General features: G+C 41.7%; 2 protein-coding genes across 13 annotated transcripts; one reads left to right on the forward strand and one right to left on the reverse strand.

Moving 5' to 3' along the window:
- Positions 1-21,370: 21,370 nt before the first annotated feature.
- On the forward strand, positions 21,371-80,870 carry CAST (calpastatin). Of its 10 annotated transcripts, none has more exons than XM_053408407.1 (33): positions 21,371-21,538; positions 33,621-33,680; positions 38,291-38,362; positions 47,282-47,341; positions 53,105-53,170; positions 54,273-54,323; positions 55,449-55,505; positions 55,595-55,708; positions 56,246-56,347; positions 56,426-56,488; positions 56,814-56,912; positions 58,275-58,355; positions 58,443-58,496; positions 59,841-59,939; positions 60,041-60,136; positions 61,448-61,549; positions 62,958-63,041; positions 64,510-64,557; positions 65,776-65,880; positions 66,363-66,464; positions 68,080-68,181; positions 69,280-69,381; positions 69,803-69,886; positions 70,570-70,617; positions 70,888-70,983; positions 71,468-71,578; positions 72,360-72,461; positions 73,316-73,408; positions 73,979-74,023; positions 74,631-74,720; positions 76,777-76,848; positions 78,126-78,186; positions 79,561-80,870. In XM_053408407.1, exons 1-32 carry the CDS (start codon positions 21,488-21,490, stop codon positions 78,174-78,176), a joined length of 2,562 nt encoding a protein of 853 aa, XP_053264382.1. In that variant the 5' UTR covers positions 21,371-21,487; the 3' UTR covers positions 78,177-78,186; positions 79,561-80,870. The 10 variants fall into 10 exon arrangements, with proteins under 10 accessions (XP_053264382.1, XP_053264386.1, XP_053264385.1 ...); XM_053408403.1 differs by lacking the exon at positions 21,371-21,538 and adding an exon at positions 25,573-25,790 and having other exon boundaries at positions 38,291-38,357; XM_053408404.1 differs by lacking the exon at positions 21,371-21,538 and adding an exon at positions 25,652-25,790 and having other exon boundaries at positions 38,291-38,357; positions 66,366-66,464.
- ERAP1 (endoplasmic reticulum aminopeptidase 1) lies at positions 78,017-99,551 on the reverse strand. Of its 3 annotated transcripts, none has more exons than XM_053408401.1 (20): positions 99,530-99,551; positions 97,282-97,845; positions 96,737-96,875; positions 96,147-96,281; positions 94,599-94,719; positions 94,284-94,438; positions 94,047-94,160; positions 91,952-92,083; positions 91,420-91,551; positions 91,194-91,271; positions 90,108-90,265; positions 89,352-89,431; positions 88,861-89,044; positions 86,445-86,601; positions 85,548-85,732; positions 84,286-84,447; positions 82,855-82,995; positions 82,681-82,762; positions 81,984-82,169; positions 78,017-78,153 (listed from the first exon to the last, which is right to left on the reverse strand). In XM_053408401.1, exons 2-19 carry the CDS (start codon positions 97,764-97,766, stop codon positions 82,008-82,010), a joined length of 2,802 nt encoding a protein of 933 aa, XP_053264376.1. In that variant the 5' UTR covers positions 97,767-97,845; positions 99,530-99,551; the 3' UTR covers positions 78,017-78,153; positions 81,984-82,007. The 3 variants fall into 3 exon arrangements, with proteins under 3 accessions (XP_053264376.1, XP_053264375.1, XP_053264377.1); XM_053408400.1 differs by lacking the exon at positions 99,530-99,551 and adding an exon at positions 99,199-99,515; XM_053408402.1 differs by lacking the exon at positions 99,530-99,551 and adding an exon at positions 99,240-99,460.
- Positions 99,552-115,424: the final 15,873 nt, after the last annotated feature.

The raw sequence follows: 115,424 nt of genomic DNA on the forward strand, positions 1-115,424 counted from the left end.
TTTTCTTTACATTTTGCCAAGAGAATCAGTTGTTTTAATGGTGTGTTGATAAAATCTCCACCACTCATTTCATTGTTGTCTATTGCTGCTGAGGATCAATCAATCAGATAACTGTCACTAATTGTATATACCGTAAGTTTTACATAAAACATAAAACAGACTTTTTCTCTCATGGCAGTTTTTATGAAGGCTGCAGTCCTAAGTACAGTGGTACCTCAGGTTAAGTACTTAATTCATTCCGGAGGTCCGTTCTTAACCTGAAACTGTTCTTAACCTGAAGCACCACTTTAGCTAATGGGGCCTCCCGCTGCCGCTGCACAATTTCTGTTCTCATCCTGAAGCAAAGTTCTTAACCCGAGGTACTACTTCCTGGTTAGTGGAGTCTGTAACCTGAAGCATCTGTAAATTGAAGCGTATGTAACCTGAGGTACCACTGTATATATGTTTGGCATGGAAAAGAGATTGAGAGGAGATATTATAGCCATCTTCAAATATCTAAATAGCTGTCAGATGGGAGAGGGAGGAAGCTTGTTCCTTCTGCTCCAGAGGGCAGGACCCAAACCAATGGAATCAAGTTACAAGAAAGGAGATTCTGACTAAACATGCGGAAATACTTTATGACAGTAAGAGCTGTTCTCAGTGGAATGGTGTCCCTCTGGAGGTTGTGGACTCACCTTCTTTGGAGGTTTATAAGGAGAGGTTGGACAGCCATCTCTCTTGGATACTTTAGCTGAGATTCCTGCACTGCAAGAGGTTGGACTAGATAACCTCTAGTGTCCCTTCCAGCTCCATAATTCTATGATTCCATGTACCAGAAAGGAAGAAACTACCACTGACCCCTGTGGGTTTTATTTCGAAGTTAAGATGCTTACAATAGTGCTATCGCTCTCATGTAGTATTACAGGTTTCAGAAAGTTCATTGAGCTGGTGTGTTGCAATCCATCGATGGACAACTAAGGGCGAATTCGCCTGTGCATGTTTATAACTTGCAGACTGCAGCAGTCCTATTCATTCATTCATTCATTCATTCATTCATTCAGGGTGAACCCAGGTGGGCTTACAGTGGGGAGAGGGTGGAGGTACATGCAAAAGCTCTGCCTCCAGTATCTCAACAAGCTCTGGTCAAGCTCTGGTGCAAAAATCTGAAGAAGGATTCTGTCAGGGAACTGACATCGGAGATCAACGGAGAGGGAAGACGCTCCGAGGATGCAGGGGAGGGGACCAGCAAGGAGAGGCAGTTTGGAGTTTTACGCATGAGCAACACCTTTTCCCATTACAGATTCTAAGTGCATTAATATGAATGCATGCGTCGAAAATCCTGAAAGCATAGAGTTTCCATTGGTGGAAGCATTTAGCTCTGAACACAGTTAGATCATCCCTGCATACCTTCACTCTCAACACGATTCGCACTTTAAGCCCGCAGACATTCACACAAACACATACATAGGACTGCGATGTAACCTACATGGGTCTAACAGCTGCCACATATCAAATATCACCAAATGGAGTTTTTAAGCTACCTCATGTCATGCCAAGAACAGTATTTTTCAAAGGGCACAATTCCCCCAATTCAATTGTGAGTCACTGTTTGAGAAGATATCATCAGTTCTAAGAAAGGGTGAATGTATATATAGCAGCAAACAGAAGATCAGAATCCTGAAGAAAGCCCACTGAAGTAAAATTATCTTCACCTCCTGCCTGAAAGCAGGAAATGAAAGATCCATGTAATCGCATTGTACCCTGAATTCCTTGGTTCATTTAGAGACTTGCCAGGTTTAGACAATCCTAGGTTCAACTGTATAGTACTTTGTTCTGCTGTGGTTCTGGCCACCTGCTCTGTGTAAAAAAATAAATAAATTACTTTTTTGGATGCAATTCTGCACACACTTAACTGGACCAAGTCTTGCTGAGCTCTGTGGTGCTTGCTTCTGAGGAGACATGCAAAAGGACTGCTGTGTAAGATACAGCCTTTTTTCAGCACACAGCTCTGTGGGGTTTACAGCATCTGTGATGTTTCAATAGAACTGTTAAGTGATCTGACACAGTATTTCTGATGTTCATGGAATGGATCTCTGAAAGGAAGGGGGCAGTTTTGGAAGAAACTAGTAAACTATTGTTTATGTTCCAGTTTCCCAGAACATAATGGTCAAGTCTTGAGGTGGTAGCAGTGCGATGACCTGGCTTCTTGATGGACTGCCTGTAAAGATCTATGACACTGGAACTAAGTCATCACTTGCACCCTGTGACATCTTATTTCTGCATTTGGTTTAACTACAAAACGTTGCCTTCAGATTTTTTTTATATTTTTAACAAACCAGCAGTCGAGGACGTGATCTAAGATTTATAGAAGTGATTATCTTCTCACTTGCTGACGTAAATTTGCCTTCTGGAAAACCCAAGTTGTGTCTCAATATGCTGCTAATGAACAATGAGTCAGAGCAACTGATGATCTCTCCCTTTCCACAAGAGTTTTATAGTAATCACAAATGCAAAATCATGGCAACTTCTTCTATTCCAAGAGCTTTAGAAGAGAGAATCAGGACTCTTTTTGCTATTGCAGGCTCTTTGGCTTGATGGTTTTGAATGCTTTTCAGTAACGAGTTTATTTTTTCCGCTTGATGTGATAATGTAAGATAGGGATGATCATTGCCACCACTGACATTTAGACTTGAGAATGGTTGTTGTTGTTTTTATTGTCTCATGAACTGACAGTGCAGAATTCCTGGATGCTTAAGGGAAGCAACTTGTTGCATTTGACATATGCATTGCAGCAAAGCTCTTCTCAGGTGTTCAAATTGAATGCATAAAGAGCTTTAGCTGGGTAATGCACACAGGCTCTCCTTCTAATGACCCTATCATCACAGGAGACCTTTGCGTGCTGAGCATGGAGGTCTGAGGCAGCTTCTATTGCATTCAGGTGAACCCTGTGCTGTCAGTTCCCAGGTGTTTGGAGACATTGAAACACTGGACACACTTGGAAGCCCCTTTCAGTTCATCTGTCTCAGTGCTCAGAGTGATGCGCCAGGGATGAGGACACTCAGATTGGGACAAATACACCTGAACCCATAGATTAGAATTGCTGTGCATTTCTAACAAGTTTTATGGTAGCTCACTGCACCACCTGATGGCCATGAAAAATCCTAGAATTAATGCACTCTCGCTCTCATCCTCCCTCCCCCTTCCAATATTATTCTTAATGTATTGTTGTGAGTTTGGGGGATTCTATGGTTGAAATAGCTAGGTCAGTTTCTTGGTAATGGCTCTAAAGTATGGGTGATTAATATATGAAGAAGCTGCTCTGTTCCAGAGGCCAAATGGGTGGGTCCCCTTCCTCACTTGGCTGCTAATGAGAAGGACAAGAGCCTGTGTGAGAGAGCTGGGCTAGAAGCAGGCTGCAGGCAAAAGTGAAAGAGAGAGAGAGATGCTTGATTTCTGCTTGAAGCTGAGGCTGTGATTATGGGAGCATCAAGATCAGGCATAGGCAAATTTGGCCCTCCAGTTGTTTTGGGACTACAACTCCCACCATCCCTAGCTCACAGGACCAGTGGTCAGGGATGATGGGAGTTGTAGTCCCAAAACATCTGAAGGGCCGAGTTTGCCTATGCCTGATCAAGACCTTCTGGGGTGTTAATGCTGCGAACCCCTCCATCGTAGACTCAGATAACGTATGTGTGTCAATAAGCCACATATCCTAAAGACGCCACCATCTCAGCTGTGCCTCATTCCAAGGAAACAGAACCCTGGGTAAGCGCCAGGAACCCCTGCAATCCTGCACTGCTTGGAGATTGGGGTGGCGTACAACAGTACAATTAAAAAAGTTTCAGAGTTCAGGTATAGAATCTCAGCTGGGATCAGAAATCACCCTACCTTGCTTCAACCTGAGTTTTCAAAAAACCTGAGTTTACAAAACATTATCCCTAAAGGTTGACGAAACCTCACCACCACCCCAGTCTGAGGTGCAGGCCTGGGGGAAGCCACAAATATCACCTATCAGACTATGGCATATATGTGTGTGGTGACACGCGGCTGCTGTTGTGGCAAGGTCAAATGTGGGAGAAGCTTTCTGGCCTTCTCACACCGCAGCACAAAGACTTGCGGATTTTTTCACCCTTCCTCCTCATCTCGCCCTCTCTCCAGACCCTTCCGAGTACTTGAATCGTGCAGAATGTAGTAATTTCTAATGTGGCTATTGTGGTAAAATGATTTTTTCAGGGGTGGTGCCACACAGCTCCTTGCCAAGGATGCAAAGGACCCTACGTATACCTCTGCTTGTGGCCATAGACTCATTGTGATTCACTGAGATGCCATTCATCAGTTGATCCTGTGGACCAGGTCGTTTGTAGCTTATCCTCTTACAACCACAATCCAAGTGCTGTTACTTGGACCTAAGTTCCACAGAAATCACTGATGCAATAAACTGCGTTTCCTTTTTCAATTAAATGTTCGCTGGAACATATTTTTCCCCAGTTCACATTTCTGAGATAGTCCTGATTCCTTCTTTAATGCTAAAATACTATTCATTCATAGAACTGAGCTGCCTGCCTTTGTGCTCTGATATTTTTCCATTTCCCATCTAGATTTATGTAAGCCTTCTTTATTATTAGAAGTACTTATGGGCATACTGGAATAGTACCCATCTGCAGCCCAGCGTAAGGGTGCTCTGAATCACTTCATGACGTCTGTGTCAACAGTTGCCCCATCATCAACAGGAAGCAGCTGCACAATCAGGTGTGGGCAGGTGGTTGAGTCCACTCTGGCAGTGGGGAGAAACGACATCTGAAAGTACATTAGGTCCCTGCAGCTCGGATAGAAACAGCGCAGCATCGCTTAAGGAAAATGGAATAAGGGGGATAATGGGAGATTCATTGTACATGTAAACTGAAAAGCTTCCGAAAGGGAAGGAAATCATTTGGCATCAGCAGAAAGTACCGTAAATGTCATCAGAGAAATTACACATAAGTGCATAGGACAGAAGGTCATCTCAGTAAACTAAAATTCAAGTATAGCAATATTTACACATCACTACAGCTATTTTGGACTACAGCGCTCATCATCCCTGACCATTGGCCATGGGGCTGATGCGAGTTGGAGTTCAACAACTCTCGTGGGTACCATATTGGGTGCTTCATGTTGGCTACCCCTGCGTGGACTCTGGGAAGCTGCCTGATTCAAAAACTCCAGGCACCTGGGGAAATAAGCATAAGAACAGCAAATATTGGAAAGAATGGCGATCATTTGGACAGTGGGGTGGCTAATGGCAGAGGCTTGTGAATCTAGTGAAATACACTTTTCTGCACTGTATCTTTCTTGCACCAATATAGGGAAAACTCCATGTGAACTCATGTTCACATGATTTGTATTTATGAAACTGAAGCTGCGATTGAGTGGCGTATTGCCTGCTTACATTTGGCCTTGATGAGCACAGTAAAATTGTGGATGTAGTAATACTGCTCATTGCAACTGCTGGTCTGTAAAGTCCTCTGGGTCTGTCTGATTTATTTACAGACAGTTGGTTAGGCACATAATGAGAGAGAGACAAACACAGCTGCCTCTTTTCCAACAAACAAGCAATTTGCTCATCGTCAGACTCAAATTCAAGGGTGGTGCATTAATTCTGAAATAATTGGCTTCTGTGATTTACATACACTTTTGGAGCTGATCCCATCACCTTCAGGTCAGATTGGGTAACGCAATTAGCATCCCTGCAAATTCTCCACAGTGAAGTACCCAGTTTGTGGCTTCTTCAGAAGACCTACCTCAAAAATGGATAGGATCAATAGTCTAAGGCCTTAGAAATTGTGAAGCACCACAGTGCATTTCAAAATCCAAGGGATAACAATATTGGTAGCTACATCTCTGTTTTACAGAAGTAGTAAAAGTGAGGGGATTTTTTAAAAACAACAACAACCACCATCATTCTCTGTAGATGAGAAAAGTATTTGCATTCAAAAACTGTTAAATGGATGTGGGGCACAGGAATTTTGTCCTTTACCTTCCTTTTGAGGTGATGGAAGGGTTTTTGCGAGTGTCCTTTTTTGCATTGTACAAATAATCTCATCTGCAGTCTCCACCCTGCAGGCTCCCTGGGTACCCATACTTCAGTTAAAGGCATCATGAGGTAACTCTTCCCCAGTCATGTGTAGTGGAACAGAGCCAAGGAACTGCCCCTCCCCTCGACACCAGTGTCTTTGCTGCTTACCCCGAAGAGGATGGAGTGGGGCAATGGTGAGGTTAGGGCTGTCTGGTTCCACATACGTAGGACTCTCAGCTTCTACAATTAGACAAATTGTTAAAATAAATCATGCTTAAGTAAATGCGCTTACTTTCCATATCATTAGTGGCCTCCACTCTTCAATCTATGGAATGGGCACTTTAACAAGTGCAACATAATGTTCATTTCACATTTGTAAGAAATGGACCTTTTCCTGCGGCAGCTCCCACACTTTGGAACTCCCATAAAGCTGACATATATTATAATATGCAATTATAACTGGTTTAATTGCTATTAACAATTGATTTTTAATAATAATAATAATAATAATAATAATAATAATAATAATAATAATATCATGCCCATCTGGTTGCGTTTCCCCCCAGACACTCTGGCCGGCTCCCAACAGAATATTAAAAACACCAAACATTAAAAATTTCCCTAAAAAGGGCTGCCTTCAGATGCTTTCTAAAAGTCAAATAGTTGTTAATTTCCTTGATATCTGATGGGAGGGAGTTCCACAAGGTGGGCGCCACTACCAAGAAGGCCCTCTGCCTGGTTCCCTGTAACTTGGCTTCTCGCAGTGAGGGAACCACCAGAAGGTCCTCGGAGCTGGACCTCAGTATCCGGGCTGAACGATGGGGGTGGAGACGCTCCTTCAGGGATATTGGGTCATTTTTAAAAAACCTTTGTGGACAATTTAAATGTATGTTTTATATTCTTTATAAATTGCTTAGCGGTTTTCTTTACAATTAAGCAGTATACAAAACATCTGGAGGGCACAAGATTGGGGGATGCTTGCTGTGGCAAACATCAGTTCATGGGTGATTGGCAAAAAGAAAGCTGTAACTGCTGTAAGTGATAAAATGCTTTGGAATTCTGGTGTTGCAACTTGGATCAATGCAATGGTCTTTGGGGCAATGTGCCTGACCATATCTTTCTTCTGCTATGGAAGCTGAGGCTTTCTTATGCTCGGATAACACAAAATGGCTTATCTTTTGTCTGGAAGGTATAGCAGATCAGACATTTGCTGCTTAATATCTCTTCCCATGTCAAGCAAATTCCCTTCTCAATTCAGTCTCAGTCAGGGACACCATCTTGGTGGTGGGGCTGAGGGGTCAAGGGCACCCCAATTTTTTCAAGGAGGGCCACCTCAATATTCAGCTGTGATGTATGTGCGTGATGCAAGCATTTCACGTGGCGTGCTCACATCACTTGTACATGCCAAGTGCCCTGATGCTCCTTAAGCAGAATATTTTTTAAAAAATATATGGGGGGGGGGTAAATAATCATATAAACTGCTGTCAGCATTGAAGTTTTCAGCAGTAACCATGGAAGATAAAACTACATTCACCACAAAGCAGGCTAAGTAATGTGCTTGAAGAAAAAATCAAAGTAGATTTTGCCGTAGGCTGCAGACTTGAAAGCTTGCAAACTCTTACCTGAAAAACATGGCTGCAGTGAAATAGATCACTTTTCTTGTTCATCCCAAAGAATGTAAGCTACAGAACATGACAACAGCGGCTTATTTTAAAATAATATAAATTGCAAAACTGATAGCTATTTCCCCCAAAGCCTAATAACTTTCATGTAATAATTCAAATTTGATAAGTGTTGAGTTGGAAACTGTCGAATAGGCTGCATATTTTAACAAATGGATCATAGCTTCCTTTTCAATCAGATCCACAAAAGATACCGTTATGAATTAAACTAAAATAAGAGAATGTCAGAGAATGTCAGCCTAGCCATAGATCAGTGTTTCATTTTTCATAAATGACTCAGCTGGTAGCTATGGCAACTTCTCACTTGTGTCATCACCATGTTAGCTGTGGCCTAGTTCTCACTGAGGCAGGAAATATTTGCCTGGGCAGTGTCACTTCAGACTGCAGGTGAGCTCTCACACAACTGCATGTTGTCCCATGTGAAGACCCCCCTGTCACTGTTTGCAGCCCCCAGCCAAATCATGTATATATATTACTGTAACTCTGGATGCCACATTTGACATCGGAGATGAAGTAGACTCTCCAGTCCATGAAAGTTTATGCCATAATATATTAGTTATGCTTTAAGTTGACACAAGTTTCAGCGGCGGCATACACACCATATGTTTAAAGCACATCATTGCTCTCAAAGAATCATGGGAAATTTAGTTTAATGGCTCTGGAATCGTGGTTCTGAGGGATAAACTACAGTTCCCAGGATTCTTGGGGAGGGGAGCCATTTGCCTTAAATATATGTTGCGTATGTAGCATAGGCACTGGCTCCAAGGGGCCAAGGCTCTTTGGGCCCCCTAAACCATTTTTTGAGGGAGCGGGGTCCCTCCATTGTTCAGGCCAGGCGCGGAGCTGGGCATAGAGTGATGTCAGGATCCTGATGTACAACATCAAGACATTGTGTTGGGCCCCCTCAATGTTCTTCCGAATGTGGTGCCTCTGGTATGTAGCCTTTGTTGGTTTTCTGTGAAATCAACTAACATGGCTGCCCCTCTGAAAATTCTCACGTAAAAAGGATTCCTTGATGCAGAAAATTGCCAGCATGTCATATTCAGTCAATTTCCACTAACGCAGCCTTTTTCAGTCTTTGGGCTCCATATACTGTTGAACTACAGTTCCTAATCATCCATGCCCCTTGCCTAAGCTGGCAGAGGTTGATGAGTCCAACAACTGAGGACTCAAGGTCAAAGATGGCTGCTCTAACAAGTCATAACCTTTTCTGCAATAAACTGTAAGTGACACAGTTTGAGAACTTGTGAAATTGTTGCAGTCTGTACTACGCTTTGCATAGGCATGAGATGCTTTGGTGACCTCTCTCCGAATGAATGATTCATTGTTTTGCAAGCCACATTGCGTCTTTAACAGAATAGCTGCTTCCTCCTAAAGGAGGAATAACATTTTCCTGTCTTACTAAACATCAGAATTTGTGCAATTTGTCTGACTTCAATGTAGAAACCACAAGCAAACTTGGGTCACGAAGCGTGCAAACTCCAGCAGATATTTTGGATCAAGGTCGCTCGAGTTCAGCATCCAATCATTCTCTGCTGTTGGTCAGCCTCATTCCTGGCTAAAAAACTTCAATTTACTAGAAACCTTTTTCTTCAACACCTGTTTTATTCTACAACATTGGACCCAGATGAAACTCCCTAGACCAGGGGTAGCCATTGTGGCGTTGTGGACTCCAAATCCTACTAGCCTGGAAGCTCAGCCATCTTGGCTGTGATGGAAGGTTGTTGGAGTCCAACACCAATATCGGCTACCTGTGTCCTAGATGAATCTTCTCTTGTTGACAATAGAATAATAGATGGCCATCTAGCTTCTGCCTAAAACCCTCCAAGGAAGGAGAGCCCACAACCTCCCAGAGGAGACCATTCCATTATTGAACAGGTCTTACTGTCAGAAAGTTTTTCCTGATGTTTAGTCAGAATCTCCTTTCTTGTAACCTGAAGCCAAGAAAGGTGAATTCCAACTAAATATCAGGAAACATTTTCTGACAGTGAATGGTGAACTGGCTTCATATTCATATTTGTCAATTTCCATTCAGGGTCAAAATATTTCAAGATGGAGAAGGATAAGAATGTTATCGTGAATTGTACCATCTTCTGCTGAATATTACAGCACCGTGATTGATACAATAGGATTCCTGGAAATTACAGTGGTACCTCTGGTTAAGTACTTAATTCGTTCCGGAGGTCCGTTCTTAACCTGAAACTGTTCTTAACCTGAGGTACCACATTAGCTAATGGGGCCTCCTGCTGCTGCCATGCCACCGGAGCACGATTTCTGTTCTCATCCTGAAGCAAAGTTCTTAACCTGAGTTACTATTTCTAGGTTAGCGGAGTCTGTAACCTGAAGCGTATGTAACCCGAGGTACCACTGTATTGCTACTTTCTCTGTAGAACATATCAAGCTAATGCAACCTGCTGGCTTTGCCTTTCACCCTGGTGACTGAACAGTTTCTCTGTTTCACAAGAGAAATTGGGGCTGTACTCTGGATTTAGGTAGAAAAGACTTTTAAAATATGTCCATCCAAATCAGGGGTAGGCAACCGAAGGCCCAGGGGCTGGATGCGGCCCAAAAGTCTTCTCAATCCGGCCTGCGGATGGTCCGGGAATCAGCATGTTTTTACAGAAGTAGAATGTGTGCTTTTATTTAAAATGCATCTCTGGGTTATTTGTGGGGCATAGGAATTCGTTCATTTCCCCCAAAAAATATAGTCTGGCCTACCACATGGTCTGAGGGATGGTGGACCGGCCCATGGCTGAAAAAGGTTGCTGACCCCTGATCCAAAATGACCAGAGGCCTTAAGCATATATTAAGTGACAGTAGGGGGCAGCAAGGCACTTGCTTTTTGCTGAAAGAATTAACAGTATATCAGGTGAAGCTGGAATGAAACCATCTTGCATGAATTAATTGGGCTTTTAAAATAAAAAAGTAAATAAAAAGTGGAAGTAAACAGTTTGAATCCTAAGTGACAAGATAAATGGTGCTGTGTGACTGCAGCTCAATTCTAAAGTTTGGAGACCGTGGTTTAAAATGTCTGGGTGAATCTCCTACCCGGAATTGGAGGATTTTGTTCATTCATTTATTAAAAATATTTGTGTACAGTGGTACATCTGGTTACGTACTTAATTCGTTCTGGAGGTCCGTTATTAACCTGAAACCGCTCTTAACCTGAAGCACCACTTTAGCTAATGGGGCTTCCCACTGCTGCCGCACCACCAGAGCACGATTTCTGTTCTCATCCTGAATCAAAGTTCTTAACCCGAGGTACTATTTCTGGGTTAGCGGAGTCTGTAACCTGAAGCGTATGTAACCCGAGGTACCACTGTACTACCTTCCACAACAAAGAAATGGCAAGGTGGATTACAGCATAATAAAACAACATTCATCAAACACAGCAAATAAAAAAGGCGTAACATAACAATGAACAGAAGAATAGTAGAGTGAAAATAATAACCATATTACATATTGCTGCTATTCTAAAGGCTGTTTTGTTGGTTCTGTGGTATCTTTTGACCGGGAAGCATATTTAACAAATAGCGCTAGAGTGTACAAAATAAAGGAAATTTTATTTTGGAACTTCTCTAAGCAGCATGCAAACAGCCAGCAGATGGCACCAGAATCCATTATTTCGCTTTAATTAGCAACTTCCCAGTTTTGTCTGGCGGGGAAGATTTGCATTCTGTTACTGAAGGTTATTTTTATTTCACTTCCTTTTTGGCACTTCTGATTAAGAGTGGTGCCACACTATTAGCATAATCTTCAATGTCCCGTGAATTTATGCATCCATGTCCATCCTACTACCGTTGAGCAGGAGGCTGATTTCTAACGGCACAGCCCTTAGTACTATTCCAGCTTCTGCATTGGCTGGAGAACCCAATAGTCAGGGTCACTAACAAAAAGAGGCTGCCTTTCTGGTAGGTAATATTTCCTAGTACACAGAAGAAAACTGAAAGAAATGGCTAGCGGCAGGGCTGACGGTAAATAAATGACTCACAGATTCTGGGGACAAAGGGAATCACATTTCAGCACAGCTGCCTCTAATGTTGTCCTGTAATGCACAGATAAGGTTCCAGGACAGTTGCATAGTGATCAGCACATACTATTCTGAAATACCTTTTTTGCTGGTATAACATGTTGAGGATCTGCCACTGTTTGATTGCTTCTTTATCCTAGAAGTGACTGGATCCCTGGAGACTATGCTGAAGCTGACTACTAGTTCCCAGTCCCTTAAAGTTCAAAGCACTCCAGCATCAGAAAGCTGATTCCCTTGGTTCCACTACAGATGCTCAGGTGTTCCTCAGTAGAGACATTATTTTGGAAAGCCTTCTCTGCCCAAAGAAACTCAAAAGTACTGGTCTAGTACAACAGGCCTCCTCCTCCTCCTCCTCCTCCTCCTCTTCTTCAGGATCTTCCATATCAAACTACTTTAAAGTGTAATTTAAACGGGAAGGTTGTGTGAAGGTGGGGGAAATCCTTCTCAACAGATAAATCTGGTCTTATTAATATTATTGTATGCTGGATGTCTCTGAGAAGGGACAATTAGAATACCCAACAAAGCAATTGACATGTTATAGGCAGCATCCATAAGTCACAATATTACCTGTCCATCTCAATTTGCAGGAAAATGCCTTACTGGTGAGCATGAAAGCAATCCATCTGTCAAGAGAAACCATAGCCTTGGAATACAATTATATGGAGAACGGCAGTGAATAAAGCAGGAACATATATCAGCCAGAAGACATCACCATCAGGCCCTTGTTAAGTGAACTTGCACATACCATGTTGGGAAGTTTGCCAGGCCCAAAATAGCAAATAATTGCCCTTCCCTTTCTGCACGCTGGAAACTGGTGAAACATGAGACTTGACAGGATCAAGCCAAAAGGAATACAGTTCATGTGACATCTTTCTTTTTAAACCCAATCCAATCCTTTTGGGTTCTTCCCTCAGTAAGGTTCTTAGGCTGCAGTCTTATATGCAGAGAGACTGAGAGTAAAGCTTATGAACTGGATAGGACTTCCTTCTGTTTAGACACGAGTAGGATTGTGCTGTGAATCATACATCTGATATGAATGGATGAGTCTGGAAGATACGCAGCCAAACCCCCAGCTGCAATTCATGAACCAATGAAGATGGGGGACTTTGATTTGTCCTCTAAAAAGAGCAAGTGTGGTGCAGTATTTAGAGTTGGGAGACAAGGGTTCAAATCCCCACTCAGCCACAAATCTCACTGGGTGACCTTGGACCAGTCACAGTCCCTCAGCCTGACCTACCTCACAGGGCTGTTTTGAGACCAAAATGCAGGGGGGAGAGCCACATACACCACCCAGAGCTCCTTGGAGGGAAAAGTAGTATATAAATGTGCTAAATCAATAAACAAAACAAGATACAGCATTAATTGCACATAAGCAGCTACCGACTGGAAAGCTCAGGGACCAAGAAGATAAGAAATTCAGGAAAGAATCGGAAAAGTTTATAATTTATCTAGGAGACGACTGTAAGCAGGTGAAAACATTAGCAGGATTTTAACCTCACTTGTAACGAACACAACGGAAAATATGGATAGATATAAAATATAGATTATGAAATAATATACAGTTGAAAATGTTGACAATAGGACCCATGGAGGGGATTGGGAAAAGTCTCAAGATTCAGAGTAATCTTTTTATATGGATGTACATTTGGTATGGTTTTAAATTTATATTTGTAAAATCAAATAAAAAAGATTTTATATATATATATATATATATATATATATATATATATATATATATATAAATATATAATTGCAAATAAGCAACTAACATGCCGTATCACCACCCTTTAAATACTTGCTGTGGATTGGGAGGGGGGCACAGAATTGGGTCTGCAGCATGTGGAAAAGGCTTCCAACAAAAAGCATTCATCTAATGAGTCCTACCTCTCCTTTGCAGCATTTACCAATGTGCTACATTGCAGGGTTGCAGCTACTTTCTCAAACCAACTGTCTTCCCACCGCCAGAGAATTCCTATGTGTGTTCCATCTGTCACCCACCTGTGCCAAGTAGATGAAATGTAGCAGCGCTTGAAATATTAGAAGGAAGCAAACCGTCCTTCCCAGTTCTTCCTGCCTTGGCAACTGAAACAAAATACATAACAGCAGAAAACCAAAGAGAATAAAAAACACACACACACACTTTCAAGGCAATGTACAAATAAATAATAATATAATAACAGAAGAAGCAGCATCAACATTCAGTTTCAAAGGCAAACAAAAAATATCAATCAACCAATCAGTTTATTACGATAATAGACCAGAAGTACCCCCCCAAAAAATCTACACCTGTTAAAATTATGTCTTATAGATCAGCATCATTACTCAGTTAAGAGTGGACTGAAGCATCCAAGCATTTAAAGCCTTAAAAGAAAAGTCCATAAGAATGAACATCACTGAAAAGGCCCCGTGCCTTGTGCCCACCAGCCTGATGAAACTTACCTACAGATCCTTGAAAATTGTCTCCATCAGAGCTATTTTTCTAGCTGGAAAAAAAAAGCCCTGATCTCCATCATAGGCCCCAGGCAGATTCATACAGGTGCCATTTAGGGCCTTACATGTAATTAGTAGCATTTTAAATTGGTACCTGAAATGCACCAGCAACAGAATTGGTGCTATATGTTCGCAAGCAACCAAGGAGCCGCTTGCTAAACCAGCTGAAGCTTTCAAGAAGTCTTGAAGGGCAGTCCCACATAGAGTGCGGTACAAGGAGTCTCATCTGGATGTAGCCAGGGCTTGAGTGACTGTTGCAAGGTCTATTTTCTGTTGACATGAATGCTGATAAGCAAACCAGCTGATAAAAGGCACTCCTGGCAACTGTACCTTGATAGACAGTACTGTAACTTTTTATTTTATTTTTAAGAATTCCTGGCAACTGCAACTGTATAGAGAAAACAATGCATGGTTTACAAAGAGAAAGTTGGAAGAAATAAAGTAATTATTTGGTTACAATAACCCAACACTGTCAGTTTGATGAATCCATATTTTGATTCTTGAGGACAGAGCAAGTCAGTGTCATGAAAGAAAACCACAATCAGGCAAAAATTGAAAATTGAATTGCAGTTTTAAATGGGAATATGTTTTCTAAAGTCTGCTTTTATGACCTTTTTTCACAAGGGGGTGCTAAAGCCTACTAGATGTCTTATAAAAGCATTATCATTTTCTGATTATTGTTCTTTTTTTTAAAAAAAAAAACCCTTTTTTAATCAGCCTCTGGCTTTTCGAGAGGCAAGCCAAGCATATTTCACCAGACTGTTTGTTGATGATTCAGAGGAGAGCTATGGCATGACTCATCGCTTCTGAAATCACAGCCTAAGGGAGGGGGAGCAACTGGCTTTTAAAATCACCCCATGGAGAAGCAACAATTCCTGCTTTTGCTGACAGGAAAACCAAGCATTGAATTGAATAAAGTAAGTGAGCTAAGTCAGGATACTCGCAGCTGGAATCTCTGCCACCAGATGATTTTCAGTATTTTAGAAAACAAAACGAAACAGCCAATTCACTCTATGAGATTAAAGGCCTGGAAAAAGGGAGGAGTAGAAGAATACCGTTGAAGAACACTACAGAAGCTAGATTTGAGGCTCAGTTACTTGAAGGTTAAAAGAAAGAAGAAGAGCCAGCAAACCTTTATTCTACTAATTCTTCAAAGGGGGCTGGGATGTCACAAACATTGTCAATTTGCCACATGCTTGCTGATTCATCGTTTGCAGGAACCGAATGCTGTTTATGAAAAGCATTGTTCTGTAATGTAAAGGTATACCCTCCAACATTTAACTGGTGGAAATAGGGACATCCTAAATTATTATTATTATATTTATACCCCACCCATCTGACTGGGTTTCCCCAGCCACTCTGGGCAGCTTCCAACAAATATAAAAACATTAGAAAAGATGAAACATTTTTAAAAATACCCTATACAGGGCTGCCTTCAGATGTCTTCTAAAGATTGTATAGTTAATTATCTCCTTGGCTCAGGAGTCACATAACTCCATACCCTCCAAAATTTCCCCTTTAGGGATGATCTAAAGAAAAGTGGGATATTGCACGGGCAGGGCTTCTGTAAATCCGGGACTGTCCCTGGAAAATAGGGGTCTGTAAAGGCAGCAGTTTTGTTGCACCTTCCATTTGTTTCTTCTTTCTATTTTTCACATTCGCAGTGGACACCTGGTATTTATCAGTGATTCTGCTTCAGTCCATAGTCTATTTTAAGGTGGTGGATCACGGAGGTTGCTTCCTTCAAGCTCATTAATTTATCTCAAAGCAATTAGCTTGATATGGAAGTGGCTGGGGAGCCCTTACAAAGTGGTCAGGCACTCCCTCCAGGTTGTAATGCCTGGAATTCAAACAGGCAACACCCAGCTTGTCATATTTAACTTCCTTTTACACTGTAGACTTAATTCTTTCTAACCAGTATCCACATGATTAAAATTAATTAATTTTTTTGTAAAAAATATGCATAATGTTAATCATGATTTTGGCACCGGGAGCAAAGTCTCCCTGCATTGTCTCCCTGCAAAGTCTCCACCCCAGTTTTGGTCTTCTTGTGCTCCATCAAAACCACAAGCTAATGCTGTAATGTAAACATGATAAAGATTGCCTGAGATTGCTTAAGAGCCTAATTAGCTATATACGTAAATATTTTTTGCTTTTCCTTGCTAGTTGGGTATGTGAGATTGGGCGGAATTTGGTGCAAAAACCTTGTACCATTATAACAGTACAATCCCATCTATATCTACTCAGAAGCCATTAATTTTAGAGGGCTTTATTCCAAGGTAAGTGGGTGCAAGATTGATCCTAGAATGTCCCACTTTTCCTTAGGATGTCCCTATTTTCATTGGAGAAATGTTGGAGGGTATGGAGTTATCTGACCCTCAAGTCATCTAAAGATAATCCTGTATAGGAAAGTTTTTTTTTAAAAAAAGTTTTATATATGTTTTTATATATGTAGGAATCTGCCCAGAGTGTCTGAGGCAACCCAGTAAGATGCATGGAGTATAAATAGTAAAATTATCATTAGGGAACGGGACGTCCCTGTTTTTATCGGAGAAATGTTGGAGGGTATGAGACATGGCTACCATTCTGGAAAATGTTTAAATTTGTTTCAGTGAACTGTGATCAGAAAAATGCAGTGTTCAACTAACATGATCTAAAATGAGGAATTTGGGATCCTGTGTCTGAGATCTGTTATTAAGTGTGTGTGTGTGTGTGTGTGTGTGTGTGTGTGTGTGTGTTTAATTCCTTGGTTCTTCCAGAAAAGCGCAATGAAAAGAATGCTTGATTCTTTTGTAGCATTTATAACAGGGAGTAGGATCCTTCATGTTGAACCCTCAGGAATGCAGTGCAGTCTTGTTAGACCTGTTGGCTGCTGATGCTCAGCTGTTGCTTACAATTAAAAGGCATACCTATTCGGAGAATTACATAAAGATCATTTATGTTTTGAATAAGACACACCCTTTCTTTTGTTGCATTCTCTTTACTTATTTTCTGAACACATGTTAAGTGCATGAGCTATGAGCTGAAAGTCCCCACTTCAGATCAGAACCACAAACTCAGAGTAGCAGGTTCCACCTTTCCTTCTTTCTTTCTTTCTTTCTTTCTTTCTTTCTTTCTTTCTTTCTTTCATTTTCTGCTCTGCTTTTCAATCTAGAGGATTTTCAGAGTGGTTTACAACAATTAAAAGCCATAAATAAAGTTCTAAGAGTGGGCTTATGAAAAAATTAAGGAATTAAACAGCTTTTTAATCACATACTGGTAAATTCAGGTTGCAGACTTAAAGATGATTTAGTACTCTTGTGCAACAAACCCACTTTCCTCTAAAACTGATCTCTTTGCAATAAGGAAAATGACAGGAACTTGCACTGAAAGGTGTAGAACAATTGCTTGATATAATGCTATGTAACCTGCAAACCACTCAATAAATAAGAAATGTTGCCTAACTGTCCAGCAAAAAAAATAATAATCAGGATGAATGCTCAATAAACACATCCATCTGGAAACAACCAGAGGGTGTGTGGTTTTTTTTTTTAATCAAATCTAAAAGACTTGAGGAAATATGAAGGCTATCACTTGACACCAAAATATGTCAAACTTCTCCAGGGAGAGTATTTCAACATCAGGGCTTCATCACCAAAAAGGCTGCAATTTAGGTATAATAATGGGTGTAATCTGGGTATAATAATAATAATGGTTTACCTTACAAGGTGGATATGATACATATAACACACATTGGAAGCTGCTACAAATGGTACAGGCACCCTCTGCACTCAAGAGACACATTGGGACACATTCGGTGGAGATGGGTTTGTAAAAATAAAATAAAGGCAACGTACAATGTAGAGAGCCTCTTTATGGGAGTTAGCGGGGAAAGGATAGCTTGCTGCACTTCACAGTTTTGGACTCATATGTGTGGACTTTCTCGTCAGTGCAGGGGCTGCGCAAGCCGGTCACCATCCTGTTTCATGCTAGACAAAACTCTCTGACTCTTGCAATTGAACAATGTGTGCAAAGGGCAGCTACAGCCCTGGCATCTAAACCAGCTATCTTGTGATTTGTGATAGCATGACTGTTGTTATGCAGGCATTATGTTCAGTGCACTTCAGCCTTTTTCCAGGCGCCTTCTCTCTGAATTCTGCAGTGGCCAAGTGGGATTTGTGTCAGCACTGGAACCGTATTAGTGTGTGTCTTATTTGGTGTAATCATCGTCATTATTGTGAGCCCCTCCAGACTGACACACACACCCCTTCCCAAATGTATTCTTCAGAACAATAATAGTGCATTAGGGTGGATTTATACGGGACCATTCATACATCATTTTGCTTTATTAGTTGTTCTGCAATGCCCCTTTGGTGCTACTGCATTATTGCCACTCTTGCACTATAGCACAACCAAGGCAATAAAATAAATAAACTGAAACACCTGTGGTTTTTTTTTTTTAAAGAAGGTAAAAGAAATGAAGCTGCAGGTCTGCTGCAAAACTTTTGCAGGTGCAAAAAGAAATGAAAATGGCACAATAAAAAGGATATCTGGAGGGACCTTGTGTTTAACCATGCCTGAAGTGGTGATTGCTTGGGCTCACTTTCCATATTAGTGGTGAAATTCTGGGCTAAGTACTTAGTTAAGGCACAGATGGCATAGTCAAGGCACAAGGGCAATTTAAACACTCAAAAGCAAATAAATGAGTAATCAAGCAATTCCAGCTCTCGGCAGCTAACATTTTAATGCTACACCATGTTGTGAGGGAGTAAAAAGATCAGAATCCTACCACCAGTTTCATAGGTGGATCCATTAGCGAGTACGATATTTTAATCTCACAGATGATTTAATGCTGTGGGCTCACATTTCCATGGTTTATTAGGTTTATATCTGGACAGATTTGTACATTTCACTTTCTTTTACTAGCAGCTTATTAGCTTATTTATTTATTTATTTATGCCCAAGTTGAACCTATTTTGACAACAGTACTGAAATGTTCTAAACAAGCATACATTTGGGTTGAAATTGCACTTAAAGCACAATCCTAGGCATGTCTACTCAGGAGCAAGTCCCACTGAGTTCAACCGGGCTTATTTCCAGGTGTGTACACTAAGATTTCGGCCCTTTCTTCTTATATTCTTCCTTTACTGTGGTGGCATACACAGGACTTCACTCCCAGACCCTCCAAGTGCCCCTATTTTCCAGGGATAGCCCCAGATTTACAGAAGCCATCCTGGTTTCTGATTTGACCCCAGAATGTCCCGCTTTTCCTTAGGACGTCCCTATTTGCATCAGAGAAATGTTGGAGGGTATGGAGTTATGTGAACCCCTGAGCCAAGGAGAAAAGTAACTATACAACCTTCAGAAGGTGCAGCCCTGCATAAGGAGGTTTTATAAATGTTTAATTATGTTGTTATATATGTTGGAAGCCACCCAGGGTATGCTCCATCTGGTACGCAGGCTGAGACCCTACCTGCCCACAGACTGCTTTGCCAGAGTGGTGCATGCTCTAGTTATCTCCTGCTTGGACTACTGCAATGCACTCTACATGGGGCTACCTTTGAAGGTGACCCGGAAACTGCAATTAATCCAGAATGCAGCAGCTAGACTGGTGACTGGGAGTGGCTGCCGAGACAATATAACACCGGTCCTGAGAGATCTGCATTGGCTCCCAGTACGTTTCTGAGCACAATTCAAAGTGTTGGTGCTGACCTTTAAAGCCCTAAATGGCCTCGGTCCTGTATACATAAAGGAGTAACTCCACCCCCATCGCTCAGCCCGGACACTGAGATCCAGCACCGAGGGCCTTCTGGTGGTTCCCTCACTGTGAGAAGTGAGATTACAGGGAACCAGGCAGAGGGCCTTCTTGGTAGTGGCACCTGCCCTGTGGAATGCTTTCCCAGCAGATGTCAAGGCAATAAGCAACTAACTTACTTTTAAAAGACATCTGAAGGCAGCCCTGTTTAGGGAAGTTTTTAATGTTTGATGTTGTATTGTGTTTTAATATTCGGTTGGAAGCTGCCCAGAGTGGCTAGGGAAACCCAGCCAGATGGGTGGGGTATTATTATTATTATTATTAATTATCCCAGTCAGATTGATGGGGTATAAATAATAAAATTATGATGTTGATGAAATAGGACATCCCTATTTTTATCAGAGAAATGTTGGAGGGTATGCACTCCCCCATCCAGGCACCGATCTGGTCCAGACTTGTGTGCCTTCAGGAAGCAGTGGTTTCCTTTATTTGTGCAAACATATCTGGTAGGTTTTATTCTGCTGAAAAATATTAAGCTTCTGGTGGGTGAGGCACATTTTTATCTTGTTTGAACTGAGCCAAGTCTTATCATGTAGGAGGAGTACTGGCTGGGCTAGAAGTTCAACCCCCAGATGTTTTGGCCTATGATTTCCATCTTCTGGGCTCTTTGAAAGTTGCTTTGCAGTTTCTTACCATTCCCCTTTCAAGAAGTGGCTGGGGAACTTTCCTGTTCTTTTTTCTTTTCTTACAAAAGTTTTTATTAAAGATTTCTTAGTTTACAAAAATAAGTGGATTGTCTCTTTTTTCAAGTTGCGTTTTCTACAGATCAGTTTCGTTTGTTGCGAGATATTAGCGTTACATTCAGTGTTCGGTTAGGAAGAAAAGGGGGGAAGGGGGGGGAAGGGACAAACTAGGGAGCACCCAAATGCTCTGGCTAATACACCACCATTTACATGCCCTCTTAAACAATCCAGTAGTGAAATCAGCAGCAACTAGGCCCTCGACAACCTTCGAACTTTCCTGTTTTGAGGCTGAGGTTTCGTCTTTGCCTGACAGAAACAAACTCTCTCCAAAGTAGCAAGAAAGTGGGATCGTCTTCTTCCTCGCTCAGCGCCCCGTCTGCCTGAGAGAACTGCGCTCAGTTCAAACAAGATAAAAATGTAGCCTCGCCCAGCCGGGTCAGGAGTCTCAGCTGAACGTCTTAGCCAGCGAACGAAACAAAACAAACTCGCCACCGAGTCTCTTTCGTGGAGCTTCGCTCCCCTCCCTTCTCCACAAACAACCGAAGCCGAGAGCTTTTTTTCGGTTGCTTGTTGCTAAAGCGGCGGCTGCAGGAAGAGGAGGGACCTAGCGGTGCCTGGCTTTTGGCACCACCGGGGGGGTGGCCGTCGGAAAAGCTGCTTCATAGCCGCCCGGACCCTGCCCGCTTCCCTCGCCTTCCCTCTGGCGGGAGTTGTTATTGCCTCGTCCTCGCGCCACAGAGGACGTGAGGGGGGAAACAAACCCACCCGCCTGTCAACATGTCCCAGCCGCAGAAAGGCAAGAAAACTCCCGCCAAAGAAGGCAGATCCGTAAGTAGCGGCGCGGGCGGAGAGGAAGGCGAGCGAGCGGACGGCCTGGGAGCGAGTCTGTCAGACGAAGTTCCCAGTGGTTGTTTTTATTGGGTTTTTTTATGCCGCGGGGCAAGAGGCTGAGGGAGAGAAGCGGGCTGGGGGGGCGGGCTGAGGAATGTGCCCCCCGGCGCCCTGTGGGGCTGAGGCAGAAGGAGAGGAGACAAGCGAGAACAGTGGGTGGGGCTGGGTGGGGCGAGGCGGCGGCGCGAGTGAGGGAGCTCTCTACTCGCGCGCAAGGTTGGAGCAACTGGCCCGTTGCCCCTTCAGACGCAGCCCCTGAGGGAAGGGGTAGGCCAGGGAATCTGCCCCACACTCGCCCCCAGGAACATGGCAGTCCTGAGAGAAGGTGACAGTTCTCCTCCTCTTCTTCCTAGTGGGGCGTATTTTGGAGAGGGCCGCCCACCGACAGACGGCTAACATTCTCGCTCCGGCCCCGGGAAGAGACGCAGCGCGTTTCTTATTTGCGCGTCTCGACTCAGGACTAGAGGTCCGGGCAGAGCTCGGCAGAGTTGTCCCCCGCGAGGGATTGTGGGGAGCGAGCGAGCGAGCGGTCTTCCTCCCCGTCGTATCATGGCGGGTGGAGATTAAAGCTCAGGGCGCCTCCCTTAGGCTCTGGGTGTGTGAGGCTCGCTCGGTGACTAACCATTTCTGGACAAATTCCAGAGGGGGTAACGCTTGTTAGTCTGTTGAGGCGGTGACAATGGCTGTACTGTGCCATTTTTTAAAATAAATAAATAAAAAGGAACAATTCGGTTCCAGTCCCTGAAAGTTTATGCCACACCAAAATGTTAGTCTTTAAAATGGCACAAGATGTGCTGGTTCTTCTCTGCAGTTGGTAAACTGAAGGGGTCAGGCTTGCCCCGAGGCCCTGCTTTTGGAATTGGAAGTTTTGCCTACTAATCCCAGGCGCAAGCAGGCTGCCTCTGGCTCCTCTGTTGGGAGGCACTCTGTATGTGCTCAGAGGCTGTTATGTACTGAGTTGAATAGGATCCAAACTGCAGCAGTCTGATTGGTCCTAGAACAATAGGATCCAAAAGGCAGCAGTCTGATTGGTCCTAGAACAATAGGATTCAGAATGCAGCAGTCTGATTGGTCCTAGAACAATGCAGCAGTATGATTGGTTGGCAGGAACTACCCAATCATGCTCCAGATAGAAGTGAATCCACAACCTGATTGGCTTACAGTAGAATTCCGGAATTAGCCAATCATGTGCAGCCCATTGTGTACATAATGTATATAAAGCAGATACTTTGAGGGGACATTCATTCATTCCTCCTCACCACTATGAGCTGAATAAAGAGCATGAAATCACTTTGCGACTCTGAGTATATTTCAGAGGCATTTGTCATCAACACATCATGCATTCCAGGACCAAACATGGGCCCTGAAAATGTGTTGCTGGCTGTAAGCAAGCTCAGTAGGTAGAGCATGAGACTCTTTAATCTCAGGGTTGTGGGTTCGAATCCCACGTTGGGTGAAAGATTCCTGTATTGCAGGGAGTTGGACTAGATGATCCTTGTGGTCCCAACTCTACAAATCTATGATGGGTGATGTAAGCAGCTTTCTAGGATCCCTCCAGACCGTATTTATTTTGCATTCAAGCACATTCAAGAGATTCAGACATCATGTGAAATTTAAGTTGTGGCAATTAAAGTAGATTGAATGTCCCCGTTGTGCTAGTGCAACAAAACTATTATTAAAAAAGAGGTTTCTGAGGTTAGGAAACTGATAGGGTACTACAATGAACTGAACTGAAATGTGTGGAATGATTAACAGGAAGAAATCCTCCACAAGCAAATCAGGATGGATGTTCATTGTCATGAAACCTCTGCACAAACAAATCAGAATGAATGCTCAATAAAAAAAAAACCTGGTATAGTCCAAGTGCCACAAAGGTTTTGTGAATCAGGGTGAACGTTCAATAAATAAGTGATCTGGAGGAGTCCCTAGAGTGATAGATACAGCAATCCAATCGAGGCCTAAGGAGTTGGGGCAAGAGATTGTCCAGGGCATTTTCTCCAAGAAATAAGGGGAAATGATATGTCTTGGGCAATAACTCTTCACTTTCAAAACAACCAGGGAGAGTTTAAAGTTTAGAGCTGCTCCTCCTATAACCAAAGAAGGGCTGTAGCTCAGGAGTAGAACATCTGGCTTTGCATGTAGAACAGGCATAGGCCAACTCTATCCTCCAGATGTTTTGGGACTACAACTCCCATGATCCCTAGCTAACAGGACCAGTGGTCAGGGATGATGAGAATTGTAGTCCCAAAACATCTGGAGTGCTGAGTTGGCCTATGCCTGATGTAGAGGGTTCCAGGTTCAATCCCTAGGTAGCATTGGTTAAGATCCTGAAGAGGTTCTGCCAACAGTGCTGAGCTGCGTGGACCAATGGTCTGAGTCAGAGCCTGCTTAGAACATTGTTAAGGCAAGCCTATTCAGACAAGCTGATGTTCTTCAATCTTTTTTTTACCCTTATTTTTAATTATTTTAAAACTGTACTAATGGTCTTTAACTGTGTTTATTTATTATTTTATTATTTCTTGTAAACCACCTAGTGGCTTTTTTGCAATCAAGTTGTACATAAATTCTGTTAAATAACTTTTTTTTTAGAAAAATAAGCAAGGCAGCTGCTTGTGTTTCTGTAGAACAGCAGATGGCATCCTGGCATAGCTCAGTTCAGTGTTTAATTTGAGACCAGTGTCTAAAGCCACAGCTCAGTCCCAGCCCTTCCCTGTCTGCAATAAAGCCAGTCCTCAGCATTCCCTGTCTCTGCCAACTTTCCCCGGTGACCAAGTCCGCTACCGAGTTCTGCAGTTGCCAGCTGGTGTGAACGACTCTTCTCTTTCTCATAATGCCCTCTCCTTCATTTTGTCCATATTATTAGCTGCAATTCCCCGCTCACCCCATGTGTGTGTGGTGGGGGAATAAAGCACTTGGGGACGATGTTGCAGTGAGGTTAAACCCAACCTACTCTAGAGTAAGTGACCTGCCCCTTCCCCCTCAAAGAGGACCTGAATGATATAAAAACCCTCCCTCCACACACAAAAAGCATTTCGTTTACCTCTGACCATGGACTTAGCCAGGATTTATTGGGGGCCATGGTGGCAGGTTTTATGTTAGAGGGGACAGAACCGATCTTTCTTTAAGTATTTTTATTATTGATTTTTTATTTGATTATTGATTTGGGGGAGGGCAGATGCCTCCCCACTCCCCTGGCTACACTCATGCGTCTGGCCATGTGCAGAGTGCCTTTCCTTAGTTGTGTGCTGCCAACATCATCCCATCCAACTGGGAAACAGGAATAGGTGAAGCTCTCCCCGGTAGTTGTAGGAGAAAAGGACAGAGCCATTTCCTTCCTCCTGAAAGAAAAGAAGAGGAACAGGTTTGGGAAGAGGAACAGGGAACGTTGGGACCTGCCTGCCCACTATGAATTAAGCCGGGGGGGGGGGCATGAAATCCTACCTCAGGCCACACTCAACATTTACAGTTCGCACCATACATTGAAAGTGCCCACTCCCAAAATTTCGGGATCTGTAGCTTACAACTACAAACTACAGCTTAACGAACTACAGTTCCTGTGGTTTGGGGATGTGTGCTTCAAATGTATGGTGTGATTTGGTCTGTTTGGCTCCCTGTACAGTACTTCTGCTTCGTTTTATTTGGCATCTGTTGCTACATTTTCTCGTGTTTAAATATGAATAAATATCTATTATTGGGCGGCGGGGGCGGGATGTATGGTTGTACTTAGCCCTGGGCTCAGGCAGCACAGCCAGCACCAGGGAGGTCCCACTGCAGGTTCTGTACCCTGAAGGCAAAAAGAGCTCGCCCTTGCTCGTCACGAGCGCAGATCTTCCCTCTCCCCCCGGAACTTATGCACTCCAAGCCCGCTGTGGGTTAACTTTGTGCCACTGCCGCCAAACCCAAAGGAGCAGCCGCAACAGGCACAACCCCCCCCCCACCCCCGCCTCGCCCTTTCTGGCTTCACCGCCTGTGGAGGGGCGGGGCCGATGGCAACAAGGACCAGGCCACGCCCCTTTCCCCCCTCCTCCAACCTGCCCCGCCCTAGTAGAGGAAGCAATGCAATCCAGCCACTCGTAGCTGAGTTTGTGAGCGCGCAGTTGGTACTACTGAAGCTGAAGTTTGGAGGGATCAATCGGAGAGGAGGAAGCAGGAACCCAGGATGGCTTTTGCAAGCTGGTGGTATGCGACGGTAAATAAGAGGGATGTACTCTGATTGTTTGCTGTGGGTTTTGTGCTGTTTCTTTTTGGTCTTCACGCTGCTGCCTGTGTATAGATCTTGTCAGGGAGTGTCAGTCATCATGGGCAATTGTGTAGATAAAGGTTGAATGGAGGGGAAAGCTCAGCTGGAGAGCTTAAGTGCACACCTATGTGCAGGTTACGCCAGGTATGCGTTTTCCCACAGAACAGGAAACTTCACCCACTTATGGTATGCGGAGGAGAGTAGCTCGCAGGATTCCATTGCAGCATTTTTCACTTTAAAACGTGGGGAGCTTTTGGGGCGTCACAACAGAGGGAAAGTGGAAGTGCTTCGGAAGACCTGGGGAATAAATCTTTTGTGCATGGTTTTTGGTTTTGGTTTTTTTGCCTGGAATGTAATAAAGTAGACCATGGACAATTTGTTTAGTACAATACTTCCTCATGCTTGTCAAGAATGATCTGTTGGCACTCATGACATTGGATGGTTTGAGAGAATGGCATATGAATCTTTTAGGAAATTATTGGTAGATTTGGGGGTTTTAATGTGTGCTAATATTGTGACAAGTCAGGCTTTAATATTCCTTATTATGGAGACTAGACATACAAGCCACAGCTAATTAGAATTAATGACAGGTCTTTTAAGCATGCTGTCCTAAGCCCACTTACCTGAGCGTAAATGCCATTGAATTCAGTTGGATGATGTCCTGAGTAGACATGGTTAGGATTGTAGTGGAACTTTTGGGCTGTATTATTGCAAAGTTTTATAGATCGTTTAAAAAATCAGTTTTCTTCTCCCACCCTCCGTTAGTAATGTTTCTAATTGGAAAAGGAATTTAATTGGAAAAGGTTCATTTTTCTGATGCTAAAATGACAGTAGTAGGCTTTACTGCATTATTGGAAAAGGGTTTAGCATTTCACTTTAAAAAAAAAAGCTCCTGGCTTTAAGAGCTTTACTTTTTAATGGTATTTCTGGCTTGAGGGCACCTCCTAAAATAAATCACAACTGTTTGAAGTTTGACAGTTCCCATCACACAAGATCATCTCAAGTAAACCTGCAATTACTAAAAAAGAAAGAAACCAAAACAGCCATCCCTTCAATTTGCTGACCTTGAAAATTGTAGTGGATAGTTGTAAAATTGCAGAAAAGGGGTGGTGGTGGAATAATACACCCTGAGAGATCTGTGGGCAGAAGCAGGTAGCTACATTCATACAGTGATAGTTATCTGGATCCTAGTTGACTGACAGTCTGTCAGTGTCTTGATAGAAACACAGTAGGGCCACTAGACTCAATATAAGGAAATGTGTTGGTATAAATATTCTAAACAAATAGGTATTGCATGTAACTGGTTGTGCGCAGCTGCAGGTGAGCTGTGGCCACATGTAAGAGGCTACAGTGGGGGTTGCTTAGGTTGGAGAACAAAATATGTGCCCAGCATTGGAGCCATAATTGAGAAATAAAAGCGATGGACTGCATTACTCAACACAGATGCATTTGTAGCACAGTTCTTCCTCAGAAGTAAGACCTATTCAATTCAGTTGGGGCTTAATCCCATTTCTGGATCAAGACTGCAGCCCTAACCTCCTTTACCTGGGAGCAAGCCCTGGTGAATTCAGTACGACTTACTTGTTTAGGTTTTGATTGCAAGTCCTGCTGATTAAGATAATTTGGGATAGGACTGCAGATTTAGTAACTTTATCCGATTTGTGCAAAATATTCAAATACTGATTTCCACAGGGTGTTTTTGGGAGGGTTCCCATGACCCACAAGCTATATCTGGCCCATTGCTTAATTTTATCTGGACTTCGGTTTCCATCTTTGGAAATGCAGAATTGGCCAGCTATCTGCTAGCCCAGTTTGTACTTTCAAATCTCTCCTCAGGTGGTAGGTTGGCCAGCCTCCCTCCTGAGAAAGGATGCATTTGAAAGTAGAGACCAGATTGGCCAACATCTGGCCCAGTTGATGCTTTGAAACATACACCAGGCAGCAACTCAGCATTGGACAGCCTCCCACCTGAAGGGAGCTTTGAAAGAAATCTCTGGCTTATAGCATGGGTGTAGCCAGGATTTTTGTTGGGGAGGGCAGGCTTTTGTTAGGGGGAGTTAAGTATTTTTATTGATTTTTATTTAGTGGGGGGCAGCTGCCCCTGTCCCCCTCCTTGGCTATACCCGATGGCTTATAGCAGGACTGACCCACACATTCAGTTCAGAATGTACTAAGAGGATAGAAAAAAAAGGATCCCCCATTGCTAGAAGGAATTGATTAGGATATGCATACTTTTAATTCAATTAATATTAATTTTCTTTCTCAGTTCCTGTTTTATCTTTACATCTGAATCAATTAGCTTCTATTAGCAGGTGTAGATGAAAGGTAGTTGGTATTCTTAATTAGACTTGGGAATTCAAGTAGAAGCATAATGAAGCAGCTGTGGATTGTCATATACAGATTGTGCTTATGGGCATGTTGATGGTAAGAACCACCCAGGGAGTCTTTGTGCATAAAATGTGTTGAACCAAACACCTCTTGTTAGCTCTAAATTCTCCAGGCAGAAACCTGAAGTAAACAATCATTTTTCTTGCATGTTCTGGAGTATTAATTTTTCCAGGAACGTGGTATAAACTTTGGGCTTCTAGTTTTGCAATCAATATGTCTTTAAATGAAACAGTAAGAATACACAGTCCTTTTCAAAACCACACATTATGCGTTTGTGTACAGACAAATCTCCAAGGCTTGGCACAATGTGGCTGGCCTGCTACTGTGCCATAGACCTCCAGTCAACCTCTTTATCTCACTTGTGTCTCGGTTATGAGAAATGACAGAACTTGCAAGTTTAGCATCCCAGTATGTAAAACAAAGGTCTCTTGAGTCCTAACTGGCTACCAGTGCTACCACTGAAAACCAAACATTGTGCCAGCAATCCACAGGTAAATCAACACTAAAGTGTCTGGCAAGGCCATCAAAGTCAGGTAATCATGGGTGCTCAAGATTGTATTAAGATCTTGTGCCTAAATCTACTTCAGCAGCATGTTAATTGCAGGGACTAAATGTAGGCCAATACAGGGCCATTCCTGCTGGTAGGTAGGGTAGAGTGGCTCTCTCATGTGGCTGATGCTGTGTTTGTATGTCTCACATGGCTGCCCTGCACCTTTCCCCAACCAACCTGTTGCCCTCTAGCATGGTGGAGTATGCTATCCCATTGCCAATCACATTCAAGTGCAGTTGGCACCTCTATACTGAATGAAGACACACCAATGTTGTTTTCATTGGGCAGCATCATAGTCTTGGGGTGGCCCTGCTGCACATATGGTTTGTGTGTTAAACAACCAAACATACCAAAAGGGTTGTGACAGATATACACCTGGGGCATTTTGATTGGTTTTAAGTGACTTATTAAATGCAAAAGGGATAAAATGAACAAGATAAGATACCCCTTTTTTTCCACGACAGAAGCACCCAAATTCTCATGTTGCATATAAAGGAATCTGTGGTTCTCCAGAAGTTGTTGGGCTTCAGCTCTCATCAGTCACAGCCAGCACAGCCAGTGCTAGGGGATGATGGGAACTGGAAGTCAGCAATATTGGAAAGGCCACAGATTCTTCATCTCTCTTATAAACAGGGCAGTCAGATAGCCAACCAGTTGTGTGCTTTTATCAGCAGAGCTTCAAACTGATACCATTTGTGGAGTAATACACAGCGATAATTTTCAGAATCTGGAGTATGTGATACTGCACATATGTGCTCATTCACAGCGGATGAAGCACAGCATAACAATTTTTTATTTGCTTCCAGAAACTGGATGCAAATCTCATTGAAATAGCAGGTGTTGTCTTCCTGCATGTTTTGAAGAGGGAAGGTTGCCTAGGTGCCTTGAGTGACCTGATGGGATTTTCTCTTGTGGTTGCAACATTTCCGGCATCCTCTTGTGCAAAGTGCAAGTCACAATTGTATGTATGTATCTTGTGAGCTAAGAACATATTACTGTATCTTGTATTTAAAAATTGCTGTGTGTTTTATCCTGGCCAAATAGAAACATTGCATGGCTACCTAATGGCAAATGTGTGCTATACCAAATGCCTCAGTATCTGAAAATTATTGCTACATACAAGTCAACAAAGGATGAACTCAGTCATGAAAAAAGTGAAGGACTGGCATGAACAGTTGTGGTAGGCACCATACTAGTAGCAATGTTTCTTTGTAATCCACTAAATGATACAAAATTGCATTTTTGTGCCTTCTGTTAGTTTGCAAGCAACTTTGTAACAGCTGCACATTTAACAATACTGCTTTTATTTATTAATATATTTTATCGCTCCTTTTTGATTCCTCCCTCCAAATTTTCCAATCTAACCACAATTTTTTATTTTTTTATTTTTATTTACTGGGGCTGGAAATACAAAAAATAAAATACTTTGTTAGGATCCAGGCCAATGTTCTGTAATTAGGCTTCTATGAACAGGAAACAAATCCATCTATAGGAGTGTATGGGAGAGACATTGATTTCCTCCAGTAGCACTGCTTGTTCTGCTCCAGAGGGCCCCCCCAACTCTTTGGAGCAGATTTTTAGGGGGTACAAGTGCCTGAAGGAAGCCCCCCTGCTTCCACTGGCAGGAGCATCGTGTAAGTGAAACTCTACTTGGGATGCTCCTGTCATCAGAAGCAAATGCAGATTTTGTGGAATGAGAAGGCTGTCCATGGACCCGAGTTCTGATAAAGATGTTCAGCTATGTGGGTGAGGTAATACTTTATGTACAGTGTCAATTGACATTTGAACTTTTCTTCATCTCTTGCTGTGGGACACTTCTCTTTCAACACACCTTCAAAGTTGAGTTTGTTTTCCCATTTGGCATCTGTATTGGATTGGAAAGTTATTTTATATATGCAGTTATAGTTTTTGTTGCTTTATACTGTCAAAGTTTTATGTGTAATCCCCCCCCAAGATGTCTCATAGGAAGTGATTTATAAATCTGTTGTTGTTGTTGTTGTTGTTGTTGTTGTTGTTGTTGTTAACATCCCATCACCAGGGAAGTCTTCATGTGTCTGCTCCAAAGATAATAGAAGTCAATGAGGGAAATCTTGAACATGTTCCAAATACATTTTAGCTTCTGTCTTTACAGAGGTCTGTGCCTCCCAGTTTATGAGGCTTACCTTGACTGATCAAGGAGTCAGAGCTGACAGGTGTGGCCATGAAAGAACATGCTTTTATGGCATTTCAGTCTGCTTCATTGAACGCTATTGTTCATGCTTGTGAAGAAAATAGAAAACGCTGTTTACTGGAATGTCGTGTTCAAAAGCTATCCAACTTTAGCCTCTCGAAGTTTTCTTTTGATTTGCTGTGGTTTTACAAGCTAAGAAATTACTTGTACTCCTTAGACTGTTGTTAATAGCTCTCCATTTATTTGGGTATGTTAAGAAAGTTCGGTTCTAGTTAAACATCAGGTACTACTTTTGGTACAGTAATAACATCAATAGCCAGATAAATGTTGGACTTTGGATTTGTGCCGCTGCCTTTGCATTGATTCTCCACCCAAAGAAAATACAGGTTCAAGTTTCAAAATTCTGTGACTGAATGCAGCACATTCCTATAGCTGTATGCTGCTCTTTAGATAGAAATCTTACTTACATTGGTGGGAAAGCTGTGTTACATCTGTGACAATTTATGACTCTTTAGAATTTTTATAGCTGGATCATAGTGATGTAGAATGACTGACTTAGGGCTAGTTCACACATGTATCTCCAGCACTTATTGACTGTAGCGTCATGCAATGTCTTGGATTTATGAATGAGCCACCACAGACTCATCACCAATAATAGACCCATCACCTAAGGTTCACTCTAAGTTTATTACTGTCCAATGGAGATAGTTCAGTTGTTTAGAGGCATCAAATGATAACATATCAAGTGGTGTATATGTGAACAAGCCTCACAAAACAGTTTCTTAAATGAAAAGCTCTCTAGGGAAGCATGGTGCACTGGAAGAGGAAGTGAATATGTTTCTCACGTAAGAGCCAATGTAGCATTGTGATTATACTGTAAGACTAGTACAAGGAAGACCAAGGTTCAAATTTTGGATCAACCATGAAGCTTACTAGACAAGCTTGCCCAAAGTCAGGCAATATATTCCACTGATGTAGTGAGGATAAAGCAGTAGGGAATCATATACACCGTATTGTGCTTGTTGGATATATATGCAATAAAACAAGATATAGGGGTATATAGATGCAGCATCAATGGATGGCATAGGTCTTGGATAGACCAACTGGAATTCTTGGCTGGATGGGTTTGTGTGCGTGCAGAATATCAAGTATGTTTATGGCATGATTTCACAAAGTTTTAAAAGTGCTAGTTCAAAAGCAAATGCAAACACCTTGTGAAATATTAATACCTAAAATAGTGTGTGTTATAGAGGCGTGCACATGCTGCAAGCTATTTCCTCCTTTTAATTAGAGCATTAGGTGCTGGTTTAGCTGATTAGAGAGTTCAGCACATAATTCCTGAAATGTGTGCTTCGCAGGAAAAGCATTCATGCAAGGGGAGATACTATCTCCTGTGGGTTGAAGTCTCCATTATATGCACAGGACTGTTGAAGTGACACAATATAAAGCCTTCTGTGGTTATACGTTTTGTATTATAGAAATGCTGCATCTTATACACTGTATCCTATATCATTCTCGGCACCAGAACAGTTACAGGCAAATACAGTGCAATTTATTTGCAAGATTGCAAATGGTACATGTGTAAAGTGTACAGTACAATTTTTTGTAGAACTGCAGTTTGTTGGACTGATATAGTAGATTTATTATGGTAGATTATTATGATTGTTTTTGCTGTCAGGTAGCCTCCTTATTCACATGAAGCTACATCACCAAGGATGTGCAATGGGGTAGAGCACCAGCACCTTTCGTTCAGTAGGGATGAGATGAAGAAGAGGTAAAATTGGGGGGGGGGATCCAAGGTTGGCAGCAGAGGCCGTGCTGGTGTGCACACACCACCGGGCTGCTACCAACTTAACTCTTCTTTAATCTTGCTGCCACTGCACCTGTCCCATCTCTCTCCAGGTGAGGAAGCAGCAGTGCCACACGGTGCCTCCCCTGTGCATCACCTCTGGGTCACACAGTGGATGTGCCTGCTTAGTTAGGATGTACATTTCTTGTCAAGCTATGGGCCTGATGATTATCTTAGTGTGTGAGCTGCCTCATACAGGTTAAGAGGACCTTTCAAGTATCCTGGTCCCATGCCATATAAATCATGAATGGGGAGCCTGAGGTTCTCCAGAAGTTGTTGGGCCTTCAACTTGCATCAGCCTCAACCTGCATGGACAATGATCAGGGATGATGGGGAGTTGTGGCTCAACAATTTTTGGAGACATACAACTGTCATCATTCCTGACCTCTGGCCATGCAGAACTACAATTCCCCATCATCACTGATGTAAGCCTCTAGGGGTCATGACCAGTGGTTTGTGCAGTGCCTTCACACCATCCCTGCACTCCTTCCTTTTTGGCACACCATGATTGAATAATTTAAAACTAACTACAGTTTCCTGTTATTTCCCACCTAGGAGACTAGGAGTACCAGGATTTTTAGTGAATTTGGATCTTAAACAAATTAAAAACTGTATTTTCAGATCCTGACTTGTTCAAAACATAGTGATCATAGGCTTTGGATTCACATGGTATAGAAAGGGATATTTCTCTGCAAGAAATAGAAGTCCAAAGTTTTAGTGGGTGTGGAGAGAAATAGGTTTGTACTTCATGGGTCACGGCCAATATCTTGGCTGTATCATTTGTTTGCTTTAATTTACAGTTTGTCTTTATGTTTCCTACAGCGTGGGCCTAAAAATGCAAGTGGATCATCGGGAGATAAAAAAGGAGCAGAAGCGGTGGAGGTAACTATAAAGCATTATGTTTTTATTACTAGGATTATGTTACAGTAATGAATTTTGACCAAAATCATTGTGCTAGTCAAGGCAGCTAACAAACTCAAAATGCATAAATAATTCCTATTTTCCTGTGTGCAATGACTTCTGATTGCTATTTTATAAAATGTTTACTGGTAAAGGCTCTCACAGCGTACTGTTTGCTTAGATTTCATTATTTGAAAATAGCAACAAGTAATATTGCATTGTTTGCCATAATTTAGAAGATCAAAAGAGTGATGAAGCGCTACATAAATATTTGCAGCCAAATATCTGTAACTGAACCCAGTTGTAATTTCAATAGTGTGGGAAGGAAACATAGTGTGGGGGAGAGCGAGGAAGCTGAGAGGTACAACAGAGCAAACTGCTTTGTTTAATGATTCCTACCTAGAGCACTGTAACAGGATTCTCTCAGTTCAGAAGAGCAGCAATCTGACATTTCAGCCACACCAGCCATCATGTCACCTAAATCTCTGAGACTTCCTGACTAAATGGCAATTTGCTTGTAACGTGATCTCTTCTGCCTTTCATTAGACAGATGAGTAGATATTGTATTGCCTGAAGAACAAGGGCTGCTGTAATGCATCTCCTCTGACTTTGTCAACTCAATCCTTTCATCGTCTAAGTTTTTTTTAGCTTACCTGCATAAAGCAGGGTGTTGTGCTGTGTTGAATTCCAAGTTCCTGAAGACACAGAAACTGGAAATGCATGAATAACTGTTTATAGACAGTGGGTGGAATTGAATGTAGGGCTATGGCAATATTTCCGTCAGTGTAAGCATTTTAGCTTGCCAAGCAAAAATCCAATTGCACTATAGGAAGTCCTTGTGTGGACTTTTGTTGGCAGTACTCATTAGTTGAGTCTGGCGTAAATAGGTTCTATGTTTCCAGCTAAGTCATGCTCACAGTAGACCTGCAAGTCCACTGATTTCAATGGATCTACCCAGTGTACGACGTAGGTGGATATGACTATTATGTTGGCATATCATGGATCAGCCATTGTATTGTACTTTCAAAGAAGAAAATCCTGAGAGCTTAATTATAAAAACAACTTGACACACTTGCATTTCCATTGTATTGAACATACATAAGTATAAGAAAGCTATCAAACATTACTAGGAATCATTACTGGCCCCAGTCCAGGAAGGACAGACAACAATAAGAGGCTACACAGCCACTGGAGACCTTCCACTTCCTGCTCTAAGTTGAGATTAGTGTTCTCGGTTAAGGAATGGGCACATTCAGCATCTTTCTAACTTAGCCATTTCTGCCTACCTTTTCTATCTCCTCATTCTGCACTGTCAAAGTGGATAATCCACTGGTAGGTGGTATGTGCACAGAGTAGCAGTAATATACATGCACTGTAGGTACTTCCTTTTCTGTGTCAAGTTTTGAATGCTTTGCCTTGTACATTGTTTACTTCCAAGGAGGAGTTTGGCACTATCTACTTGTCTGAATAACATTGGCAGTGCTATGTTTTTGCCTCCTGAACCAATCTTCCCTGCATCATGCCAATTTTTACTCCTTGATTTGGAAACTGCACAATTTGTGGTAATGGTGGTGGGAGTAAAAGGGCAAAACAATTCTGGTTGGAACATTTCTATTCCAGGGCCCTTGCTGAAAGGCCAGCATGAGTGTTCCTACTTCAAAATAAATTTCAGCCCAGTTCTTCTAGGAAGGTGTACATTCATAATATTATTTCTATGCAATTTGCTATTCTCTTAAAATGTCAAACTTTGAATGAATGACTAGCATCCCAAACTAACATTTACAGGCAGGAGTGCCAGTTGGCCCTGAGAATGTGCGTGCCCGGGGCTGTGGGTGCCATGCAGTGTGCATGGCCCTGGTGCTGAAATTTCTGGGTGCCCAGCCTCTTCATGGGGATTTTGTGGGTGCTCAGGCACCCAGGGCCCCAGAGAGCTGGCACCTATGTTTGCAGGATTACCGGTATATATCCATGGCATCACTCTCAGCAGTCTCATGAACAAGACAACTGGTTCAGCCTGTATGTTTCACTGGCCTGGCATCTTCCCCTCATACTCCCAAAATTGGCTAAATTCTACCCCATTACTACATTTAGGATTATGAGGAGTCTGCCCCCCAAAATCATAACAGTATTATAGCACTTAATATACCACCTTTCAGTAGAAATGCACAGAGTGGCTTGCATAAGAGATGTCTTTTTGGAGTTAGCATCTGTTGGTTATCGGACAATTCATTTATTTTGTTTATATCCCACCTTTTCATCCAAGGAACTCAAGGTGGCCTACATGTATCTATCTCCTCATTTAATTCCAACCACCCTTTGTGGTACGTTAGGCTGAGACCTTGACTGGCCCAAGGCTACCCAGCGAGCTTCATATTGTTGTGGCATCATTCATCACATCATTAATACACACAGTCCTCAAATTGATCATTAACTATAAGATGCTAGGAGAATGGGTGCTACATCATTTCTATGACGCTGTTTGTAGTGTGTTAGATGTTTTTCTGATACATGCAATCTTACAGAGAAGATTATATATATATAAATAATTTATGTAATGCATAGTATATGGCCCAGCCAATGCACAGTATATGTCCCAGCCAATACTAAGCACTTCTAAGCTAGGAATGACTACCTGCACTGGTTAAAGGATCATTAATGCCTCTTTGAGGGAGTGGTGCTATCTTTACTGATGGAGGCCATGGGTGATGTGCTGTCTACTGTCTCACTTGACTAGAGCAACTTGGAAAATCTCCAATTCAGATTGGAAGCACAAGTCACGGACATGTGTCAGCTGTTTTTGTTACACTCTAAAACATCATCTGGGACGTTTGATGTTGTTACAGTGTTAGTATATTATTTACTATTCTTGGGAAAAGCTCCAAGCATTCCTGGGTTAAATAGATTTCTTAAGGCTGTTTCACACTACGTTTGGATGGAAATTGTTTGGCAGGTATTATTATTATTTATACCCTGCCCATCTGGCTGGGTTTCCTGAGCCATTCTGGGCGGCTTACAGCATATCTAAAAACATAAAACATCAAGCATTAAAAACTTCCTGATACAGGGCTGCCTTGTTATTAATTTGATTTATTCACCCTAAGGTCCCAGGATGGGTCACAACAGTTTGAAATAGAACATTAAAAACAATTTAAAGCAGCTTACAACCACAAAATTAGGGTGTGTCCTAAAAATATACATCTTAAGGAGATTCTTCATGAGCTAGGGACCAATATGAATATCATGGAAATGTTTGGAGAAGGGCAACTCTGTGTGTTAACTTGACACCCAGTGTGAAAAACCACCAGCTCAGCCTGGTCTCATTGACATGTTTGAATTCTTGAATGAGATAGTAACTAAGTGACTCCAAGGTTTTCATGCAGGTTGGATGAGAGTGGGAGAGAAGGGTTTAAAAAATTTTGTGACCAGAGGATAAATTGCCTACATGTGTGTCAGCAGTCTGCAGATCTGCCTGCCTGTTTTCATATTAAGATGCTGGAACTTTGACAGAGAAGGGCAATTAATTAATTATGTTTGCATTGACTTTTTGCACCATTCTTAGTTTTCATCTTTCAATCCATCCTGTGTTATTAATATAGGAGAAAATATGTATTTATAATAAAAGGCTAAAAGCCAGGAGAAGCTCCTTGTACTTGATTGTCAAGGCAATGTCCTGTTTATAGAGACCTACTTATTTAAAGAGCCGGCCCATTTGAGAGCATTTCAGGTGTAGTATTAACAGTGGTGCACTTTCGGTTTTCTGTGCCCCCCACCACTTGTGCTCCATTCTACGCCACCCTAAAACTGCCTCTGGTATCAACTATTATTTGCCATGATGTCAGGCATCATTTGCTGATGCAATCATTTCCCCTTCCAACCTGCTTGCAACCATGGTTTTCAATCCATTACCAGAAGTTGTACATATTGCTTGTTTTATGTTGCTATGGCTGTTGGCTAATGTGAATAAAGTTTACCTATCCGTCACCAGAAGTCCCTGCCATGGTTTGCTGATTTTTTCCAATTATGACAACCCCTTGGTTAATACTAAAAGGGAAATTGAAAGGGGAGGACACAACTCATTCACAGCCTGTGCATCACCTGTTTAAGCTGACTATAAGGTGAGCAGGGCACAAATCTTTGCATCCCTTCCCAGGGCAGGTCTTTAACAACGGCAGAGTTGTTATTCAGGAAAGGACATAGCTCAATGATAGAGTGTCTGCTTTGCATGCAGAAGGTCTCATGTTCAATCCCTGGTATCTCCATGTAGGACTGGGAATGTTCCCTGCCTGGAGAGTCACTGCCAGTTGGTGTAGTGATACTTAACTAGAAGGACCAATGGTCTGATTCAGTTTAAGGCAGTTTTCTATGTTCCTATTCATATTCATACTTTCACATGATACCCAAAGATTGCTAGTGAGTGAATTAAAGTAATTGCACTTTAGTAAAATGCTGACTGCAGATCAGTACATCATCAACATGGCAAAAAAAAAAAAAAACCCCTCTGAAAATAGGATGCAACATCTATTTTTATTGAAGATTTTCCCTACAGCATTAGTGTTTTACTTTTAATATTTCAATTTTTTTTTGTCTTGTAGAAGAAACCTGAAAGTACTAGCCTTACTGAATCTCCTAAAACACAAACAAGTGGGACATCTTCCATCAGTAAGGTAACTTGAGTGGTTATAGAACTGTTCGTCATATTCCTGGAAGCATGACCGGCAAATGCTTTACTAATTATCTAATCTTGAATGTTTATGCTGGTGTCATCTGTCTTTAAATTGCCTGTGGGTTCTTATATTGTTGACAGATTGTTGGAAGCTGCCTTTGGAGGGTTTGAACCTAAAATGTGGCTCATACATATTTTAAATTAATAATATAGATGAGTGGTATATCAGTCAACTGAAACTTCAATGTTGTCAGTGGTTCAGCCACTTTAAGTGTGCATTTTAAGGCTATGTTCATTGGATTCATATGAATCCTGAAGTGTAATGAAATGCCTCAGAGGGATCTTCTGCCTCCCTGAGGTGAATCAGGATCTGTACAAGTCAATCCAACAATGATTTAAAAAGTGCTGTAGTCAAGTTACTAAAATCAGTGCCCTATTCAACAGAATGAGTAGGAGGGCCTTGCGGATATTTGGCATATCAGAGGTAAAGCAGAATCTCTGGAAGGGAGCCCAGAAGCTAAAACAGTGGGCCCTGAAGTGAGTTGTGATGCCTTGACAATAGAGATGTCACCCCTCCCCCACTCGCCACAAAAGGCTGCAGACAAGCTTCTGCTAAAACTGAAAGTAATGTCTCTTAAATTTGCCATAATGATGGTGAAGCAATGGGAGAAGGGCGAGCGAACACCAGAGTGGAGATTTTCTGTCATATTGCCCATTAAACACTAGAGAAGTTTAAGCGAGTCTTTTTTTCTTTTTATTTTCTTTTTTACCCCTTCCAAAACTGTAATGGCTGTCCCTGTGGGAAAATGACAAATTACAGAATAATGTCTGCCATGAGGATTTATGCCTCTGGAAGGTGTGACCTTACCTGCAAATTTCATCAAATTTCACCCCAAAATAAAAAGGGTTTTAGACATTTCCTTAAAAAATAAAATAAATCAAAGGTATGTAGCACAAAAGTGCCTTGATCTATCTGTCCATAATTTGGTAGGCTTTATTGACTCTGGAGGGGAAAATATGCCTGCAGATTTAATGCATGCATGTCAGAAGAAAAAAATGGTTATAACCATTGCTGAATTTCCCAATAGCAAAGTGGCCGGCAGGTTGGGAGACAGCGTGGACTTGGTCAGACCCTGAGATGAATCAGGCACCTAGAAAGTACTTTGATGAAAGCTCCAAATGAAATCATGTGGTTGACGTACACCAATATTGCGTACATGTATAAAATATCTGAATGAAAACTGCAGACTTTTGTGTTAAATTTTGAGGTGCTATGATGGGTTCTGGGTATTTCACAGCACTGTGAGGAAGCTAGCCTCATGTTAATCCCTTGATGCATTGAGATCATCATAAATCATGCATGCATGTGCAGCTATGTTTTACCAATTGGTTTCCAGGCACAGTTCAAAGCCTTGGTAGTAAGCCTCCTCCCATGTCAGCTTACCTGTTCACTAAACTCAAGGAGGAAGGTCATAGTGGAAGCGCTGTTGGGTGGGCCAAGAAAGGTGGCTTTCTCAGTGACTGCACCAACATTATAGAAGGGTTTGCCCAATGAGGTTCAAATGGCCTCCTTCTGAGTGTTTTCTTGTAATTCATGAAGACTTTTCTTAATTTGCCAGATTGAAGTGATTTTACTGAAGGCTGTGTTCTGTTTTGAGTTTTTATTGTCTCTGAGTTGTGTTCCTCTGATTTTAATTATTGTGAGTTGACTTGGTTGGGAGGGGTTGGTGAAGCAGACTGGCAATGCAGAGCTGCCACAGTGGCATCACTGCCACTTACCTGGATGGCATTGGGGCAGGGTGGTGGCAAGGCTTGGGTTATGCGGATGAAATGGTGTCAACCCCAGATAGGCACTTTCCTAATGGATGAGATTTCCAGAAGTTGAGCTGAGCCATTAATGCAGCTTGTTCAGTGCTTATCTGTTTCACATATAGTGTGTTATAAGAGGAAATATTTATTTTTAGAGTGGTGGCAAAATACCCATAGGAAACTATCATATTGGATCTACCTTTTCTGTTATTTTCCACCCTGACTGCTAGCAGCTCTCCAGATTGCGGTTTTTGCCTGCTCTTCTAGCTAAGATTATTTTAAGTAGAATGTCTGGGGTGGCCTATGGAAGCTTCTGCACATGAAGTATGCACTCTGCAAGTGTGCTATGGTTTGTCCCCATCTATATATTATGCATATAGTAAAGAAAACCTGAAGCACTACAGCTCCTATAAGCTGTTGCTCTTGTGTAAATTTTAATTCGGCTCTAACAGTTTTATGTGCAGCAATAAAATATTGTCTGATAAAGAGAATGTTACACATTCTATACAGTACACACTAAAATGGCTTTATTGCTGCCTTAACTGGTTTTTGTAATGCATTTATTTGTTATAGAGCTATATTCAGGCTATATGCCATGCACCCCCAGGGATGATGGGAGTTGTCGTGCCAAATATCTAGAGGGCTGAGTTTGGGGGTGCCTGCTATATGCCTTTACCAGTTTGGTAAAACAAAATCCCCTGCCAGTAGGTTATTAGTACTCCCACTTCAAGCTTCCTTGTGCCTTTGGTAGCTTTTTTAAAAAATAATAATCAGAAAATTCAGAAGCCTCAATAAAACTTGGTGATTCGGTTTTGTCTACTGTCTTCTCTTAACTACAGGCCACATAAGTAAAACACCCGCATTTGACTTTGGCAGCAATTCCTGTTCCATTTTGGCAAAGCTAGCTGCTGCCTGTCCCCACATTCCTTGTGAGGATCTCTCAAGTTTATTTGAATATTCATAGGAGGTGGAGCAACTGAGCCTGCAGACTGAGTGTGTCTGCTTGTGCTGTTCGGATTGGTCGTGCCATCTTCACTGGCATGGGTTTGTTCCAGGGGCTGTGTTAAAACTGAAACCATGGCTAGAACTGATACAAACTGAAATGAAAGCAAGCTTGTGATAAGGATCCCGTGTGTTCTGTTTACTTAGAGCTTGGGAAGGAACATACCAGCTGCCTGGAGTGAGTACTGTTTTTCCGGGATTTTTTTTTGCTACTGTCAGTACTGCGGTCTAACTGTGTTGCGTACTTCCTGCTTTCTTTTGCTTCTCCAACCCTGCAATGCTCTTTACTGCAGAACATGAACTGCTGAATTAGTTAGTGTTGTGCTTAGTAAGTGGACTGGAGCATTTTATTTCTGGAGTTGCAGAGTTTTACAGCTCTTACTCTTGCTTTCTAGCCCTGAGAAGAATAGGCTTTTCTGCTAGGGGCTGCTGACTATCTGGTGTGTTTTTATCAGAAAGGATGTTGTGAAAGCAGTGACTTGTAAGATCTTAGCAAAATCTCGAGAGTAAGATCTTCATAGCTATAGATCTAATGATTCATAATCTTTTTTTTTATTTAAAAAAATCTGAATTGACTGCCATAAGCTCACAATGGTGTCTTACAAATTTGGTGTGTCATTGCTGACTGTCTATTCAGTGTATATTTGGAACCTGTGTAATTCAGGGTGTGGTGATCTGTACAGGATATATTTCTCTCTGTTCAGGCATGTCCAGGTAACTATTGTCTCTACCAACCCAAAGGTGGTGTTTACTTAATATTATATGTATATTATTCCACAACAATGAAGCTGAATGACTAAAGCTGTTGCTAAGCTAACAATAGTAGGAATATGTTTCCGCCCGACCCCCGAAATTATAAACAATTCCCCCCTTTAATGTTTTAGAAAACAATTATTTTCAGTTATGGGGTTTGGAGTTAACTGCCTGAGTTAAACTTCAATCCTAAGCAATTCTTACCTGGGAGTATGTCCTACTCAACTCAGTAGAATGTTGAAGCTGAAACTTTCTATATGATGTCTCTCCCCCAGGAAGTGATTTCTTCCATGGTGCTGAATGTTGAAATCAGGAGGCTTATAATGACAGGCTTGAGTATGCCCATTTATGTATTATGAACCAACCCCGTCCAAGCTGGGATCTAGCTTATCATGTACGCTACTAATCATCACTACCACTGCTCTTTCACTCAAATCACACCTGGCAATATGTGTGGCAACTAGGAGGCCAAGGCATCCATTGAAATGGCATCATTTTCTGTGCTCTCTGCACAGTTCCACCACCATCTTTAGCAGTGGAAAAGCTCTCTTGTTTAAGAAAAGGCAGCAGGGAAGAAAACCCTCTGCTGCCACCTCTTATAATCATAGAACTGTAGAGATGTAAGGGATCCCAAGGGTCATCTAGACCAACCTTCTGTAATGCGGTATACCAGAAGGAACATCTCCCTCCCCACCCAACGTTCAGCCCGGATACTGAGGTCCAGCTCTGAGTGCCTTCTGAGGATTTTCTCAATGTGAGAAGTAAGGTTACAAGGAACCAGGTAGAGGGCCTTCTCGGTAGTGGCCTCCCATCAGATACCAAGGAAATAAACAACTATCTGACTTTTAAAAGACATCTGAAGGCAGCCCTGTTTAGGGAAGTTGTTAATGTTTGATGCTATATCGTGTTTTTAATGTTCTGTTGGGAGCCGCCCAGATTGGCTGGGGAGGCCTGGCCAGATGGGCGTGGTATAAGTAATAAATTATTATTATTACTTTGTTGTTGATGATGATGCAGGAGTCTGAACTAAAGCCATGACAGATGACCACCCAACTTCTGTTTAAAAACCTCCCATGAAGGAAAGCTCACAACCTCCTGAGGGAGTCCGTTCTACTGTCAAACATCTCCCACCATCAGAAAGTACTTCCTGATGTTTAGTCAGAATCTCCCTTCTTGTAACTTGAATCCGTTGGTTCAGGTTTTACCTTCTGGAGCAGGAGAAAACAAACTTGCTCCATCTTCCATGTGACAGCCCTTTGGATATTTGAATATGGCTATCATATCTCTCTTATAAATGTTATGCCCCTGCCCCCCTTCAAAAATGACTCGTTTTAATTTTTCCCTCATCTCCCTACACCAAGTTATGGGAAATGCCCATTTTCCTGTGAGCCAAATAGCTTCATTAAACTTGGAGGTTTTGGATATGTGCTTTTTGGATAACTAGCTCCAGAGCATGGGTAAAAGGCAAACCCAAAGTTCTTCAGTGACAATTTGGCTATTTCCTCCAGTTATCTTTGTGGTGATGACCTTGACACCACATGGAAGCTGTCATTTTCCTGAATCTCTGAGTGCATGTTGAGTATGCACTTTGGGTGTTTAGCAAATAGGACTTGTTAGGGAGTTGGTGGCCTGAACTGGGAACCACACTACTTTTATGCTGGGCCATAGTCCATGGTCTGTTTACCACACTCTTGGGCCCCTCTTCAGACGTAGTAGGCATATTCAATCTGGGGCCTTGCCCCAAAGACCGACAGGCAGTAATCCTCTGGATTGGTCAGGTTTGGTATAAATAGTAGGAGCCTGATCTTCTATTTCCTCTTGATCAACACAGTAATACCTTTTGCTTGCTACTCTTTAGGCTCCTACTTCCAGCTCAAGACTCTGATCTCTAGGCAGTGTTCAAAATTAGCCAGGTGCCAGGCACATTTTGCACCTGCTTTTCAACTGCTTCTGACCAAGTGAAGATGCCTGGGTGCCAGGGTGGCACCTAACATCTTCACCATCTGGGGGTCATTGGATCTGGACTGTTTTCACACACCAGTACACCATCTTGTAGAATTCTATATTTTATCTGCACAATGAGAATGAATTTCTGGAACCAAAATGGTTTTTCTGTGCAGCCTAAGCAGGAGCAGTCACCATTAAGAAAAAGAGGTCAGAATAGGCCATTGTTTATGTGGACTGCCCCTGGATCAAGTGACTTTTCTTCTTTAACTTCTCAAAGCTCTTAAGTTAGCTCAAGGTTGCCATCTGAACTCACCAGATGTTTAACTGAGAATCAATCACTGTCAGTCCATCATTTTGAAAAATAAGATTTTAGAGCTGTCTTGCCCAAAAATGCAACTAGACATTCCATTTTGGTGCCTCGCTGAGAGAAGCCAAGTAACAGGGAACCAGGCAGAAGGGCTTCTCGGTAGTGGCACCCACCCTGTGGAACGCCCTCCCACCAGATGTCAAAGAGAAAAACTACCACCAGACTTTTAGAAGACATCTGAAGGCAGCCCTGTTTAGGGAAGCTTTTAATGTCTAATAGACTATTGTATTTTAATATTCTGTTGGAAGCTGCCCAGAGTGGCTGGGGAAACCCAGCCAGATGGGTGGGGTATAAATTATTATTATTATTATTATTATTATTATTATTATTATTATTATGGCTTCAACCTTGGTGTAAGGAACCATTTGACATCTAGCTTATATATCTAAGTATATACTGTCTCTAGGAAGCTAAGGTAGAGAGAAACCCTCCAGGTCAAGATTCAGGTGTGACTTATGCCTGCCTTACCTATACTTTGAAGATTCACTGTGAAGCATTTTTTATTCTTTACTACAGCTATTTTAATATTCTATAGTGGTGCTCTGATTTTATCATGAAAATATCCACACTGTGGTTTTGTTCCTGCTGTGTTTTTGAAATCTGAAATTTCTCTTTCTTCCTTTTTCAGTAGAGCCAGGCAGTTCACAATTCACAATTCTTGTATTATAAACTGGGTGTGCCTCTGGTCAAACACGCTACAATCTCTCCCAAGTTCTGTTTAGCTATGAATCATACAGTTATTACCGGTTACCAGGCAACTCTTTTCATATTTGTTTCCAAGCCCAACATATGTATTCACATGGTTCATCAGTGGCAAAACTTTGCTTGTTTATGAACTCAGATAGTGGTAAAAAGCTTTTTATTTTTTAATGGCTGCTTGATAAATATTTGAAAGAAAAATAGCAGAGGAAACAAATAACATTCTGTAGAGTTGCGATGAAGAAAGACACCACTGCAGCATTAGATGTGTACAATGTAAATGTTATTATTGTCTCCTTGCAGTCTTTGTGACAGATTAAATTTCCCTTGGCCACACTCTTGCCATTTCTTCCTAAGGGTTTTATTACATGTGGTGCTGAAAAACTAAATTGTGATCATTCTCAGTTTAAATAAAAAGTTCCCTCTAGTTTCATGTTCAGTTTCAAACCTGCTCCGTTTATAGTCCAGTTGAAGAACTGATACATAATCAATATAGCTGCTGATCCCATCAAACCATCCTCCTGTGAGTCTTTACAAGCGTAAGAGAGATTGTTATGTAGAGGGGAAGGTTTATCCTTTCTCCCCCAGTCATGACTGGAATTAAAATTGTCCTCCTCCATGCTTAAGAAGCCTTAGCCTATTATATTGTTTTCCCTGGGTATCTCATCTCCAGTCTAAAGAGTTTGCCATGAGCTGCTGTTCTCTTTCCATGATTACTGCTTTGATCTCAACTCCTCACTGGCTCTTTTTTTAAATTTTTACTTCACACTTGCCTATGGTCCCTCTGGTGTTTATTTGCTGCTCTGGAACCACAGGGCTGTTTCTCACCCACTTGGGGACTGACAATTTGCTTCCCCAAAGTCCTGGAATCCAATTGCCTCGAATCTGGCAGTTTGAGTAGGATACGTATGGGACTTGCTTATATGGCAAGGGTGGTGGCAGCCTCTTCCAGATGCATGTTTACTCCATGACAATAATGAATGTGACTCATTTTAAAGAGGCTTGGAACAGATACTTGTCCTGTATCCAGGAGGAGGAAGACTTTGTACAAGTAACTTGATTATGTGAAGGTGGCTTACCGTAGAATGAAAGTATGACTTCATTGCCTAGCATTTACTTGTTGGAAAAATATAGGTGGATAATATAGTCAAATTACATAGTGAAAGCCTTTTGGCATGCCATTCAGAATCTATTGAAGTTGAGTCCATCACTGAAGACATGTAGTTAACAATAGAATATCTGCTTGACACATTTTATGCAATGAGGGTGCAAAAGAAAATGGTTTTTCGAATTTGGTAAAACAGAAAATTTAAATAAGGGACCTGTTCCATGTGGCTCCTATGTAAATGTAAAACTCTGAGTTTGGACTTGCCAGAGCTTACAACCACTTATTTCAAATAATAGCTCAGTTAGTAGAGCATGAGCCCCATGTTAGGTTAAAGATTCTGGCACTGTCGGGGTTTGGACTAGATGATCCTTGTGGTTCCTTCCAACTCTACAGTTCTGTAATTCTGAGTTTTAATGTTTTCTTCGGGCCAGCTCTGGAAAGCTTGGATTAAGATGGGATTGTTAGCCTGGTTTTTTTCAATAAATAATTTTGACAGTATAATGACTCTTAAAGAGATAATTATAAGCACAAATACATCTCTGGTTTCAGTACATCATTAGCCTTCATATTGAAGAAAGGTGGGAGGGAAGGTTAATATCTTAACATTAATTGGTTTTGTAAGCAGCCTGTAATAATTTCTGTTCTGTGCCCTTTCATTTCACCTGTGTCCTTGCATTTTTCTTAAGTCTAGCAATGTTAGTTTGCCCCTATTAAGAGATTATCAAAACGTAATCCACCCTTGAACAACTTGCTTAGTATTATTAATTTCATTTCATTCTATTGGTTATCTGTAACCCACTTTTCATTCCAGAAGGAAACCAAACATGGCTAATAAAAAACATCTGTGTCTGATATAAGCACTCCAGGTTATTCTGACTATTCAAGCTTCTACTTGTTTATAGCACATCCCCCCCCAAAAAAAAACTTTGCACTTTAGTTCAGTCCTACCACTAATGAATGAGTATGTTACATCTTGTTTAATCTTGTAATGAGTCTATGGAATTTTGGTTATTTGTGTATTTAAACACAACTCCCCATTCATTATATGCTCTGTGCAATTTGTGGGGGAAAGGATCAGCGTTCACATCTATCAATGAACATCCAAGATCAATGAGAGCTTTGGGATACAGATTTGCAACTTGCTGTATTGGGATGGAATTCTAAAATATATAAAAATAGTTAACTCCCTTGGTGGGCAATTAATTCACATCCTTTTTTTTTTTTGCACATTGTAGGCTCAGTCTTCTTCCACGGTTTCCTCAAAGGCACCCACTATGAAGCCTTCTGAAACAAAGGTATGTCTTCTGAAAAAGGATAAGCAAGTGTCCATTTATACCAGTCTGATTCTGTGCTACTTTTACAGCAGCTGTTATTATAATAAATTGCTATGTGATCTTTTTCCATCTCTGAGCACTTATAAGTGATTGCAAGTTGCTGACTGACCCAAGAAGTAGGGTTTAACACAAGAGGTTAACACTACTGGTGTACTATCAGTGTTAACCCCCATCAAAATGGTTTATATGAGCAAGTAATAAATGTTAACAGTGCTTAAGAACTGTTGTGGAGAGCAATTCTATTGTGATCACATATCACTGGCTGTATGGAAATTGCACCACTTATTCAACCAATTCCTACTGATATGGTTTCAGTGCTTTGAATGGAATGTCCACAGTCAGTTTCTCTAAAACAACAACAGCATATAGGTGATGCTAATCTTTGTTTTATGTGTCAGGTGAAATTATATGTCTCAATTTGCTCATATGTGCATAACTGATAGGCAATCTTTATTCCTTTGCAACTAATAGTGTTTAGTCATATATGCAACTCCCTAGACAACATTCCTTCTTTCGAGAGAGGATAGTAGTGAGTTGAAATTGTCATTGCTTAAGGGGGGGGGGACTTTCCCAGGTAAATCAGTAATTGACCATGTAAAATTGCATGTTCTATTTTACCTCCTCATCCCCATAACCTTGATTCCTAAATTTCTCATTTTCTGACTTCATCAAATCCTACAGCAGGCTAACCACATAAAAACAAGTCTATCTCATTCTGCCTGTTATGAAATCAGTCCCATTGTTGCAGAATTCAACCAGGCTCAAATACTGCCAGCACACAGAACAATTCACAATGAAATAAAAACTTATAAAGGTTTTCAAAATATCCAATTGCTTCAATCAATTTTTAAAGTAATGAACTCCACATAACTGAGAGACATCAACTGATACGTGGTGGACTGGGGTGGGGAACCTGAGACCCAGGGCCTCCAGCTCTCTCTGTCTGAAGTGTAAGACTTTCTCCAGGCTACACCTGCCATGGGTGCTTTTGCCTGACTGGAATATGTCCTGAGCTGTGATAGCACCCTTTGCTTGCCTGGTTGGGAGAGATGTATGTAGAAAACTTGTGTGTGGTTGGAATATACCGTATTTTTCGCTCTATAAGACACACCCGACCATAAGACGCACCTAGTTTTTAGAGGAGGAAAACAAGAAAAGCCAGCAAGAGCTCACTCGGCATGGCTCTTTAAAGGTAGAGCAGCTCTTGCTGGCTTTTCTGGGAGGTGGGAGAAGGGACTGGCTGGCTGCCCTCTGTCCCTTCTCCCACCTCCCTGAAAAGCCAGAGCAAGCTGTGCAGCTATCTCTGAAGCCAGCATAGCAAGAGGGAAAACTGTGCAACGCCTCTTGTTGTGCTGCCTTCCCAGCGAAGCAGGATGAGGGATGGAAGGGAGCCTTATGGAGCTCCTTCCGTCCCTCATCCTGCTTCGCTGGGAAGCCAGCAGACCAAGAGGCGCTGCGCAGCCCTCCCTCTTGCTGTGCTGGCTTCAGCGATAGATGCGCAGCCTTCATTCTCTCCATAACACACACACACATTTCCCCTTGCTTTTTAGGAGGAAAAAAGTATGTCTTATGGAGTGAAAAATACGGTAGTTTACCGCACCAAGGTAAGAATCACATTACTTGATCTATCTGGTTTTGCCTTTGGTTGCACCCTCCACCAGCATGCGGCTCCTAAAAGCTTCTGTACAAGGGGATGCAGCCCTCCAGCTGAAAAAAGGTCCCCTACTCCTGGTCTAGAGTATTTAGCTTCTATTAACTTGCTTACTTGGCAGTTATAAATCACGTTTCTGTTAAGGCAGGTTTGTAACAACTTGTCAGTGTAAGCCAAACTCTGATAAAGCTGTTCTTGCGGTCTGGTGTTCACCTTCATGGGACTGGCACTCAAGTGCTCATATAAATAGGCAAAGTGGGCATCCTATTTATAGATTCAAATGACTACTAGAAGCACTTGGCACGTTCCTTACCTTGTTAGAGAGGGCGCCAAAAACCCAGCTCTAGAAATGCAGAGCCTGTTTTTGCACACAATTTAGATCAGACTAGAAATGTTCTGCTCTTCTATTGTGAACAAAATAAATGATCGCTCCTCCTCTTTCCTATGTGTGAATTGTATCTGTGTGATACCTTTGCTTTGTAGAAGTTGCTTAATGTAGCAAGAAGAGGAGTCACGGAGGAATATTGAGGTGGTTGAGTTAGACCTTCAAAGCGCCTATTAATAATCATTTCTGAAAAATTTAAATCACCCAGTCACCTTTGAAATTACATGGTAAACTAAAGTTCTGTGCATTCTGCTTAGGGTAGTGTTGCAATTTGGAATGAGGGATATCTGCTTACTTCTTAGATCTCTGTCTTTCATATCTCTGAAACTCGTTGAAACAAAAAAAGGGGTGTGCCTTTTCCTCATATTCCTTTTGCCTTGATCTACCTGATGGAGAGTTGCCTTACTACAGAGCAAGACTTTAGATTAGGAGGTTATCAATGCTTGTTGGAGAAGAAGTGGTTGAAAATCATTCTTAACTGCTCTAGCTTCCTTGATTGCAGGAAGAGAGAGCATTAATTCTTTTGCTTCCCTGCTGCTATCTGTTTCAGGAATTGCTTTTCTGCCTAACCCAGAAGTGGGTCTCTTATACAGTGAAGTGGTACATAAATGGCATAAAGAAAATGTATAGGAAGCTGCCATTTGCTATTATCAAACAGCAGCTTCCCATGCCATAAAACCACTTTGAAAACTGAAGGGAAACTTATTGATATGGCATAGTGGTCTCTTTTTCAAAAAGAAAAAAAGTCATTGATCCCACAGGGAATCCTCCACCCCTTAAAGGTAAAAGGGGCCCCTGACCATTAGGTCCAGTCGTGACCGACTCTGGGGTTGCGGCGCTCATCTCGCTTTATTGGCCAAGGGAGCTGGCGTACAGTTTCCGGGTCATGTGGCCAGCATGACCAAGCCACTTCTGGCGAACCAGAGCAGCGCACGGAAACACCATTTACCTTCCTGCCGGAGCGCTACCTTTTTATTTACTTGCACTTTGAACTGCTAGGTTGGCAGGAGCAGGGACCAAGCAATGGGAGCTCACCCCATCGCGGGGATTCAAACCACTGACCTTCTGATCGGCAAGTCCTAGGCTCTGTGGTTTAACCCACAGCACCACCCACGTCCCCCTCAAGCCCTTGGGTGTACCTAAAAGAGATCTCTTAATCTGAGCCACAAATATATATATGTACCGTATTTTTCACCCCCTAGGACGCACCGCCCCGATAGGACGACCTAATTTTTTTGGGGGGGGGGGAATAAAGAAAAAAAATTATTTTCCCCCCAGGCACGGGGCAGGTGCGGGGGAAGCCCGAGCTTCCCCCGACCCCAGCCCCCAGAACAGCCTGCTATCCGCAAGCCTAGGGAGCCGCGCTGGTCTCCCCAGGCTTGCGGAGAGGTGCGCAAAGCCCGGGCGCGCTCTTCAGCGCGCACCAGGCTTCGGAATGCAGGCAGCTCTGCGCCACCCTCCGGAGCCCTGCGCGGCTTCGCACCGGGCTACAGAAAGCCCGGGAGCGCAGGCAGCTCTGCGCCACCCTCCGGAGCCCCGCGCGGCTTCGTGCTGGGATCCAGAGGGTGGCGCAGAGCTGCAGGAAGCCCTGGAGTGCAGGCAGTTCTGCGCTACCCTCCGGAGCCCCGCGCGGCTTCGTGCTGGGATCCAGAGGGTGGCGCAGAGCTGCAGTAAGCCCTGAAACGCAGGCAGCTCTGCGCCACCCTCCGGAGCCCTGCGCGGCTTTGCCCCGGGATCCGGAGGGTGGCGCAGAGCTGCAGGAAGCCCTGGAGCGCAGGCAGCTCTGCGCCACCCTCCGGAGCCCTGCGCGGCTTCGCCCCGGGATCCGGAGGGTGGCGCAGAGCTGCAGGAAGCCCGGGAGCGCAGGCAGCTCTGCGCCACCCTCCGGAGCCCCGCGCGGCTTTGCACCGGGATCCGGAGGGTGGCGCAGAGCTGCAGGAAGCCCGGGAAAGCCTGCATTCGCCCCATAGGGCGCACACACATTTCCCCTTCATTTTTGGAGGGGAAAAAGTGCGTCCTATAGGGCGAAAAATACAGTATGTTCAGGTCTGTTTCACATTTTTATCCTCATGGCTCAGGTACAGAAGCACATAATTGTGAGCAGATTTTGTGTTAAAATGGGACCCTTTCTGTCCTCAGACTGCAAGTACCACTGACCTATTCCCAGTCCTATTCTTCTTCTGTCTTTCCCACTCAACCCATTTCTTTTCTCCATGAGGTGCATCCTTTCTGATTTTTAAACTTGACTTCCATCCACAATTATATTGACAATCTCTTAGCATTACTTACACAACACAACAAGGGCTGGAAAAAGAATAGACTTGGTTTCCAGGACAGCTACATTGGATAAAGCAAGGGAATCTCTCCCATCCTCTTCAAATGGGTGCCACACTTTGGAGCAATGCCCACATGGCCTCTGGCAGTGAAAAAAGGCTACCCCCACTCTACTCCACTCCCTCTGCTCCTGTAGCTTTAAGGTGAGATTTGTGCTGGTTGGCTAAGAAGTGAAGGGCATTAGTGCAACTGAGTTCAGAAAGAGGCAGCTTAAAAGAAAAGAGAATGAGGATGGGAAGCGACAAAAATAAGGTGCAAATGCAGCTGAAGGATCATCTATTGAATATCTTTTCACAGCTCTGCTCTTGCAATGCATAATATTACATAAAACAATCAGTCAGCATATCCCCTGTTCTCTAACAGTATTATGCTGTTTACCCAGAAGTCCTGTTTAGTTTCCTGGAACATAGTTTCTTTCTAGTAAGTGTTCAGAGCATTGCAACCTAATAACTCAAGCCAGTGATGCAGCATAAACGCTGCAGGAAAGGCTATGCTCAATTCATTTCCATTGTTTTCCTCTCTTGCTTTGATGTGTTTTATGGCTGTAAACCTTCTGTGCAGAATAGGAAAAGACATTGTTCTAATTGGTACCTCTGTGCAGAATAGGAAAAGACATTGTTCTAATTGGTACCTAAGTTCAGTGTTACTTTTAATGCAAGCGCAACACTTACTTGACCTTCATAACTGTTGGCAGTTGTTAATTTTTTGGATGCCTGTTACCTGTATGTTCTGGGGGAAAGAGAGTTGGGGAGAGGTGAACAGAGGCATAGCCCTGCCATGTGTTTCCACACCTTTCCTAGACAAGTCTCTCCAGGTCAGTGTAACTTTTAAAGAACATGGCTCAAGCTGAGTAGGAAGCTGACTCAGACAATTAGTCCATCTAGGTCAGTATTGTCAACACAGATTGGCAGTAGCTCTCCAGGATTTTAGGCAGGAGTCTCTTCCAGCCCTCTATGCAGATGCCAGGAACTGAACCTGGGAATTTTGGTATGGCAAGGCTGTGTCCTACCAATAAGCCTTTCACCAAAGGGGAAAGTGTTCACCATTACAAGGAATACATGGGTACCTATGGTGTTCAGACATGCACCTGCTAATTCCTGTAACGTGCACCTGTGCTGGAAACAAGGGTGGAACACATGTTGGCACGGAAGCTCTTATTACTGAAAATGTCGTGTTTAAAAATTCAACCTTTCGTAAAATAAAACACTTCCTCAGAAAGCCTTTAAAAAGGAAAGGCAATTTTCTTTTCAGTGCTTTATGCTCTAAAACGGCCTCCCCTGTTTTTGAAACACATTTCCTTGGCATGCCTTACACAATTTCTGTAAGCACCCTGAGTTTGTGCTCTCAATATTAGGCTTCTTCAAGCCAGCAAAAGGCCAGTGGAGTGGAATCCCACAAAAGGAAACGAAACAAGAAGCAGGTGAAAAGAGATTGGTTTTTGTGTGTGCGTTTGAAAATAACACCAGCTACACCAGCAGCATGTGCACATTCATCAGTCTTGAACTAATAAACTTCATTTTGTGTCTGTCTTTAGTTGCATATAGTCACGCTGCAATCTTTTCCAAAAGCATACAGTCCAGCATGGAAATAAACCACCAAACATGATTTCATTTGTATCCTTGTTCTTGTGGCGTGACAGTATGCCAACTACTAGCTAAAGATGCGTGGTGGCTAATATCCATGTAGTGGTCGAACTTCACTATTGGAGAACTATATGGATACAGCTATAGCAGACTTGTTTGGGCTACAAGACAAACAGAACACCTAGGATTTCCTGCTCTTCCTTTGTGTTTATAATGGAGGTCTTGCGTACTTATAAAATGTGTGCCTGTGTGGCTTGTGTGTGTATATATATATATATAGGCACTAGAGAAATGCTTCACGTCAAATTTTAGAATGATGGCTAATCCAGAGTAAAACATGTAACACTTGAGTTGAAGTGAGCAATTTACAGCTGTGTTGCTTGTGTTCTTTGAGAGCTTTAAAAAGCGCTTGTTGGTTCAATGATAGTAAAGCTGCTCCCGAGGTCTCACTTGCTATATATTCTCTCTCCTGACTGGGAATTCTCTCCCCTCTCTTTCCATTCTAATCCACCATTTAAATTGCTCTCCCCACATAATTCCTCAACACTTGGATTTTATAATTCCTTAACTGTCTGCCTATTTTTATGCCCTGCTTCATGGCATTCTGCTAGCTTCACGGTTAATAAGCAATCTTGTGCCACACAAGAGTTAAGAATTCATCGGACAATTAAAAAACGGCTTTCAAAAAAGCCTCATGAGAGTCATAGTTTTGTTTTTTTTACTCCTTAGCTATTGGTTCAAAATATTGCAATCCCTATCAGTAACAGCTCTCAGGGGTTTGTTCTGCTGTAGCCAATTAATGTTCCCGAGGAGGAAAGTCCATTTCATCAACTTCTGTTCATGCTGTTTCAGCTTGTAAATATTGTTGCATTCTAAGGAATATCAATTTGTTTTTAATGTAATAATTGGCTTTTTCGTTTGACATTGTTCATCTTGTAGGCAGCCCAAAAAGCCAAAGCAGAAGCTGAAAAAGCAGCACAGTTAGCTAAGGTAAGGTAACATACATTTATTTTTTGAATTGCTGTGTCCTGAACTAATATCTCATAAGCATTTACATATGTGATGAAGCTCACTTGTTTGACTAATCATTATTTGTTTTAAACAAAAGTTCTGGGTTTCATAATCTATAAGGTTTAGTTCAGGGCCTTCTGAATGTGTTATCAATCTATTGGGTTGCTTCCAATAGGATGTCGTAATGCCTATTCTGCAATTTACAATAACTTTGAAAAAGAAAATAGTGGCTTTCTGACAGTAGCAGCTTGCACAGTTGACTGTCCCTGCCCATTTTTCCCATTTCCACACAGTGTCAAAGGAAAGCAGCCTGAAATTAAGTTGCACTGAAATCAGTGGAGATTACACTTAGTTCCTAGATGCATTTTAATAAGAGTAAATGAGCTCTTAGGAAAAAGCAGGATACAAAACAAGAGGAATAAATAGCTTCCATTATGCACTTAATCTGGTATAAACAAATATGGTTTGTAAACTATGTATCAGTAAATGAGCTTGCATTAGCATAGTGGCTGTTAGTTTTTAGGAACATTGCCTGTGCAAATGCATGTCCACAAGGATGTCAGTAAGGGGGGAAGACAGCAGCACCAGGAGAGCAAATGATGCAAAAACCTTCCCTGCACTTGGGGAATGAAGAGTTAGAATACAAGTTCCATAGTTACTGGGCACAAAATGAGTTGCACAGTATTACTTAAAACCATGATGAAACCTGCACATATCACTTCTGCCTATTCTATGATTCCCGTGAGTGTATTTTGATCCTTCAGGAAGACTTGTCAGATGAAGGAGAGGTGGGATGCAAGTCAGTGCAAACGCTTGCTTGCAGGGGCTGTGCCCATCCCAGATTCATTCAGATTTTGACATTCAGAGGGGGTGTTTACTTCACCAAGCACCCCTAATTTTCATGCAGTTGTGCTCATAGACATGTGATACAAATACAACTTTTGGATTTTTGGACAACGTTCAGGCTTGTATTGTTCCGTCGCAGTGAAAATACTTTTGACTATTACTTTCTTCGTTGTGCAGACTAGTTTGCTTACATTTTATCTGTAACTGTGTGTTTACATTTAAATTTGATCAATTATATTGCTATCTCTTTTCACACAGCCAGATGATTCTCAGACTAAAGGTTCATCAGAAGAGAAGCAAAAAGAACCCGGAGGGGTAATTTTTATTTTACTTACTAGGAAATATAATTCTTTACAATGCAAATTTATGTAAGGGCACTCATCTTTCTGTGTGTGTACATGTAGGCAAAAAGCCAAAGCAAACCTGTAGTGGAACCTAAGCAATCAAGTACTGGAAAAGTACCCTCTGGTCAGATTGACAAGACAACAACACAGCTGACATCCAAAGAAGAACCAAAGGTAAAATATAAGCAGAAAAACCTTCTTCAGAAAGCTTTTGAGTGGCACTCCTAAGGTTAGGCATCTAAAGTGTTTACCCCAAAGGATGGGACAAAATTGAATAAAACCCAACTTTAACTGGACCAATGCAAGGATTAATACCATTTTATCAACATAAATAAGTTGAATAAATTATTTGCTTTTTTCTTGCTTTTTTCTAGTTATAAATTAATATACTGTAATACATAAATACACCTGGATGTTTTTGTTTTTCTTTGCAGTAAAATAATTACAGAACATTAATATAGTTCCCTGTAAGTGTTGAATAAAATGTGATTTCTTATAGATCATTTTTTTCTGCAAGGCTGACTTCATAATGTCTGGCTATATGTGTGCTTTCCCATGTTCAGCTTCCCAGCTGTCATGCAATTAAAACTCCAGGAAGGGAAAACATCATGTCCATGCTGCAACATAGTTTTGTGTAGGTTGTAGTTGGGCTGCCTTAAAATATTAATGGCAAAGTTTCACCTGGACCTCTCTAACTTTTCTCCACTTAAGGCTAAACCTGATGACAAGTCATTGCCCACCAAGGCAGCTGTTGCAGCTTCTGGCACAGCTGGAGCAGTAGCAGCTGCAGGCTTGACTGTTGCAGCTGCAGAGGTAAGTTTAGTGTTTGGCATTAATCGGATGCAAATGTAATCCTATGCTTAGTTCTCAGAAATGCATTCTTATTTGCAGACTAAAGAAGGCAAATTGCCAGCCCCAGCCCCAGCTGCTGCAGAAAGTAAACCAGCTGAAAAGGTAAGCAACAGTTCATTTGCTGTCTAGTTAGATCAGTGATGGCCAAACTTGGCCCTCCAGCTGTTTTGGGACTACAATTCCCATCATCCCTGACCACTGGTCCTGTTAGCTAGGGATGATGGGAGTTGTAGTCCCAAAACAGCTGGAGGGCCAAGTTTGGCCATCACTGAGTTAGATCACTTCACAGAATCATAGAGTTGGGAGGGACCACGAGTGTCATCTAGCCCAACCCCTTGCAATGCAGGAATATTTTTTGCTGAATTTGGGAGGGATATCTATAAGTTACCTGAAGTGCCATGTACTTCATAAAAATCTTTTTTTCTAGTCTGACATAGATGCTGCCTTAGATGATTTAATTGATACCCTTGGAGGTCCTGAAGAAAACGAGCCACCTACTCCTGAATATACTGGACCAACAGTTTCGGTATAAGATCTCCTGCATTTAAACAGTCTTATTTATTAGGCCTGTGTTTGTGAGCTTATTTGTTTTGGTAGCAGTAACCTTTTTTGTATATGAATTTGTACTTCAAATCATTAGCGAACTTGATCTGAATTGTACTTTATAGGATTAGACAGATTCACAGAGTACAAGGCTACAAGTGGCTATTAGCCGCTGCTATTTTTCTAGAAAAAGAGGTGCTGGAGCTCACCATGAACTTCTCCCTTGTTCTCTTAGAATGGTAATGGCACCCACCTGAGAGGTGCTGGAATTGAGCTCTGGTGAGCTCTGGCTGGAAAAAATGCCCCATTGCTAGCCATGATGTCTTATGTTCAACCTCCACTGTTGGAAGGCAGGAGATGCCTATGAATGAACAACAGCTCTGAGCTTATCCGTAGCAGGGAACTGTAGTTTGTTCTAAAGTGAAAACAAGCTCTCTTCCTCTTCTTCTCTCACACATGGAAAAGTGGTGAAGGAGACGCATACAAGCCTGAGGCTCATGCCGTGTTATTCGAAAACATCTAAAACACAGTTTAGAATGGATGGATGGTTGCCTGGACTGGACCTCCCCCTTTCTTTTCCTGTTGCTGAGAATTATGTTATCTTCATCCTCACCATAAACTGGGCTCGAAGCCTAGATTGTCATTGGATCTCTCCATTTTCCAACTTCTAAATTTAGAAAAATACATAATCTGTTTGCAAAAACAGCAAGACTTTGTAGAAGTCCTTTCAGCAATTTTTTAAAAAAGCACCTTAATCAAGGGAACCCAGTGAGGGCCAAACTCGAAAACACGTATTTGGATTGAACATGCAGTTGTTGTTGTTGTTTTGTTTTTTAAAATACATCTAGCAATAGCAGGCGTGGGACCTGATAATTTTCCAGATTGGGTATAGAGGGGAAGTATAACTCTTTATTCCCATGGAAGAGAGAATGTGTGAGCTTGAGACTCCTGCAATCTTGTTCATGGTAATCTAAACCAGTCATCCCCATCCTTGTGCTTTCCAGATATTTTGGATTATAATTCCCATCATCCTCAACCAGCATGGCCAATGGTCAGGCATGACTGGGAGTTGTAATCCAAAACTTCTTGAGGGCACCAGCTTGGGGAAAGCTGATCTAAACTATGATTCACTGCTTGTGAACCTGCATGGTTTATATTTTTAACCATGTTTTTGAATGAATTGTTGTTGTTTTTTGCAGCAACTAGTAAGTTTAGGTGGTTAACAAATATTTGAATGTTATTGCTCTCTGTTTTTTGTAGTAAATAATCGTATATGAATGAATTGTATATATTTATACATTAGTCATTGACTTAGTGAGTCAACAATATTTTTTACATGATGCAGGACCCAATGTCTTCCTTATATATAGAAGAGCTGGGTAAACGAGAGAGCACAATTCCTCCAGAGTACAGAAAACTCCTAGAGGTAAGTAGTAAAACCAAAACTGTGCCTTGGATGCTTTCTCTACTGCACATTAGTTGCAGTACTCATTCATAAAACTTTGTTTTTCAGGGTAAAGGAGATGGCAAAGCAGTTCCCCTGCCAGTGGCGGTAGGAGAATCTCAGGTATGGTTTATTTATTTGTCACAAAGTGTGAAAATGTAAAATTTATTACTGGTTTTTGAAGATATGCCTAGTTCTTTATAAACTTTGCATTGTAATCAATGGATGGTGGTTTTACTCAGAGTAGACCTGTTAACAGACCGAACTTAGCCATGTTAATTAATTTCATTGGGTTAATTCTGAGAAAAACCTAACCGAATATCACCCTAAATTACTTATGCTTTAGTCCCATTGAAATCAGTTAGTAATGACCTACATGTGTCAATGAGACTGGATACCTCCAACACATTGTGTGCTGTGCTGTTGCACTTGAGTAGTCTTGGTATTGTTGATATATAAAGGTTTAAATGGTTTAACTACAACTGTGCAGGCTTAATTGACTTCTGGTATACAGCTGTGGTTAATGTATGGCCAATGCTAAAATATCTTCATTTGATTTATGCTGAAGTCAGTAGCTAGACTCTAGAAATTGATAGATGTTGCATGCAATAGATATTTATGCTAGTTGATTCACCACAACATGTAAAGGTAAAAGGACCCCTGACCATCAGGTCCAGTCGTGGCCAACTCTGGGGTTGCAGCGCTCATCTCGCTTTACTGGCCGAGGGAGCCGGCGTACAGCTTCTGGGTCATGTGGCCAGCATGACTAAGCCACTTCTGACGAACCAGAGCAGCACACGGAAACACTGTTTTCCTTCCTGCCAGAGTGGTACCTATTTATCTACTTGCACTTTGACGTGCTTTCGAACTGCTAGGTTGGCAGGAGCAGGGACTAAGCAATGGGAGCTCACCCCGTCGGTCCCTGAATCAAGGGATCAATATCTGGATCCAGATCATAATCTGCTATTTGTCCATTGCTGATGCAGACTGCCACAGGGCAGAATTGCAAACAACTGATAGAGTCAGTTTAGAATAGTCATTCAGAATAGTTTGTAATTCTGCAGTTCCCTTAGCAGATTGTGGGTTGTAGCCACAAATCATCTGCAAAATCCTCCTGTTTCTATAAGCAGTCTCCCCATCAAGAGGTAGATTGTCAACTCTTGACCGGAGATGGCAACCTGTTTTTCTAAAAACTCCAGGGCATAAATATATTTATGTGAGGAGAGTGATTCTCACTCCAGTGTCTGTTCTTCTGCCCCATTTCCCTTTCTGCTGCTACTTCAGGATTGGGAAAATAAGCCACTGTAACTTCCACAGAGTTGCCAAAGTAAGAGGTGGTGTATTTAGCTCAGGATTTGACAACACTACAGCACAGCTCTGCATCCATAAATGTGCAAATGCCCGCAAACTGTAAGCTGCTGTTGGGCAAATGGTTAAAAGTGTAACCCAGTTTGTGTTTTCATTTAGCCAACAATGACAGATGATGACCTTGCAGATGCTCTGTCATCTGATTTTACTTGCAGTGCTGTAACATCTGCTGGAGAGAAGAAAGACTTGCCAAAAGAGGTACCGATTTTGCTATCTTTTTGAAAGGGCCTCTTTATTAGACATACAATCTGACTCCTGTGAAAAACTCAACACATTTAAATTGTTTCATGTTTTAAAAGAAGCCTGCAGAAGAAGGTGAACTCCTACAAGCACAGTCTGCAAGTTTGATCAGCAGTTCAGCTCCTCCGAAAGAAAAGAAAGCCAGAATGGAAGAGGTATAAATTAACTACTCTGATCTCCTACCCCACTGAAATAACCACACAGAACCTGCTATCCTAAAATAGTATTACAAAGTTATAGAGAGAGAAAGGGTGAGCATGCAAAGACTCCATGGGCTCCACATAAATTATATATGCTCAAACTGTAATATAAGAGTCAGTGCTAAATCTTGTTGTTTAGTAAAAAGGTATTTAAGCTTTTGAAGACTGGGCTGCAACCTATTGGAGGAAGGTACATTTCTATTAAGAAACCACCTGCCTGCCTGCATCTCCCTTCTTTACTTCAGCATCCCCCTTTGTCCAATGGCCAAGATGCCTTTAAAATCTGGGAGATGATGATGGTGCATTTGCGCATAAGATTCCAGGTGTGCACACTCTTGTGGATTGGAAACAGTTATTGATTTAAAAGTTTCACCTTTTTACGAATCAATTACTCATTCTGAAATAACTTCAGTTTGGCTGCTATTGTGAAATTATTTGGAACAGTACAGATTAGAAGCTTTTGAACCTTTGGGTACGCAGCCTGAATCTGTAGTAAAAAGGTTCCGAACTAAAATATACTGCAAACATGAAATATAGCCCTCATTGTGGTCATAAGCAGCCTTTTAAACAAATGTGACGGTTAGGGATTAAAAATGTTACCTATACTGTATTGGCTGTTTGAGTCAGGATGTGATTTAACTCCCTTTGTTGCTCTAAGACAGGCATCCCCAACCTTCGGACCTCCAGAAGTTTTGGACTACAATTCCCATCATCCCTGACCACTGGTCCTGTTAGCTAGGGATCATGGGAGTTGTAGGCTAAAACATCTGGAGGGCCGCAGGTTGGGGGTGCCTGCTCTAAGAGGTGGTTTTTCCTTTCTGACAAATGAATGCTCCCTTGCTTTTCCTGGGTGCTGGCTTGGCTTCTGTTTTTACTTTCTGCTTGAGTAAGGTATCACTGCATATAGCCTTTCCATTGCCTACTGATATTAAGGATACTGGATGAGCTTAACACTATGCACAAGCCTCAGCCGTTCTGGTTCACTTACATTTTAGCTTCTGCTACAGAAAAGCTAGATTCCTACAGATATGGCGCTTGAAGTGGCTTGACATGTTGCCCAATAGCTGAAGAATACACAGCTTACCCTCCTACACTGCAATGTTTTAGACAGAGTGTCTAGATTACAGTATGCTGCTGTTTAAGGATGCCAGATTAATCAGTGTACTGCCATAACTGGAGTCCTAATAATCTCAGTATGTATTGCATCTGTCATGAGACATATGCTGTTTTTATAGCTCATGGTCATTTTTATCACTTGTAATGCAGGCAGCCCTTAGTGACAGCGCCTTGGATGCTCTTGTGGATACACTTGGTATGCCAGAACCGGAACCGGAAGTAGACCTTAGCTCCATTGTGGAAGTGGAAGAGGTATTATTTACACTGCAAAATCTTGCAAAACGAGCCAGAAAAAATGCTGCTTTGTCTGCTGCTAGCAGAAACCTTTGAAAGCGCTTTGAATTCTGTGGTAGTAGTAGCTAGCGGCCTTCTTCTCTGCTGAACTACAATGTAGCTTCATCAATGTGGGAATGTGTGAGAACAAATGGGAAGACTTCTGTTAACAAGCAGTTTTGCAGTACTGTATGACCTTTTTAAAAAAATAAAACACCCCCAAGGTTGCAATCTTGCGCACATCTAATTGGGAATGAGCCCAGCTGGACAAGGCAAGGCTTGCTCCTGAGTAAATATAATAGGATTGGGTTGCAAGTGAATCAATTGCTATATAAATAATTAGTACATGATTGATACCACTTAAAGTCTTGAAACTATGTAGACATGCATAAATTGTGGATGACCCTTGGGGTCCCTTCCAACGCTACAATTCTAAGATTCGGTGCCCCATTGACTTCAAAGTGTTAAATGCATGAAGAAGAAGAAGAAGAAGAAGAAGAAGAAGAAGAAGAAGAAGAAGAGGAGGAGTTTGGATTTGATATCCCGCCTTTCACTCCCCTTCAGGAGTCTCAAAGCGGCTAACATTCTCCTTTCCCTTCCTCCCCCACAACAAACACTCTGTGAGGTGAGTGGGGCTGAGAGACTTCAGAGAAGTGTGACTGGCCCAAGGTCACCCAGCAGCTGCATGTGGAGGAGCGGAGACGCGAACCCGGTTCCCCAGATTACGTGACTACCGCTCTTAACCACTACACCACACTGGCTCATGATGAAAATGTTGCTTGTGATAGTAATTCAGCTGAAAAATGCTTAATTTTGGCTGGATTACTCTCTTCAGATGTGTAGCAAAAGCAACAGGAAATATGCAAAAAGTGCTATAAAGGAATACTTTAATTCACAGAAATTGCCCAATGCATTTTAAGTTTTGCCTAGTTATTTCTTCAAGCTTTTATAGTTCCTATAAAAGAAATAAGAGTTCTTTCTTAGTTAATCTTGAGAAACAGAGCTGACAAGGCTAGAAATGTATTGGGCCACTTCAGATAAAATGTGTTTTTTATTAGTACTTTCAGGATCCTCCACCTCTGCCCCCGAATAAATGTTACAGATACAGTACCTATAACAGTTCTTTTGCATCTGTAATATGTATGCATGCTATTTTATTTAGTTTAGGAAAAAGGAAAAATATAGATTCAAAAATTATGAGTTGCCTGCAGGAGAAATGGGGGTTGGAGGAAGCAGAAATATGCCAATATGAAGGGGGGTGTATGCATAGAAATATGTTTAAAATTTAACACATTTCTATGGCACAATCACCCTGACTTCCAGCTTGCTTGCAAAAGATCCAGCAGTGCAATTCAAGTGTTGACATGTTGTGATTCTTTCTATTCAGCCAAAGGCCAAAGAAAGGAAGGAGAAGAAACCTGGTGAACGCGACGATACAATCCCTCCTGAGTACAGATTAAAACCAGAATTGGTAAAATTCTCATCTCTACTTTTCATTGCATATGCTATAAAATCTCAGATTTTACCATACTGAGCCCATGTTAAGAAAAATTGAAAAACATTAGCTCTTTCAGCTCTCTGTACTCCCTGCTGGCTATGATCCAGCAGCAGCAACCTAGAGCTAGAAAGCCCCCTCCTCCAATTATTTAAATGTATCTTCTGTTGTCCACCTGCAGATCAGAGTATTGCAAGCGAATGCTTTTGAAGGCAGTTTAGAAACTGCAACTAATGCAGAATCCCATGTGCAGATGGTTGACTGGGACCAGATAGTCTGAATGCATAAAACTGATTCTATCCTAGCTAATTCAGCTATCAGTTTCTGCTATCAATTCACAGTTATGATTTCTACAGCCTTCTACAGCTTAGGACCCTAATACCTTAGGGCAGAGATTTTCAACTTTTTAAAGTCCGTGGCTCCCTTGACAAACTACATTCTTTCTGCAGTACCCTTGTGGGGCTCAGTTATTTTACCCCTTGCCTGCAGAGCTGGCAGTCTCTCACCCTTTTTCGAACACCCTCCCTTGTAAAGAGTTCCCTCAGCCACCTCCTCCTCTTCCCTCTCCTTGGGAGTCCTCCGGGCAGCCGTTGCTACTACCCCTGGTCTCTGAGCTGCCCCTCTGCCCCAAAGAGAGGTGCTTCCTCACACTGCCCCACAAGGGCCTGGGACTTATCAGTCTATTTCCAACAGCAAGGGCTGGTGGACAGGTGGACAGGGCCCCCTTACCCACTTGGTTGTTTACTCCGAGGTTGCCTCAGCTCCTGGCAACCAGCACCCCCTGACCAGCCCCAGAGGCACCATTTTGCCTGGGTAGCTTGTAGCCACGGCTGCTGCAACAAACAGCTGTGCGAGCCTTTGGGAGGCAGAGATGCGAGAGGGCATCAGAGGAGGGAGGGAAGGAAAGAAGGACAGAGGCCACGGTTGCCAGTGGGCCTCCATGACCATCATCCAAGGATGCCATGGCACACTGGTTGAAAACCACTGCCTTAGAGAGTGCTTTCCCCCATATGAACCTACCTGGACCCTGCAATTGTGTGTGTCTGGGGGAGGTGAGGATAGAAGCATCTGATCATTTTCACATCAGAAGAGTGATGATTACTTAGCTACTCCTTACAGTTATTTTCAAAAGGTAGCCAAGGAAATGTGAAACCAGAAATAATCACTAGTGTATGTAGTTTCTTCTCTTCCTTCAGCCTGAATTATTATTTTTGGCTCAGCATTCTTAGCTAGTCTTATAAGTGGAATTCCAAAATGGAATATGTTCAGTGGAGAAACTCTGGGGATATTCCCCCCCCCCCCATTGCAGGGAATATTTGGATCCCTCTGGAGTAAATCTGTATATTGAGCATTTAAATAAAACAACAACAACAATGTAGAGTATCTTAAAGTTGGTGCAGTGTAAATGGCAAAGTTAACAATAATTCTGCCTGTTTATTTTTAGGATAAAGATGGGAAGCCCTTGTTGCCAAAACCTGAAGAAAAACCAAAGGTTCTTAAGTGTTTATATTAGTTTTACTTTCCTTCACCTGTATTTTAAATCAATGATGCTGAACTTCTACATATTATTTTTCTGTGATTTTGTAATGCCTGAGATGTTTTAGAAGGAAGCATGGTAAACTTCAAAAGGCAGTTTTTAACACAGATGGTTTACTTAATATTTGGGATCAGTGCAAAATGAATATTTGAATTCAGAGGCACATTTTGTGTTGTTTTAAACTGATTCATCTTTTGCTATTTTAGCATTGTGGCACAAATGCTTATTGCTCAATTACTGAAGACAATTCAGCCAATTATCTTTGTCTCAGTGTTTAAACACTTACTTTGCTTTATGGTAGGAGTATCCAATGCAGTGTCCTTAAGATGTTGTTAGACTACAACTCCCATCATCCTTTGCCATTGGCTATGTTGGCTGCAGCTGATCGGAATTTGAGTCCCAACAACATCTGAAGGGTGCCACGTTGGTGACTCCTGTTTTGCGGTATAATTATGCAGGCATACTCCTGTTTTGTGTTTCATAGATATAAAATAGTTCTAATACAGCTGAGTCAAATCAAAGATTGCGTGCTTTTTCTGCAAACATTATATACATGCACACATGCTGCAGCAGCCTTTATGCTCCTAACTTTATCACAGGTGATTTTTTCTGCCAGCTTGTGCATTGCCAGCTAACCTGTTTAGGGGGTGGACTGAATCCCCAGAGGAAGGAGGACCAAGATTCCCTCTTTCTCCCTACACTGACCACCTCCTATTTCTGCTGTGTATGCAGATTCAAATCCATTGTAAAAGAAGTGCAAGCATGCCATGGAGCCCTATAAGCTGAGTTCCAGCTGCTCAACCACCATTTTAAAGTTTCCTCAAGTTTCCTCTATTGCATTCTAACAACAACAACAACAAATTTATTATTTATACCCTGCCCATCTGGTTGGGTTTCCCAAGCCACTCTGGGTGGCTCCCAACAGAATAGTAAAAACATGATAAAACATCAAACATTAAAAACTTCCCTAAACAGGGCTGTCTCCAGATGTCTTCTAAAAGTCAGATAGTTGTTTATTTCCTTGACATCTGATGGAAGGGCATTCCACAGAGTGGGTGCCACTACTGAGAAGGCCCTTTGATAATTGATAAATGCCACTTCTTATGTCTGTTCTTTATTTTATCAGCAACACAGTTCCGGTCTTCCTCTCATTTTTTGTTGTTGTTTTTACAGCCTCTTAGCGATTCTGACCTAGCTGATGAATTTTCAAAAGATTTTGCCTGTCCCACTCCTCCCGCAGAAATACCCAAACCATCTACACCTGCTGATGTGCCTAAGGTGAGTTTACTTTGCCTAGGAAACCTGCCTTAAAATTTGGGATCATTCGTTACATTGGATGCAGAGAATTAAAGGGGAAATCAGCTTAATTCAGGTATAGCATTTCTGTTCCTCCTTTCCTCCCTCATATTCCTCCCCATGTGTCACTTGTGTCCTTAGTGTGAGCGCAAGGTGAAGATGTGGGTTGGGAACATACCAGGAGCCAGGGCTGGTGGTGTGCAAAGCCACACAAGGGTTGAGAGTTATATCAGCTGCTTGAGAGTTATATAAGGCCGTGGGGTGTGCGCACACCCCATGAGAGTTATATAAGGCCATGGGGTGTGCGCACAAAGATGGCAGGTGGGTGGGCCATCCATGCTGTGGGCTCCTGTGAAGCCCACCTACTCATTGGGAACAGAGGTTTAGGTGCTACAATTTCCGCTGTTCTCAAGCTAATAATAGATACCAGTTTTCAAAATCCATTAGTTGCTGTTTTCTTTCAGAAGTCAGAAGCTGCTGAGCCCCCCAAAACTCCCAAAGAAAATGTGGCCACATCCCCTGCAGTTCCTTCAGTGCAACCTTCAGCTCCATCAGGAGTTTCTACAGTGAGTAGCTTCTTCTGGATCCAAAGCCAAGCCCATATTTTGGGGGCACCAACCATGCCTGCATATGTCACTCTGTAGCACTGAATGACTCTGTGTTTGCCTTGTGGAAGTTATGTTTTGAGGTGCTACAGAGCACTGTTTGGTCCCCAATGCTTTTTAACAGCTAAATGAACCTGTTGGGATATTTGAAGCATGATATCTACAGTATATTGATGACTCTTGGCTTGATTTCCATGTAACAGGCATGGATGTGCAAGTCCTGAGCTATCATCTGGATGCAGTTTTGGGCTAGCCGGGGGCCACTAAACTGGAACTGAATCCTACCAAGACAGATGCCCTGTGGATGGGTGGCTTTCAGGTCCAGGAAACTGACCATTTGCCTGTTCTGAAGTCACACTCCCTTTGAAGGAGGAAGTTCATAGTCTAGGGCAGGGTTTTCCAAACTTGGGTCATCCCTAGGTAAAAGGTAAAGGTAAAGGTACCCCTGCCCGTACGGGCCAGTCTTGACAGACTCTGGGGTTGTGCGCCCATCTCACTCAAGAGGCCGGGGGCCAGCGCTGTCCGGAGACACTTCCGGGTCACGTGGCCAGCGTGACATCGCTGCTCTGGCGAGCCAGAGCCGCACACGGAAACGCCGTTTACCTTCCCGCTAGTAAGCGGTCCCTATTTATCTACTTGCACCCGGGGGTGCTTTCGAACTGCTAGGTTGGCAGGCGCTGGGACCGAGCAACGGGAGCGCACCCCACCGCGGGGATTCGAACTGCCGACCTTTCAGTCGGCAAGCCCTAGGCGCTGAGGCTTTTACCCACAGCGCCACCCGCGTCCCTAGGTAGCAGGACCCAATAGTCAGGGATGATGGGAATTGTAGTCCAAAACCAGCTAGTGACCCAATTTTGGGAAACCCTGATCTAGGGATACTTAGCGAGGAAGCTGGTAAAATGTGGGTTGAACGAAGTAACTGTTAGGTGGATTTGTAGCTGATTGACTGACTGAACCCATAGAATACTCATTAATGGGGTTCCTCATCATCCTGGAAAAACGTGACTAGTGGGATGGCACAGGGTTCTGTTCTGGGCCTGTTGTTCAACATCTTTATAAACAACTTAGATGAAGGAACTGAGGGGATGTTTATCAAATTTGTGCAGCCCTCTAGCAGCTATGGTGGCTCATGTACCAGATGTAACGTATTTAGCATTAACTCTGGCAGTATATACTTGATTCTGACCAATATGACCAGTATACAGTGGTACCTCAGGTTACAGACGCTTCAGGTTACAGACTCCACTAACCCAAAAATAGTACCTCGGGTTAAGAACTTGGCTTCAGGATGAGAACATAAATCGTGCGGCAGCGGCAGGAGGCCCCATTAGCTAAAGTGGTACCTCAGGTTAAGAACAGTTTCAGCTTAAGAACAGACCTGCAGAACAAATTAAGTTCTTAACCCGAGGTACCACTGTATACTTGATTCTGATGTATATTTTGCTCTAGGAGGCTTAGTTTGGTTAACGCTAAATACATCACTTCTGGTAAATGAGCTACCATAGCCGCTACAGGGCTGTGCAAATATGTGTCCTGGGCTTTTTAGACTCATCTTGTTCCTGCTATCTTATTCCAGAAGCCCTCAGCAGCTGAATCCAAAAAGATTTCTACAGAAAAAGTGGTGTCCGCTGCTGCTGCTCCTTCTGTGGCATCTTCAGCTCCCTCAGTAACTTCTCCAGTGAGTAACCATTTGTGAAGGTCAACAAAGGTTCAAGTGCCACTTACATAAAAATTAGAATGGCTGATTTTGCAGGGATTTCTTAACACATATGCACTGCACATTGCTTAAAACTGTTGGTACAAAATTGTTTGCCATTACTTACTTTTATTTGGGATATTTAGATTGTAGATTTTCTCTCCCTTTGCTCATTAACTGTTGGATGTGTTTAACTATTATGAGTGCAGCCTGCTAATGGGAACTCTTAAAGTCCCATTGAACTTAAAAGAACCTTGTGTGAAAGTAGACCTTCATTTTAAGTGGGCCAAGCTAGCAAAGATTCCATGTGGATTTTGCCAGTGCACATAACAGAAAACTAATTTATAAATATGAAAAAGTTCTGCACTAAGGTACTTAGGCTATCCTAAGCAGACAGTTACTCAATAGCAGTCCGTGCTGTCAGGCAAAGCCACCCTGTTGACTTGGATGGTGCTGGGACAGGGGGAATATGATGACAAGGGTAGAGCTCTGTCAGTCCAATGGAGAGGGAAAACTGGTCTGGCTCCACCGGTGTACTTGCACAGTCCCAACCCAGTCCTGTCCATGTAAGCTGGTATCAAGAAGGTGGTTCTGTGGCTCCACACAACCACATGGGCCACTCCTGCAGTCAGTTAATCATATTAATACTGCTTCGTAGAATGCTGTGCCCAGGGAAGTTCAGCTAGTGCCTTCATTATACACCTTTGAGTGCCAGGTGAAGACATTCCTCTTTAACCAGACCTTTGGCTGATTGACATCCGATGCCCCTTAAAATGTGTTGTGGAAGGGGGGGGGATTATTGGTTTGTTCTTGTTTGTATTATGTATTTTGTGGTTTTTATATTGTAATTTTATGTTGTGAACTGTCCTGAGATCTATGGGCATAGGATGGTATACAAAACAACAACAACAACAAACAAATAAATAAATAAGTGAATCACCTCCCATAAAACTAATACTTGGGTGGTTAAGTTTTAATAAATGTATTTGTCAGCCGCTCCATCGTTTGCACTCTTAAGAATATTGCTTCAAACATTGTTTTCCAAAGCACTAAGCTGATTTAAAATAATATTATTTCTAGACTTCACAGGTACCTGATGAAGCCCTGGAAGCCTTATCTGGCAGTCTAGGAAAAGTGGAGCCTCAACCAGAAGAAAAGAAGCCTGCCGTGGATAAAGTGAAGGTAATAAAATGATCAGAGTCCAGGGGCGTATCAAAAATCTATCTATCTGTGTGTAACTATTGGGTCTCTCTTACTTTCTCTTGGGAGAGGGTACTAAATTGTTAAAGAACCCTGAATTTCTGGCACTCCTGGGGGTCTGATCTCATAGGAGGCAGTCATTTCTCATGGCAGGAAACAGGAAGTCCACAGAATGCAAACTGGACTTACAACTAATTTTTTGGAATACCAGTAAGTAGAGTAAGTAGGCAGTTCCAATAATCTGTGTTTTAGTTGATTGCAACTTTAATTATAAATAAATAAATAAATTGGCGTATACACTTTCATATGCTTCTATGCTACATGTACTATTATGAAACCAAATGACTGGGGACAGTCTCTCTTTATACATGTTGAGAGCTTTCATTTCCCCCTGCTCATCCAGGAGAAAGCAAAACAAGAGGAACGTGAGAAACTTGGAGAAGATGAAGAAACCATTCCTCCTGATTATAGATTAACTGAAGCAAAGGTGATTGATTTTTCACTTGTTGCATGATCTTTTAAGTCAAATTAATTGGATGAGCAGCATCCCAATAATTGCATGTAATTGTATGCCTTAGGTACAAGATACAAAACATTTTGTGTCAATGAGTGAGGGGGGGGGCGAGCGTGGTGTTCAGTTTTTCAGGAAATTGTTCATAGAATAATCAGCAAAGACCCAGCCCTACTCTAGTCTATTCTCTTAGCAACAGAGATTGTCATGCTTGGATGAAGCAGGAATCAAATATACAGCCCTAGGCCATGGAGGGCACACCCATGATTGGGGGCAGTGCAGTTGATCCATCTAATATTCATAAGTAGGCAGACAGCTGCATTTTACTGTAACTGAAGCTCCGCCATCAACTTCAGAGGCAGCACTGCGTAAATCACACACCATATGAGTGTTACAAAGCTGCTTGGAGGTTACAAAAGCATGGAGCAGTGTAGCAAGAACCCCTCTATTCATGATGAGTGGGTCCTATCTAGGACAGGCAGTTGGTTAAAAGTGCAGGAACATGCTTATCAAAAAACATAGAGTCCAAAAACACTTTCAGGCTTTCTACTGTTCTGATCGGTTAGCATTGCATTTTATACGTAATGATACTGTGGCAAATTCGGTCACCTGTCATAGCTCATTTGTAGCAGTTAACCAGTGTCATATTTTCTCTGCAGGATAAAGATGGGAAGCCACTTTTACCAAAACCTCAAGAAAAACCTCAGGTTGGTGAAAAAATGCTTCTAGCAGGCTGTTTTACATTTTTTAAAATAAAGTTTACGAAGCACAAAATTTATTACAACCAGGGACTGGACAAATGGTTGGCATATTCCTTCTACATTTCCAACACAAAACTGAGAAAAAGTAATAAAGTGTTTGGTTTCCAATTAGTTTTCAAGAATAAGACGGAAAATTTGTTGTGTTCATATATATATATATATATATATATATATATATATATATATATATATATATATATATGTTTTTATTTCTAGCCCTTGAGTGAAAGCGAACTTATTGATGCTCTGTCAGAAGGGTTTTCTAGTTCTTCAGCACCAACATCAAAGGCTGCCCCAACAGCTGCACCTCAGGTAAGGTGTGTGTGTGTGTGTGTGTGTAAAAAAGACTTTATTTAACTTTTAGGCGTAGTGTGAGACAGTTACATACAAAGAATCATAGAACTGTAGAGTTGTAAGGGACCTCAAGGGTCATCTAATCCAACCCCCTGCAACGCAGGGATCTAAACTAAAGCATCCATGACAGATGGCCATCCAACCTCTGTTTAAAAACCTCCAAGGAAGGAGAGTCCACCATCTTCTGAGTCCCTTCCAAACAGATCTTACTGTCAGAAAGTTCTTGCTGATACTCTCTGTGAACAATGTACACACATTCTTGATTTGCTGTTATTTAATACCGATCTGAACAAACTGTATGGGGTGCAGGGCACATGGCAGTGAGCTGACTGTAGCCCAAACTGATGTGGACACAGTGTGAAACAGATACCTGGTTCCTGCCACCTGATTATCCTTCACTGTCTTCTGGCACGTGTTTATGAACCCATTGTTTTTATTGTAGAAACCTACAGGTGCTGGCAAACCTGCTGTTGCACCTACCGAAGAAGTGATCTCTTCTGCTTCTGCTTCTGCAGTCCATTCATCGGCTCCTCCGCCACCAGCAGCTACCCCAGTAAGCAGAATAATATTTCCTCCCTGCATTAGTTTCTGTGACCAAAGCCTTTGATTGCAGTTTATTTTCCCTTTAAAAACGCTTGGCCTCCTTATCGTTTAAAGGCTTGTTGATTATAGGAACATAGGAACTGCCTTATTCCAAGTCAGACCATTGGTCCAGCAAGTTCAGTGTGGTCTACAGCAGCCTTAACCAACTTGGTGCCTTTAAGATGTTTTGGACTACAGTCATGGGAGTTGTGGTCCAAAATCGCTGGAAAGCACCAGGCTGATGGAGACTAGCCTTCAGTGACAGACAGTCTTTCCTAGCCCTACCTGGAGATGTCGAGGATTGAATCTGAGACCTTGTGCATGTAAAGATGCAGCCATATCCCTCAATTGTATTTTGGAGTTCAAAATGTCTGTGCATATAACCATCTTTGGAACAAAAATTGTAATTTTTATATGGGATGCTATTTTTCAATTTTAAGGTAGAGTGGCTAGCCTCTTAACTGCTTTTAGTAATGTTGAATCATAGTTTGAGGCTAATCAAATTTGTTTTACAGAGAGTTATAAAACAGTTATGGGTTGAGGTACACTGGAAGCCAAAGTTGCTTGCTTGCAGCTGAATGATTTGGTTTTTTGCCTGGCTATGCATAGTTTGTAACTTTCCAAAGTTTTTTTTAGCACTCTGAAGTTAACTTTCTATCATGCTGACTAAAGCAACTCTGATACCTTTGACGTTTTTTATTTCTGAGATTGTGTGTGGCATAATTTGTTTTTGCTCTTCTCAAATCTGTTAGGGTAGGAAAGAACTCGATGATGCTGCAGATCTTCTCGCAGATTCATTGGGGCAAAGAGAACCTGACCCGGATGAAAACAAACCACTTGTTGATAAAATAAAGGTGAGAAAAGTGTTTGTTTCCCCCCCGCAGCACAGCTGCCTTGACATGGTTGTGGGTACCATATTCATCTCCCAAATCTGCATAGGAAGCTGAAAGAACTGAGCCGGGTGGTGGTGGTGGTTTTGGTTTGTTTGTTTGGGGGGCTAGGGGTTCAGTCTATGGCTTTCAAGATCACCCCTTCCCCATTGCTAGCTCACCATACTACCTCCCTTGTCTTTTGCAACACTAGAGGGCAGAGTGAGGGTCTTCAGATTGTACAAGGTATATTTAGCTACGAAAGCAGGGGTCTATGCAGGGTATTTTTTGCATTTCAGGAGGTCCCCTTTCATGGAAAGTGTTTCATTGCTTCAGTTGAACTGAATTTGCTTTCTGTTATTGTGACAAGTATTTTTTTAATTGCCAAAGGGCGTATGTAAATATAATAAACCTCTATTTTTGCAGCGTTCTTTCTGTCTTTGGATTGTTTTTCATAAAGTGCAGCCTGTTCACAAATAAGCAGGAAGGCGGGGGGAATCATTATTATGTATTCAGTTTGTATCAGCCCTTCCTTCTGAGGTAGCCCAGGGCAGCAAACATTGCAATGATAAAATGTTAAAAATAAGTTGTTACTACACAAATTGCTATTTAGTGTTTAGTTGTCATAGGAAAGCTCTAATGGACTATGTTACTTTTTACAATATTTGGTGTGATAATTGCATTCATTTGGGGTTTTATTTCATGGTTGGGCTTTTCCAAATTTATGGCAACTTTTTTTGGTATTTTCTACAATTTGAGGGCAAGTTTAGAGACTGTGTTCTTTGGGCTGAGCTTTCCAGAAAAATTAAGAACATGACCTCCTGTTGTTGCTTTTACAGGAAAAGGCTAAATCTGAGCATAGAGACAAACTTGGAGAGAAAGATGAAACAATCCCTCCTGATTATAGGCATCTTCTTGACTCGGATGAGAAGGTAAACTAATCCTTTCTGAATCCAAATTCATCTATACCAGGGTGGGGGACCGGTGGTCCTCCTGACGGCTTTGAGTCTTATCTCCCACCAGCCCTGGCCTTTGGCCATTCTTGTTCAGGGTGATGGGAGATGGAGTCCAGCAACTTCTGGAGAGTCAGCGGTTCCCCACCCCTAATCTATATTGATAGATTTTGCACATATATATTTATCATGTCATGTCATATATCATATCATAGTTCATCTATGCTCTTCATTCAAAGAACCCAGGGTGGTTTACAATATAAAATATATGTTGAGGGCCACATTTTACCATAACATAAGTGAGGAACCAATGGATCTTATGTAGTCAAGTCCCCATGTTCTTTTAATGTGCCTTATAAAATAAAGTCAGTAAAATCAACAATGATACATTTTATAATGCACATTTTAAAAACTGGCTTTATTTTGAAAAGGTTTAGGCTAACTGGTTTAACGTAAGATGTTTATCTCATTTTATAGGTAATTTTAAATTTTGTAGGATGCAAATCCTCAAATAAATAAATAAATAAATGCTGCTTTTTGTTGTTGAAGGGGAAGCCAACAGGCAAAGATGCTGAGAAACCCAAAGAGCAAAAGGTAAGAAGGACCTGCTCTTAGCTAAATGCTATTTCTTGCCTGTGGGTTGCATTTACGTAGCTATTTGGAAGAGGGCTGTTCCGCTATAAAGGCTCCCAGAGTGGCTTACATAAAATGAGTATCAAACAAGATAATCCCCACGAGCAGGATTACCAACTAAAAGGCAAAACACAAAAGGAAAGAAGAATGGGAGAGGAGAGGAAAGAAAACTTGAGCCCTAATTTTTAAAGTTACAAATTTCTTATAATGGCAACTTGAATGAAAACCAAATGAAATGGTTTTTCAGAAAAGCAGATGAAGTAGCCCACCTTTATACCTGTCCCTCTGCTCCACGCTGTTCTTCTAACTCAATTCATTCTACTTGTGGCCAATGAGGGACTAACATAGACCTCAAAAAAAGAGAGCTGTACAATGATAATTCAGAAAAGGTTCCTTATTTTAATGGCACCTGCTGATTTGGTGGCACTTATAGTAGAAGCTTAAAATTCTTTTTTGGGCGTAGAACCAACAATTTAAACATTGGAAATGGGAGGCTATGTTTAAGTAAGGCACTTATTTTCTATATCACTAAATACTCACATTTTTAAACTATTATTTTTTATTGCAGAAGCCAGCTGATGACTCGGCAGCTATTGATGCCCTTTCAGGCGACTTTGATCATTGTGGGAAACCTCCTGTTTCTCAGCCTTCAACAAAGGTGAGGAGGCCCGTTTTGCTAAAACTAGTGTTTCTCATTTTTAAGATGCTCCTTAAATTGCCAAGTAAGCATAAGTGAAGGCAAAGATTGCAACAACAACCAACAGGCTTTTATGCATGCTACTAAAACCCCAACTGGTTGTAAATAGGCAACTGACAAATGAGATTCCTGCTTTTTTATTTGCAGTTCAATTGCTCTGAGCAAAATAGTTCTGGTGCTGCTCTGAAGATGCACAGTATTGATTAGCCTGGTTAATACATTGTTTTAAAAAATATAGTCACCCCTTCTCGTTTCCACTTTCTGCATATGACTTTGCTCAAGAGTGACATCTACCTGTAGATGCTCTTGCATTTTCTTTTCTGTCTTGCAGAATTTTACTTTCCCACGGCCTTGTTGTTTCAGGAATTTGGGCTTTGGCCTCCTTTAGGAAGGAAGACTTTATTACATCTTAAAACTGGTCTGTGTTTCTACAGGCAGAAACTCTTTTGACTCATTCAGCATTGCTACTTCTGTTGGCAGCCTTGCCCTTGCTCTTAACAGGACTGCCACAAAGAGGTTGTTCTGAGGTTGATTCCACTTGGGTTTATAAGGCTTTGAATGTAATGTAAAGAGTTTCTCTAGAAAAGGGAGACTTTATGCTGCTTTTATCCAAAGATTTCAGAAATAATCAGCTTATTCATTTCATGGAGGTTACCCTCCTTGGAGCATTAGCCGAAGTTTCTTAAAGGCCAATATAATGAAAGTGTTAAATGCCCCTTAATTACATCCATGCAGATAATTATTTTATGTCTTGGGTTTAAACCTGAGTTTTATTGGCACTCATCAACCACTTGAATGTGAATCCTAGAACTCCTCCTGTTGAAGTTTCCATCTCTCCATTGGACCCCAAAAAATAATGGTTGGCTCTATTTCACATTTCCCTCTACCCTTTCTGGCACATATCTTATGCTTGCTAAAACTGTAAACTCTTGTGACATTTAAAGACCTTTTCTCACAATAAAGCTGTCTCAAGCATGGACATATTTATGGAGCTGCCTCTCTTACCACTCAAAGGGCCAGTTGTTGTTTTGTAGAAGGCAGCCTGTTTGTCTCCAACACAATGGTGAATATGCATAATTCCTCCAATTCTGTGCCCATCCATTGAAACGACTAGACCTTATTCCAGAGTGTAAGATGAGTTTATCCCATGAACAGTATATATGAAATGGTATCATCTACCTACTCTATATGTTGAACTGGCAGAAAGTCTCATTATCTTTTTTGGCAGGAATAAAACCAGCTTTGGTGTGATGGGCAATTTTAATTGGGAAACATTATGTAGGGTACAAGGGGGTGGGGAATAAGTTACTTTCTCCTCAGACTGTTTTCCACTTGTGATTACAGTCTCAGTAGCTGTATAAAAGAAAGATAGTGTCTCCTTAAAAGAACCATGGAACTATATGGAACACACAGTTTTGCCCTTAAAAGTAAAGGTAAAGGGAACCCTGACCATTATGTCCAGTCGTGACCGACTCTGGGGTTGTGGCGCTCATCTCGCTTTATTGGCCGAGGGAGCCGGCGTACAGCTTCCGGGTCATGTGGCCAGTATGACTAAGCCACTTCTGGCGAACCAGAGCAGCGCATGGAAACACCGTTTACCTTCCCGCCAGAGCGGTACCTATTTATCTACTTGCACTTTGACATGCTTTCGAACTGCTAGGTTGGCAGGAGCAGGGACCGAGCAACGGGAGCTCACCCCATCGTGGGGATTCAAACCGCCGACCTTCTGATCAGCAAGTCCTAGGCTCTGTGCTTTAACCCACAGCGCCACCCGCATCCCTTGTTTTGCCCTTAAAGTTTTGCCCTTAGAGAGTGGCTAGTTTTAGGGTGGTTACCCCACCATGCTTACTGCTGCCTGGGTGTGCAGCTTTTCCAGATTAGTCATGTCATCCCAATTGATCCACTTTGTGTGGCTCTCGCAGAAGTAACACTTTGCTCGAAAAATCTTTTACCAAACTCTTTCAGACTCAGGTGTGTTTTAATCCAAATATTCATGAGGTTTTTCTCTCTGGTATAGGATGAAAAAACAAAAGATGCTGCCACATCAAAACCAGCTAGAAAAGATGAAAAGAAATCCAAATCCAGAAAGGTAAGAAATTGTTGATTAGACAGATGAATTTTTGCAGAGTGCAGTTAGACCAGCCACGGCCCATTTTATAAACTTCAGGCATTTCTGAGACACTCTGCACAATTCCTCAACACTTGTCTTCCGCATCTACTGCAAGCCAGGAGGCTTGTCCTCCTTTTCCACCATCACTGGAATAGAAATCTTCACAAAGCTGTTGTTGTGCACTCTTGGAAGGATTTGAGAATAGGGGAGGGAATGAAGAGAGGTGGGAACATTGGTAGGAGAATTCTGGGTAGGCATGTTCTGTCCTAAGAGGTATAGAGCACATACCCTCATGGTATATTCCAACTCTCTCACTGTATGTTGTGCGAGTGCCAAACGTGAGGACCAAGATTTCTATGACTTCCCCCTAATCTGTGGCATTTTAGCCACAAAGCATCCGTTTTGCAGGACCTTAGATCCACTGTTATTTCACTGTAAATGTAAACTGCCTGCTGTCCTGTGTTAGGCTCTTGTACAGTGATGTACAACATGATTATGCACCCTGTTTCACCTTTGTTAATCCTAACTGATTAATGATCAGAGCTGTGTTCAAGTGTAAAAAAATTGTGATTGAATAGTGGAAATAAACACCCAATTTGAAGGCCAGTTACACATGCAGTTGTACTCGAGGCTACATTGAACGATGTATGCCACAAATAACCATCAAAGATCATGTAAGTCATCTTATGACTATAATCACTGCACAGTCATCATGAATGTAGCCATTCATTTTAAATGTCAAACTATGTGTTATATAGGGTGTCCAACATTTGTGGCACAGAGGAAGATTGGGATGCGCAACTCTTTCTCCCTCCCTGCATTTTCCCCAATTTAGAATTGTGGGCCTCCTGGTGGTGGTTAGTGTGTATTTGTATGTAGAAAACTTATACCTGTATTCCCCCCTCTCTCTCAAACTGACAGCATCTTTCACAGGGAGGTAGTGCTTTAATCAGAAACAATTGAAGGAAGGGAGCGTTCAGCTCCCCTGTGCCACTGTTATGATCAAATGCTGGCTCTCTCCAGGGATGCATGAAAATAAAAACAAAACTTCAGAAAAGCCATTCATGTGTCTCCTGTGTAGTTTTTAGCCCTCTCAAATGTGTGTCTCTCCACTTCCTTATTCATGATAAACACATTGATTTCAAGCTTTGTTTTACTTAAATGGCTGTGTTTTATTTCAAATATTTATTCACGGTGTTTGTTACGTGACCTCAGCATTCCAGCCAATAACATGGTTGTTGCTTTTTCCCATTAAGGCAAAGGAGCAGTCTTCCAGCGCAAAATCTGAGAAACAGAAAAAGAGTTAAACGTTACCAGGTAAGAACTGTTCGACTTAATCATGCAAATTTGTGTGCATCCTTTATGCATGAAGAATGAATTGACTTTTCTGAAAATACGTGTTTCCACTTCCTTCCATTGTGCACCCAGCAGGGATTTGTGCATTTTGGTTCCTCCACCTTTGGGTTCTCCCCCAGACCCTCTGGCAACATTAGCTTGTTTGTGAGGCTTCACATCTACCAAACTCCTAATGTGTGGACTGACCCACAATATTTATATACTGCATGTGCAGAGCTGTTTTCTACATAGAATATTCTAAATGCAGTTCAACCAAGAAACCGACTGACTATTGGTTGGTTGCACTTTAGATTAGTAAAAGCTCTGAGTATGCTTGTGTTTCACACTGCACCTGGCATGCTAAATTGTCCTTCAAACAGTATATTCAAAATTACTTTTGCATTTAGCAAATAGCAAAACATGAGAAACATGCATCTTTAATGTGAAATATGCATTATATATGGGTAAAGCATCTTTGTAAAGTACCTTTAAAATGTTGGAATGGCTCCAGAAAAAGGACACCAGCATTTATTATTGAAATACTTTTTGAAAAATAAATGCATGAGATTTCTCATACTGTTAAGTAGCAGGAATTCTATCAATTGGTATTAATTTTCCCAAGAGCTCTGAAAATTAAAATACCAGCTCTAAAAAACAAGGGTCTAAAAATGTAAGTTTTCTTGCATTTCATGGTCATGCCAAGAGAGTTGAATCTGGATCAAAGTTGGCTTTGGATCCTGCACATCCCTCTCTTTTCCTCTTACTGCTGCAGAGGCTTTCATGGCAGCTCTGAGGGGCTTTGAGACCTCTCTCAGAAAACATCCTATGAGTCCTTGGAAGATCCTTCACCTATTTCATGCTTGTATACAGAATTGCTGCTGTGTGCTTCAGTTGCAGCCTCTAGTGCCTCTCCTTTTTTGAGAGAGAGAGAAGTTTCTTGCTTTAGCAGCACCTGTTTTCCGCTTGAGGCAAGCAACCACCATCAGAGTGAGTAAATTACATTGAATAGGGCAGCCAAGGGGAGCTGATACTTGTACAGCCTCACAAACACCATCACACAGGGCTCATCCAAACTTCCTTTTGCAATGTGCTTTCCAGGCATGAGTCTGCACTTTCTAAGTCTGCGCCTGAGTGGTTTTTTTTTTTTGTCCTACTGCTTTCCCAGGAAAATCTGCCGATTACCACTGAATCAGAACAAATTGCAATGAAGTTTGCATGTGCCCACAGATAGACCATGCTGGTGGTTTCAACTTGCATATTTATTTTTTGTTGGGAACCTGCTGAATTCTGTTTTATGAGATAACGTTTCCTCCCCTTACTGGCTAAATAATGTGCTCTCTTTTCCTCTCTGTCTAGGCTTTTCATCGCTAATGCAAAAAAGTCTTCGTTTTGCTGGTGGATAGCTGCACTTGAACAAAAAAGAAAAAAAAGAAAAGAAGAAGCTATTTTGCAGAAGCAAGCTAGTCTCCCGGGTGGTTTTTGTATCGTGGTATTTGGATATAATGGCATGGGAGGCATGAATCTTACTATTTTCAAGGATGACCTTTTTCCATTTATTTTACTGTCTCTTATTTTGTAATTTTCTTCAGTTATGAGAGGGAACGGACGCTTTATATTTGTAAGAAAAGTATTTCTACGGATTTAATAGCAATGCAAAAAGAAAAAAAAAGTCTGCAAATTTTGCACATAATCTACACATAGTGCCTGCAAATCTCAGCAGAGTTCAGAAAAGCTGTGGTTTGGTTTTTGGTTTTTTAGTATAATGAATGCTCTAAATATTCTGGAATATAATGCGTTTTGGCTATCATCTGCCTGCGGGTATTCCTTTTGAAGAATAGTTAGTGAGAAGTGAGTAATCAGTTGCTAAGATTTAAACGTGGGAGAAGAGTAGAAGCGATTGTTTCTCAGTCCTTGGCTTCTAATAACATAGTATTCAATATGAACAGTGCCGCTAGTATTTTCATTTGACACCTTGAGTTCTGATTGTGACCGCCTGTCAGTGGCTTGCAGAAAGGGCGTAATATTGCATCTGAATTGCTATTGCATAGGGGTACTCCAGAAAGGATGCACATAGGACTCCAATATGTTCCTATAAGTTACACTGGTATAGCTCCCCACCCCCACCCCCAGAATCCAGATTACACAGCTTGTTTCTGATGTATAAATTCACATCACAGCTGAATACAGAGGTGCTTTGTGAACTAATTTGGATGCAATGCTTGCTCAACTTCCATGTTTTATTCCCCACCCCCCTTTTTGGTATTCCTTGCAGTGAGAAAAGCTATGGCTCCAACAGCAGGTTCTGATATGCTTTGCATTATGAGTAGCAATTTTTTTATTGACTTTTGGAGTAAGATGCTACTCCTGGTTTGGTCAAGTCTGCTTCCAGGTAGCTAGTTCTCTAGACTACCATGGGTCAAATATATAAGCCACAGCCTGCGAGGAATATCAACTGTGCAAGCCCCTTTGAACTGCATGGGAGTTACACAGAAGCGTGGCCACTTTCTGCCATCGCTCTTACTTACTTCAAAAGGAGCAAGTGCAGGAGATGTTCCTCTAGGGACATCAGAATCTTGACTGTCCTTGACAATCTAATGTTAATACTGGACTGTTTTTGAAAGTCTGTATTAAGATTGCCTGTCACACTAATAAAGTTTTAGAATGTATTACCTTGTAAATTGTGTTTGTGAACTGTGTCCTTAATACATGGTTATTACTGCCATTTTTAGACAAGAACACTGGCTGTGTCTAGAAGAAGGTACCTTTTACAGGTTTCAACCAAACCGAAATACCTCCTCTATCCCAATGCAGCAGTGCTGCACACTCAGTTATTGGATCAGACCCTTGATACAGAATTGTAGGGTTGGAAGGGGCTACAAGGGGCATCTGGTTCAACCTCCTGCAATGCAGGGATCTTTCACCCAACAGGGGGCTCAAACCCACAACACTGGAATTAAGAGTCTTATGCTCTTTTCTCGATTGCTGAACTATTGGGTGCTTTAAAATTTCACATATGTTCAGCAGAGCTGGGAATGGGCTCTCGAACATAGTGCAACTTATTTTACTGGATCTTGTAGTTTACGGCTGCATCTGGAAGAATGGCTTCTCATTAAGGGGGCAAGCCTTAGGCTTGCATGCTCCCACTCCCACCCACTGTCTCCTCTGGGGGCAGTCATCAGATCAGAAGTACTTGTTTCAGTTAAATACTGTTCAGTATTATCTGATACTGTGGTCTGAAACAGACAGCTGCATAAACTGCAGTTAAGAGTTAACCATACCTTATCTGAGTTCAGAAATAATGCAAAAGTGGACCTATGGAATCAAAAGGTCCTGATCCTCTGCAGGTGAAGTAATGGATGTTACTTGCTACAGTATAGTTGGCAACATTCCAGCTATGGAAAAGTCAGATTTTCTACATCCCAACACACAGATATCTCTCCTTCCTCCATCCACGCAAGCAAGAGGCATAATCAGTTCTAGGACATGTTTCAGTCACACACAAGCATTTGAGAAGGGAATGGCCTAGGAGGAGTCCCAGACTCTAGTTAGAGAGGCATAAAGACCTGGTCTAAGAGAGGTCCAATTTTCACCACTCCTGTTGTAAATGCATAACTTGACATGCATGCAAGGCCTTAATGCTATTTCCCCCACTTTGGAAGTATATTTCATATCTTCCAACCTCTTGTCATTAGAATAAGCTCCAGCGTTCCAGTTTTTAGAATTTTATAAAAACTTACGTTTACGAAAGTAGCATTTTTCATATCTGTTCAAGAACTTACCATTCTTCATTCTGAAATTGTGCTTCATGCAGAGTTCCACATTCCGCTATTGGTGTGTAACCATTCCTTGATTTTTTCAAGGCTCTTATCCATCCACTGAATATTTTCTTCAATGGTTTCTATTGCTTGGTAGACAGCACGGAGCTCTGAAACTTTTTTGCCTTGGGAGTTGAAGAAACTTTTTACCTGTTGAGTAAAAATAAATAAATACCACAATAAATTCTTGTACTATTCCCATTATCTTCAATGGGATTTGAAAAAAGAAAAGGCGTTGTAGGAGACTGCATCCTATTCTTCCTGTACCAATGCCACTAACTGTACAGCCTGGATTTAGTCATAAGAGATTCTCAGTCATGGAGGCATAAAGAAAAGAAATGCGCCTGTCGTCCAAATTGTACATGAATTACAAGTGTTTTCAAAGGCCTTTTGCTTCAGATTTACAAAGAGATAATATAAATGGAAGCAGAACAGCATATGAGCAGTTAAGTATCATAAATGTCTCATGCATTTATATGTTGGGTTCCAAGAACCTATAATAATACAACTTGTCAGTTTGCCATGGATGTCCATTTTGCTTTAAACAACTGCTGCTGCTGCACTTTGCCTTGAGATGCATGTGTGAAAAGCAATTAATAAAAAAAACAATGAAATCATGGAGTCTCACGGACATATAATGCAGGTTGCGAGATATGCTTACTTCTTCAAGTTGTTCCTTTGTGGAATATTTATTTGTCAATCCAGTAACCAGGTGTGCAACGGTATTCGAACCAAGTTCAAACCTATGCAAACAGAAGAAGTGCATGAAGTAAATATTTTTATATTAGAAAGAAAATAAACAGGAGTACAAGGAGCGATAATATTTAAAACTTACTTTTTTACAAATGTCTGCCAATTCTGCTTTAGAAACTTCCAGGCTAACTGATAACCCTCAGGATTCCTACCAACGGAGAGAACAATATACGGAAGATCCTGCATTTTTATTAAGTCATCCTTTAAACCTTGCTCCATTAACCTAAACAAAGAAAAGAAACCTCAGTGTGAGGAAATAATATTATTACCTTAATAGGAACAGGAAAGCTCGAGTACGAATAAATGGTACACAGTGTAATGGCTATTTGATTTCATACCATTAGCTTTCGCTGCAGAGAGATTATTCTTCATTTCCCCCAAGCATCCTCTTATATAGTCAGCATGGAAAGAAGAAAAGGTGCTGAAAGGGGGTACTGTGCCACACGCAGGAATAATAATAATAAATTCTATATGTCGCTCATCTGACTGGGTTGCCTCGGCCACTCTGGGTGGCTTCCAACAAATTACAAAACCACAATGAAACATCAAACATAAAAAACCTCCAGATGCAGGGCTGCCTTCAGATGTTTATTTCCTTGACATTTGACAAGGCAGGCACGATTACTGAGAAGGCTCTCTGCCTGGTTCCCTGTAACCTCACTTCTCGCAATGAGGGAACCACCAGAAGGCCTTCGAAGCTAGATTTCGGGCTGAAAGATGGGGGTATACTGGGCTGAGGCTGTTTCTTCCCTAGTTACAAAATGTGGAAGAGCCTATGAGCCATAGAGAAGTTTGATTGAAAAGCTGAAATGGGGAAAATCTGTATCAAAGGGGGAAATTAACTATTCAGATTAATCTCTTCTGTGCTGTGGGGAAGGGTTCTTTCTCTTTGAAATCTTTGGCGAAGACGAGCAGTGGGAGACAGAACGCTCAGAACGCACCCAGACCTAAAAGAATGAAAAAGCTGGCCTGCAGCTGAAGATCAGACACCACTTGTTCACCTTTGTCTCCTGCACCTCACCTAAAAATCTGATCCAGCTTCTAATTCCATAGGAACTGCCACAAAGTGAAACAGCATTTATATGCTTCAAGCCAGTGCACATGAACAAAATGTGCAATTGGTGTGTGCCCTGACCTTTTAACTGTGAGACACTTCGTTCCGATCCAATGTTACAATGTTGTTGTTTCTTGTTGCATTGCAATGGTTAAGAAATGATGAAAATACGGGTGGCTGTGGCCTTGCATTTACAACATCTCTCTTTTAATTTAAAGCCGTTCATGTTTCCAGAGAATAGTCATACCTCATGTTGCGTCCGCTTCAGGTTACGTCTTTTCAAGTTGCGTCCCGCAGCAACCCGGAAGTACCAAAATGGTTACTTCCGGGTTTCACCACTCGCACAGGCACAGAAGCGCTAAACTGTGCTGCGCACAGACGCGGCACTTCTGGATGCGAACACTTTGATGTGCCTCCGGGACAGATTATGTCCGCAACTCGAGGTTCCACTGTACTCACCATTCAAGCTTCTCCTTATTTGGGCTTAAGCTGAGAACAGATTCAATTATCCTTTTCTCAGTATTAAATGTGGGCAGCTTGTGTTTGCTGAAAAGGAAGTCCCAGCCTTCGTCCGTCTGTGCTCCAACAGCATATACCGCAAACTTGATGTCATTGGGCAAACTGCAACAAATGGAGGCTTCAGGTTAGTTCTGATCTCTTGGTGTTGGTTTCTTATGTGGAATGGAATCTCTCAGGAGGTTGTGGACTCTCCTTCAATGGAGGCTTATAAGCAGAGATTGGAGGACCATCTTTTTTTGATGCTTTAGCCGAGATTCCTGCATTGCAGGGGGTTGGACTAGATGACCCTGTGACGTTAACATATGAGAGTGCTGGAGGTGAAATAGTTAAAAAGGTTAACCAATCAGAACCCAGGGGGGTGGAGTCAGAGGGACTATAAAACCAGCTCTGGGAGGGGCAAAGGGGGAGTTCGTTGGGAGTTGGGTGGTTGGTTGGAGTGGGAGTGAATTAGGATAGAGTCTGTGGGTAGGTTGAGTTAGTGTAGCGAAATAAGCTGAGTCAGGAACAGTTAGGACCTGGGAAAACAAGTAAATATCTGAGAGGTGGTTTAGTGAGTGAGAGCAAGTAGCGGAAGATATAGGTCTGGCTAGGCACCCCATGATTGTAATTGACTGAGATCGTTTATGAAACCACATGCTTGTTAAACTGCAATAAATAAACAGAAGTTTATGTTCCAATTTAACTTTGACTGGACTCAGTATTGTACCAGGTAGGGCCTGGGTGGTGGCAGCGAGAAATAAAGTGGTGGCACAGGGATCAATAGACGGTGAAACGTCCGGGAACCCTGTGTGATTGCCATAGACCCTTGCAATCCCTTCCAACTCTGCGATTCTATTATTCCATGTCTGGATTCAATTGCAAATTACTACTCAAGTCAGACTGCCTCATCTCAAGAATCATTGAAAAGGCAAATTCACAGGTAATAGCAAATTTCCTCTATCCAGTGATTTCATGCTCTCCCACCTAGCTGGACTGAGCAGCCACAACACGGCGACTTCCCTGGTTTTAGTTACAGGTAGGTAGCTGTGTTGGTCTGCTGTAGTCAAAATAAAATTTAAAAAATTACTGGAAGGATTTTTTTTATTTCCCTGGTTTTGTATGCTAAATTGGGGTGGCGTTACAGCATTTAAGTTGCCATGATGCATGTTTTTGCCCTGTGAAGCCTGAAGATGCTATGCTGCTTACAGAAGAGAAACACATACTGGAAATTTCCATTGGAGTCCTTCCACTTTGTATAGAACTCTTTTGCTTTGTCCACACACGGCTGGTACTTTCGTACGCAAGCAAACCCCAGAAGACTGCTCCGAAGGAGTCGCTCAGACACTGTCCCAGCATCGTCCCAAGACTGTTTGTCAATCATGTTTTTCATTAGTTTGACTATGTATCCCTAGAGTGATTTCACAAACATACAAAAAAAATACACGTGAAATCAATTTTTTAACCAAATCTGTTAAAAACTGTATATATAAGCAGAATGGGAAAGGCAATTACACACACACACACACACACACACACACACACACACACACAATGTACTTCCATGGCTGAAGGAAGCAGTTGTTTAATAACCAAACTGAAACACAATGGAACAATAAATGATTTAAGTAGGTATCATAATTAACCACCTGAAATTCTTATTGTAAAACACATGCACACAGGAGCTAATGGTTTCAAGGCAGCTTCATATCTATGTTCCAGAAAAACAACAACCTACATAAATGGGAACCCTGCTCCCTTGCATCACGATGAACTTTTTCTTTAAAAAAAGAAGCATGCATCATATTAAAATAAAATCACAACATATTAACCTTATCTAATTTCCAATTGCTTTAAACAGGTAGTGTTTGCTGTTTCTTTAAATACTAATAGTTATTGTTTGGCTTCTTTCCATTAATGACATGCTGATCGTACACTCTATATTGTGATGGATGCTGCCCTTACCGACTCTCGCATCCCGTGAGAATCAAAATAATAAAGCAGCTTGCTTTCATTCTACAGTACAACACATATACATTCATAAAATTATTGCCAATAACCTCAGTATGTGAGCTGACAGCCTGCAAGTGTTGACGGCTATTTTTCAGTCTTCCCCTTCTTACCTTTAATTGATTATCTATGTCTCTCATGTCCCTCTTCTCCGTAAGTTTGTACAAAGGTATCAGCTCATCCAATCCTTCCAGCACGGGAGTAATTTCAGTTTCATGTTGTAGGTATATTGTTAAATCAAGAGCTTTAGTAATCGACAGCTTTTCGGCACTGTGGGAAACAAAGTGTCAGTAATAACACATTAAAATATTTGTTAAAGGGGCTGAACCATTCAGTGTATAGAGTTTTTTCATTTTTAATACATATTAGCAACACTAATCTTAAGTGTTTTCCTTTTTAACAGCTAGTGTTATGAATGAAACCTGCCTGAATTTTTGCACCCCGCAATGGCAAACTGTGCAAAAGCAAAACATGGTTTGGAGTGTTGAACTTCTGCAGCTGTCCGCATGTTGTGTTATATACACTCAGTTCAGGAAAGTGTAGCAATATGATAATACATTAAAACTGCCAGCAGCTGATCCACTGTTGTGTGTATCATGAAGAGATTTCAGCAGCAACGTTGCTTATTATCTGTCTTGCCAGGCTTCTCTGCCTTGCATACTTCCTACTCTATCCTATACTTCTAGATTTATTCATGCTTTTTACCAGGTTTTGTGGTCTTCCTGAATTAATCCAGCTTTGCAATCCTGCCCACAGGTCATCAGAACAGTACTGATCTGCATGCATGCGCTCTCTCTCTCTCTCTGTCTCTCTCTCTCATGAAGGCCAGCCCCCTTCTTAACCAACAATAGTTCCTGTCTCTGGCTATGTATTTTTTTAGTGCGTTTATACCCCACTATTCTTCCAACATGGAACTGAAGTTGGTATACATGGGGCTCTCAATAAAGTCTCCCATTCAGACACTGACTAGACCCAGCTCTGCTTAGCAAAGCAAGTTGGCTGTATCAGATATCCTCAGCTCTGGGACCTCAACCAAGGGCTGCTGCCGGAATAGGGACCAAATTACTTTGCTAAATAGGCACCGTCCCTGCTGCCATTCATTATCATGTGCTGTCTCAGAGATGTACATCAGCTGTGTACATTAGCTGACTCAACATATTCATTACAAGATGTATACACAACTTGTGCACATTGAACTTGTGTACATTCAAGCTTTACGCACAAGGCAAAAAAATAGAAAGGGGGCAGAAGAGGGGTGGCGCTCCAGGGAAAATGACTCTGGAAAGGCCACCTGCCATTGAACCCAATGCATTTTGACTACACACAATTTCGGCTTTAGGAATGTAACCACCACAAAAGTTGTGAGCTTGCTGTATTTCTGCAATATACTCCCCCCCCCCCATGTAGATCAAGGGAAAGTATAAACAGATACTTTGTTGCAGGTATTGTTTCTACTCGGAAGAAATATTTTCGTTATAAAGTAGGATGGGAGCATCCTATAAATCTCTTGTAATGGCTGTGCCAAATATCATGAAGCCAATTTCTAGGGAAAAGGCCTGTGTCTAAGAAGGCTATAAACACGCATGTGCTCATTCCTTATGCTAGCAAAAAGTGTAGTGACGTCTGTAAAAGATTGGTTCAAGACGACATTGTGTCAATGGGCAAGAACTAGGAGAGCTATTATATTTTATTGGATCAGGAAGAAGTATTTAATTCTGAGATGATGATGATGATGATGATGATGATGATAATAATAATTTATTATTTATATCCCGCCCATCTGGCTGGGCTTCCCAGCCACTCTGGGCAGCTTCCAAAAAAAATTAAAATACTGTAATACATCAAACATTAAAAGCTTCCCTAAACAGGGCTGCCTTCAGATGTCTTCTAAAAGTCTGGTAGTTGTTGTTCTCTTTGACATCTGGTGGGAGATCTCAAGCTCTTATCTTTTCTAACTCTCACTGTCTTAGTACTACCACAACTCTCCCATTATTCACGCAGGAATGGCCTAAGCAACGTCACTGGGGAAGTTCTGGATTTCTAATTTTGCAAATGATACAGGAGTGTCTCTCTCATTTTATTATGTGATGAAGTAGTGTTATCTGTATTACTGTTGTATAGAACAAAAATGGCACGTTGCTTACCAAAGAGATATTTAGTGTGTACTATCATACTTTAGGGATGCGGGTGGCGCTGTGGGTAAAACCTCAGCGCCTAGGACTTGCCGATCGCATGGTCGGCGGTTCGAATCCCCGTGGCGGGGTTTGCTCCCGTCGTTCGGTCCCAGCGTCTGCCAACCTAGCAGTTCGAAAGCACCTTCGGGTGCAAGTAGATAAATAGGGACCGCTTACCAGTGGGAAGGTAAACGGCGTTCCGTGTGCTGCGCTGGCTCGCCAGATGCAGCTTGTCACGCTGGCCACATGACCCGGAAGTGTCTGCGGACAGCGCTGGCTCCCGGCCTATAGAGTCTGGCAAGACTGGCCCGTGCGGGCAGGGGTACCTTTACCTTTACCTTTTATCATACTTTACCTCACCATCTGGAATACACTATTGATGAGACTTGCTCTATCATTGCTGCTAATTGCTTTATGGTTTTCTTTCAAAAGACGAATTAGGGCATCCCATCCGTCATCTCCATAGTGCACAATATAATAACCATTCATTCCAACATTAAATTTTATCCACTCCACTTCTTCTGGGAGAATGATGTCATCTACAGACAAAATATATCACAACCTTGTATTTTTCTGCCCAGCAGTACTTAACTCATTTCATTTACAGTTATCAGTCACAGATAAATAACTGATTAGTAATAGTTAAAATTGCTTAAAAACCTAGCCTTAATGTCTACTACACAGTTGCTTTGTGGATAAAAACTTCTGTGTGTCTTACAGGGACTAAAGAAATTGATAGCTTGGAACATCTGTATCTTCTTAATTCTTATAATCTTCCATAATAAAATTATTTAAGCTTGAAAACATAATTGTGCTTCTTACCCATTTGAATTAAGTCAAACATACCTGTTTTAGTTGTCAGCAAAAACTTCTTAACTTCAGCACATTTACTGGTAATATACGTTAATGGAACATGCCACAGATTCCTACAGTAAAATCAATGATGATTAGCTGATTGTTTCAACAGCCTGTATAAGCACATATCTAAGCTGACCACTCAGCTGCATGACTGGAGGAATGTAAAGAGGGGTTTCTTGTTGAGAGTTCTACGGCTGCAAGGTCTGTTTTCACACACTTAAAGGCAAACCTGCATTTCCAGAGATGGTTAATGATTCCTGCCATATTAACTCTCTACTATGAGTACCTATCTTTAAGAAAATGCTTTTGTTTCCTCAAGGCTTTGCCATCAGTCACATGTGCTCTCAAAGAAATGTAACAAGTGAAATTCCCTACAGGACAAAATTAAACCAGTCTCCAGTTTAGAGATTGTAACTTTTTCTCATTTAGAAATTCTAGCATGCCCTCAGCTGATTTATTTGTATGATGTAAAAGAATATTCAATATGATTTTTCAAAATAATAAAGAATAAATAATAATAATAATAATAATAATAATAATAATAATAATAATAATTTATACCCTGCCCATCTGGCTCAGGGCGGTTTCCAACAAAAGATTTAAAAATACATTAAAATGTCAGACATTAAAAACTTCCCTAAATACTAACTAGTTAAGAAATCACAGTGCAATCTGCATTATTTATTTATTTTTATAATTAAATGTTAGCCAGTGGTGGAGCTTCACTTGCTCCTTTGCCATTACCCGGTTGGTGCAGAAGAACTAGAAGCCTTCACATAGTGCTCTTGGTGTACATGGACTTTCTTCCCTTCTAATGTCACAGTTACCACTGGGAATCCTTTCTGCAGTGTCCAAGTGTCCATCATGGTCTTCACATCATGAAGCCCATTTTGGGTCCAGTGCTATAAATCAGGGACAAAAATATGAACTGAGATGCTAGGAGATGCTGCTCACTGGGCAGTAGCAGCAAAGAGATAAAAATTACAAATCTGTCTTATCTGTATGACTTTCCATAGTTAACAATAGTGTGGGGTGACATTTTTGACGTATGGCAGAGAAACATTTAAGAATGAAAGTATATGGTTTCCTGTAACATTAAAATGGTGACAAAAACCAGTTCCATTTTTGCATCAATGCTAACCACACAAAGAATAAAGCTGGTTGGAGGTGGGATCTGATTTCCACTGAAGTACAGGTTTCGAACAATTCACATGTGCAGGATCATGGAGAACTCTCACTTCCGGTTTTAAACTAAGCAGTTCTGCATGACGTCTGAAGCTGATGAACTGTGGTTTGTTTAAAGCAGTAGTGGCCAAACTTGGCCCTCCAGCTGTTTTTGGACTACAACTCCCATCATCCCTAGCTAACAGGAACAGTGGTCAGGGATGATGGGAACTGTAGTCCCAAAACAGCTGGAGAGCCAAGTTTGGCCACCACTGGTTTAAAGAATAGTTTTAGAACAACCTATCTCAAACCAGTGTTCAACCATGACTTCTTCCTAACCATAGTTTAAATAAACTACAGCTCACTGTCTCTGGATTTAATTGAGAATTGCAGATTGCTTAAAATCAGCAGAAAGAGATTCCAATCTCTTCCTCATAGGCATGAAAGGGAGCCAGAGGCTCATCATAACTTGTTCATGTAGAAGGAAACCATTAATGTAGAGCATGAGGTGCTGATGCTTTCTCCTAAGTAACAGATTCCATGATCTCTGAATATCAGTTAAGTGTTGTGCACCCTCACTCGTGGAAAGGGTGGCTACTCCCTCTTTAGTAACAAATTTATAAATTTCTAAACAGAAATACAGTACGCAATAAAACACAAACTCACAGAAGTTGAGATTGTCTCCTGGCTTCTGCCACAAACCCCATCATTTTGTCCTCGACCTGCTGCTTCTGCAGGGCAAACCTAGCAACAAAACTCAGAAATTAGGTACCTAAGGCTTCAAAACACGTGCAACAATACCGCTCAAAGAGCAATTCTGGCTAGCAATGCTTTGATAATTATGACATTGCTCACTAGGTATGCTGGTAGAAAACGTGCAAGAAATACTTACACCTGACAAGCTGTTCCACAAATCTTTGTTTTCTGTGTTCTGATAGCTGAATTGTGACAGATATTTTGTAATTCCAGCTCTAAACACTTCTGGGCTGATATAATGCAGTAGCATATTTAGAAGACAAGCACCCTGAAAAGAGGGGAGTGAAACGATAAATTCTACACTTGCTTTTTCAATGTCTGCTTATCTACATCTGGAGCAAAAAGATGTTCAGGTGCTCTGATTAGGACACTCCTAAGCCCTAATCTTTCATAAAGTTCTCATCTTTGGGTTCTGGCTTTTACATTAGATTTTTGTCCATATAAATTAAAACAAATGCTACAGAACATATTTATTATGTGTTTGATGGTTGAGGGAAGGAGTGCATTTACACAGAATAAAATAAATAGTGTAATGAACTGTGTATAAGGGCAAAAAGGTGGGTCGATATCCTCAAAATATTAGGGCACATGGAGCCCCTGAGAGCTTATAAGAATCTCATCAGAACTAAGGAAAGAATACATAAATAAGAAAATTTTTAAAATTTTACCTTCTCATAGGAAACTCTATCAAACATTTCTAGAATCTGAGATGGATCTTCAACAGGGGTCGATATAGGATGTGAAGAATTTAAGGCGTCTACCTCCATAGCAGAGAAATAATTGTCTAAAAAATGATCTTCCTAATAAAAGAAAAACAAAGTACTTGTTTAATAGGGTCACTTTTAAAAATTACTTATTGTCATTTTTCAGAGGTTTTACATAAAGTTAACAAAACCAAAGAACTACAATTATCAACTCAGGAGATACCATCACCTTTGTAATAATAACAATTCACACATTATAATGGTAGTCATTTGTATAAATTTGGGGTAGAGGGAGAATGGATATCATGAAAGACTTAGGAACTGGTCTTCTGTTTTCTGGTGAATTTGTAAATGCAATTAAGTTCCACCACTCTCTAGCAAGTGTCCTTGTGTTTTACTGTTCTTGCAAGTCTTAACTTGTGTGTTAGCTGTTTTAGTGTGTCATTTAAAAGTATAGCTGAAAAGCTATCAGTGTTTTTACTTAATTTCTATGACAAAAATATTTGTACTCTTTATTAATTAATTAGCAGATTGATATCCTGCCTTTCCATCATTTGGCGACTGCTTTTCGATTTTGAAACATACAATGTACCTAAGCATGCAAGTTTGTGAATTAAAAGAAAAATAAATTTTGAAGCCCCCCCCCCCAAATTACCTGACTGATTTTCAGAGGGGGTAAACTTGTTAGTCTGTTTCACAAAAAAGAAGGAATTTTGTGGCACCTTAAAGATTAATACTTATTATACCATAGGCTTTTTTGTGCTAGAGTTCCCTTTATAACGGGGTCCTCAAACTTTTTAAACAGGGGGCCAGTTCACGGTCCCTCAGACACTGTTGGGGGGAGGGCTATAGTTTGAAAAAAATATGAATGAATTCCTATGCACACTGCACATATTTTATTTGTGGTGCACAAAAAACAGGAAAAACAATACAATATTTAAAATGAAGAATGATTTTAATCAACATAAACTTATAAGTATTTCAATGGGAAGTATGGGTCTGCTTTTGGCTAATGAGATGGTCATTAGATGGATATCTAAATAAGGGAATGCGCAGCGCCGGATATCGCATCGACACAGATGCAGAAAATTGAGTCTGCTCAGACGCAGAAAATGATCCGACCCACGGAGGGGGCTCTGAGGCAGTGAACCAGCCCGGGCAAGGTAAGCCTTGCCAGCTCCTGGCCTAGAGCGAGTGAGGGAGCACTGAACAGGGAGGAGGGCCGAGGAGACCCTCACACCCTTTCCCCCGCCTCCTCTGTGCTAGGGGTGGTGGTGGTGCTGCCGCCCTCCGAGGCCATAGACCCGTTAAGACAGCGGTGGATTCTGCAACTGCCGGGTTGGGCCGGGTTCAGGACCCTGGCAGCCGGATCTGGCTCGAGAACCATAGTTTGAGGACCCCTGCTTTATAAGTGCATGAAGTGTTATCCTAAATTGGCAGGAATATACACATACACGTGTAATATATATAGAGAGAGAGGAAAAATGTAAGCAGTGAAATCAGGGGAAAATGAAATGTGAAAAATATTGACAGTGACAATTATGTTAAAGTGGATGTAAAACCATTACAGTGATGTATTTTTGTTAAACAATTATAGGCCGTTCACACATCAGTGTTGATGACAGCACACACATCCTGACATTGGCAAGCTAATTGTCACTGGTAGTGGGATAATTACATGTTATCTCAATTCTGGTGACTGAAGTGCTACCCTGTTAAGAATGTTATTTCACCTGTCACCTGAAACAAGGTAGCAGCTTTTATCTCAAATTAGCTTGCCAATGCCAGGATGCTTATTTGCCCAAGAGGGACATGTCCTTTATCAGTCTCCCAGCCCTGAAACTCATGCTGCCCCCATGCCCCACCCCATATACATGAATAGCAGTATACGACTTGTGGTCCAGGGTGTCTGGAGTTATGGACAAGAATCTTTTCAGGTGATTGTTGCTGGTTTGACTTATTTCCAATAATAATAATAATTCTATAATCTTCAGCGAGCAATCAACATTGATTTTAAGAAACATTTTAGTATTATAAAAACTGGAATGTTAATACTCACAACTTTCAGTTCTGGGTGGGTAACATTTACAGACACAAATTCCATAAAATTTGCAAATCCTTCATTGAGCCAGAGATCATTCCACCATTCCATGGTGACTAGATTTCCAAACCACTGCAAGAGAAAACATCTGATAGCAGAGATTTTCAACTGTTTTAAATTAATCCTTCATTACACTGAAGAATCCACTGACTAGCGCAGCTATCAAGTTCATGTATAAAATTAGTGATAACTTACCTGGTGAGCAAGTTCATGGGCTATAACCAAGGTAATTCCAAGTCTACTTGACGCTGAGGATTTTTCAGGATCATATAACAAAGCAGATTCCCTGTATGTAATCAATCCCCAATTTTCCATTGCACCAGACTGAAAATCGGGAATAGCTGCAAGGTCTGCAAATACATTTTGAAAAAGTTGTCCCTCATACCAGCTCACTCCATTTATTAATTCACAAGTCAACTTTGAAAGTAAACATATGCATAGGTATGTTTCGTTTGCATGTATGTGTAACTTAGACCAACATTTCTATCCAAAGTAAAGTAGCGAGTTTACCTTGCTTAGGCAGAGGATATGGAATGCTAAAATATCCCTCATAGAAGTCTAACAGTTTTACTGCTGCATCCAAGGCATAATCCAGTTGGTTGATCACATGTGGTACAGCATATACTGAAACCTAAAATCATCACCAACAACAAAACACAAACATTGGTGAATTCTGAACTCCAACTTAAGAAAATATAAAAGATAATTAATTTGTTAACACCTTAAAATGAGAGTAAAGTTGAAAGGTATCCAACATTTGATTTAGCTTTTCCTACCTTCTGTGCATAGGTAAACTCCTGTAAAAACCAATGGCAGAGGATATGTTTCTTAGGAAGACATAGTCCTGATCCATTCAAATTAAAGGACTCCGAAGGTGGGTCTTAATTTAGCAAAAAATACACTAACAATGGCAGTGAAAGTATCTATATCTTATATTTATATAATTTTAACCTTGTCAAACCCTGGAACCTTGTGAAACCCTTGTCAAACCCTGGAACCCAAAATTTTATTTTGTGGAGGTTGCTTGTGGAGATTCTGACTAAGGATCAGGCAGAACTTTCTGACGGTAAGGGCTGTTCAACAGTGGAATGGTCTCCCTCTCCTTCCTTAGAGGTTTTTAAGCATAGGTTGGGTGGCTATCAACTGCAGAAAGTTGAGCTAGATGACTCTCAGGCATGGCTGTGGCCAAGTGGGGGCAGGGGAGCAGTTGGCTCCCCTAGATCAAGTAAAACAATAGAAATACTGACCAATCATATTGGTTCTAACCTGCCCCCCAAGTCCTGCCCCCCTAACAAAGTCGTGCCACTCCCCAACAAAATTTTTGGCTATGCCCATGCCCTCAGGGCACTTTCCAAATCAACAATTCCATGATTCTATAGGGAAAAGCCACTGTGGTGGGTAGAGAGTTGAATTTGGACAGGGACCAAGTTCAAATGTTTGCTTAGAAATGAAGTACACAGGATTACCCTGGGGCAGTGGCTGTATGTATCTCATTCTAAGCTACCTCATGGTGTTTTAGCGCAGATAAACTGAAAGTCTAACTAGGAAAGATAAAGTGCCCTGTGACTGCCTTTATTATTATTTTTTAATTTAAAGGCACATTATCTCATTATCCAGATGCTCAGTCTTTTTTGCAACTGCATGTACTCAAGCTTTTTAATTTTTATCCCAGCAGTTTAGAAAATTAAGCATTACTGGTACACATTTCTACCAACAAATGTAAACAGCTGTGCAATGGCTGCTATCCATATAACTGATGCTTAACAAATGGAGCACGACCACTGCAAGTCTAAACTTTTGCTTCTTATAGCATTGTAACAGACGTTTTGAGAACTATTGAAAAAATATTTCAAATTCTATAGGGTTGGATCCAGAGTTAGTCACAACCAATTTAAGCACCATTGATTTCAATGGATCTACTCTAAGTATGACTAAGTCTAGCTCTAACCCATAATAATTTCTTTAAAACCTTTCTAGGCTCTAATAACTTTAAAAATTGAAACTGCTACAATTTTAAAATATCAATATGCAACACTTCAGTTGATATGAAAAGTTTACCTTAATTCCACGGGAAGTCATCTTGGAAACGGATTTGAAATCTGAAACAATGAAGGCCACTAGGTAAGTGCTCATCTTTACACTGACATCAAAACGGTCTTCAATGAGCTGCCCTCTGATGTTTACGGATTCCACCTAAAAAATGTAAAAACTATTACATTTCAGCTCTAGCTCTGAAGTACATTCATTACTTCTGGTCTTGCGCGCGCGCACACACACACACACACACACTATATATATTATCTCCCTCATAGCTCTTTTAAGGCTTAAATGCTACGATCTCCATTTCACAGTTGCAAATCTACATCTAAGAAGAAGCTAGAAACAGATCAGTTAAGAAGGGCAACCTAGCAGGAGGGAATTGCCCCCTATTTCTAGCCTTACTCAACAGATTTACACTTTTCCAGCACATGAATATATTCATTTTAAAATTCTGCTTTGCTTTCTTATGTGAGCACCAAAAGTGAACACAACATGAACATAAACTCCTATGAGATGTGGTTTATAGTGTACAGTGGTAATGTTTTCTACGTTACTTTGCTTTATCTTGCTCAACTAGGCAGATCAAAGAATACAAAGTATACACCTACAATGGGCATATTGGATAGTGCAAGATGTTTCGGTTCTCTTATGATCTTAATAGAAAATTTAGCTTTGAATGCAGGCTCATCAAAGCAAGGGAAAGCCATACGTGCAGCTGTTGCTTCAAACTGTGTTGCTGCAAGCACCCTGGAATTAAGAAAAAGAATACATGACATATATTTTTTGTTAGTAGTACAGTACATAGTAGTACAGTAAAAATATTCAAAGATGAACATTTCACCTAATGAATAGAAATCAGCTTGCATTTCTTCATTGAAGAAAGAGATATTTAAAAAACTTTTAACAGTGTATTAAGAAGCAGATTCCATTATGCTAATGAAATTTACTTTGATATAAATATGCATATGACTGCAACCTAAAGGTGCTTCCAGACAGGTATTTAATGTGGGATTGGAGCTCCTCACATATGCAAGTTTTTTGCGTGTGTTTTGCAATTCTATATGACACGAACTTTATAAGCACAGAAGCAATGAATCATAGGAAACAGGAAGGTCAAAAAGATACATACAAATCTAAAGGAAAATAGACTTACCTTACTTCTCCTTCTGGAGTTCTATATGAGCTTTTATAGAATCCATGAAAACTGTCTGAGAGATTAGCAGAATACTCAATGCTAATAATGTACTTGTGCTCAATTTGCAGTGGTTCAGTAGCAACGAGTGCAATCTGTTCATATGGTGGGTATTCTAAAACAGTCACTTCTTTATCAGCATCAGGGGATCCTGTTGCTCCTTGGATGGTAGCTTTGGTGATCTGGAGATATTTGCTGTGCAGGATGACTGAACTAGTTTGTTCAATTACCATAATCTCTATTTTGGCCAGTCCAGTAAAAGTTAAAGTGGTGAGATTTGGATGAATAAGAAGATCATAATGAACTGGGACAACATGCTTGGGAAGCCTACTTTTATTCCAAGGAAATTGATTACTTCCACCTCCAGGGAATGAATCTGTTGTTTGGCTATTGAGATTACAGCTCAAAAATGGAACAAGACTTAAAATGACTAGCAATAGAAACATTTTCAGCTTCTTCAAGGCAACTGTATAATCTGGAAGCAGCAATCTCAGTGTCAGGTTGTTATTGTATCCAGTGACAAATCTAATAAAGAAACATTATTAAATTAATAGAAAAACATTTAAAAACCTCTTTGACTACCACCTATGGCTTTCCCTATCAATGCAATCTTTTGTGTCAGAAAAACATCAACAGTGCAGAATTCCACGCACTTTGGATTTATAAAGTGGAGACTGAAGGAGCACTTCTGTTGCATCATACATGTCTTATTCAACTGCTCTGATCTGCAGAACTTGCCCTTCTACAAATGCCATGATGATGTCTGTTCTGCATTTGCAAGGAGCTGAACTTCTAGTGTGGTGGCACCTATACTTTGATACTCCCTGCCTATTGATAGTAGAGGAAGGTGCCTTTGCTACATTATTTCAGATGTCTACGGAAAACTTTTCATTTTAGCAAGCCTACCCAGATATGTAACTAGCACTGTGTATACCCCATACTGTACATTTAAGAAACAATAATGGAAAGCACCACTGCACCCCAAATTCTAAGAACTGTAGTTTGCTAAGCTGCTGGGAATTGCAGCTTTGAGGGGTAAACAACAATTCCCAAGATTCTTTGGGAGAAGACATGGGCTATGAATTTGCTTTCAAAGTTTGGTGTGTGCACAGCCTAAGTCATCTTATGTTCGTTAAAAAAAAGTTTTTAAAGATTTTCACATAGACCACACAGAGCGTTGTGATAATCTGTAAAACTTTCAAAATAAATAAAATATGCACAGCAGGTAGGTGCACAAGTCTAAGGCTTGTTTCTGCAGCCCCATATGCCAAGCACTCAGTCCCAGGGATACACATGGAACCCCTTGGGGCAGGCTAGAAGCCAGTAGTTCTTGGTCTGTCCACATTTTACTGCCAACTAATTCCACCAAAGCGAGCTGGACTTTTAGCACGATGGGGGGTGGGGTAGAGGAGAAGCAACTTTTCCTCAACTCCAGGTAGAGTTTTAATTTTCGGCCATTTTTGTCGTTGCGGCTGCCTACTTATTCCACAGCTCAAGCACCTGAGCTTCCCCCTCAAGATTCATGGGAACTGTAGTTTCAAGGTGCTGGGAAAACATGGCTCCCTATGAAGGGGTAAACTACAATTCCCATGATTCCGTTGGGGCGAATCCCTGGACTATGACGGTGAAAGGTGCAGGGGTGGGGTAGGGGCGACGCACGCGGCCAGGCCCCTCCGACACCTTGCCCCCAAACCCGGCCTGGGCCTCCTGCGCTGCGCCTCAAAAAAGGGGGCGAGGCGGCGGCCTGCTGAGGGTGAGCATGCGCAGTGGAGCGTTCTTGCTCCTACTGCGAAAAGAGGTGCGCGCCAAAGCTAGGCCCCTTCGGCGGGGAGGCCTCCGCCTCCCCTGCGCTCCCTTCCCTTATCCCGCGAGCGGTACCTGCTCTCCCGGCTCCCGCAGCGCTGGCGCGGCCCCCGTGCCTATTCGGAGGAAGGGAGCGTGAGGAGGCCTCCGCCGCAGCCCCTGCCTCTTCTTCTCCCTCAGAGCCGGGGGAGCGAAAGCGAAAGCGAAATTCTCCCCTCGCTACCCGTCTCGGTGTCGCGGGGACTTTTGTGGATCTCCGCCTTTTGCGCCCTTTTGCCCAGCGGCAGGAGCCTCTGCACCAGGGCGAGGAAGCGGCGTCTGCAAGCCCCGCTGTGTACCGTTAACTTATATATATTACTAACTACGACGTCGAGGAAGCAAATCTATTTTATCCGCGTCGGTGCACCTGCTTTTGAAGCATATCGTCCCAAAGTTACAACCTTGGCTGACGGAAGATCAGCTTCCTGCTCGAGCAGGTTTTGAGTTTCAAAAAAAAAAAAAAAAAGGGAAATGTACCCAAGCAAAGCGCTTGTTGCTGCTTCTTTCTCTCTCTCCCTTTTTTTGCGTTCACAGCTGCAGCCTTAAGATAGTCCCTTATTTGTAGAGAGCCTATGATTAGTTTTGTCGTGGTCCAGTGTTGGACGTACAGTATGTTCCTTAAGCAGTTAGAAATGGTTCAATTGTATTGCATGGTTTTATGATCAGGCTGTTTGCCCTGGGAGAAAAGTAAGCTATAAGCAGTGTTTTTAGGGGGAAAAGGGAAAGGTTTTGGTACTTACCATGAAGTTGTTACATAATATAACAACCACAACAACAACTTATAACAACAACAACTACTACTACAACTTATTATTTATGCCCTGCCTAAATGGGTTGGTTTTCCCAGCCACCCTGGGCTGCTCCCAACAGAATATTAAAAACACAATAAAACATCAAACATTAATAACTTCCCCAAACAGGGCTGCCTTCAGATGTCTTCTAAAAGTAAGTGCCATACTTCTAACATTTGAAAAAACTGTGTTCGTACTCTTGAGTACCCCCATAAGAAAAAGCACTGGATATTATTCTGAATATCCAGCGGTGAATGGGATAGCTACATATGGCAACACTATTTTGTAGTTCTTGATCACATTTCTGTTTTCTTCCGCTCAAGACTGTACGTGGCTCTCCCCCTTCCTGTTTTATCCTGACAATAATCCTGTGACAGGCGATGCTGAGAAATAGCGCGACTAGGACCAGGTCGCTTGGAGCTTCATGAGTAAGGATTTGAACCTGGATCTTTCCTGTCCTACTCTGACACAAGCTAACACATCATACTGGCTCTCTATCACCCATTATTTTTAAATTGGCTCTGGCACAATTAAAATGTTAGGGAGTCTGCAAATGGGCAAAAGGCTGCTATTTTCCTTCTTCAAACCAAGTTAATGCCGCCCAGAGTGGCTGGGGAAAACCAGCCGGATTGGTGGGGTATAAATAATGAAATAATAATAATAATAATAATAATAATAATAATAATAATTCCAACATTTGAAGGGGGTGGGGTGAGTGCAGAGAGAGAAACAAAGTGCATTTGAACCTTCTCCGTCCCTCCTAGTGTTTTTCACTGGCACTGGGAGCTGAAATGGGGTGTATCTGCGGTACAGAGCCATAAACTATGTTCCAGCTTCTTGTATGACTGCAAACTCTTTTCAGAAGCTGAGAAGTCAGCAAAGGCTGCTTCGAGACTGTTACTATTTTGTGGGTAGTATTTAAAGTGGATTTGATGTTCTTGCACAACAGATCTGTTCCCCATCTCTCTCCAAAAGCAGATTTTTATTTTTTATTTTTGGTAAGAATGAATCTTCAAAAAGCAGTGAACATAGAAAACTCCTGCAAACTTTGAGCAAACAAATTGGGATGAATGCTCAATGAATAGGACATTTGGAAGCAATAACAGCCCTACCACTTGCTCTTGTGTGTTGAAATATCTGTCAGGATTCCACAAGATACCCAAACAAGAAATTTATTTATTTATTAAATTTCTATATCACCCTTCATCCAAGAATCACAGGGCGCTTTACAACATAAAAAACACAAAAATACATAACATGGTAACAAACAAATACAGCCTTCCCGCCCTCGCCTCCACAGTTTAAAAGGTCCCAGATTGTTTAATTAGACAACAGCCAGGAAAAAAAGGAATGTTTTTGTAATGTACTATAATTCCTTTCTGAGATAGTAGTGAGGTGTACATTTGAATAGCCATGCAGATTAGTTTCTGTATTGTAGGATATTCACATAGTACCTTTCAGCTTGTTGCCACCAGAGGTGGCTCTTTTCCTATTCTTACGATGGAGCCATGAACTTAATGAACGTACAGAAAATGTACAGTAGCGTGAAAGAAAAAAACAGCCAGCTATTTTTTCACTTCCTGCTATTGTAACTGAAATAGGCAGTCATATATTACAAGTTAAGGAAATAAATGCATGATTTCAAAAATTAAACATGCTGCAGTATCAGTTGTCTAAGCTAATTATTAAATGGAAACAGCAGGCTCTTATGTTCACAGTTGTTTCCCTCGTTCCACGTATCTGTTCTTATCCTATAATACTAACACATTATAAGGTTTCCAGGCAAGGACAGTACAGTGTTACCTTGGTTCTCAAACTTAATCCATTCCGGAAGTCTGTTACTAAACCAAAACATTCCCAAACCAAGGCGCACTTTCCCATAGAAAGTAATGCAAAATGGATTAATCCGTTCCAGGCTGTTCTCCCCACTGCCCCAATCAGTGCAATCTTTCAATCTCAATCTCTCATCAAAGCGGCTCAGCTGGCGCAACACTAAAAATGGAAGCTCACAACTCAGGACACATTCGACTTCTAAAAAAAATTCGAGAACCGAAACGCTCACTTCTGGAACCAAAGTAAGGTAAAGGTAAAGGTACCCCTGCCCGTATGGGCCAGTCTTGACAGACTCTAGGGTTGTGCGCCCATCTCACTCAAGAGGCCGGGGGCCAGCGCTGTCCGCAGACACTTCCGGGTCACGTGGCCAGCGTGACAAGCTGCATCTGGCGAGCCAGAGCCGCACACGGAAACGCCGTTTACCTTCCCGCTAGTAAGCGGTCCCTATTTATCTACTTGCACCCGGGGGTGCTTTCGAACTGCTAGGTTGGCAGGCGCTGGGACCGAGCAACGGGAGCGCACCCTGCTGCGGGGATTCGAACCACCGACCATGCGATCGGCAAGTCCTAGGCGCTGAGGCTTTTACCCACAGCGCCACCCGCGTCCCATGTATAATATTGGCACCAAATAAATGTTTGATAGCAGTGATGGTGATGAAGTAGGTACATGAGTAATTTAAAACTGGTTTTAACTGAGCTGGAATACAGTATCTGCGTAGTGCTAAATCAGAAACCAGAAAAGGGGGGTGGAAGAGTTCAAATATTTTAAATTTTACAGTTTTAATCTTAAGATCCAGTCTTATAATGAATGGGGGTGGGGGTGGTCAGGACTGTGACTTAGACCAGGCATAGGCAAACTTGGCCCTCCAGATGTTTTGGGACTGCAGCTCCTATCATCCCTAGCTAACAGAACCAGTGGTCAGGGATGGTGGGAATTGTAGTCTCAAAACATTTGGAGGGCCAAGTTTGCCTATGCCTGACTTAGACACTAGCTGATGTGTCGGAAGTAGGCTGATACCAGATGGATGGATAGATTATGCTACAATGACCGCTCCCCGCATAAAACGGGGGGCGACCTTTGAGTGGACGCGCACCTGGGGACTCCGCCTGTCCATGCAAAAATGCATGCTGCCCTGTATAGTATGGATGCTTTAGTTGAGATTCTTGTATTGCAGAGGGTTGGACTAGATGACCCTTGGAGTCCCTTCCACCTTTACTATTCTATTATTCTAGTGCTACTCCACCCTGCCAAGCAAATTATTGGTGCTTTTGCTGATAGTGGCAGGGGATATATTTGCTTGTAGCAGTAGTTACACAGCCTGCTGTTTCCACAAGGGTCTCTAGATCAAGGCAAGATATGTCATTTGGTGTTTTCTTTGTTTTCAAGAGATGTCATTCTCCATCCATTTGTACAATGTGTATGCATCTCTGGGAGGCCAAGATCAGAGATTCTTATGAAGTCAAGGTATATTGTCTTCTCTGTACGGGTGTTTTTCATTTAAAATGTGTGCAATAAAGTACAGAGATTAAAGTACCTTTTCCAGAGAACTATTTCCTGAAGTGAGAAGGTCAGAACGTTCATGAATTTCAAAGGGGATCACTCATGCACCATGGCTTCATTAAACATTATTATTCTGAAATAGCTTTATAGTGTGGGCCTGTCAATTACCTGACATTAATCTTTTCCAGGGAAGAAGGCAAAATATGTTCAGAGCTCTCAAGACCCTTCCATCTGGGAGCTGTCTGTCTGTCACCATTTGAAAGCAATTATGATTGTTCCAAAGGAATGAGTAGAATCAGAGTACCCTTTGGTTAAACCTTGCAGCCATTTGGACTTGATTACTGATTTAAATACTTTCACCTCTGGCTGTCTGCTTACAGGTTATTTGGAAGGATCAAAAAAGGCTTCTGTGGCAGTAAGGCATTATTAAATTGTAAATCTAGCTAAAATGTTTTAACTTTATAGCATCAGTGTGATAGTAAGCATACTGCCCTGTGCCCGTGGTCCTGTTGTAGTTTCTGGGATCTTCAGATAAAACCTTTATATGTAAGCACTTAAAAAAAAATACTCCAGAAGAATTGCTGCAATTGCTTGTAAATCAGATGCTATCTCGGAACCTAAATAAGTGGTCGTACCTGAAAGATAATCTCACACCTTGAGATTCACTCGATCACTGTGCTCTGCATGGTCAGGATATCCTTTCTGCACAGTGTAGAAACAAATTTCAATGGGAACAAATGTAAGGCTGTATCAGTTCTGGGTGCCACAATTTAAGGATACAGTGGTACCTCGGGTTACAGATGCTTCAGGTTACAGATGCTTCAGCTTACAGACTCCACTAACCCAGAAATAGTACTTCGAGTTAAGAACTTTGCTTCAGGATGAGAACAGAAATTGTGTGGCACGGCGGTAGCAGGAGGCCCCATTAGCTAAAGTGGTACCTCAGGTTAAGAACAGTTTCAGATTAAGAGCGAACGAATTAAGTTCTTAACCCGAGGTACCACTGTATTGATAAGCTGGAACTTTTGTAGCTTACAGCACCCAAGATGATCAAGGGTCTGAAAACCAAACTTTATGAGGAATGGTTAAGAGAGTTGGGTGTGTTTATCCTAGATAAGAGAAGACTGAGAGCAGATATGGTAGCCATCTTCAAATGGACTGTCACATGGAAGATGGAGCAAGCTTGTTTTCTCCTGCTCCAGAGGCTAGGACCTGAACCAGTGGCTTCAAGCTACAAGAAAAGGGATTCTGATTAAACATCAGGAGGAACTTTCTGACAGTAGGAGCTGTTTGACAGTGGAACATTCTCCCTCAGGAGATTGTGGACTTTCCATCACTGGAGGTTTTTCAGCAGGGTTTGGATGGCCATCTGTCATGGATGGTTTAGTTGAGATTCCTGCATTGCAGTGGGTTGAATTAGATAATACTTGGGGTCCCTTCCAACTCTGATTCTATGAATTGGGCCTTTATTATTTATTAAATTTATATACCTCCCTTCCTCAAGAGACCACAAGGCAGGTGGCAACATAAAACACAAAATACATAATAGTAAAAGGGAGGGGGACTACAATAACCCCCCCAATAGATTAACAGCTGAAGGCCTGGTTGGAAGAGGGATATTTTAACATGGCACCTAAAGATATACCTCCATCTTTCAACAAAGTTTAAGTTGAGATCTTCCCCAGTACAGTCTGCGTCTGTATTGGAATTGTTTTTAAGATGTTTTTGTTGCTTTAACTCTTGTTGTTTGCCACCCTTTGGGAGGAAGTGCAGGATATAAATTTAATAAATAAACCCTTTCTAACTGAATGGCCAATGGTGGCAGCTCAGACAAGTTCTAGGAGAGAATGCTATAAATGCCGCCTCATCCACAACCTTGCCTGATAACCTTGAATGACTTGCTGTCTCTCATCCTTCATTCCCTATCAGTGTAATTGAGATAACAGCCGGCTTATTCACAGAAAGTCATTCTGTATGCTTCTGAAGCACAATAAACTAAAGTAACAAAATCTTACCATCTTGAAATTAGATCTTGCATTGTTGAAGTACTTCTCACCAGTTAAGATCATTGTGTTAGTGGTGGTCGTGGACAGTTTTGCCCTAGCCACAGCTTATTTATATTCTGAAATATGTCCAACTGAATTGTCTTCAAGGGCAGCTCTGCAGACAATCTGGAAACTTTGGTTAGTATAAAATGTATACTTTGGACGCCTCAAATCGGAACTGCTCTGCAACATATCAGAAACATATCACATGTTTAAATCCTCAATTTGCATTCTTAATAAAATTTGAAGCAAGTGCAAAATAAGCAGATACATCATAATATTTCCGTGCAAGGTTAATTTTTATATACCATTTCCTTCCACATCTTTCCTGTGCCAGGGTGTTTACAATAAAGATGCAATAAATTTCACGGCTGAAGTGAAGTTTCTTCATTTTCATACCCACTTACTTGTATGTTGTTGTCGTCGTTTAGTCGTGTCCGACTCTTCGTGACCCCATGGACCAGAGCACGCCAGGCACTCCTGTCTTCCACTGCCTCCCGCAGTTTGGTCAAACTCATGTTAGTAGCTTCAAGAACAGTAGCACTCAAACGCTTTACTAAAATACAACAAGTCAGAGCATGTCCCCGAAGGCCTGTTGTCTTGGGAAAAGAAAACAAAACAAAATTGTACTACTTATATTGGTAGAAGTGCTGCTTGGGGGGGGAAATGCCCCTTTTAAGTTTGGTGACAGTAGCTTCAGAAAACAGTTTGTCAAAATGGTTTTTAGAAAACATTCTAAATGGATTGGGTGTGATTTATTTTTCAGAACTTGGGTACTGTGAGTTCAAGCGAAGCTTTTGGGGGGGGAACTGTTTCAGAATATTATAGGGCGACAGTCATTAAGGATCATAGAATTGTAGAGTTGGAAGGGACCCCAAGGGTCATCTATTCCAACCCCCTGCAGGAATCTGAAGCATCCATGGCAGATGGCCATCCAAACTCTGCTTATAAACCTCCAAGGAAGGTTGACTGAATTCACCATGAGAATGAGAAATTGGTGGGAGCAGTAGGTTCCATGGCTTACAGTCAGAAAATGGGTTAAACAGACTGATTTTAAACTTGGTAGTGCAGGAGAGTAAGTTTGAGGATGGGTCTATGTACGATCTGGAGTCAAAGGATAATAAATGTTGAACTAGTTAATGTGTGGTATGACGGGGGGAAATTGAGTGGTGTGCATTTTCTTCTTCTTCCATACACTTTGCTAAGGTGATTTTGGGGAAAATATTTCCCCGTACTACAGCTTTGGGGAAATGGCATGTTGCGTTGAGTTAAGGGAAACATCTAATTGAAATAATTAAGCAACTTAAAGACTACATTTTGAACCTGGAAATAGCTTGATTTAAGCAATTAATAACAACATGGTGTAAGCCATCGAAAGGATACTTTGAATCTGGAAATGGTATGGTTCTGATCCAAAGACGTGTGTAGCAGCATGCTGGGTTTTGCAGACACACCCAGCTGCCCAACAGATGGCCAGCATGGCCAGCTCTGACAATGCCACTTACTTGTCAGAAAGTGGAGCAAAGTACTGGGACCTGCATTTAATCCCCATCGCACTTCCAAACAGATGGTCGGCGCTGTCAAAGCTGACAGAATTGATGGCCCTTTAAGTCCCGCAAGTGCAATCCCTATTCAGCAGCTATTTCTTTATTGATTGAACATTTATTAGTCAGCTTTGCATAGCAAAGGCAACTTTAAAAGTACAAACCAAATTTTAAAAAGAGAAACCTTTAGAAAACAGAATTTCAAAACATTATAAATGAAGACAAACAACAGCAAAATGTTAAGACCAGCAAGACACAATAAGTTAACAAGGATCATGTGAATACTTGGGAGTGGGGTATGTGGGTTTCTGATTTTCTAAGAACATTTAAGTTCCTGTGCTTATAGCCACTTTGTACATAATAGGGAAGTGACTGTAGTCTACAGTTTATCCCAAAGTATCATACTTAAGAAGTCCAACTGCTGCTGTAGGGAACACTTTGACCTGTTATCAACTGGATGATCAACGAAGCTTAAAAAGGTAAAGGGACCCCTGACCATTTGGTCCAGTCGTGGCCAACTCGGGGGTTGCGGCGCTCATCTCGCTTTATTGGCCGAGGGAGCCGGCATACAGCTTCCAGATAATGTGGCCAGCATGACTAAGCCGCTTCTGGCAAACCAGAGCAGCGCACGGAAACTCCGTTTACTTTCCCGCCGGAGCGGTACCTATTTATCTACTTGCACTTTGACATGCTTTCAAACTGCTAGGTTGGCAGGAGCAGGGACCGAGCAATGGAAGCTCACCCTGTCGCGGGGATTCGAACCACTGACTTTCTGATTGGCAAGTCCTAGGCTCTGTGGTTTAACTTACAGCACCACCCGCGTCCCTCCAAAGAAGCTTAGTATGTAGTTTAAAAGAGATGCAGGGAAATCATTGGTGGGTCTGTACTGAGATTTCCAAATCCTGAGGATGGGCAAGATAATATTTTTGGGCAAGATCATGTTGTTTGTCGTAGAATTGGAAGGGACCCCAAGAGTCATCTAGTCCAACCCAATGCAATGCAAGAATCTCAACCAAAACATCCATGACAGAACTCAAAAACATCCAAGGAAGGGGAGTCCATCACCTCCCATGTGAGACCATTCCTGTTGAGGAGCTCTTACTGTCAGAAAGTTCTTCCTGGTGTTTCGTTGGAACCACCTTTCTTGTAACTTGAATCCATTGTTTCGGGACCTAGTGTCTGAAAACAAGTTTGCTCCATCTTCCATGTGATAGGCCTTTAGATATTTGAAGATGGTTAAGCGCTGTTAAGCGATGGTTAAGATGTTAACATCATGCTTTCGAAGCCTATGTTGGTAAGAGCTGTTACTTCCAATTACCTGCCTGTACACCAGAAATATGTAGATGGTAAATTTTGTTGTTGTTGTTTAGTCTTTTAGTCGTGTCCGACTCTTCGTGACCCCATGGACCAGAGCACGCCAGGCACCTCTGTCTTCCACTGCCTCCCGCAGTTTAGTCAAATTCATGCTGGTAGCTTCAAGAACACTATCCAACCATCTCATCCTCTGTCATCCCCTTCTCCTTGTGCCTTCCATCTTTCCCAACATCAGTGTCTTTTCCAAGGAGTCTTCTCTTCTCATGAGGTGGCCAAAGTATCGGAGCCTCAGCTTCACGATCTGTCCTTCCAGTGAGCACTCAGGGCTGATTTCCTTAAGAATGGATAGGTTTGATCTTCTTGCAGTCCATGGGACTCTCAAGAGTCTCCTCCAGCACCATAATTCAAAAGCATCAATTCTTTGGCGATCAGCCTTCTTTATGGTCCAGCTCTCACTTCCATACATCACTACTGGGAAAACCATAGCTTTTACTATATGGACCTTTGTTGGCAAGGTGATGTCTCTACTTTTTAAGATGCTGCCTAGGTTTGTCATTGCTTTTCTCCCAAGAAGCAGGCGTCTTTTAATTTTGTGGCTGCTGTCACCATCTGCAGTGATCATGGAGCCCAAGAAAGTAAAATCTCTCACTGCCTCCATTTCTTCCCCTTCTATTTGCCAGGAGGTGATGGGACCAATGGCCATGATCTTCGTTTTTTTTTGATGTTGAGTTTCAGACCATATTTTGCGCTCTTCTCTTTCACCCTCAATAAAAGGTTCTTTAATTCCTCCTCACTTTCTGCCATCAAGGTTGTGTCATCTGCATATCTGAGGTTGTTGATATTTCTTCTGGCAATCTTAATTCCGGCTAGGGATTCATCCAGCCCAGCCTTTCGCATGATGAATTCTGCATATAAGTTAAATAAACAGGGAGACAATATACAGCCTTGTCGTACTCCTTTCCCAATTTTGAACCAATCAGTTGTTCCATATCCAGTTCTAACTGTAGCTTCTTGTCCCACATCGAGATTTCTCAGGAGACAGATGAGGTGATCAGGCACTCCCATTTCTTTAAGAACTTGCCATAGTTTGCTGTGGTTGACAAAGTCAAAGGCTTTTGCATAGTCAATGAAGCAGAAGTAGATGTCTTTCTGGAACTCTCTGGCTTTCTCTATAATCCAGCATATGTTTGCAATTTGGTCTCTGGTTCCTCTGCCTCTTCTAAATCCAGCTTGCACTTCTGGGAGTTCTCGGTCCACATACTGCTTGAGCCTTCCTTGTAGAATTTTAAGCATAACCTTGCTAGCGTGTGAAATGAGTGCAATTGTGCGGTAGTTGGAGCATTCTTTGGCACTGCCCTTCTTTGGGATTGGGATGGTAAATTTAGCTATTTGCAAACAGAAACAATTATTTGCCAGGGCTTTTTACTGCCACAGTATTAATATTGGAAGCCTCCTCTTGGTCTGCAGAGGGGAGTAGAGTGGGGGAGAAGAGGGTAAATTCTGAACATTGACTATCAGTCAGATATTTTACATTATTTTCGATGGCTGAGAAGAACTCATGAAAAACAGTAGCCTGGTCCACCTTTCATCAAACACCACCGGGTATATTTTCAATACAAATTTTGAGGATTAGCCATGATCTTCTTGCTCACTTTTGACTACAGTCGGATTTCAAGCTACAGTGTTGAATTCCATTTCAGTTTCATTCTCTATTATTTTCCAGTGCTTCTATCACACATGGTGGTTGTTTTCCTCCTTTGTGAAATGAATGCCAAAAAGAAGCACTCTTTATCATCTGAGGTACATTGTGCTCATTTGTCGACTGTCAAGAGTTGTCTCCATAAACTACATCCTGTTAATTTCTAAAAGCCACGGATCTTATGATCCAAATTCTCTGTTGAATGCAGCCATGTAGTGGTTGTCACTATGACCGTAATCTGTCATGACTATTTAGTTCTATACAGTTCAGAACAAAATTTTTCAAGGCTACCTGTCAGTTCTTGTAGGATTGTACTGGTACTTGCAGCAGACAGAATCTTTCCTACTCTTGTGGTTTCCTCTCCCTGACAAGGGCTGAGCGAGTTTCAGCAGCTTAGCTACACTCCCTTGCTTAGGAGGGCCTTAGTGAATTCTACTTCCTGGTTGGCAGAGGGCAAATAAAGAACCAGGAGGAAGGCAGGAAATACCACCTAAATAATCTTGTAGATCAGAGTTTTACAAAGGTCTTTACAAAGATCTTGCAGATCAGAGCTTTACAAATGTGTCAGGACACATTGTCATCTGCAGTGTGTAGGCTGGGAAGGGGTTAATTTAACCTGTGGTTTGCTAGTAATAGCGAAATGATGCATATCTAAAACGTGTGTCACCAACAGGAAAAGTTTGGAAAGCTCTGCTGTAGAGACATTTCTATTTAAAAATTACAGTAATTTCCAATGATCTAGTGAAATTTATGTTGGAAGCAGAACTGTAATGATGCTATGGGCCTAACTGGATGAATCGTATGGGAGATTATGAATGATTATTAGATGACAGTCAACACCATGTAAGTTTTTAACTATTTGGCATGATTTTATTACTATGCAAATAAAGAGCACACCCAAACAGAAACTGCTGGCACAACATAAAATATTTTTGTATGTAATGTGAGGCTCCACTCAAATTCCTCTCTTCTTTTCCTCTTTCATTTGTTCATTTTTGAATGGTGCTAATTTCCTAATGTCTTGTGTTTACTTTGCAACGAGGAAAAACATGATTGGTTAAATTTCTGCAAACTGATGCATATTTGGGATGGTTCTTTTTCTGATGCCAGACTTAAATGTTGTTTTTTTTAGCATATTTTGTAAGCCACTTTGGGAATGGTTATAAAACAGAATATGATAAATAATACCCACTCACACCATGTAGGGAGCCACTTACACAAAATTGCCACAAGATGCTCCGCTCATGTAGTTGAACTACAGTACAAGCTGCTGCCCTTGCAGCCTGCTGCATATATAAATTGGGCCACTAAATAGGCAACAGTTAAATTTCCATTAACCATATATTTATAGAAACCGCTGCCTGGTTTTGCTACCAGTTGGTAACGTTAGCATGCAGATTTGCAGCAAGTGACAATTTCTTTCTGCTTTATTCCACAATGTTTAGCCTTCATAAAATATTTGGTGTTAAAATTTTATCTGTCCTGTCATCCTAAAATCCCTCTTGGGTTTTAAATAATCCATTTTGTCACTGCTTAGTAGGGATATTGTTACAGTCAGTGTAACTAGAGGAAATATGATGTCAAGAAAGAGTGTGATTGCATGCACACTGGTGCACAGACGTAAAGTAGTGCTTCCTGGGAGTTGTATATGGGATGAAGGGTTGCTGTACTCCTTAAATCATTTAAATCAGGAACAATATTGTTGGGATGCACTGGCAGGTGCCAACATCATTCCAGACATAGTGTACACCCTAACCTCACAACTGCACCAGCAATTGGTCCAGTCTGCACTGTGGGTTGCTATCTGGTCACTTATTAGCATGAATTTCCTGTGAAATCAGTCTCCAGAATGGTGAAGATAGCATGGGATTGGTTTACAGACGGAAAGATATAGATTACTTTGATAGGAATAATATTTCTCCTTCTTCCTCAGTCTCCAATGTTGTGGCTTTTTGTCACATCTATTAATGTCTCCATGCTCTGTTCAAGCAGGGCAGAATTATCTACACACGCGGTAGGTAAATGGGCAGCCCAGAGAAGAACAAAATCCTGTTTGGTCTAACATCCTGCAAGCATGGATGGGATGGTGGTGTCTGGAATCGGCAGTTGCCTTTCCTGGATTGCTAAATGCCAAACCAAGACCAAAGTATTTCTGCAAAGTGCCACGAAAGCTCAGTATCCCCCAAAACAGTCCTGAAGCTATAAATGAAGAAGTAATCATCATTAGTTACTTCCAAATATTTAGCTACAGGTAAAACTTTTGTGACTTTCTTAAGGCTGATATCCAAAGCGCCATGCTTGCTGTTCTAACTTGCTCATGGCAGTAGCTCTCTTCAACTTCCTTTATCTATTAGAAGCCCTTCATAGCCTGTTCTAGTCAGGAGGGCACCAGAGGACCACCCTGTGAGGCACAATACTGCTTCTGCTCCCAGGTATGTGTGACATGCTTCCCGTTTCTGCATGAAGGACTTTGGATCCCCGGCACAATATGCTATCTTCACCTGTTTGTAAAGCAAACAAGATCACTGTGAAACTAGTTATCTATTGTATTTGTGTTAACTATCTTCTTGGTGAAATTGTTTGCCTTCCTTGCAATGTTTGTTCTTCTACTATGCTAGTACTACAGATGCTTGTTTCACTGATGGGCATAGCCATGGGGTTGCAAGGGGAGCAACTGCCCCTCCTAAATGAAGTAAATAAATAAAAATGCTTAACTAACTGACCAATTGCGTCACAGATGACTTGGTTCTGCCCCCACAACATACAGCCTGCCCCCCCTAAAATAAATTCTAGCTACACCCATGGTTTCACTGTGTATATTTTTTACCATTAACATGAGTTACACGTTATACCCTACATAAAACGTTTCCATGTCTGTCGCTGGTGATCTTAGGGTACTGAAGAAATTCAGAGTTAAAAACTGGCAGCTGATAATACAAGGTTTGAAACAATAGCACCAAACTAATTTGATATCAGTCAGTTCTGGTGTGTATCATCTCATTCTTTTTTAAAAAAATATTTAGATTTTCAGGTTTACAAACAATCATAAACTAAGACAATATCCATAAGTTCCCTTTGACTTCCCTCCTCCCCTTTTGTGGTTCCTTCTGTTAACTTTTTCTCTGGCCTCTTCTCTGTTAATCCAATTCTATTATATCTTCAATAAAACCATAGTTCAACTTTTAACTACAAGCGTCCAATCCTAATAATTTTAATTGTTTACAATGATTTTTTAAGCAACCTTGCGTTACTACACTGAACTGGCAATTTTCTTGCTCGTTTCTTGTGATCCAGTTAAACAGTTCTTATAAAAGGATGATCATTGATTCTCAGTTGATGGGACACAAATGGGGAGAGTACAACCATACTTGGAAGTCGAATGGAATCCATTCCGGAAGTCCATTCGACTTCCAAAATTTTCGAAAACCAAATTGCGACTTCTGATTGGCTGCAGGAAGCTCCTGCAGCCAATCAGAAGCCACAGAAGCTCCATTGGATGTTCAGGTTCCAAAAGAACACTTGCAAACTGGAACAATCACTTCTGGGTTTGCAGCGTTCGGGAGCTAAAATGTCCGAGTTCCAGGGCGTTGGGGATCCAAGGTACGACTGTACTGTTGTGTCCTGGTTGCAGGCTTCACATGGACATCTGGTTGGCCATTGTAAGAACAGGATGCTGGACTAGATGGGCCTTCAGCAGGGCTCTTCTTAAGGTTATGATTCATGATTGATCATGATTCATGGATAAGTCTATCAATGGCTACTAGCCATTATGGTTGTGTATTATCCATGGGGGAGCCCACAGGAGAAGGTCAAGGGTTCACTTACATTACAATAAAGAAGTACATTTAGTAGTAAGCACACTCACATCCTGAGGTTTAGAGTGATCTCTGAAACCGCTCTTATTGAGGATGGATGCCATGCCAGGACAGCATCCTGTCCTTTTCCAGAAAAGAGCCTTCCTGGACCAGCAGACAGCTCATCTCGGTGCTGCTTGTTCTGATCCAGTGATGCTGCTTCTGTAAATGTTACAAGATTTGGAAACCCTAGGAATACAGGGATAATATAAACAGAGGTGTTGTGGTACTCGGGTGGTGAGTTTGGGGTGGTCCTTGACCTGCTCCTGCTTTTTGAGAGGTAGGTGGAGACAGTGGCCAAAAACAGAAATGAAAAGTGCTGACATGGTTCTCAGGAAATGGGTAGCAAAAATCGCTTTCTTGGGAAACAGAAACTTACTTGCTACAGGATTGATCAGTTGAAAGCAGAAAGGAAAAGTACAGTGTTTTCCTGTATTAGGTTGTTAGAGAAAGCAAAGAAGCAGAGCTGTTGCTCTTTTTTTAGCTATGGATATCTCCAACTACTTCAAGAAGCAGAAGATAGCTAGAAGGCTTCAGACACATACCTGAGGACTGCTCATAGCACCAGAATTTTGGTTCATCTCAAGAGACTGTTGTGGGCATCAGCTATAATGCAGTCTGGGACATATTCCCTTTTGCCTTCCTCCTCCCTGCTCTGGCCCTCTTGTCTCCATTGAATGCTACATGACATGAATGCAAGCACCCTGGCTTTAATTGCAGCAGAACAGCAAGGCAAGACAACATATTCAAACTTCAAAAAGGAGTCCCTGATACAGGCCTGTTGCTAAAGCGCACTGCCTAGCTAGAGGTTAATTTCTCTCCATTATGTATCATTCATAGCAAGGCTAAGGGTAGATCAAGGGTTGTTTATCTAAAAATTGTTAAGTCAGCACAAGTCGTGCTGCACATCTTCCCTGGGGCAAGGAGAAGAGCCATAAAAATTTGAGGCCCTACCATTTTCTCAGGTAAGCAAGGAAACATGCTCACCTTTCATTTGGATGTCATTAAAACCACTCCCGCACACTCCCACAGGTAGACACATCTGTGAGAGGTAAAAGCATATCCAGGAAATCTGCTTTTGAAATGTTAATTAGCCTTTTTGAGCTCCACCTGGTTCCTCTTTCTAGGTGCTCTCACAAAGGCAGCTTTCATTGGACTGAAGGCCCCAAGGTTCTGGAGGAGGTCCTGGTGCCTCAGGTTTGGAGCATATCCCAGATGGATGAACCTTGCAGGCATGAGGCACCCCACTCCTGCTTTTAATCAAGAGCTCCTCCACATCTTTTCATCCACCCGGCAGCTAGGCATTTCCCAATCTGAGCCAGAAGCATATCTTTACAACCCATTTCTGTCTCTGGGAATTTGTATGACACTTGGTTGTACTCCAAACCTTCCATTTTTCCTTTTTCTTGTATGGAATTCTTAAATTCTTCCACTTAGAGTTATGAATGTGTTAGGGCGATAATCAAATGCACCTGCTTAGGCTGCCATACATAAATTAGTCCTCAACTGCACTGTGATTTATATGCTTTCATATCCTTTTTTTTTTACTTTACAATAAACGGAAGTTTCCTTTTGAAAATATTGCCTGGCTCTGCATTCTTGGTTGCACACCACACTTTGGCACATTCAGAACAGTGCCTATTTGCCTTTCAGCAAAAAGGAAAAGGGGGGAGTCATCCCTC

Source organism: Podarcis raffonei, chromosome 11 (assembly GCF_027172205.1).
Source record: "Podarcis raffonei isolate rPodRaf1 chromosome 11, rPodRaf1.pri, whole genome shotgun sequence".
Classification (NCBI taxonomy): Eukaryota; Metazoa; Chordata; class Lepidosauria; order Squamata; family Lacertidae; genus Podarcis; species Podarcis raffonei.

Excerpts from the sequence above, each read along its gene's own strand:
- ERAP1 (XM_053408401.1), bottom strand. The coding sequence starts at position 97,766 with ATGTTTCTATTGCTAGTCATTTTAAGTCTTGTTCCATTTTTGAGCTGT. Across the intron at positions 91,552-91,951 it reads ATAGAGTTTCCTATGAGAAG|GGTGCTTGTCTTCTAAATAT; the intron begins GTAAAATTTTAA and ends CCCTCTTTTCAG. Across the intron at positions 85,733-86,444 it reads ACATAGATAATCAATTAAAG|GGATACATAGTCAAACTAAT; the intron begins GTAAGAAGGGGA and ends AAATCACTCTAG.
- CAST (XM_053408403.1), top strand. The coding sequence starts at position 25,588 with ATGGCAACAAGGACCAGGCCACGCCCCTTTCCCCCCTCCTCCAACCTG. Across the intron at positions 56,913-58,274 it reads ATACTGGACCAACAGTTTCG|GACCCAATGTCTTCCTTATA; the intron begins GTATAAGATCTC and ends TACATGATGCAG. Across the intron at positions 58,497-59,840 it reads TGGCGGTAGGAGAATCTCAG|CCAACAATGACAGATGATGA; the intron begins GTATGGTTTATT and ends GTTTTCATTTAG.